This window comes from Apodemus sylvaticus, chromosome 5 (assembly GCF_947179515.1).
Source record: "Apodemus sylvaticus chromosome 5, mApoSyl1.1, whole genome shotgun sequence".
Classification (NCBI taxonomy): domain Eukaryota; kingdom Metazoa; phylum Chordata; class Mammalia; order Rodentia; family Muridae; genus Apodemus; species Apodemus sylvaticus.
In genome coordinates, this window is record NC_067476.1 from 4913646 (window position 1) to 5056156 (window position 142511).

Genomic DNA, 142511 nt, shown 5'->3' on the forward strand with positions numbered 1-142511 from the left:
TTTTTAAATTTAAAGTTATAGGTGTGAGACCCAGCAGGCTTGTCTCTGAGACATCTGAGTCTTGTTGACAGAGATCTGGGGCAAGAGGGAAGGAAAGAGAGCTCTGGCCTGGTCCCCGGTCCTTCCTCCTCCATCAGCTCTGCTTCGGCTAGCTTGCCCACCCTCAGATCCCCAGTGCTAACTGAGGTCACAACTGGCCCTACAGGGTGGGAGGAAGCTTCACCTCCCGGGGAACAAGCTAAGAGTGGCAGAGAAGCCACTCCTGGGCAACAGAGGCACAGACGGGAGGCTGAGAATGCAGGGGTTCCCGACACACACGGAGCTCCACGAGGAGGAAAGGCTTCCTTTAGTGACTTCCGCGGCTGCAGACCCACTCACACAGAGACATGGGACACCTGAATTCGAAGGAGGGGCTTTCAGCACTGGGCTTTGACTGAGGTAACTCAGGACTCTGGATGCTAGATGCCCCATGCTGCTAGGGAGGCCTGACTCAGGCCTTGAGAAATACCACCATCGAGGGAGCCAGTGACCAAGTAAGTGAGTGATGCACGAGGGAATCTCCTTTTTCCAGCCCTCTGCCTTCATCTTCTCTGTGAAGCCTCCTATTCCTGCCCAGCCATGAGGTATACTGAGACAGATGCCTTCCTGGGCCACAAGGGCAACGGACAGAACTATGCTGAGCTGGAAGCCAGCTTTGGCACTTAGGGTCTGCTGGGGAATGCCTTGTAGGTGCCCTTGCTATATGGCCTCTGCTGTTTGGCTTAGAAGAAAGGAGCACACCTCATGCCTAGAGAAACCTCAGGGTGAGCGCATCCTGGCTGTGCTCTGCCCAGATCCTTCCAGCCACAAAGCTTTCTTCTCCAGAGCTGCAGAGATTGGGAGGGGATGCTTTGCTGGGGTAGCTAGACTAGAAAAGCTTCTTAGAAGTGTCAATCAGCCCCCTCCCTAGCTAACAACAGAAAGGCCCCTGTCGCCAGCCTCTAGTCTAGACCCTCCACTCTGCACCTCCAGATCTAATGTCCCTACCTTTTTCAAAGTTGTCACCTTTGCTCAGCCGTGGAACACTGTTACGCTCCGTCTCCATGCTCCAAGTTCTTCCCGAAGCACAGGGGCTGGGTGGTGCCTGCGTTGGGCTTCACACCAAGGAAAAGATCGGAGGCTGATCTGGTTCCCTGGATTGTACCCCAGGGCAAACCTTTCTCCTGCCCACTCCTCTGCATCTTCCTGCCCGGTCTCTGCCAGTTACTCCAGGGACAGCCACAGTCCACACCTCCTTGCCAGCCACTCTAGCTGCTATCTTCCTAGGGAGGACCTGCAGAAAGGAGCAGGAGCAGGCTTGTCCCCTGCCCTAGCCAAGGCCCCAGAAGCCTCACCCCTGTGTTCCCTGGTAATGGATCCCAAGTAGCCTGAACGGCCTGTGTGACCTTGGCTTCTCAAGTCGCTACACTTGTGTTTCTCTATCTTTCATCCAGGCCAAGAGTCTCCCTACCCACCTTCTTCACTTCCTGACTCCCCGTTTTGTTCAGGAGATGACCCCAGGACTTTGTTTGTGCACTTACTAGGCAAGTGCTTGCCCCTGAGCCACAGTCCCAGTCTGGATCTGGATGCTCCTTTCAAAGATGAGCAGAACACATCTCCTGGCGGGAGCTCTCCTCCCGGTTGTCTAGACTCCCAAGGAGGCTCTCTACTAGGATAGAGCCTGCCACTGGCACGCTGTGGGTAAGGAGCGGCCAGGGGCAGCAGCAGGGTGTGTGAGGGCCTGGATGAGGGGCAGGCTCACCAACTCTGGAGTCACAGCAGGTAGGGAGGTCGGCCCTATCTGGAGGCACTGACAGAAGCAGATCCTGTCTGAGCTGGAACCTTTCTTGGAAACTGGGAGCACCGTAGTGCCCACTCTGAAGGGATTATGGGAAGAAATTCTCAGGCCGTGAGGGACAGATCTCTGTCCTCTACCCCTAGCTCCAGACTGAGCTCCAGTCTCTGATCCCAAGCCACACAGAGCCTCGCATCTCACTGGGCCCTCATCAGCGTCCGTCCAGGTGTTAACCTTCAGGGAGAGTCTGAGCGAGGCTCGGACCAGGACACCTTTGTCTTCCCACCTGGGTACATGGCGTCCACCAGCCTGGAGAACTTGGATGCTGGACTTTCATCTGGTTGGGGACATGGTGTGAAGCCCCTCAGCCCTGGGCTGTCGGATGTCCTGGGTCCATGCAGCTCCTGGCCAGCTGATGCCCACAGCTGTCTTTGCCAAGTACATTAAGGTTAATGTTGCCATCTTGTTAATGGCCTGCTGTGTTATAATGTGTAACATAAACTTAAAAATTAATTGCCTCACCTTCTGAAGTGACTCTAACTGCTCCTGAAAGGAAATATGGCTAATAACTGTAATTTTAACATCGATTCTTTTAGGGAGGTTATGTTTGGCCAGATATCCTTTGTTAATTCATTATTTCACCTTTTTCTCTTCCCTCAGGGTTGGGGTGTGGTGAGGTCTCACTAAGGATGTTTTAGGACTAACTTGAAAAAAGCCCCACGTAAAATAAATCAGTCTTTGTGCATTCATTGTGAATTGTGGCTGTGGGTACTGCACATAGTTACAGGGTGCCTGACTTACCCCAAGACATGGGTGTTTCTAGTGTCCAGATAAGTACTAACACTGGCCCACAAACACAGGTAGCTCGAAGTTCCAGGTGGGCAGGCATTTTCCTTAACCATAGGGGGTACGTAGGATGCAGAAAGCGAACCTCTCTTTCCACTGTTGGCAACTGTCAGCTAAAGTAGAGTCAGCAGAAACCGAAAAGGGTGGCCACCAGGTGACCTTTGTAGCCAGTAGCCTCAACTCAGCTTGTTAATCAGAGGCGAATACTCTTCTCTGACACTTTCCAGAGCACAGGGACTCAAGCCAGGCGAAGTTTCTGGTCCTGCAAGTCCTGAGCCACCAGGGCCACTCCCAGGGACCTTTCTCACGAACCAGCATCCAAGAAGGCAATGATAGCTGCCCGCCATGACAGAGCACGGCCCAGATAGCTGGGAGGGATTGCTGGCCTAGAGTCCTCAGGGCTACCGGATGCAGGCAGGGGAGGGGGAAGTGGGAGTGCGGGGTGGGGTGCAAATCCTGGAGACTGGCTGTGCTCTGCAGCTCCACCACCTTTAGTACAGCTCCCCTTCTCAGACGTGGGGGACAGGGATCTGTCCCACTTTATAATGATGGAGACAGTGAAGCAAGAGAGAGAAGAAGCCAAAGACCAAGTTCTGGAGAGAGACAGGTGTATGCCCGTGTGTGTGTGTGTGTGTGTGTGTGTGTGCAGGTGGGGACACACACAGCACTCTGGGGTCATCCACACTTGCAGCATCTCTGATCCCTGAGGTTGACCAGTGGCTTCTACTAGACTATATGCTCGAGGCCAGGCTGGCCCCAGCTTCAGACAGCCCCTGAGAACAATAAGGGAGTCCCAGGGTTAAGTCTAGGCCACAGCACATTTGGAAAGCTGAGACAGAGGAGTCCTGGTCCAGAGGTGGGTGCTGGGCGCTCCATCTCTTCCCTCTGGCAGCCTCCTGCAGGTGAAGGTGCCAGCCTCCCTCAAGAATTCTAGCAGAGATGTCTGCAGGCCTCTGCCTCAGCAGGTGGACTTTTATTACCCAGAGAACAACAAATCATTCTGATGATAATGGGGATGAACAAGCACTTAATTATGAGGCCATGACACAGCAGGATTATTAATCTTAAAAGATGCAAGCAGCCTTGTCCAAAGGCCAGGCCTGGCATTTCCTAGCTTCAGGGAGCCCAGGACCTGTGGCATTGGCCTTAGTGAACCAGGAGAAACAGGGCTGTCTGAGCTCAGAAGTGAAGTGGTGGGCACAGTGTACTGAAATGTCTCTGAGAGTGCCGGCCCTTGAAGGGTGTTGGAGGCGCTGGCATCTTTATCCCACAGGAGGAGGCCTGGCAATGCAGGTCTAGGCTGACAGAAAGCCAGTGGGGCCTGAGTTCTGGGATCTCAAGAGGCAGCACGCAACAGAGCTCACTGGGGTGTGACCCTAGCAACTCCTCACACTTACAAGGATGAACGTGGGCCAACGATTGGAGCCAATAGGAGTTCATCAACTTCTCCCAATGATGAGAGTCTACCACCCTTGCACATGCCTGGGTCAGGAAGTTCAGACTGAGAAGAGTCTAGGTGTACAGCTACTCTGTTAACCCGAGTGAGTGCTGGTATCCAGGGTCTTCAGGGTTAAAAAGGAGATGTCTCAGTGCTGTTGAATGAACTTGTAACTGGCTATCAGACTCGTAAGACCTGAGGATAGTCAGGTCTCCAGCCTCAGGTGTCTCACAGAGCCAATTTAGAGGATGCCAGTTCCTGCCTGGACATGAGATACTACACGGTGGCCCACACCCAAGTCTCAGTGGTCCTGCATATCCCTTACTAGGGTCCTGAGGGATTTCAGGATTACAGTCTCCCCAGAGTTCCTGAATTACTCCTGAGGTGTCACTGAACCCTGGAATCCCCCATTTCCTCCAGATCTAGGGGTACCCAGGGGCTGCAGCAAAGGTGGCTGGAGAGAAGCCCGTGAGGACACTAAGGGATGACACCTTGGAATGCTGCCAGCTCCTGGGGGAGGCCGGCTCACAGCCTGGTGCCAGGCCGGGCAGCTTGTGTGAACCGCCTGCGAAGCAAGCTGGCGGCTGGCGGCGCTTGGCAGGCAGCGTCGGGGGCTGTTTGCAGACTGCCGCCGACAGTTTCGCAGCTGAAATTGCCCTGGGTAAACACAGGAGTGCATCGTGCCCACAGAAACTGGGGGGGAGGGGGGTTAGGGAACAGGAGATGTAGAAGACTATTCTAGAGTGACTGGAGCTTTTCTTTGGGGGGGGGGGCTTAGTATCTACTGGCCCTATCTGGACCTGGCTTGGTCTCTGGGTCCTGGATCTAAGACTGGCAGCCAGAAACTCAGCTTCCCATCTCAAGGCTAGGAACCAGGAAGGCTGGAGGATAAGGCGGCCCTTTACCCTCCCTCCTGCACTTGGGGGGAGTCACTCTCTTGACCATTGAACTCTGTCTGGGCTCTCTTTGAGGAACCCCTGCCCTTATAACACTGGCCAGAGGGAGCCCATCACCTTGTCCCCCTTGAGGGAGGGACCCTAGTGCTTTGGTTCCCAAGTGTCTGAGCTGACATGCATGCACTCTCCTGGGTATCACCCACTGAATCGTGGGGTGTTCTGACACCCCATGTACCCTAAGGCCCAGGGAGCCCATTTTAGGATGAGGTGGGGAGGAGAACAGAGAACAGAGAAGGAGAGCCTGGAGGCCGGAGATGATGAGAGAGGAGGGGTGGCAATGCTGTGGACGGCTGTCCTAGCCTTGGGATTCTATTAGAAAAACACCCTCCAAGACAGCTCCTACCTGAGACCTGGTCCCCACGCCCGTCAGGCAGTCTCAGCTCCAAGGATTGGGTCCCCTAGCCTGGCTGCCTGCAGGCTGCCTGTAAACTAGTTACTTCCAAACAATAGGTAGAATCTTTGGACTCCTGGGGTTTTGGAAGCACAAGCAGGGTGTGTTACTGAAACGATAGTCATCAATGTCACTGTTAATGATTTTTCTGCGGTGTTGGGAATCAAACCCAAGCCTTCATGCACGCCTCATCAATGTCACTGTTATCATTTTTCTGCGGTGTTCATGCACGCCGGGTGAGAGTTCTCTTCATTTAAATGCAGGAAACATGTAACGACGATTGTGAGGAGCACGCCTCGCACTTGTGAGCCTTGGCCAGCACAGCCTCTCCAAGTGGTAGACCCCAGCTTTGGCTCAGGCTATCCCATGCCATCCTTGCTCATCTAACCCCAGCATCCAGGATGCTGCACTCAAGAGAGGCTTTGCCTTGGCTGGTGGGGCTCCTATCCAGGCTAGAGATATATGTGACTGCTTTGTGGGGAGGCCACTAACTCTCAAGGCCACCCAGTACCACAGATCTACAGGGCCCAGCCACCTGCCAACCCCTGTGGAGGCTACTGAGTTCCCCAGAAAGAGGTGATAAATGTCCACCAGATTGATTATGAATAGCACAAATGCCCATTACAGGAAGTGTGGTGGGAACGCAGCCGCCCTGTGAGGAGAGCTGATGATTGTCCAGCTAGAGACAGAGGCTCCTCCTTTTCCTGGAGGGACGGAATGATTAGATTTATTGCGGGCATAAGATCGCCCAAGCACTTAGTGGCCTCCTGGTCTGATGTGAGGGGAAATGGAGGGGAGACTGAGGTAGGCTGGCCAGTGGGGCAGTGGGAACAGCTCCAGGAATCATCCCTTCCCCCACAGGTTGGGCAGGCCTGTGGAGAGGAAGGATGCCAGCAAGATGGGCAAAGACCCAGAAGCATCTCCACCCTGTTCAGGGAAGATTTCTGACTGTCCCCAAGGCCTAGTGACCAGGGAGTCCCCAGGCTCCTCCTAGACCAGGTACTCCCTGTCAGTAGCACTTCCTCTTCTAGTGTGAGCTACTTGGACAGGTTCCACTCTGAGCCCTACCTGAGGGAGGAAAGACAAGCTTCTCTGTGACCCCACGATGTGAACCAGCAGAGCAGGAGCCGCTCTGACTGGCCTCTGCCCCTGAATGCAGGACAGAGGGAGAAGGAAGAAAAGCGAACAGGGGAAAGGAGAAGAGAGCTTGGGGGAGTAAAGGGTTAGGAGGAGGCTCTCCACCCACTTGGTGTGTGGAGCACCTCAGCAGGCTGGAACTGTCAAACTCCAATATCCACAAGTATCCAACGAGTCTTTAATTTCCATATGATGGCTGTCACACTAAATTTAAATTTAATGTTTGTGTGGAATCCTGAGTTTAAAGTATCCTTATATGGCTATCTGCTTTGTGGCTCTACTGTAAATTCAAATGCAGTAAGCATGTCACTCAGAGTGGCTCTGTCACCTCTGCACCTGGGTCAGCACCTGGTACAACTCCAGGAAGACTGATTCTGTGGCCAAACATCGACGTGCTTGACTGTGGAAATCACCAGTGTCTTAGTTAGGGTGTTACTGCTGTGAATAGACGCCGGGACCAAGACAACATTTGATTGGGTGGGGCTAATGCCCGATATGACGTCTGAGTATCTCAGGGACCCTGGAGATGCAAGGCTGTGCCCACAGCACCAGGATGTGGTTAAGACACTTTTGGGCCACCAGAGCTTTTAAGTACAGTGCGGGAGGGAGGTCACAACCCCACGGTGCTATAGGGGTCTCAATTTGGGCCCCAACCCACTCATGCTTACCTGGCTAAGTTGGATTGGTGTTCCTAGTGGGCGGCCATAAACTCAGAGATCTGCCTGCCCCGCCTCCCCATTGCTGGAATTAAAGGTGTGTGCTGCCACACGCAGGGAACCTGGCCTTCTGTATAGGGACACTCGATATCACTCACTACTAATGAGCTGTGTATTGCAGTACCCAATACATACTAAATGCCCACGGGACTTCCAGCGTCTACCATACCCCAGTCAGGCAGTCAAAACCTCAGAGAGTTCATACAACTCCAAAGATCCCCCACCTAGGTGACTGAGCTAGAGGCTCACCACTGGCAGCTCTCTCTCCTGAGTGAGGGTCTGAGGTGCACATGTGTGCAGGTGCCCCACTCCTCAAAGACACCTAGCTGAAGCAGCATCGGGGCACTCCTGTTGTTTCTCTGCTCCATCACGAACTGGCTATCGCCTTGCTGTGACCCCTACAGAGTGAGGAATGGGCTGGGGACCCCACAGTGTGCCAGGTCCACCTCAGAGTATTGAGGAAGAAGTACGAGGGAGGCGACTGGAGGCCAGAGAGACCTGAAGCCCTGACGGAGGCTTCTGAGAGAGAAGGCAGTGTGGCGTGGTATTTGCTACGTTGAGGGGCAGAGGGTCCAGACTAAGTATATTTTAGCTCTCAGTAAAAAGGAAACAGAAGAGGGGGTGTGGGCATGCCCTAGGGGTGCCCCTCCTTCCTTGACCATCCTGCAGGAAGTGTTATTACTCTGTTTATAGAAGGAGAAATTGAGGGTCAGGGTGTCCAGAGTCATAAACCAAGGATCTTTTTCTTTCTGTAACGGGCAGGCGTTGGTGGCTGGACCAAGCTTTCCTTAATTCTTGGTACAAAATCATCCTGATACTTTTTTTTTTTTTTTTGGTTTTTCCAGACAGGGTTTCTCTGTGTAGCCCTGGCTGTCCTGGAACTCACTCTGTAGACCAGGCTGGCCTTGAACTCAGAAATCCACCTGCCTCTGCCTCCCAAGCGCTGGGATCAAAGGCGTGGGCCGCCACCACCGCCTGGCTCAATACTTCATTTTCATTTGTTCATTTGTTGTATTGTTATGATAGTTTTGCACAGCTTGCATACCTGATCTCCAATGGAAGTCAGAAGAGGGCATCGGATTCCTCTGAAACTGAAGTTACAGATAGTTATGAACCACCATGTGGGTGCTGAGAACTGAACTCAGGTCCTCTGCAAGATCAACGGGACTTTTAAATGCTGAGCCACCTCTCCTATTCTTCAGGGTCAGGCGGGTTGTGGGGTCCTATGTGGCCCAGGTGTTCCAGTCTTCCTAAGACACATTTACCAAGTACTTACTATTGACCAGGCACTGGTGGGCACTTTGCAAAACTTACCACTTAAGTCTCCTATACCCTGGCAGTGGACATCAGTGTTACCTCAGCTAACTGGGAAAGCCAGAACTAAGAACTAAGCCAAAGCCAAGTCCAAGTAGAAAGAGTGGCTGGGATTCCTCTGTTCCTCCTGGTCTGTGCTAGAGCTGTGGACAGACTCTGTGAGCCTTGTGTCTAGCACCCCTCCCCCAGTTAGGCCATTCCTCTGAAAGTTTTACACATTTTTTTTCCAGAGCTGGTTCTCTGCCCGGATCACAGCCGCGGTCTCCACGGTAATTGACTGCTCTCTAATCAAATTGATTTTCATTCCAGAGAGTCCTGCTGTCCGCCTTCATTCCAGGAATGGTATTCTGAGCGGTTGGCGCTCGGTACAGATGTATAATCCAACAAGAAGCAGAGGCACGGTGGGCCTCTGCCAATCGAGTAAAACCTAAATGGCCTGAGCTTTTAGGCCTAATCATTTATGTTTCCCACTCGGGAAGGGTGACTTGCCAGCCTATCTGCCATGCGAAGAGAGGCTTCGACGTCATCTATAGGTGGCTCGGAATTCGCTTACTTTCCGGCCAGACTGCCAAGCAGGCCTCTTCCCACCCCACCCTGAAGGACCTCAAGGATGAGCCTTCCATGCCTACAGTGCAAGTCTCCCTTTGCAGTGGCTCAACATAGATCTGAGTCTATCTTCTCTGCAGATCTAGAACCCAGCCTAGGCAAGGCTGTCCCTGCCTGACACATTTTGTCTTCTGGATACATTGTATCTTCTAGATACACTAAGTCTTAGGGTGTTGGAGGTTTAAGCCACTGATCCAGAGGCTAATGACCTCCCAGTCCTGGGCCCTGAGCATGGAGGACATAGGTTCCATCCACTGGACATAGGGTCTCTTTAGTCAGGGTCAAGTTGAAGGCCCTTCACCTTCACCCAATTCTTCCAGTGTACTTCCTGTAGTGTTCTCCATGTGCCCTGCATCCAATTCCTTGTACCCAGACCCATCAGAGCCGATGTCCACCACATTTCATTATTTTCTTTAGGTAGAAATGAGACAGGTAGTCCTTGAAGGCTTCGAGGTCACCCTGCCAACACTCCCTGCACCCCTTGGCTGGATCCCTGTCCTGTGACACTCCTAGGCTCCCTCCTCCCTGAACCACAGCCTGTGGCTCTAGGAAGCTCGATCCTTCTCCCCTGGGAGCGTGGAGCCTGGTGTCTTAGTTAGGGTTTTACTGCTGAGAACAGACACCATAACCAAGGTAGGTCTTATAAAGGACAACATTTAATTGCCGTTGGCTTACAGGTTCAGTGGTTCAGTCTGTTATCATTAAGGCAGGAGCATGGCAGCATCCAGGCGGGCATGGTACAGACAGAACTGAGAGTTCTACATCTTCATCTGAAAATTGCTAGGTGAATACTAGGTGGCTTCCAGGCAGCTAGGACAACAATCTTAAAGCCCACACCCACAGTGACACACTTCCTCCAACAAGGCCACACCTATTCCAACAAGGCCACTCTTACTCCAATAAGACCACATGTCCAATGGTGCCATTGTCTCTGCCAAGCACATTCAAACTACTGCACCTGACATTCAGAGGAAGCGAAGGAGTTGTCAAAGGCCCTGGGCCCACTCCCAACTACACACAGGCTGCTGGGCCCACACCCATCTTCTCTCAGCTCCAGAATCCTGGCTTTACCAGGGCAGAGCAGCCCTGGCTTGATGGAGTGTTGTGCCTGGGTGTCCTAGTTAAGGTTATCATTGCTGTGATGAAGCACCATGACCAAAGTAACATGGGGAGGAAAGGCTTTATTTGGCTTGCACTTCCAAATTATTGTTTGTCATCAAAGGAATTCAGGATAGGAACTCAGTCAGGGCAGAAACCTGGAGGCAGGAGCTGATGAACGGACCGTGGCAGGGTGCTGCTTACTGGCTTGCTCCCCATGGCTTGCTGAGCCTGTTTTCTTACAGGACCTAGGACCACCAGCCCAGAGATGGCACCACTCACAATGGGACCTCCCCCATCAATCGCTAAGAAAATGCCTTACAGCTGGATCGTACGGAGGCATTATTTTTTCAGTTGAGGTTCCTTCCTTTCAGATGATTCTTGCTTGTGTCAAGTTGACCCAAAGTGGCCAGGACCCTGCGCCTCCTGTCGCCACGTGCCAGTGCAGTTTGTGGCAGACTGTCTCTGGAAAGCAGCTCACATGTAAGATAAAACCCTAGCCAGAAGCCAGCTTCTCCCTAGTCATTCTTGTTGAGCCTGGCTGTGGCTTGTCAGTAGTCACAGCTTCAAGATCCCAAAAGTCCAGGCTAGAGGTGTGTCAGCATCATGGCTGGAACCAACCTGCGCTTAGAGCAGATGATTCATCCTCTTATACTGGGAACTTAACCTCTGTAGCTTTAAACAGGTTTGAGATAGCCCCCAGGACAAGCTGGTCTCCCCCTCTTCCCCAAACTTTCTTACAGGCAGCTCTGGGACTATTAAAAATGGTTTCAGGAGTCAATATGTGGCGGCACACACCTTTAATCCCAGCACTTTCAAGGCAGAGGCACACGGATTGCTATGGGTTTGAAGCCAGTCTGCTTTTGAAGTCTAAATAATGGGTTCCAGGCTAGCCAAGGTAACATAATGAGATCCTGTCTTGATTATTAATTAATTAATTAAAAGAAAAGAAGAGGGCCGGGCAGTGGTGGCGCACGCCTGTAATCCCAGCACTCTGGGAGGCAGAGGCAGGTGTATTTCTGAGTTCGAGGCCAGCCTGGTCTACAGAGTGAGTTCCAGGACAGCCAGGGTTATACAGAGAAACCCTGTCTTGGAAAAAAACCAAATCCAAAAAACCCAAAAAAAAAAAAAAAAAAAAAAAAAAAGAAAAGAAGAGGTTTAAAAGCACACAGCTAAGTCAGGGAAGCACAGTGTTTCCCTGGTTCTTCTCAGACTCAGCAGCAAACTACTCCAGAGCTGTGCAGGGAGATCCCAGCACATCCTCAGACCCAATCCTGGGCAAGGCATCATCACATTAGAAACTCGGAGGAAAGTGCAGTCCATGTTTCAGATGGAAAAGGACAACACTGACCAGTGCCCACCTCACAGGAGAGCAAAGTCACGACGACACTGAGACCCACAGGACAAGCCCACAGCCTATCAACAAAGGGTTCTGTGGCCGTGTGAGGACAGAAACGAATACCCAATTAAAAATCAGAGGACACTCGGGATACTTAACAAATGTACAGTGGCAGGTGGCCTGTGGACCTGCAGTGTGGCCAGTGTGTAGAGAGTTTTCAGAAAACAAATTAAGGATAAAGACCTTGTCTGGCACGTATGAGGCCCTGGGTCCCAACCCCAATACCAGAGAAAAAGAAAAACAGCCTAACATGTAACTGTTTTGCGATGCAGGTGGTTCTGAATGGGGAACCTGTATGCTTAGCTGTGACACTGAGGGGCGAGGAGCAGGGTGCCACGGCCTACACGCACAAGTCAGGGGAATTAGTTCTCTCCTTCTGCCATGTGAGTCTGTATTCCAGTCGGGCTGGCAGTCAGCCTTCAGCCTTAGTGGCAAGTGCCTTAGTGCCTTGCCTTGATGCCCTGATGATCCATCTCACTGAAGCTCTCACCCCCACCCCCAGCCCCCCAGCCCCCCCCAGTCCCCATCCCCCAGCCCCCCACCCCTGTCAATACAGATCAAAGGAGATTATCACATCCCCTAACTCAGGGCGGGAGGCGTCAGAGGACTCCATGGGCAGTGAGGTCCTCCCTCCAAGGGCACTTGCAAGCCCAGAAAAATAGCTAAACCAGTGTGGGCTGTCCATTAGCATCTGGTCCATTGCCGGCCTCAGTACCACTCAGAGTGGTAGACTTTGAATGGCAACATGGATTCACAAAGGTGAATGCAGAGGTGGCTGTGACCTCATACTTGGCCATCTGTACCCTCTGCACACCTACGCTCCACACAAGACAAAGCAAGGCGTGCCCTCTCTGTGCCGGAAGAATGATACGATGGTATGCAGCATGGTCCCGACCAGGCCTTTTCTAACTGTAAGGCATCTCCGGAGCACTGAACCCCTGCCCAGCCCACACTGACCTACAGAGCCAAAACTGCATTTTAAAAGCATAGGTAGAGAAAGCTACCTTGTGCACACAACTGGTAAACCTGGGGAGACTGAGGCACACAGAGACACATAAGCTCACAAAGAGCTGGCACCACACAGGCATCCAGTGTTCAGTTAGCACGCCTTTACTGTGTTGAGTGATCTCCCATAAAGAAAAGGGGCTACTTGGTAATCAAAGATTAGTTGAAAGAGGGGCAGAAAAAAGGCCTGACAGGGACAGGGTTCTAAGGACATTCATTGGTCAAGCAGACAGGTGGAGGAAAATGACCAGGGTCTCCAGCATATGGGCTCATCGCCCTGGGGAGGAACAGGAGCTCTCTCTCCCCGGTTGCTTCTTAAGACATACAGGGTTCTGGAAAGGGAAGGACCTGAGGTGTTCGCAGCTATTCTGTGCCTAGCTCAGTCTTGTGGATTTGCCCTGTCTGGTGTTTGAAGCAGTATATCTTGCATCTGGACAGACACCGCCCATTTTTGTGTGGAGACAGACTCCTCTGCTGTATCTTTGGGAACAGAACCACCTGCATCACAAAGCATTTATATGTTCCCAGGACACTGGGATAGACAACTGTTTCGTGTTTCTCCTGTTCAAAGTGACTTCAGCTGACAGGAAAGTGCTTCCCTCTGTAGCCCAGGAGCACTGTTTACCTTGAGAGCAAGCTGAAGGGCTAGAAACTTGGGTACCTCACCACTGCGGTGCTGAGATAACCAACAACTATGTGCTCGATACGCCCTGACATCCTAGTCCCCCCAGCAGCAATGAGGGGTTCCTTTCTCTCTCTCCTACTCTTGAAATACAAGTGCGGGGCAGTGGTGGCGCACACCTTAAATCCTAGCACTTGGGAGGCAGAGGCAGGCAGATTTCTGAGTTCGAGGCCAGCCTGGTCTACAGAGTGAGTTCCGGGACAGCCAGGGCCATATAGAAACCCTGTCTCAAAAAAACAAAATAAAACAAACAAAGAAAAGAAAAGAAAAATAAATACAAGTGTGCAGCCATGAGTTGAGAACATCTTATCAATGATGGGCCACATGTGTGACTCTGAGTGGTGAAGTCCTAATGCCAAAGACTCTTGGTTTGTGTTCCCACCATGACACATTTTGTTCCTAATGAGACATTTCTCAGAATCTATATCATCATTAAGCAGTGCATGACATATATGTATTTTAGTAAAACATTATGGGATAAAATTTAAGGTTTTAGACTTATTTTATATACATATACGTATGTATACGTATATGTTGTTTGTACGTGTATGAATGTGAGAGGACAACCTCCGTGTCAGCCTTTGCCTTCCACATTGTTTGGGACAGGATTTGTTTGTCTCCCAGCACACCAAGCTAGCTGATTTATAAGCCTCTGGGAATTCTGTCTGGTTTCCATCTTGCCATATAAGCACTGGGAATACAGACGAGTGTCACCACGTACAACTTGACATGGGTTCTAGAGACCCACATTCTGGTCCTTGGACTTACACTATAAGTGCTTTACTAAATGAGCTATCTCCACAGTCCTTGTTCTAGTCATTGCTAAGTTTGGGGTACAGCTACTGCCACCCACCATTCAGAGAGCTCTCACCTTCCCAGGCAGACCTGAAGTCCCCACTAACACTGACTTCTCGGCCAACTCAGATCCTGACACCGACTTTCTGCCTTCTGTCTCTATAGATTGGAGGGGACCTCATTTCAGTAAAGTCCCACGGGACTTCCCAGCATTGGGGGGGCTATCCCTGTGGGGGAAGGTGGCAGATTTCCTAAGTGGTGTTCTGTGCTATGGCCTGACCCACAGGTTATCCCTCACCATGGGTAGACACTGGGCCCTCCTTTGCTGTTGGAATGAGGTCCTGAGAGTCTGAGCAGCAGCAGCTCTTCAAAGCCACGCCCATGCTGCTCCCTGGAGTTCCTTCTGCCTAGCACCTAGCCTCCTCCTACATGGAGGCACTGGAGGGTTATAATGGGCCAAGCTGCCTGACGCAGATCTGCTAACCGCAAGAAACGGTCTCTGAGCACCTTACTCCTCTGATCGGTGCCCAAGGCTCATCTGATGATGCACTGGATCTCATCACTGCCCTCTCCACCCGAAAGGAACAGGGCACATACCTTATTCTTTTCCTCCTTGGTGGAAGATTAGAGAAATTCCTTTGTGTTGGTGTGTGTGTGTGTGTGTGTGTGTGTATGTGTGTATGTGTGTGTGTATGTGTGTGTGTGTGTGTGTGTGTGTATGTGTGTGTGTGTAAGGCCTGCAGAGAAAGGAGAGAGGGTTCACAAGGCCCCTCCCTCTCCCTTAGAATCTACATGTAGTTAATGGATGTTGGGGCAAAGAGAGACACATTATCTTTAGTGGTGTAGCCACTTGTAAGCTACGTATGCTCCTGCAGACAGCCCTTCATCCAGGTTTCCGTTGTTTTATTTTTTACCTTTGTTTTAATTTTACGTGCATGAGTGTTTTTTCTGCCTGAACACTATGTGTTGCAGTGCCTGCAGAAGCCAGAAAAGGGCGCTGGATCCTCTGGAAATTGCAAGAGTGTGAGGCAAGAATTGGGTGCTGTGGAAGAGCAGTCAGTGCTCTAAACTGCTCAACTATCTCGCCAGCCTCTTCACCACGTCTCTGTAAGCAACCCGAGTGAAACTCAGTAGGCCACACACATAAAAAGGTGTAGAGTAAAGGGGACCAGTTGGAGAAAGGAAGGGAATCAGTGGGAGGACAGAAGAGGGTGGATACGATCAGATACATTATCATAATGAAACACATTATTGTCTGTAATTCATATGTGCCAATAAAAGAGACCAGAGTGCCATGGATGGGTGCTTCTGGGATGACTTCTGTTCTTGGGGCGACACACATTTTTTGAGTTATTTATTTATGTATATGAGCACTCTATTTACAAATATACCTGCATGACAGAAGAGAACATCAGACAGAAGAGGGCATCGAATCCCATTACAGATGGTTGTGAGCCACTGTGTGGTTGCTGGGAATCGAACTCAGGACTTCTTCCTGGATGAGCAGTCAGTGCTCTTAACCGCTGAGCCATCTCTCAGCCCAGGGTAACAGATGTTTTTTAATACATTTTTTGAGAGAGAGAAACAAATGGTACAAAGTATGCTTGGGAATCAGAGGACAACTTGCCTGTGTCAGTTCTCTGCTTCCACTATGTGGATCCCAGGGATTGAATTCAGGTCACCATGGCAGAGAGCACCTTTACCTACTCACCAGCCCCCACCCCCGACCCCCCACGATCATTTCTGCTCCTGAGGCAGCCCCAGTATAGAGCCACATAAACACTGGGGTCACCAGCCCTCCCGAGATCATTTCTGCTTCTGAGGCAGCCCAATATAGAGCCACATAAACACTGGGGTCACTCCCCATAGAAATCCTGGCTCCTTACCCTGTTCTGCCCCTGCCCTGCGCAGACAGCGCCACAGCCCCTAAGGAGGCAGCCTGCTTTGCTCGGATTCGGTCTTCCTCCTGTCCATACATCAGCTAAGGATCTGGGAAGACTGGCGCCAGCTTCATGACCCGGAATGCCTAAGGACAGGAGGGGGGCTCTGGCTCAGAGACCCAGCTGGCTCTGAATTCTCTCAGCCCCCAAGTCACCGAGCCCCTCCCACTCAGCAAAGAGCCTGCTGCACATCCCTCTGAGCCACATCTCTTCAGTCCCCTGCAAGCCCTAAGACCCCCAACACAGGTGGTAAATGTCCAGGGCCAATGTGGTAGTTTTATACTTCTGTAGGGGGAGACCTCCCTGCTGTCACACTAGATCCTTGAATCCACCTCCTCTCCTTAGCCCTTCGACAGAAGCCTGCAGGGATCCCGGTGACCTTCTGGGGTTGGCAGTTGAGACCTTAGGGTAAGCCCGCCTCTCCTACTGCTGCAGGGCTCTGCCCTGGTTCTGAAGTTCCCACGCCCTACCTGATGAAAGGGAAAGGGGCCTTCCATCTGCTGCCCAGTCCTCTGCTGTTCTTCTTCTGTTGTTGTTGTTGTTGTTGTTGTTGTTGTTGTTTTCTCTCGATAGCCCTAGCCGTCCTAGAAGTTGCTCTGAAGCCAGGCTGGCCTTGTACTCACAGACATCCCCCTGCCTTTGCTGGGATTAAAGCCGCTCATCCCTCCCACTCCCCTCGCTCTCCTCTCTTTTGTGAGGGTCCCTCGATAAGTGACCCATGACCTTTCACAGGCAGTTGTGGTGGCAGAGATGGAATCCTTTCACCTTGGTAGGGCTGGCTCTGTCCAAAGCCACATTAAGATCCCTCTTAGACTGGCAGGGAGGGGCTGTCCCTCCTGTGAACAATGCAAGAATATGGGACTTAAGGACTTCAGTGAGTCTATCACGAACCCCAAGCCCACCCTCTGCAGGCCTCCCTGGGCCAGCAGCAATTTCCTGCTGGATTAAAAGCTGGGCAAAGCCAGGAGCCTGATGATACACCAGCTTCCTCCTTGAAAGGGTTAAGAACCAGGGACGGAAGTGTTGTGCCCCAATGCAAGAAGCTGATGCACATTTTCTGAGCATAGCCAGGTTTCGTCAGAGGCTCCCAGGTCACAGGGTCACAGCAGGGCAGGGCTGAGGATAAACCCCTGCTGGCACTTCACAGCCTTCTCCTTCTTGGAGAGCCAGAATGACTCTGGCAGCTGACATGAGCTAAGTGACCAATTCCAATCCTGCTAAGACAAAACCTGTCTCGCTTCAATACTCTCTGACCCCTACAGGTCTTGGTGCCTTCTGGGTAGGCCTCCATTAGCCTCTTCTGGTTCCTTCACTGCCAAAGTGCATGGCTAAGAATCTACCAGCCCGAGTGGATGAAGGCTAGGGGGGTAGTAGCAGCAGAGGTAGGGTTTTGGAGCCAGGGTAATGTGTCCTGAGAAGGGATGTGTCTCTTAAGGCCGAGCACCTCCCCCAATGTGGGCATGGATCCATTGAGCCTGGTCCAAGTTGGAGTTGGTGGTAGGATGTGAAGGGGGGTAGCTGGAGTTGGTGGTAGGATGTGAACGGGGGTGGGGGGTGGGGGGGTGGGGGGTGGGGGTGACGACTCAGTGCTCACCTCTCACACCTGTGACCTTGTTCTTTGGGCATTTGGATGGGGACAGTATATCATTGAGGCTTCCTCCCATAGGAGATGGCTCTGGGTGACCCTACCTCAAACACTCCTTTAAGAGAGTGGTTGAGCCGGGCGGAGGTGGCGCACGCCTTTACTCCCAGCACTTGGAAGGCAGAGGCAGGTGGATTTCTGAGCTCAAGACCAGTCTGGTCTACAGAGTGAGTTCCAGGAGAGCCGAGGCTACACAACATCTTAAAAAAAAATAGGGAAGAGGAGGAAGGAGGAGGGGGAGAAGAGTGATCATGCGGTGCTGGACAGGGCTTAGAACACCTTCTCCTGGGGACATACACATAGCACAGACCCATGCAAAACCCATGGGGTGTGTAAACAGTCAGGGTTCAAGGTAAGACCCCAGAGGCTGCTGCTAGGACCCTCTTCAGAGACTCACGTTAACTCCTGCTCACCAACCCCACCCTAGAGTGAGCTCAGCCGGTACCCGAAGGCAGTGAGAAACAGAGAGAGCGACTGCCAGGCCCAAACCCGAACCCTAGTTCAGCTCCAATAAACTCCACCCACATGCAGCTGTCCCTCTGCCCAGGTGAAGAGGAAGAGCCATTCTGTAGACAATAAATTGAATAAAACCATTACTCAGTTTAAGCAGCGGCACACTCCTGTATCTCTCAAATAGGGACTTTTCAGGGACAGGCCACAGCCAAATCTCTTCCCAACATCTCTCCAATACTATGTCCCCAATCTCACTGGTCAAGCAAAGTTCAGGAAAGCTGGGTTTGAACTGACTTTATTATTCTGTAAATGTGAACTTTACAAAGCGCTTTACAATTAATGATGACAACCTTTTGTCATGGATTTCCACTTCTGAAACAGCTCTGAGCACAGGCTCACAGCTCTTGGGTTTCCCTGGTCAGCTTGTGGACATAGCTGTGTTTGTTTTATTTATTTTTTTGTTGTTATTGATACAATGTTTTCAGCCATGGCTACAAAGTAACAGTCTTGTCACTACAGGGTCACAACACAGAGAGAGGAGGATGCCGAGGAAGAAAACAAAAACAAAAACAAACCAAAATAAAAAACCCAAAAACCAAAGTCTCCTCCTCCCTAAAGCAAAAGAAAGCCAAGATGCGGTGTCTGCTCTAGCTCAGTGGTTCTGTGAAGGCCTCCTTAGAGGTAGGGGAGCAACTGACTTAATTAATTTATTTCTAACAGTCATGAGTTATGATGCTACTTTAACCCCTGCACAGTGCCTTCAAAACAGCCCTCTTCCTTGGGTCCTTTTCTCCAAACATCCCACTGAAGGGATAAATGTTCTTCTTGCACCCAGAGCCACCCAAAATGTTCAAGTCAAAAATATTTATACATTTTATACTGAGTTCTCTTTTTGTTTGCTAAAAATAGTATTGCAAATTTTGGCTTCTTTTGACATAAAAATCACAATCGTGTGTAAAACGCTAGCAATGAGGCGGCCGATGGGACACAAGCAGAGGCTATTCAGTCAGAATGTTTTAGATCCTGCATCCTTTTCCTTTCTAGGAAAACAAAACAAAGCAAACGCCTTTGCCACCTTTGACACACTTTGTGTTGAGCCCTTCTTGCAGCACCACAGGCTGGGCTGCCTGACGTGCAGAGCCACACAGAAGCAGCAGCAGCACCGTTCCAAGCAGTAGGTAAAGCTGAGATGTCACATGCTTGTCACCATTCCAATCTGGGATGCACGGCAAGCAGATTCTAACATAGTCTTTCGATTTTCAGCTGGCTGATGGGCCACATGCCCCTCCCACATCAGCTAAGAATCACCATCTTTAGGGAATCCAAGCATGGAACGATGGGGCAGAGCAAGACTTGGGTAGCACTGAGCTTAGGAAGCTTCGCTGTTGAACCAGGTAGCACCAGGCACCCCACAGTCCCTTGGAGGGGACTCCCTGTCAGCTTGCCAGCCCTCACATCCCCTTTCTTCTGCCTTCCTTTAGGTTCTAAACAAACACCACATAGCTAGTTTTCCTCCAGGCCCACACCTGCAGTCACACCACGAAGGGGCCCTCAGAGTCTCTCCTCAGCTGCCTTTCACACTTCACTGGCCGCACCCACATTCAAGGGCAAAGTAAGACACCAAATCAGATGTTAGCCGAAACAACTGGTGTAGAAAACAATACAGAATTCAAGTAGTGAGACAGCCGGGCAGACAGGCAGCCCTCCAGGCTCACACGATCAGCCCTGTCTCTGGTCCCTCTCCCTGGACCTGCTGCATTCGTCCCAGCTGCCTCAGGGACTATTGTCTGCTCTGAGAGGACAGAAGGGTAATGCCTGGATCCAACCCTGCCCCAGCAGCTCCATCCAGATCCAGTCCCGACTGTCCTCGTGGCAAAGATGCTGATGTAGCAATAGTTTCTACAATAGACTCTACATAGTATGTGCATATTGCTAGTTAGTAGTCACGCTAGGAACAGAGGTGTAGACATCTGACAAATGCTGAGAGGCTCTCACCTATGGGGTCTGGACGAGTCAGGGTCACATGACAGGACAAGACAGCCCCGATTCTGGAATTAGTCATCTTGTAAACAAAGGAGGGGGTCTGGTTTTTTAAATTGGTTTTCCTTGGAAAAAAATAATCAAAAGATGCTAAGGCACTCTGGAAGGCCCCTCAGAGCCCAGGCCTGCCACCTGCCTGCCTTGCAGTACATTCAGGATGCAGAGGGAGTGCCCCCCCCAAGCAGGTACAGTCATTGGCCATGCATGTCTGCAAACGCTCCCCACCACGTCCACCATGGGACACATTAGTGCAAAACGCTCTGTCTGGCCCACCCGGGGCACAGGAAGAGCTCAGAATCCATTCACATTTAATATTATTGAAGGTTTACCTATAGCTCTTGCCTTCCTTACCCATAACAAAACAGATGGCAATTATAAACACTAAGGGACAGAGGTTGAGGACATTGTGCTAGCCCGAGCAGTGGTCAGGCATTCTGTGCGGCCACCGTCTCCTCTAATGGCCAGCGGCACCCTCCCTACGCTGGCCCAGGGTGGGGACCATACCCATCTTGGAGAGGAGGGATGAGAAAGAGCCCTTCTACCACCAACCAAAACAGGTGGGTGTGTTGCCCAAAGGTCCCCGAGGATGGTTAAAGTAAAGTGCAAATTTGGGTGGGGGAAGCAGATGAAGGGATATTCCAGAGGGGAAGGGCGCAGCCCTGCCCCCAATCCTGCCATGTCCTCTACAGTTCTCTGGTCTTCACCCAGCACCAGGAAGGTTTGGTCCAAGTCACTAAAGGGCTGGCTGGGGCTCCAACCTACCTAGGATAGGACTAAGACGGTCATGGGAGAGGTGAGAGGCCCATCTCTGGGCAGCTAGTTCCAGAGCTGGAGATTAGCTCGCCTCTGAACTGGCCCTAGGAATGCAGGCCTTGGGTTACCAAGGAGCAGGGGGAGGGGCTCAGCTCAGTTCCCACGGTGCCTGCCTTGATGCCCCTTTGCCTTCCCCACACCACGTGGTCTTTCAAAAGAGGGGAGGGGGAAAGCTATAACTATACATGTATTGTCAGCACATGTATGACTATACATGCATTGTTATGTATAGTCAGCACAGTATGGGGTCTACCTGTGAGGCCCTAAGACAGGGAAGCGCCTGCAAAAAGAAGGCGACACAGAGGGAGTCTAAACTGCACCTCAGGTCTCCTATCCAAATGGGGAAAGGACTGCAGCCTGTGGGTGCACAGGAGGGATTCATAGGGCAGCAAATTCAAAATGCATAGAGGGATAGGGATTAGGCCTTTCAAGTTTACCGTGGGTGTCCCTGGGCACCTCAGCAGCTGCGAGGTTGTGCAGGTGGGCAGGCAGTCCTCGAGGAGACACTTGGGTAAGTGGCCTCAGGAGAATATCCCACACTTAAAAATGATAAAGGGCCAGCTTCAAGCCCACCACCTGTCCTCAACGGCCCCTGCAGGTGCCATCCTCATGACATTCTAAGTTTCTGGTCCCCCGTGAGATCCACACCTGCCAACTTCCCTGGCCCAGGCTTATAGGGCCTGTACCTGCCACCAACTACACAGGTGCCCACAAGGAGTGACAAACCCACCCAGGCAGCAGTGTCCTGCTGGCCAGGCCCACAGGGGTCTAGCTCGGCTATTCACAGATAGCTATACTTTCCTGGGCCCCCTGCCTCCAGTGGGAGGCCAAGATGGGGGTTATGGACATGGATTCACCCAAATCCGCAGCAGGCTGGGGACAGGGACACTAGTCTCTCACTTTTTTTTTCCTTTTTTCTTTTTTTTTTTTCCTCTGTTCGGTCTGAAAGTTTCCAAACCACAAACAAAATAGATCTGAACTAAACAAAAACAGCAAACAAGCAAAATCCCAGAGTGGCTGGAGAGGCAGAGGGTGGTGAGGGCAGCCATGGTCAGGGACAGAGAGACCCTGGGGGGTCAGCAGGCCAGCCGCTGGGGGTCTGGGTGGAGCAGAGTGAGGACTCAGGTATGGAGGGGGGGAACACCTCATCTTTCCCCCACCCTTAGGTGACCAGCCACAGCTACTGCAGGGCAGGGCCATCCTCTCTCTCTCTCTCTCTCTCTCTCTCTCTCTCTCTCTCTCTCTCTCTCACACACACACACACACACTCACACACACACACACACACACACATGCAAGCACGCACAAGCATGTGTGTGGGCATGCGCAAACACGCAGGCAGCTTCTTGGGAGGAATGAAAACAAGAGAAGTCTGGCCTCTGGGGGCCCAGCCATCCCCCACTGTCCCAGTAGGGTCCTTACGGGTAAGAATGGAGTGGAGTGTCGCGTTTGCCCCTCCAGCCCCAGGCCACTGCTGCCCCAGCTTCTGCTTTCAGAGCAGAGGGAATAGGAAGGGTGGATGAGGCAGGGTCAGGGCAGGACATCAGGGACCTGGTGGCCTCTTCTACCTCCCCAAGGAGGGAGAGAGAGAGCACTACCATGGGAGACTGAGCTGGGGAATATCAAAAAGTTGCCCTGGGGCCTTTGTCCCAGAGAGTGGCCAGCGGCCTAAATGTTTACAGTATAATGAATGCATTTGTTTCCTTCATCCATTTTAAGTACAGGCAGAATAAAAATCACATTTTTGTCAGGCAGCAGTAGCGGTTCAGTAGGTAAGTGGCTTGATCACATTTGTTTGTATTAGTAACGCATGCAAGCAGCTTCAGTACTCGGTCCCTCGTGAGTCGGCCCTGTGGGCCACTCACAAGGTCCCTGCATAGGTGCCCTCTGGCCTTCTTGTTGCTGTGGCCACTGGTGTCTGAGGCCTACTGGAGCTGGTGTTGCCCTGCTCAAAGGCCTGAGGGGAGCTTTGGCCATCAGCAGGCAGCTGCTCAGGGGCAGCCACCTCCTGGATAACCGAGCCAGCCCCATCCACCTCCTCACTAGCCTCAAAGGCAGGGTTGGCTGAAGTGCTCAGATCAACATTCACGGCATCAGTTCTCAGAGCCACTATGGTGGCCGCGTCGTTTCGTCGCTCAGCATAGATGCGCTGCTCAAACACCTGGGAAGCTGCAGACGGGAACTCGGGGTCCAGAGGCAGACTGGTGGCTGATGCACCCATGACGCTACGGTACATCTCCACACCCTCTGGAAGCATGGACTTGATCTTGGGCAGCCAGCGCTTACGGACACGGCGAGCATTGGTACACATGTCTGCGGCGATCACGTTCATCTCACTCTCTTTGAAGCTGGGGGCAAAGTTCTGACAGTACACTGCACGGGAGAGAAGGAAGAGGAGTAAGAGTAGCCTCCCCTCCCCCCACTGCTGCCTAAGTGTCCACAGAAGTAAGGTGCCCCGGGGCTGGAGTGTCTGCAATCTTGATTCCCACTGGGATCTCCTGATCTGAGCTATCAACCCAGAAGTCACTGTTTCTTTGCTCCACCCAGGAGGCCCATATGACTTTTTGGGACATGTCTATAACAGTAAGGTATGTCTGCGTGGACCTGTGTCTAACCTTCCCCCTCCCCCTGAAAAATGAGACAGGTCAGGTAATCCCCACATGATCAGTTGGCTCCCTAACACCATCTCTAGTTTCAGACACAGCAGACAAAAAGGAGTGTGGGTGTCCTCATCAATGTAACAAATCAAAAGCCTCTTCTGTTTCCTAAGGAGCTGGAGACCAAGGTCAGGCCTAGGTCCCCACAAGCATCAGCCAGGAACAGGTCCCTAAGAGTCCGGCTTCGCCGCCTTCCAGGATCTCTGGGTCACTTCACTCCTCAGGACTTAATCACCCTCTTCTATAAGATAGAATTCCTCTCACAAAGGGAATTTCTAAGTGAGAAAATAAGACGTTTCTTGGGCCAGTGGCCCCATGCAGCTGTACTCTGGGCCAGTCTCTGTGTGTATTGGGTGGCACAGCTTCTTCTGCATCTGAGCCACAGGGCTGGGCGGTGGCTTGCCACAGAGATGGACTGGGCTCCGCCCCACCACGCAGGAGCGGGAGGCAGAAGCCGGCCGAACAGATGGCAAAGGCTCAAAATAACCTCAACATGTAAATAAGGGGTTTTGTTCAAAAAGGAAAATTAGATCTATTTCACATATTAAAATAGTTTCGCAGCTGAATTCGTCACACTTGGAAACCTACCAAGGACGTTAACACCTCGAGACGAGTTCTACTTGCTGTTCTTTTCTCTCCCCTGGTCCCAGAGCTGCAGGCCAAAGCAGGCAGCAGGACAGGAGCCCGTGGCCCCGAATGACCCTGGGGCCTTAGCCTGCCTCGGGTTGACATCTCAAGTCCAGATGGGATTCCTAGAGTCTCAGGCCCACCCTACAGGAGTGACCCTTTGCTTCCCACTCATGTCAGAGTCTCAGGCCCACCCTACTGGAGTGACCCTTTGCTTCCCACTCATGTCAGAGTCTCAGGCCCACCCTACTGGAGTGACCCTTCACTGCCCACTCATGTTAGAGTCTCAGGCCCACCCTACCGGAGTGACCCTTCCCTGCCCACTCATGTTAGAGTCTCAGGCCCACCCTACCAGAGTGACCCTTCACTGCCCACTCACGTTTCACAGCATTCAGGACTCGGCTGTCCAGCGGCTTTCGGCTCGGGTCACTGGTAGAGGAGCGAATGCCGGTGCCACAGCTGTTGGCCAGTGTGTTCCTGGAGGAGGGATGAGGACAGGAGGCAGAGTTGGTCCAGAAGTGACCCCAGGAACAGAGCTCCCCATTCACATACCAGGTGAAAGAGCTCAAAGCTGCACACCGCCCATGTCTCTCCTGAACAAGAATGTCTGTCTCTGAGGCATGCACAATGCTGAAGGAAGGTCCAGTCTTCCTCTATGGGATGGAGATCCCAGGGGGTGGACAACCTGTGTGACAAGACTAGGAAGCCGACTAGTCCAGACATTATTCCTGGGAAATCCTGAGTCATCTGAGCGACTTGCTTTTCCTTGGGGAAGGGACTCTTTTGACCCATGCACATGGTAGCGTACACATAGCTTTTCACTTTCTTTGGGGAGGGCTACACAGCCAGTATTTCTCCAGACTGGGCCCTAGCACACGAGGACCTTTCTAGAGCCTCTCCATGTCAGACGCCCACATTTGTATGTGGAAGGCTGTAAAAGCTCGAAGCTTTCATGACCAAGGCAGCTCACAGCTAGCGGAAACTCTAGAAGCTTCTGCAGCCCCTGAACACCTACCTGTCAAAGAAGGTGGCCAGGAGCCTCCGCAGCAGGACTTTATGCTTCACCCCTGCACACAGGTGGCAGTTCATGAGCTGGCCCCGCGTGATGTAGACCCCGGAGCCTAAAGCCGGCAAACATCAACGTGTGAGGTGTTAGCCTTATAAACTCACCGGGGCGCGTGCCCTCTAGGGAGGGGCCAAGGCCAAGAAAGGGGAGCCTAAGGCGGGGTGGGGGGTGAAGAGAGGTCTCAGTTCTAACCTGCTAGAAGACACCAGGGCTGGAGGATGCCAAGGCCAAACCTTTCCCTGTTATACTCCCACCCTCAACTAAAAGCCACCAGGGCTGGAGAACCAAGTGATGTGGCAAACCCCGGCCTTCAGTAGTTTCATTTAACGCCCCCCCTCCCCCAGCTTCCTTTATTGTGATAAGGCCTGCGGGCAGGATTAGAGGACTCAGGCCCTCGCCACCTGCTCAGGGACTTTCTGGGGCTTTGTCTTTGTCTTTCCACCTTGTCCTTTACTAGACTCCAGAGAGCGTTGGGAGAGAATGGACAGCAGTGTGGAGAATCCAGCTGAGGCTTCTGCTGGCCATCACTGGCTTGTCTACCTCAGGTGCTCAAGGAAGCTCTAGTGCAGAAGTGAACAGGGAAGCCATTCTCAGCCATTGACCCTGAAGAGAGCCAACAATGTCCCAGGGGCCCCTGTATAATGTGGGTGAGCCGAGGACAGAACCTATGGAGGTGAGAACGGCAGAGTCAGGGAGGCCCCGTTTACAGGGTGCTGCTGTGTGTGTGTGTGGGGGGGGGTGCTGCTGCTGTGTGTGTGTGTGGGGGGTGCTACTGCTGTGTGTGTGTGGGGGGGGGAGAGCCTGCCACTTGGCTGGAGGCGCGCCCAAACTGTGGTTCTGGCTACGCACTCCCACCTAAGTGGGTCTCATTCATCTAATGGGTTTTTTTTTTGTTGTTTTTTTTTTGTTGTTGTTTTTCAAGACAGTTTCCTCTGTGTAGCCCTGGCCATCATGGGATAGATTTGTAGACCAGGCTGGTTTCAAACTCAGAAATCCACCGACCTTTGCCTCCTGAGTGCTGGGATTAAAGGCGTGGGCCATCACCAGTGGTTGCTAATCTTCTTTTCGACAGAGCATGGGCTAAGCCTTTTTGTTTCAAGACAAGTTCTTACTATAGAGTCTAAGCTTGCCTTCAGCTCTCCATCACCCTGCCTCAGCCTCCCTCCCAGGCCCTTGGTTACAGCTTTGCACACCACGCCTGGTTCTTGGGTCTTCCCTGAAACTGGGTCTTCCTGTGAAATTAGGTCTTTGCAGAAGGAAGAGATTAGGTGAAGACAGGAACCTGTTCTTGCCTGAGGAATACTTCTACCCTCTTAAAAGGCATCACAGCAGTCTGAGAGACTGTCTCTAGTAGCTTCCAGAGATTCTATTCCGCCCTAGGACTTCGATGAAGCAGCCCCACTCCATGCCACCCTGGAAGCTACACTCCTGCTGCCTACGGAGAGCTGGTTAGTAATGAGGTCTCTAAGGCAGTGGTTTCCAGGAGAGGGTTACAACTGGACAGAATCTGGAGTTTCTGTTCTGTTAAGAGAGTGGATCTCAAGATGCTACCCAGGATGTGCCAGTAGGGGGTAGTATCAAGATGGAAGCAGGAGAGGGTGCTTCAGGGAGGCAGAGCTAAGGTGCAGGGCTGAGGAACATGTTCAGCTTGCTTGGGGCTTCCCAAGCAAACAAACTGAGCAATTGAAGCCCAGGCATGGCAGCCCACACCTCTAATCCACTCACGGAGACAGAGACAAGGGGATGGATCTCTGTGAGTTGGAGGCCAGCCTGGTCTACATGCCAAGTTCCAGGAAATCCAGGGCTATATAGAGACTTCTCTCAAACAGGCAATCAAAGGAAGCTGGAAGCAATGGGACACACCCACTCGGATCTTGCTGAATACTGCCTTATAAAACGCAAGCATCCCAACACTAAAGGGATGAAGCTTCCAAAAAGGCGCTGGCCCCAAGGGCTTCTGGACTCCACTGTGCAGTGTGAGCTACTGTTCAGACACCACGACTGAACACTGGGGCAGGAGAGACACCGGTAACTATGTGATTTGGTTCTATCTGTGACCTAAATTAAAATGCATCATGGATATAGCCCCTGCCAATCAGAAGCCTGGCCAGCTCAGGGGACTCAATTAAAATGCTAAATTAATTCAATTGAATAACTCCTCTTAATGACACATTCTTCTAAAAGGAAATTAGAGGAAATTTAAGATGTTCTTTTTTTCTTTCTTTTTGACTGATTGGTGATGAGTGTATTGTTTATAGCTCTGAAAAATACTGTATTGGACATTTGCATAGAGTGATGGGTGGGGCCACCTCACCTGCTACAAGCTCCAGTTTCTCTCCAGGATCTCCCTCCGAGTAGAGCTTTGGGTGACAGCGGTACCCAATCTGGCTGATGAGGCTGGCAGGAAGTGCCACCAGGTCTCGACGGATGAGGACACAGGAGCGGCTCTCCAGGGGCACTGGCTCTGGCTTCTCTTGCACTAAGGCAAAAAGCTAACCCAATTAGGTTGGAGTCTGCGGGTAAACCTGGGCTATTCTGTGCCTGTCCACTACATTCCCCAAGGCCCAGGTTAGAAGCATTCCAGATCAGCTGGACCACGGCAGCCAGCCCTCTATGCTATACACGCAGTGTGTCCGCCTCCGCACCCAGCACTGTCCTGCAAAGACGCCTGGCGCCAGGCTGCTGTGGGTGAGTGGTGTTTCCCAGAGGTGTCAGGACCACAGACTGTGGGTAGGTGGGAAGGAGAGAGCTGCGGGGGAGGCCAGAGTCTGTACTGGGGGCAGGATGTGGGACAGCCTGACCAGAGAGACCTTGAAGCTGCAGATGGGGCTTACACTCAGCAGCCCGCATCCTTCAGAGTGTGAAGCTGCCAGCTCTGCTCTCGGGAAAACTCACGGAAGGAGACAGCCAGCAAAACAGACCAGGGCCCCAAGTAGGGACCCGGACTCTCCTCAAAGTGGCTTCATCCAAGAGGTAACCGGAGATGACTAATTCTACTTAGCAGATGAGGGACAGGGGTCTTAGCACATTCCGGGATATGTCCCCTTGGACTATTTTGGCCTGGCACAGAAAGTGCTCTTAAATATTTGTCAGGAGTAAAGCCAGGCAGTCTGGCATCCCTGTAGTCTGGAAATGTTCTGGCAAACCACTTCTAGAACAGGCAGTTGGGCGGAAGAGCTCTCTGTACCCATTGCTCTGAGGCTGCACCGGTGACACCTGCCCACAGAGGCAGTCCTGGATGTGAGTGTGCCACAGACTGCAGGATGCCATCTAGCCAGCATCAATATCCGACGGGCAAGACGACAGTCTCCCACAAGTCACAGAGGGCCTGGGCCAAGGCTCCTTAATAGGGACTGCTCGCTGGGCACCCTATATGCTACAAGACCGAAGAGGACCTGTGGTGCCTCACAGTCCTGCACAGTCTTGTCCCCATTCTTCCCCTGCCCCTCCAGTCCCTTTTCCCAGGAGGCCTTGCAGCTGGGCTAGGCTCTCAGCTAGTCCTTGGTCCATGCTCCTGCAGCCCACAGAGACAGGAGTGACACACAGAGATACCTGCTCAGGGGACACAGGTGTCACATCCTTCCTGTGTCCCCAGCCAGCTGTTCTCAGCTGGGTGTGTTTCTATGTATCTGTGTGCCTATGCCTGTGTTTGTGTGTGTGCCCTATGTATGTTTATACATGTGTGTTTGTGTATCTGAATGTTTGTCTGTATGTATGTGTCATGTCTATGTTTGTATCTGGGCCTGTGTTTCCTATGTGTCTGCGTGGTGAGGGTAGGACTTGGTCCTAGGACAGCTGGAACCCACTGGTCTCACAGGCTTAGAGCCTGGTCGGCTGGCTCCAAACAGGTGTCTCAGACTTAGATCTTTCCTGAGACAGCTCCAAGATCAGACACAGGTGCGCCTGGTTGCTACAGCAGGGCTAGCTTCCGGTTTCTTCTCACAAAGACGGCACACTAGGGACTCTCAGGCCTTCTCATCAGGGGTTGCCGTGCCTTAAGGACAGGTAGCAAGGGAGGGTCCTACACAGGAAGAACTTGCAAGTCATCTTGACACGTTCCCCCTAAGGGAGATGTTGGAGTGCCCATCCCCAAGGGCCAATATCTGTGTTCTGAAAGGACCACCCACACCCTAAGACACAGTGGATCATTACAGGAGAACGCAGGAGGTGTCTCAGCCTGGAAGGTGCTCTGCCCCAGTGTCTACGGTCAAGCAGGTGACCGAGGCACAGCTCTGCTGGTGTTATGTGGAAGTCAGAGTGTTGCCAGACATCCAGAGAGGACAGAAGCTAGAAGAGTGGAAGGGGCTGAGGTGCTGCCCCGGTACCAACCGAGGTCAGACTAGCCAGGTGGCATTTCCCACCCAATGGAGCAATGAAGAGTCTTTACAGCCCGGAATTACCCAGAGACTGAGGGAACACATCAAACAATCCGGATGGTATTTTAAAACATAATTATCGCCCCCCCCCCTGCCCCGCTGTGATTACACATGCAAACGAGCAGCGCCAACGCTGTGCGCTATGCGTGGCATTTACATAAAGAGTGTTCACCAACAGAAATAATTCTCCATCCACAGCCAGCGCTCTCTCGAGATGTTTTTCTCAACAGCAGAAGTTGTTTGTGCTCCACATGCACACCCCTCCCCAGCCTGGCTCCCCAAGAGCCAGAGACTGTCAGCCCAGAGCCCCAAAAAACCTCTGCTATTTCTGCCCTGCCAAGTGCTGGATGCTACTGCCGCTAAAAATACACCAATCTGAGTCTTAGCTCATCTGCAAAGGTGCTCTGAGCTCCTTTGTGTGCCCTGCCCCCTCCCCAAGTCTCCACACCACAGGCCTGAGTGGCTTCAGTCACCACCCACTACAAGGGGGTGTTCTATCGAACTCTAGAACATCACTCCCAGAGGAGGCTGGACATTCACACCCCCACCCCACCCACCCCACCCCTAGTGGACCTCAGTGGGTCTTGATTGTGTCAGGGTCTGTACTTGGTTCCAGGTATGCTGGAAGTCTGTCTGTCCCTGTGTCGTCTCTTCCTTCCCCCAAGAGGATTGTGAGCTGAAGGGAGATCCTATGATCACACCAGGTTTCCTGTGTCCTGGTCTCAGTAGCAGGAGACTTAAGTCTCCTATCATCCAGGACTGGTCTCAGTGGAATCGACGTCACTTCCACATTCCCCAGGCCAGGTGACACGTCTCTGGTTTCTAGGACTGAGCATCCTAGGGTGAGATCATGCGAGGCATGGTTAGCTAGTTCCATGAAGCACTGACTAACCACTGGCTGAAGTGAAATCGCTTCCTAGTCCTAGCAGAAAGCTCGCTCTGTTAGGAGCACTCCTAGACACTCAGGCATTGATCCCCCCTCTCTTTCTCTTTCTCTCTCTCTCTCTCTCTCTCTCTCTCTCTCTCTCTCTCTCTCTCTCTCTCAGGTCACACCATGGAAGCCAACTGTGGTTACATGATACTGTGGGTTGCATTCCAAGGCTCTTAATATGGTCACCCAGGAAGGCAGCTAAGCTAAGTCAAACCCCATAGACCCAAGAAGCAAAATGTAGATATTGAGTAGGGAATCTGTCAGTTTAGGAGGATCTCAAGAAGCTCTGTGGTTAGGATAATAGTGATGGCTGGACAGTGTGAAGGTGCTTAATGTCACAAAATGTCACCGTATACTATATGCACATTTAAAAGGAGGAGGAGGCTGGCCATGGTGGTTCAGGCCTGTAATCCTAGCACTTGGCAGAGGCAGGAAGATCAGGAACTCAAGGTCATCCTCAGCTATATAGCAAATTTAAGCTTCATGAGGCCCTATGTTTAAAAAAAGAAAGAAGCAGCAGCAAAGAAATAAACACGCTGGGTGTAGTTCAGGTAGAGCATGTTTAGCTGGGTAAGGCCCTGGGCACCCTTGCCAGCACCAAGAAGTGGCAGAGGAAAGCATGAGGCAGGGAAGGGCAGAGGGATTCCACTGCCCGTTTTCTTCCCACAGGATCTGCCCCCAGGAGGGTACCCAGCTTCTCTCCCTAGCCTTTCCTACCCTGTTCCACAAATGTCCTTGGGATTCACTTTCAGAAGCAGCATGACAACCGCACTGCTGGAACCCCACCAGGAAACCAAGCTGATACAAGGGGCAGCCAGTGGGTAGATGGCAGCCAGCCACCCAGGTCAGAGCTTCACAGAGGCCTGGCTACTTCATAGGCTTGAGGTAGTCCCCCGCCCCTGCAAATTCAGAATCAGAAAATAAACCTTAGTCCTAACTATGAGTGGAATAAACGTGGCCGTGGTGAGAGAAAACTGCTGACTCACACCGTGGAAGACTCCTATACCGCCGGCAGAGTCGTCAAGAGCTGTACAAGGCACAGGGAGAAAAGCTGCTCCTCACAGAGCCCCACAGACCATGCGCCAGTCAGCGAGCGGAGCAGGTTCAGACCTTTCTACAGCCACCCCAAACCAAAGCCAGGGCCTCTCTCAATCAGAAGCAAAAGGTTGGAAAACCCTGTTCTTGGGTTAGGCTAAGAGTTTTGACATGATTCCCACAGTACAAATCCTTAAAAGAAGCAGAAATGTGAGGTCTTCAGAATGAAATAAACAAAACCAAAACTTGTGTGAAAGTAACAAAACAGTGGCTACGGGCAGGATGGAAGAAAAAAATAATGTTCTCTAAACTCAACACTTAAAAACAAAAACAAAAAAAGCCAGGTGAGCAGACAGAGGCAGGTGGATTTCTGAGTTCAAGGCCAGCCAGCTCAGTCTACAGAGTACGTGTTCCAGGACAGCCAGAAACATACAGGGAAAACAACAACAGACCCTGAGAGCTGGAGAGATGGCTCAGTGGTTAAGAGCACTGGCTGCTCTTCTAGAGGTCCTAAGTTCAATTCCCAGCACCCTCACGGAGGCTCACGACAGGCTATAACCATAATCCCATCAATTCCAGTACCCCTTCTGGTGTGCAGATGTACATGCAGACAAAAGAACCCATACATAGACAAATTAATCTTTAAAAACAACCAGACCTCAGTTTCAAAAATGGGCAGACATGTAGAAGGATTTATGGAAGAGAACCTGTACCAAGAAAATGTCTGCTCAACGTTCAGTCAAGAAATGCACATTGAAACCACAGTGGAATCCTATCTTGGTCTTTGAAGTCAGGACCTAGAACCAGCACAAGGCTGTGTGCTGGTGAAGGTGGATGAAGAGCAGGCAGCCTGTAGGAGAGGCCTCACAGGTAGGCAGGTGAGCGGGCACCCGATGGCAGGAAGGCACCCAGGCAAGGGGAGCCCCACACACGCCTGACCTTCCACAGAAGACTGCGCCTCTACTCCTATCCCTAACACACATATACTTCCTGCCCAATACCAGCCAGACCTGGGTCACTAGCAGTTCCTGGCCAGGGTCTGCAACAGCTGAACCTTAGTTTGAAAGGTTAAGGATACCAGGAGGTGGTGGTGCACACTTGTAATCCCAGCACTTGGGAGGCAGAGGCAGGCAGAGTTCGAGGCCAGCCTGGTCTACAGAGTCAGTTCCAGGACAGCCAGGGCTATACAGAGAAACCCTGTCTCAAAGAAAAAACAAAAAAAACAAAAACAAACAAACAAAAAAAAGGAAGGTTAAGGCTACCTAGTGTGGCTTGCTTTCGTCTGGGTGCCATGTCTCCACCCAGTGCTGAGGGTAGGCTCTGTGGTTTAGCTGGATCCGTGGTGGCTCAGCATGGCCTGCTGGCTGGCCTGTCATCCTGTAAGGACCTAACGTACATGGGTCTTACCAGTACAGGCACTTCCTGAAGCAGTGTCCCTTTCCAGTGTCCGGAGCCCTTCAAAAAGGGAGCCCAGATGCTCTCATTGCAAGAGGGACTCTGTGTGACAGAGGCCAGACATGTTAGCAATGTTACCCGGACACACCCATTTCACAGATGCCAAAATATAGGACAAATTTATCTCAGATTCAAGGAAATGTGGGAAACTGTACACACAAAAAGACAAGCTGGTTGGGGAGATCCAGAGAAGACATGAGACCAGGGGATGTGCACATATTCATGGCTGATGTGGGCTCCCAGTACAGAACAGAGGGCCATTGGTCCTTAGACTCACCATGCCCAGTTGACAGAAGATGTAGGCAGTGAGGGTATAACCCAACAGCACCCACCTGGGCCCATGTCAGACCCAGTGACCAAGCTTCTGGATCTAAGCGGTCCCCTATGCTCTGTTTGCAGGACCCTTAGGCTCCCGTGAGTGGCTGGAGCAGCCTCACATGCCTGGTCCTGGCCAATGTCTCTCCCTGGAGCCAAGCTCACCCAGCCTAGCAAGTGAAATGCTTTTATACCCATCTCTGGCACCTGAGTCCAGCTAGACCCTCCCATTTCCCCCAGGGCTGTCCCTTTCTCTGTGGGCCACCCTGGCCATCGCCATTCGAGTGCTCATCACCATGCTGGCCACGCCTCAGCCTTGCTCTCCTTTCATGAACCTTCCCACTTTGTCCAGTGACAACCAGGAGGTTCACTGTACGCCCTCTCACAGGGCAGAACGTGGTTTCCTTGACTGGTGGTGCACAGAGATCAGGCCACAGTCACACAAAGGGCACAGGTCAAAGTAAACGTCTGTGTATATAAAGGCCAAGCCAGGTACAGGGCTAAGCTAACACCTCACACACACACACACACACACACACACACACACACACACACACTCACACTCACACACACACATCATACACACACACATACACACACACACACACACATACACACACACATCTTGGGCTTGAGAAGCACCTAACATATGGTACCTGTGAGTGCCACAGGGAACACACCAGCAGCAACAAGCAGTGTTCCCTGCACACCCTTTCAATGATCTCTAAATTAAGTCAGTGCTTAGCTATGAAGAAATAAAAACATCTAACTAGGAATCTAGGCCCCAAAGACCGTGCTTCAGCTCCAGAGTCACAGGAGAGTTTCAATGTGGACAACAACTGTAGGAGCTGTGCTTAAAAATAAAATAATAACATAACAAACATACAATAAAATAAAATGGAGGGCTAGGAGCTAAGACCCCCAAGACATGAAAGACAAAGCAAGGTGGGGGAACTAAGGAGTAGGCAACAGGGAACCAGAGAGCGGCGCAGGACCCCAGGATGGCATCCTGAGCGCCATGCCACATGATTCCTGAGTGTCTCCGTAGAATACTAAATAGCATTCAGGACCAGACTCAACAACAAGAGCCAGTGCACAGCTTGGTGTTCCCGTCCTGGGAGGCCTCAGGGTCTGCAGGGACAGCTCTGGCTTCCGACTGTAACCCCAAACAGCCGTGGCTGAGCCTGGGCCTCAGACAGCCTACACTGGCCCACCCAGGGCCTCTCGAGGCAGCCACCAGGCCTTCCTTGGAACATCTGCTCAGGCTTCTAAAGTGTTTCAAGTAATGCCCAGCAATCAAGAGAACGATGCCAGGAAAGACCAGAGAACAGCAGCGAAGACATTAGACACAGATCAGATGATAAAAGCACAATTTACAAAAAGACATTCGATCCAATCGTTAGCAGACACACACGCTACATCTGCTGTGAGGGTGGAGAGGGAAGGGGAACAAAACTGGGATCCTCAAAGAACACCAGAATCGATGAGGAAGTAAGACACAGCAGCAACCAAAAACCGCAAGTTCAGAAGGACGAGGTGGAGAGGAATTCCACAGAGCAGATAAGAGCTGTGAACTAGAAAATAATTCATCAAAAAAGACTCAGATGGGGGCTGGAGAGATGGCTCAGGGGTTAAGAGCACTGATTGCTCTTCCAGAGGTCCTGAGTTCAAATCCCAGCCACCACATAGTGGTCACAACCATCTGTAATAGAGTCTGATGCCCTCTTCTGGAGTGTCTGAGGCCAGCGACAGTGTACGCACATACATAAAATAAATAATAAATCTTTAAAAGAAAAAAAGGATTGTGAACTAGAAAATAATTCATTAAAAGTACTCAGATGGGGGCTAGAGAGATGGTTCAGCGGTTAAGAGCACAACAGTGTACTCACATACATAAAATAAATCTTTAAAAAAATTAAAAGAAAAAGATTTATTTATTTAAAAAAAAAAGATGAATCAGAATAGAAGACACTTGGAGACCTGGGTTTTGGCAACTGCCTGGCATTGGTGGCAGTGGTGCTCCACAGGGAGGAGGCTGCTAGCTGAAGACCAGTGCCAGGACCCAACACAAGCCCCTAAGGAGGAGGGTGGCCCCAGGCAGGTCAGAAAGTCAATGCCGGGAAATGGAAGGTACTGTAAAGACAAATGCAACAGGAGACACAGGGAAGCAACTGCTAGAACAAGCTGGGTGGAGTTTAAACTGCGCGCAGGGCTGAGACATACCAGGGCAGCAACAGGGCAACAGGCGTAGGAGAGGATGGCCAGAGAGAGCAGAGGGGAGGCTCCAAGGCAGAAAGGCTTCACGACACAAGGCAAATGTCCCAAAGACTATAAAATTCTAAAGCACAGATGCTGAAATCATTTGGTTTAGAGCAGTGTTCTCAACCTTCCTAATACAGTTCTTCATGTTGTGATGACCCCAACCATAAAATTGATTTTTTAAAGATTTATTTATTTATGATATGTGAGTACACTGTAGCTGTCCTCAGACACCAGAAGAGGCATCGGATCCGATGACAGATGGCTATGAGCCACCATGTGGTTGCTGGGATTTGAACTCAGAACCTTCAGAAGAGCAGTCGGTGCTCTTACCCCCTGAGCCATCTCTCCAGCTCCCATATAAAATTATTTTTTTTGCTACTTCATCACTGTGATTTTGCTGCTGTTGTGAATCATAATCTAATATGTAAGATGTTCATAGGCAAGCCCTGTGTAAGGATCATTCAAATCCCACAAAGGAGCTGTGACCTTAGAAGAACAACATAAAAGCTTACAAGCCTTATTTGCAGAAGAAAGGACACTTGTTTAATGCCAAACATGAGGAGGAAAGGAAGGCATAACAGTGGTCAGGGCCCGGTGGGATCAAACCTGAAAGCAGCTTGTTATAGAGTGGGCCACATATGCCAATCGCACGAACCTAGGAGCTAGGGTAGCATGGGCACTGTGGGTTCCAGCTGCCCAGGAGATGGCGGGGAAAGGATATCAGGCATTCCAGGCCTGCCTGTGAAACATGGTAGGACCCTGTCACAAGATAAAGCAAGAGGCAGAAAAGACCGTCCAGGTACACAGAAGAGAGCTGGGTACTATACAAACATCAGACCCAGAGAAATTAACGTAAGGAAACACTGCCAGTCTTAATGGGGTTTATTTCATAATTAGAAAACCAAGCCTGAGATTAGCATGCATCCAGTACAGCTAGCAAGACAGCAGCAGGAATTCAAGAGTCACACAATGTCTCTGTGCCCACCCAAGACCAGGCCAACCTGGAAGAACTCCCAGCTCTGCCTGAAACCTCAGTACAGCTTATAAGGTGGCCCGTGCAACCTCCTCTTGGCACATTTGGGACTAAGTAGGACACCAAGCCAGTCTCCACAGACTCTAGAGAGAGGAGGAGTCTGATCACACTCCAGGGCCACACAGGACCCAGTCTGCTAAGAGGAGCCCAGTTCTGACTGTGCCTGGACGTGGAGCAGATAAACCCAAGGCCCACAGAAGGAGGGGGAGGAGTCCTACGCTAGAAAAACACTTATGGAGATAGTAACAACAACAGGGCACACCAAAACATGTTGTGGTAACGGCCCGGCAACATGTGGACGCCCAACTGGCATTCAAGGTGGAGGGGGAGCACCAGGGCCCACAAATAAGCGAGAGTTACAGGCCTAATGGGACGGAGTTTATCTTATTAATACTACTTATTGTGGGGCTTAATGTTTTTAATTGTTTTGTGGGTATGTGTGGTTTGCCTGCATCTATGTCAGTCAGCACACTACGGACAAGCCTGGTTCCCCTGGAACTAGAATTATTGATGGTTATACGCGACCAAATGGGTGCAGAATTGAACCTGGGTCCTCTTGAAGAGCAGGCAGTGCACTGAACCATGGAGCTATCGCTGTAGCCCCTAATTTTTGGTTTTGTAAGCTGAAACTAAAACATATGTAAGCTAGGCTTAGTGGTACATCCCTTTAATCCCAGTAGGCAGATGGACCCTGAATTTCAGGCCAGCCTGGTCTACATAGCAAGTTCCAGACCAGCCAAAGCTATGTCACGAGATACTATCTTAAAACAGACAGACAGACAGACAGACAAGTAGGGCCTATGAGACAGCACAGTGGACAGAGATGTCAATGTCAAACCAGACAGTCCAAGTTTGATCCCTAGGAGGGGAACAAGAAGTTGTCTTCTGGTCTCTATACATGAGCCACGGGGCACACACAACCAACTCCCCCACTACTAAAATTAACTAACTAACTAACTAAATAAATAAATAAATAAATAAATAAATAAATAAATAAATGAGAGGAGAGACACCAATACAAGGAAGTTGGGCTAAAAGCGATTCTATGCAGGGGAGGGATCCAGAGGAGCTGAGTAAGATAAAATCTGAGCTGGGCAGTGGTGGTACATGAGTTTAATCCCAGCGCTTGGGAGGCAGAGGCAGCTGGATCTCTGTGAGTTCAAGGCCAGCCTGGTCTCTGTAGTAAGTTCAGGTCAACCAGGTATAAGTAGTGAGACCCTGTCTCAAAAAGCCAGGGGAAAACTGTAACAACAACAATAGATTATTAATGTGTTAATTATTAAATGTATTAACAAATAACAAGATGGTGTTTGCCCACAGAGATCACTCAGTATCACCCTGCATTAGTCAATTTAAGTTGTAACAAAACATTTGAAGTGACTTTCCAATGTTTTAGCTCCCAGGTTCACAGGGTTCACATCATGGCAGACAGGAAGCAGAGAGAGGGGAAGGAACTGGGAATTCTTTTTTAAGATTATTTTATGTGCCCCAGTGTTTAGCATGCATGGATAGCTACATACCATGTGTATGCAGTCTCCTTAAAAGACAGAAGAGAGATTCAGGTCCCTTTGAACTGGAGTTACAGACAGTTGTGACCCGCTATGTGGTGTTGCTGAGAACTGAACCCAGACCCTCTGGAAGAACATCTGTGCTCTTAACCACTGAGCCATCTCTCCAGCTCCAGGAACACATCTTCCCTATTAGGCACTCCCTTGCCTACATTTCCACAACTTTTCTTGAGAGCTGGGGATCAAACGCTGAAAACACGGCCTGGGGAACATTTCCCATTCAAACCACAAATGATGCCAGGCTGCTGAACTCAACCCGCCTGTGGCACAGATCCAGGCCTTGCTTCGGACCTCACGTTCTGGGTTCCTGGGGAGCCATGGGCTGTGGACAAGTCTCCTTCAGGCCCAGCGCTGGGGGCAACAAAGGCAGAGCCACCTAGCACAGCGTTGGGGATCTGGCTGCAGAGGTTCCTGGCTCCAGCCACTGCTAGCCTCAGCTTCTCACGGACTCTCAACTCTCACGCCTCAGGCTCCTTCTGAAAGATGACACTAGCCCGTCAGACCTGAGGGTACAGAAGGCTGTGCACCTCACTAGGGCGACTTTACCCCAGGAACACAAAGTTCTTCTAAAATAAGCAGTGTAAGGCCAAGTACGGTGGCACGAGCTGCTCCAGCATTTGTGGGCAGGGGAAGGCAGACCCCTGAGTTCAAGGCCAGCCTGGCTTACACAGCAAGCTCCTCCAGGACAGCCAGGAACAACAGTGAGACCTCGTCTCAAAAACCAAAACCAACCAAGAAAGAAAATTAAAGGAATACAACTCACACACTGCCGGGCTCTGTGCCTCATTCATGGAGGCCACACACAGGACAGTGGTCCCTCAAGACCCCACCACTCAGTGACATGTTCCCAGCCTTCATGCCCAGTGCAGCCCAGTGTTAAGCAGTGTGATGATTTGAATAGTTTCCCCACAAGCTCAAGTGTATGAGTACTTTAGTCTTCCATTGGTGATACTATTTGGTGCTCCTGATGGAGGAAGCCCATCACTGGATGCAGGCTCGCAGGGTCTATGGCCTTCTCCTACTTCCAGTTTGGTCTGCTGCTTCATGCTGTGGTTGAAGATGTGAATTCTGCTTCCAGTCCCAGGGGCCTGCTGCCATGGCCGCCCCTCCCCCCACTTCTGCTAAAATGGAGTCTCCCTCCAAACGAACTGTTCTGTAAGTTACCTTTGGTTATTGTATGTTTATCAGAGCAACAGAAAACTGACGAAAGCAAGTGGTGTGTGGCTATCATTAGGCGGGGGTGGGGGTGGGGCTGGGGGTAGGGGCTGGGAAAAATATCCTTAATTCGATAAAAAGAAACAAACAAAAACAAAACAACAACAAAAGCACACAGACCCCACATCAGAGCAGGCCTGGAGCAGCACTGTAGTCTGTGGTCAGCACTGTAGTCAGCTTTTCCTGAATTGGGGAATGAAAAGCACATAAGAAATCTCAGCTAAGGCCAGGAGACAAGAAAAGGCCTGGAGGGTCAACATTAGAATTAAAGCCGTGGGGGCTGGAGACCAACGGCCTTCCAGAGGGCCTGAGTTCAATTCCCAGCAACCACACGGTGGCTCACAACCATCTGTAACGGGATCTGATACCCTCTTCTGGTGTGTCTGAAGACAGCAATGGTGTACTCATAGACATAAAATAAATAAATTTTTAAAAAGGGAAGGAAGAGAGAGAGAGAGAGAGAGAGAGAGAGAGAGAGAGAGAGAGAGAGAGAGAGAAAGTAAGTCCTGGCTGGGGCTGCCTTTCACTTGGTAGAGAGCTTACTGAACATGTACAGAGCCCTGAGCACAGTCTCTATCACCATATCAGAGAGTCAGCAGTTCAAGGTCAGCCTCTGCTACATGGTATCCAAAGCTAAACGGTTGGAAAAAAGAGGAAGAAAAGAAACAAAAAAAGAATAAGCTAAATGTGTCTTACATCTGTAATTACCTTATCTGGGAGGCTGGGGGTTGGGGGGGGAGGAGAATCGCAATTCAAAGTTAGCCTAGGATACAGTTTAATATTTGTCTTTAAAAAAAAATAAGAAAAGAAGCCCACTGTGGTGGTATGAGCCTTTAGTCCCAGTGTGCGCCAGTGGACACAACCACAGGCCAATCTCTGAGTTCAAGGCCAGCCTGGTCCAGAACAGCTAGAGCTGCACAGATAAACCCTGTATCAAACAAACAAACAAACAAAAATAAATAAATAAATAAATATATAAACAAATCAGTTTGAGTGTAGCTCAGTGATCGAGTACTTGCCTAACATGCCTGAGGCCTGGTTGGAAGGAAGGAGGAGGGAGGAGGGAGGAGGGAAGGAGGGAGGAGGGAGGAGGGAAGGAGGGAGGAGGGAGGGAATGAGTCTCTGTTAGCAGAGAGCCCCATTATATACACAGACATCTCAGAAGACACTGCAGGTAACCCGTTAGAGTAATCAGAAAACATATTGTCCAGTTTGTTTCTGTATTATTAAGAGCAACACAAAACTTCAAAAAGAAACTTAAATACATAATTAAAACAAGAAATGCATTTCTAGGAATAATGTAATGAAGGATTTCAGAGCACAGTCAGAGAACCTGGGCCATCAGGTGGCTGCGGCTGAACTAAGGAGTCCATGCCCAGCTGCTCTCGTGAGAGGCACTTGGCGCCTTGATTCTCAACAATAACTGAAAATGAGTCCAAGGTCAGGCCAAGGTCAAGGATGGAGGGGATAAAAACATCTGAACAATTTATAAGGCAGAGAAAAGCAGCAGCTCCCAGGCTCAGGATTAACAAGTCAACAGGGCAGCAACGCTTGAACTAAGTTCTTACAGTTTACAGAGATCTGGTATCTAAGAGGGCACTGGCATGGTGGCTTGTAAGATGTCCCTTTCAATAATAAGTGCCAAAGTGGCAGGGAGAGTAAGATCCCAGAGCCTGGGCCAAGCCATACTCAGAGAGGAGTGTACCTTTAAGAGGTAACTTGAAGCCAGGCAGTGGTAGAGAAAGTCTTTAATCCCAGCATGTGGGGGGGTAGCAGGATGGGGAGGGGGAGAGGGGGAGAGGGGGAGAGGGGGAGGGAGAGGACAGATAGAACACTATTATTATTCAGCAATAAATAAAGCCAGGCCAGATCATCATTCCTAAACACGCCTTGAGCACAGCTCAGTGGCACACACCACTTGTTACAGAAAGGAAAGAAGGGAGGAAGGGAGAGAGAAGTGGAGAAAAGAGGAAGAGGAGAGGAGAAAGAAAAACTAAAATAGACAGGTCCCCACTTGAAAGTTAAAAACAACTTATTCAGGGGTAGCCATCAGCAGGGGTAAAGTGAACCTGGGCTGTCTTTGCTGAATAAGGTAGTAGGAAAATGCTTTTTAAAAAACAAGGTAAATAAATCACAGCAACAGATGAAGGAAGAGAATAAATCAGTGGGACGATGCTACCAGCTCTAAGAGAAGGGGCTGCGGGGCTAGCTGTCACTCCCACACACTGAGTAGCCATCTATCTCCAGCACAGACAGGGAGGCTGCTCTACACAGGACTGCTGCCATGCATGCCCTCAAGGGGGGACAGGGGCCTCACCTGGCAGAGCGGCTTCAAAACTACCCTAGGCAGACTCCCCAGTGCTGTGCCAAATCTGATTTCCAATCCTCTACTCACCACAACAGCAGGTGTGAAGGCAACCTGAGCAGGGCCCGTCCTGGAGAACGGTCTACCACAGAACCCGAGCTCGGCAGCCAGACTGCGAAGCTGGCCTGGACTGAAGCATCAACCACGAATAACCTGATAATGATAACGCCCGAGGGCTCCAAGCGTGGCCCGAGACCAGATCAGGGAGCTGGGCACGGAACACGTGGTGAACATGCTGGCTATGTAGAAAATGTGCTGTGTGAGGAATGGTGTCCGTGGCTTACTTGAAAAGCTTTGAAAAACTATAGGTGCAGCTAAAAAAAACCAAGGTACACCGTGGCAAGCTGTGACCGCGTAACACGCAAAGGATGCAACTTGGAACTCCGCTTAACTTTTAGGTGAGTTTAAAATAACTTCAAATTAAAGTAGGTTTGTTCTTTATAGACATGAGAGGATGGGAGGAAGTTCTTCAAATTGTAAGTAAAAGCTGAGATTTTGAAATTTTAACTAGCTATATATTAGAATTACATTTTGTGGGCACACCTCATTGGGAAAGTGCTTGCTCAGCATGTGTGAGACCCTGACACTTTGTTTCCCAATGCTGGAAACAAAGAAGAAAAGAGAGAGTGGGAGAAAGAAGAGGAGGGTGGAGGGAGGGACAGAGGAGGCGGGAGGGAGGGAGGGAGAACTTGTACGGCAGAGATTTACAACATGCATGTCTGAAGAGGATGTACCGGGATGGCGGTACATGGCTGCAATTCCATGCACTTAGGAGGTAGAGGCTGGCTCCATGCCTGCATAGGAAATTTGAGGCCAGCCTGAGCTACAAGGGACACCACCACCAACCAACCAACCAACCAACCAACCAATCAACCAACCAACCAACCAACCAACCAACCAACCACCAACCAACCAACCAACCAATCAACCAACCAACCAACCAACCAGCCAACCAACCAACCAACCAACCAACCAACCAACCAATCAACCAACCAACCAACCAGCCAACCAACCAACCAACCAACCACCAACCAACGTATAAACAAGACCTCTGATAAAAGATGCTAGGTCATTAAAACATGGCGGCTCCGGCCTTCCATCCCAGTAGAAGCAGGCAGATCTCTGTCAGCTAGAGGCAAGCCTGGCGTTCCAGGCCAGTCAGGGCTATATGGTAAGACCCCGCCAAGAGAGGAGAGTGGCGGGGAGAGAAAAAAGGCTTTGGGAAATGGATGAAAATCAGGTAAGTCACTCCACAGGGACAAGAGGATGAGCTGAGCATGGTGGCTCCTCCTGTCAGGCTTGAGCCTTGGAGGCTGGCGCAGGAAGACTGGCCACAAGTTCAAAGCCAACCTGAGCTACATAGTGAGTTCCAGGCAACCTGGAAGGAGACTCTGCTGTCTCAACACCAACAACAAAAAGTGGGACAAAACATTTAAATATCCACAAGGAGGATGTCTGAATGTAGAAAATGTGACAACCCTGAAGAGACCCAGCATCCAGCAGACGCTCTGCACCAACAATGCCCAGCACCTCCTACTTATACATTAAAAGATGTAGAGAATCACAGAAAGAAGAAGAAAAATCCACTACTGAGAGCTGACCCAGGAGTGGCGAGATGCTGGTACTCTCAGACACGGGTTCACTGCTTAGGAGAAGCATGGCCACTCACTAGAAACAAAAGAGGGAGGCGCTCCAGGGGCACGAGTAAGTTATCCTACCTAAAGGCTAGAGAAGGAAAACTCTTAAATAGTTCATAATCAGACAAATGGCCTGTGGGACCAGCGCAGTGCACTGGAGCACAGGCGGAAAGCAGCCGAGAGAGGGGAGCAGGCCGCGTGCTTCAGTACCCAAACCAGGTACGGCCAACCTAGCACATCACTCCAGCAACCTAGCACATCACTCCAGCAACCTAGCACATCACTCCAGCAACCTAGCACATCACTCCAGCAACCTAGCACATCACTCCAGCAACCTAGCATATCACCTCCAGCAAAAGCATCCTTCAAAAGCAAAGGCGGCAACAATTACACAGAGAAAACACATTTAAAGGCTATAAACGAGTATGGTATAAATCTTAAAGGTATAAATATTTTTCATATTTATTTGTTTATTTATTGATTGATTGGTTGGTTGGTTGGTTGGTTGGTTGACTGATTGATTGACAGGGTCACTCTACATAGCCCTGGCTATTCTGGAACTCACTATGTAGACCTGGCTAGCCTCACATTCACAGAGATCCTCCAACCTTTGCCCCCACGTGCTCGGATTAAACACATGTCCTGCCATGCCCAGCAAGATAGAAGCTTAAAGAAGTAGTCTAAAGATAATGTTTTGATTTTTCAGAATTCATCACTAGCTGAACTCTGAGAGCCACTGAGAGCAGTCCCCAACAGAAGGAACGTGATGCGACATCCCAAGGGTGAGGGTAAGAGCAAACACCCGGGCAAACACATGCCAATGTCCACTCGCCCAAAATCGTAATGCCATTTCCTGGGCATTACTCACAAGCTGGGGAGTTTACTGCAATGGGAGGAGACTGGCGTAGCCATAAAAAGGGCAAACCTCTGACCCACACCATGTGACAGAACCTCAACTGCGCATGGCTCAAGGCTCAGGCTGAACCACATAAACACCACTCGGCTGAACCCCAGCCACCTACATTTCCAAAGGTACAGGCCGCTGAGGAGTCCATTGATATGACACAAAACAGGCCCATGGGTGCCAAGAGACGCAAGGAAAGAAACGTCCTGGAGGAGGCTGAGAGAGCTGGTCAAGAGGGGATCAGCTCGCCTCTACACTGCAGGTCTCCCCTGTGGAGAGGCTCCCAGGACTCCTGGTCTCGGCTTACCCTCAGAAAGCAATATTCCAGAGAGTCGCTTTTACTCTCGCAAATGCCAAAAGTTACCAAAGTGGGGAAGGATAAATAATAACCAGCCATTTAAGGTAAAAACAGTAATCTATCTCAAGACTCACTGCTCAGAGAAAGGAAAACTGTGGTGGCAGGGGCACAGGCGCTGTGCAGGAGAGCAGAGCACAGGACAAGACACAGCTGCCAGCTCAGAGCTACAGACACACGCTGCAGCCACGGCAGGAAAGGGGTGCTAGGAACTGCACAAGAAAGGACACCTAGCAGCGGCAGGATGGTGGTAGGCTGGGTGACTGACAGGACTGAACTAAAACTAGACAGCTGTCCATCTACCATCTGTGAGAAGTGTACTTCAGATGTGAAGCTAAAGTAAGCAGGGAGCCAACGGTCTGCTACGGATTCGGGCAGCTGAGCTGCAGGGGTGGAGCACATCAGGCAGCTGAGCTGCAGTGGGGGAGCATTTCCTTAGTGTGAGTGAAGCCTTGGGGAAGAGAGGGAGGAGGAGGAAAGAACAGGGGTGTAGTAAAGGGGGCGGGGCTGGACTGGGTCTGTTAGCATAGAGTTAGACTATGGAGATGGGTAAGTTCCATGAAGTATACAAATTACCATGACAGGAGCAAAATGAGAGGGAAGCTCTCAATGGCTCCACAGCTAAGGTAAGTAAAGGAAATTGTAATTGGTAATAATACTGGCAGTTAAACTGAGAATTTAAAGCCTTCCCACAATTAAGAGCAACATTCACCAGGCTCGAGTGGACTCACCAGTGACACACTTCTACCCAGACTTTAAGCAGGAAAATCATCAAACTTATATGAAGTTTCTCAAAAAAAAAAGGGAGGAGGAGGCTAGACGGATGGCTCAGTGGTTAAGAGTGCTTATCGTGGGCTGGAGAGATGGCACTGTGGTTAAGAGCACCACACCGACTGCTCTTCCAGAGGTCCTGAGGTCAATTCCCAGCAACCAACATGGTGCCTCACAACCATCTGTAAAGGGATCCGATGCCCTCTTCTGGGCTGTCTGAAGAGAGCAACAGCGACAGTGTACTCACATACATAAAATAAAAATAAAATCTTAAAAAAGAACCTTATTGTTCTTTTAGAGAGTCTGGTTCCCAGCGCCCACATCACTTACAGGGTCATAGCCACCTGTGAGACAGAAAACCTCTGTGTACTCCTGCCCATGCACGAACACACACACACACATACACACAGTAAACCTTAGGAAAAAGATGAAACCTATAGCTGGGTGTGGTCCAGCACTCAGCAAGCACACTCGGGGAATTCTGTGATCTCAAAGCCTGCCTGATGTATCTGGGAATTCTAGGACAGCCAGAACTACAAAGTGAGACTCCCATCTCAATAAAAAATACAGAAAGTAAAGAACATAACTAAAACAGTGGAGACAAGAAGCCTCGGTCCAGGGCTGAACCAGGCAGGCAGCACGTCTTTAGCTCCAGCATTGGGACCTAAGTACGAGGCCAGCCTAGGCTACATCGTGAGTTTGCAGGCTAGACAGGGCTACAAAATGAGACCTTTCAGACAATCGGGCACTCAGACAAACGGACAAAATGGATGAAAACACAAGAAGCAGATCAGCTGCTTTCATGAGACGTGAACTCTCTCCAGAGACCAGCAGGCTGCAGCTGAAGTGCGTAGTCACTGCGTTGTGTCACAGGGATGCAAGGACGGTTCAACACGGGGACAGCTCTAATAGAAAATCTGAGGGGCTGAGGGGAAGGCGGGATGACCCCCAAGGTTGGAAAGAGGCAGTGAAATGCTGTCCCCATATGGCAGGCAGGGGTAAGTGACATTCCAGGGAACCTCAGGCAGCCCGGGACTTGAAGCACAAGATGGAAGGTGCAAGGCCAACAAACAAGACTACATATTAATAAAAATAAAATCATAAGCGGTATAACTCACGGAAGTAGTGACTCAAACCAATCTCTAGGTCTGTGCCAAACACAGGAAGACAAGAGCCTGCTTGGGCGACTGGACACACTTCCTGCTCACAGCCTCTGTGAGCTCTGGACTGCCAGACAAAGGACGGCACACCCACAGAGTGGAATCTCACTCGCAAGGAAGAAATGAAGCAGCTATCCATTCTTCAGTACTGACGGTTCTTAACGTCAAATGCCGCTCACTAAGACTGGACACTGAAATGCTGTATGTCTGAAATGCCCCGATAACACCAAATATGTAGACTGGACAGGAGCTGGCGAGTGTCAGGAAGTGAGGTGACTGTCACACGGTATGGCGTTTACTAGGCAGTGAGAACCACGTTCTAAAGTTGACTGGGGTGATGGCTACTTGATTGGGAATGATCCTAAACCACTGAGCTGCAATGCCCCAGGAGCAATGGCTACGGCCCACTGGTTCCACTTCAGTAAAACTGCCGTGTGTGTGGTACGGTGACCGGAAGCCATGTGGGCTCCAGTTGCTCAGAAGCTCGGGAATCTGAAGCTCCAATTGCTTAGAGGTTGGCGCTGCCCACTCTGTCCGACAGCTGAGTCCTATGGACACTAATAAAGACTAGGATGGCAAAACAATTTTGAATAGGAAAACAGAAGGGGCTTTACACCTCTGACATGGCGACTTATTTAAAGGCACTCAGCCAGTGGGGAATTTGACAGAAACAGAACTCCTGAACAGGCCCTCTCAAAGGTGTGAATTCAGTACAATTCCAAACATCCATACAGAAAAAACAAACTCTTACCTCACACCTCACCCAGAGGGGACCAGTGACCTGAATGTGAAGAATAAATACGTACCAAGCTCTGTGTTAGGCAGAGCGGATCTCAACAAGCCCCCCTCAGGCCTGGAATCCTAGCACACAGGAGGCGAAGCAAGACCACAGCAAACCCAAGTCCAACCTAGGACACACTGAGAGACCCTGACTCAAAATAAGAAACACAACAAACGCAGCAAAATAAAATCTGAGGGGTTTAATGGTGCACAACTTTAATTTCAGGACCCAGGAGGCAGAGGCAGGCAGAACTCTGTGAGTTTGAGGCCAGCCTGGTCTACACAGTGAGACTCTGTCTCAAAAGTAAGTGGTGGCGCACGCCTTTAATCCCAGCACTTGGGAGGCAGAGGCAGGAGGATTTCTGAATTTGAGGCCAGCCTGGTCTACAGAGTGAGTTCCAGGACAGCCAGGGCTACACAGAGAAACCCTGTCTCGAAAAACCAAAAAAGAAAAAAAGAAAAAAAAAAGTCAGCACTGGTATCCCACGAAACACTGCACTCTTAGTCTTTGCAATGCACATCATGATGATAAAGACACACCGAGCTGGCTGGAGAAAGCAGTTTTGCACATATACTCGACAGAGAACCTGTTTGTACATTAGAGCAGAAACTCTTCAGTGCCCTTTAAAAAACAAAAACTGGATAAGGGGCCCTGCATGGCTCTGTAGTTAAGACCCTAGGTTCAAGTCCCAGCATCGCACAGTGGCTCATAACCATCTCTAACTCCACCTCCGGGGGATCCAATGCTCTTTTCTTATTTCTGTGGGTACCAGGCATGCAGGTGGTACACGTACACACACACACACACACACACACACACACACACACACACACACACACACGGAAAACCCTCATACACACAAAATAAACCTAAAAATTAAAGAGGACGAAAGAACAATGGGGTGCAAGACAAGGAGGGGCTCAGACCGCTCTCACCTGCAGTGGGGTGCTCGCCCACTGTGGGGTGCTCGCTCACAGTGGGGTGGAGATCCCGAGGGAGCAGCACTGTGCTCCAAGGGTGCAGAGGTATCTCCATCAGATTAAAACTGCACAGGCCAGCCACTCCTCAAAGCTGGCCTAACTGGCTGACAAGATGCCCAGACGTTAAGAGGGTGATGCCCTTGCAGAGGAATCAAATTCGGATCCTAACACTTACTTCAGGTCATGCCTATAACCCCAGCCTGAGACTGACTGGAGGCTTCTGGCCTTTGTGGTAATGCGTACATACTCACACAGAGAGACATCATTTTTAAAATTTTAAAATAATAAAAATGGAAAAAAATATCTTAAAGTAATGGACATGGTGGTTCACACTACAACCCTGGGCAGGAAGCCTTGGCCAGAGCTGCCTGAAGTGGAAATCTTAGGATTTGAGAATAAACATGGAGCTGTGGAGAAGCGCCCTTCCCAGGCCAGGGCTAGGATAACCTATGAGGCCAGCACTGCCTTCAGTTAGCCCCCACTGCAGCGTGTTGCCCTTTAGCTGGGAAGAAGGTCCTCCCTGCAGCAGCCAGCAGCACCCCCCACACACACTGACTTTTCTTCTTGGGGCCTACACAGTCCAAACCAGGATAAAAAGTACCTTGTTGGGCCGCTCTGTGGACCAAGCTGGGCTCTGACTATATGTTCCTGCCCAGGCTAAGAGTGACCAGTGACTGGGGGGGAGGTCTGTAGACTCAACACCCTAATCCAGTCCCTCTCTCTACTCATGGGAAGACGTGGCAGGAACACCATCTCAGGGGCACCATGATAGCTAGCCAAGCAGGAGAGTCTTACCATAAACTGCATCATGCTAGGGAAACCGGGAGGCTGTAAGCAGGCCTACCCACGCAGACAGGAGTCCTCCTGGCCACACTGGCTCTGTGCAGGCCTAGGCAGCCCAGCCAGCTCAGATATGGGATGGCGGAAGCACCAAATGTCCTCACGGGTCTCACTGTGCTCCACACAGGTCTCAGAGCCCCACACAGGTCTCACTGTGCCCCGCACAGGTCTCAGTGCCCTCACACAGGTCTCACTGTGGTCCACACAACTACAGTAGCAATCTGTCACCACTCCCCTTTCAGCCACCAAGGACCACCTAGGGGATCTCTTTTGGAGGGCAGAGTCAGGGCAATCGTGCCACTATGTGCTGGTACAAGTGCCAGACGGTGCCTGTGCATGTGAGGTAGAGACAGTGAGTGAGTGCTCTGTGAGTAACCCCAACATCTCCTAAGTTTGGGCAGCCCTCACATGGTGGCCCACAGACATGGGCACCAGTTCTCCTGTCAAAGAACAGGGAGGGGAGCATGGGCACAACCCAGGGGTGGGTATCCTCAGAGGGGAGGTGGCATAAACGACATATAGTGGGAGGAGCTGACAGAACAGCTAAGCGTGGTCCAGGGTAAAGAGGAGCTGGGCTTGCCATCAGCACTGCCGAAGCACTGGAGATGGCAGAGCACGGCCAGCTCCATGCCTGGGTCAGGGTTCTCACGGGACAGGACAGGGAGGCCTCCTGGTGCTGGTCGGTGCCACGCCCTCCTGGGTTTACTGCCCTAAGCCCCAGCCTGCCTTACCACAGGAGCCTCCGTAAGGGGGCATGACCTTGACACTACCCACAGCGCAGGAACTACTCACGATCCCCAGAAAGTGAAGCAGCAACATGTTTGCCTCCGCCTAAGGGACTAGGGGGTCAGATATGCCTCAGGATCAAAACCAGAGCACAACCAAGGCCCCCGGTTTCCCAGTCCAGGTCCCACACTACCCCACTGGGCCTGCTGCTGGGGCTGAGGCAGCTCCTGGCTCTTGGGTTTGCTGACTGTGTGGGGACAGCACAACCCAGCCTGGAGCTCTGAGAGCTCAGATAAGCTTCCTGTGCCAGGGAAGGATGGGTGGGGTGAGGGAGGGGAGGGGAAGTGCCTTGGGCTGTGGCTTTTTCTGTATCCTTGGCTATGCGGGATCCAGGACTGGGGCATCCTCCTCCTGTTCTTGAAGTGCTGGACACTGACAATCTCTCTGGCTTGGGCAAACAGCAGCTCCAGAATATATAGATGTGTCTTCACCGTGGAGATGGCTCACCAGCAGCCCAAAGAGAGGGACGCTGGACAGCTGCCTGTCCTGTCAGAGCTCTCCCTCCTTGACAACATGTAGTTCCCAAGTGTCTGTGGGCAGCACATCAGGGTAGGAGCACATCTCTGCCTGTTGCCCTGCTGCAGAAGTCTTGGCCACTGAAGGGTTACCCTGTGTAGGTTGAGATAAATGGGGTGGGCGGGAAGCAGAGATGGGTATCCTGTTGTGTAAACTGAGACAGTCAAGCCTCCTGAGGCGGGGCTATGTCCCGCCACAGAGCTCAGGGGCCTTGCTTCTAACCATGATGCCTGACATCTAAGATCAGAACAGGAGCCAGAGGCAGGGGACTAAAATGGATCAAGACCCAGAGGGCTGGGTTACAAGGGTGGCGCATTATTTAGGGAGGAGGTTAAGATGGGGTCTAGTGTGCCCTAGGCTGGCCTCCCAATTCCCTATGTACCCAATGACCTTGAAGCTCTGAACCTTCTGCCTTCACCTCATGAGTGCTAGAATTACAGGGCAGATCATCATGCCTGGTTTTGGAGAGGGCACTGTTCTAAGTGGTACAGCAAAGCACCCTGGGAACAGCTCTTAAAGAGCGAGGTGGCAAGGGGGCCCTAGCCACCATTATACTTCAGGGTACACAGTGGACCCTGAGTGGCACTGGCCAGTCCCTCACTGGGGTGGGAAATTGAAGCCAGAGGGAGTCTTTATAGGGGCGCCTGAGAATAATCCAGAGTCCATCAGCTCAGACTTAGGCATCTTGTCTGAGCAAGGAGCCCCCCACCCAGGTGGTGGGTGTGAGGCTATCCCCGGTCAAAGCCAGACACAAGGAGCCCTCAGCATCATGGCCAGGGCCAGGTCTTCCCTTTACCTGCTCATCCCATGACTCCCTTCCCAAGCACACCCAGGGTAGCAGCGTCACCACCAATAACCTAGATTTTAACCAAGAAATTGCCCACCCCCTTCTCTGCCCCACTTACAGTCCTGCCGAAGACAGAGACAAGGAAAGTTAGACTGTGTACAGGGGACAGCAGAGAGGGGCCTGCCCCACAGCCTGTCATGTTCCAGGACATCTTACCACCGAAGGGATCAAGCAGGACTCCCTCCTGACGCCCACGGTTCCACAGAACACCCTTGGCAAGGTCCCTGTCCCGTAACCCCTCACACTCAGAACTACCTATAAACCAAGGGAGCTGAAGTATTCAACTAGGCTGACCAAGAGTAGCTGAGGGCTGCCTGGTCTTCTGTTCCCACCGTATACATGCCAGCTCTGCAAAACCTTCCAAAGCCACTGGCTCCAACCAGCTCCTCAAAAACCTGTTGAAACAGCTGGGCTGTCCCTGTGTAGGCAAGGTTAGGGAGTCAGACTTTCCAAGCACTGATGGGCAGGTTCAACACATGATACTGGATACACTTTGCCCCGTTCCCACTCCTCTACCCAGCAAGCCAAAGCCAAGGGCACTGAGGGAAGGAGGCATGATTTTGAGGATTGAGTAGAGATCGGGTCCTTCCCTGGCTCTGTAGAATCCCAGTGAACATGCCCTGCCCTCAGCTCAGCCCCATCTTGGTTGGTGATGGTGGTCAGCAGGAGTGGAAGGCCCTGTATACTGGTGGATTCCCAGTAGTGGGCCTACTCACCCTGGCCAATGCAGCAGCTAGCACAATATCTTGCTATCAGAAGAAAACCAGCTCCAGTTCTCCCCATAAAAAGGAAACAGAAGCTATCTACCCAGACTCAGGAGGCCCAGAGCTCCATTCCAAAATACTCATATAAAAGTGCACGAGTCATTAAACCCTTGAGGGACTCCTGGGCCACTGAGTCCCCCGGTCCTTCATCTGTTCAATGACAGGCAGAAACTGTCTGCACATCATGCCAACTCTGACAGACTCATGTCAGATCCCGTGCGCAGGGTCTGGGCTCCTGCCCAGCTCCTCCATGCCACACACCTTGCCTGCGGCATAGTGACCTTCCACACCAGGCTGCAATCTCCACAAAGTCCTGCTATGCAACATGCCCTCTGTAAACTGTTTGCAAGGTTGGCACGCGCCAGGCCTGCTGTTTGTTACCTGCATAGTTTCCTGTGGCCTTGATGTACATCTGGCCATACTGCTCCTCCACCATGGTGTCATAGGCCTCGTCGTCCTCCTCATCCTCCTCGTTGTGGTAGGAGGTGGGGCTGTCAGTGGTGGGCAGGCTGCTGGCCCCGGGACTGGTCCGCTCCCCCTGGGGATAGGGCACGTGCTGGATGCTGGGAATGAGAGTGGCCAAGCTCGGCACGCCGTAGTAGGAGACTCGAGGCAGCTTCAGAGGGGCTGTGCCAGGCGTCCCTGCAGCACCTGTAGCTACTGCCACACCATCTCGAGGGCCCGTCTCCAGTGGGCGTTTGGAAGCCAGGCCCGGGCCAGAGGCCGGCGGCATCTCCATAGCTTCGTGCTTTACACGGGTCAGAAGCGGGATGGGCACAGAAGGAGACGTGACGTAGGCAGCAGTGGCCGGTTGCAGCTGGTTGCAGGGACTTTGGGGCTCAGAGCTGGCATCTTCGATCATGGCGGTCTGCGAGTCACAGTGGGGTGAGCTCACCTTGAACATGAGATCTGTGCCCCGCTCCACGATGTGCTGGATCTGCAGGAAGCCAGCTGTATACATGACCACAAGCTGCTCGCTGGCTGCCATGGTGAGTTTACCCGTGTAGCAGAAGGACAGGATCTGCTGGAAGCAGGCAGGCGGCACCGTGCCTGGCAGCTCGAACGCGCTCTTGCTATTACCACTGAAGAGGTCTCGGAAATAGAGACTGCTGGCGGCCAAGACTGCACGGTGGGCCTTGAAGGCCTGGCCTTTGACCACGATGGACACATCACAGTAGAGGCCTAACAGGCGCTGTTCGTTGAGACAGCCAAGCACTGTGTTCCCGAAGTTGGGGATCTCGATGTGCAGCATCTGAGACATGGTGGGTGCTGAGGTGGGCGGGTCTTAGACTCAACGTGGGGCAGCCTGGATGAGGCACATCTGTTGGGGGAACATTGTAGTCAATTGAAGGCCAGATGCCCCCTCCCCAACCTGCTCCCAGCCTCTTACAAGGGAAGGACAGGGCAGTGCCCTGCTTAAGACACTCCTTGGCTAGAACACTCCTTCCAGAAGGGCTTGGGGTGAGGAGAATCAGGATCCTGGCTTGGAGGCAGAGCAAAGTGATCCTGACCCTACACAGCATGAGAATCCTTGTCACCTACTCTGTTCACAGACTACTCCCAATAATTCTGAGGACAGGGCTTTGTTCTCCCCATCTGTGCAGAGGACACAGGACAGAGGCTTGAACCCTCCAAAAAGCGAGAGAGGAGTGAACTGGAGAGACAAGTCACCCGCTGAGTGGAGTGGAAGGTGAGCCCAGAAGCAATCTCAGGGACTCCTCCTCTAGAGGGAAAAAGTTCCCTGAGCCCAAAGCCCCTCACTGTGCAGCCCTCCCTGAGAAGGACGTCCCAGAGCAGGGAGGGCTTTACTTTCAGGTCTGTTTTTCCTCTTTGCCCGCTGAGCAGCCTGCGGAGGGCACTCTGAGGAACTGCAGAGCAGCTGTCCCTTTCTCATAGCCCTTGCTCGGCTTCAAGCTTCCTCTGCCAGATAAGGAGGAACAAGGAAGGTGGACTAAGGGGGCACTCAGTGGGCTCCTTCCTGGCTCTTTCCTTGGGGGCAGACCTCTATTTGCTGGGTGGAGGGGCTCTGGGTATACTCTGTGCTTCCTGGCCGCTCCAGGCGCCCCAAACCCAGACCCTGGTCCTGAGCACCCTGAGGGATGCAAAAGGAGTTGGTGCCTGTCGCAGAGCTGCCTCCCGCTTTGCGCCCTCCCTCCGCCCCACTTCCAAAACCGGCCAATCCCAGCTGGCTCGGTCCCAGCCCAGGTAAGTAGAAGGGTCTCAGGACTAAGCCCGCCAGGGGGCAGGGTTAGAGGGCTGGTCGCCACTATTTATCAGCATAGGACTCTGCCGATGGCGGGGGAGTTGGGGGGGTGGGGGGTGGGGGTGACTGGAGAAGGCGCAGGCCCTGGCCCAACTCTGCAGAGCCGCACAAAGGGCCGCTGTGTCCCGCGGGAGGAAAGTGCGGGCGGCCGCAGAGGCGCCGGGTGGCTGTAGAGGAGGGCGGAGCCACCCTGCGCCAGGAGTTGGGCAGGTGGGCGCAGCGCCGGGGCGTCCCGCAGTGCCCCCACTACAGAGAAGTTGCTGGGCTGGCCGGCAGGCAGGAGCCGGAGAGGAAAGACCTACCTTTAGCGGCTGTGGCTGGCGGCAGACACTGCCCACTCAGCCTGGCAGCAGGCTCCCGCACACCGGCCCGCCAGCTGCTCGGGGAATGCAGCAAGGAACCCTGAGGTGGGGAGGGCGTGAGGAGCCCTGCAGGAGGGGTGGGGGTGGCAGAGAGCTGGGCGCTGGGCTTGGTGGCCGCAGCTCAGCTGCACCCAGGCCGGCTCTCCCGGGCAGCGCGCAGCATCTCAATGAAGCAGCCGGATGCAGACGAACATCCAGGCAGCTCTCGGGAATGAATAGCCGCCTTTGATTTGGGAGCTGAAGTAAATGCCAGCTCCCAGCCCCAGCTTTAAAAACAGTGGCGCGTTGGTGCCAGAGGAATGCACGGCTCCGGGTGTTGGTGCAAGACAGACTTTTGATGACTCACTGCAATGCAAACAAAGATGGCAGAAATACTGTACTGTACGTGGAGAAATGCTTCGTGGTGCCACGGCAACTGAGACAGCTTGGAAATTTATAGTGCAGTTTTGCATATGAATTACCCAGTAAACTGCCTCCCTGCCATCCTGTACAGACCCAGTGTCAAAGCATTTAAACTATTCCAAACAGTCTGCAGAGCTGGCAGCGTATGGAACTTAACTCTTCCTGGGTAGCAAGAGACTGGGCAGGAGGCAGGGCAGGGGGCTAGCTAATGGGGAAGGGGTGCAAGCACAGCCAGGAGATGGGGAGCAGGAAGGAGGATGCCAAAGGGGTCCTAAAGAGGCCCTGGAGCTAGCTCCCCCACTTTGCCTCAGAGCCAAGCACTCTGCTGGGCCACAGGTTCAGCAGTGGGCCTTGTAGGTCCAGAACCCCATCTCTGCCTCACTCCCACCTTCTCCTATCTGACCCGCTCTTTAAGAAAGGAGGAACTTTATGGCCAGGCAGACCCCTGTAATGTTAAGGTGCCTGTGCCTTCAGCTCCCTGAAACACTTCTTGTAAATAGAGACCAGCTATGCAGCTAAGTAAGGTGTCTCCCATGCCCTTTACGGGTCTTTTTCTGGGAAGGGCCACTCATGGCTGCTTGGGCAAAGGGTAGGCATCTCTTTCCAGGCTTACAGCATTGGCTTAATTGTAAGGGCCTTAGGGAGAGCTATTGGACAGCCCGCCTCAGTTTCTCTCACTGTCACTAACTGTGCTTCCAGAAAGAACATATTCTACCTGCAAGAAAGGAAAGGGTCAAGGCTCAATGGTGACTTATAGTACTGAGAAGCAGCACTATCAAGGTGATACAGGCTCAGGAGGCAGTAATATTAATGGTCCCTCATTCCCAGTGTACCCTCCAAGACACCAAGAGAACAACAACAAAAAGGAATCATCTGGCACCTCCTTATTTACACACTGTGGGCTCGAGACAAAAACCCCCTGAACAGGGAGGGGTGGGAGGGAATCCAGGTGTGGAAGTCAGCAAACCCAGCCTGTAGAGCCCTCCAAGTCTTTGTCCTCCTCGCCTCCTTAAAGGAAGTAATGAGAACCCTCAGGGTGGCTGGTCATGAGGCTCTCTGGGACCTGAAGACTACAAACTAGTGCTCAGTGCCGCTGAAGGGAGGTTCTCCATAAGGCCAGGAGACCTAGGGCTTGGCAGGGTCACCTCTGGGCCACACCCTACCCAGAACAGCCCCTCCAACTTCCCACCACTTAGTGGCTGCTTCTTTTCAGAAATCTTACAGGTAGGCCTCACAAGCCCATCTTGGTCAAGACTAGGTATCCTCAGGGCTGTGTGGGGTGCTGGCTAACTGCTGAGCCTGGTTAGAGAGGAACTGTGCTACTCAGAGACAGACGAGACAAAAAGGCCCCATTCCCAGATGGACAGCACCCACCACAGAGATGCTTTCTGCTCAGAGAGCCACAACTTCTGCCACAGGCAATCCCAAACAGAGAAGCTCTCCCAAAGCCCGGCCAGAGGGCAGAAGCCAGCAAAGCCGCAGTATGACCCAGCTCCAGCAGGGTCCCGTACTCAGGGCTAAGCTGATCAGTAACCAGGCACAAAGAATCAGAGGACAGAGTGGGCGCTGTCTCTGCCGTGCCAGCATCGGCCATTTCCTGTGCCCTGCAGTCTTCAGTGTCAGTTGTGTGGTGGGGTCAGGGTGGACACTCTAGGGAAGTTAGAGCAGAGATCAAGACAGACTCTGAAAAGCCTGCAGCTTGAGCCTGCTACCGCGTAGATTGATGATGGCTCCGATTTGCCCTGACCTGAGCAGGTGAGGCGTTTTTGTCCATACCTCAGGGGCTGGCGCCTAGGACCTGGGCCAGTCCAGCTCACACAGAGAAGGGGCCATTATACTCCCAGAAGGTGACGAGGCCGACCTGATCCCCGGGGACTGAGGACAACTGGCTCATTTGCTACCTTGTCCTCAGGCCACCTGTGCTGGCAAGCCTGACGCCTGCACCCAGCCTGCGAGAACCAGACTGGAGCTGGTTTTAAGTTGCTTTCTTAGAAGCCTTGGCTGGGGCAAAAACAAAGCTGAACTTTAGGAGAAAAGAATCAAATAAAGGCTTGGCTTGCGCTCCAGGTCCATGAAAGTAAGAGTAGCCAGTGCTGACCCTGGGGCTGGGGGGGGGGGACGAGGGAACCTTGCATCTAAGTGGGCCAAAGCATGGCTGCCTGCTCTGTGGGAGGGACAGAGCCTGACTCCAGCATCAAGGCTCCCTCGTGGATGTCTCCAGCAAGCCTATGGAGCCGCGCTGCACAACTCCACCCTTCTGGCTCTGCTGTAACTCAATCCCTCTCTTCCCCTCCTTGCCCAGCTCCGCTCTTCTTCATGGTTCAGTTCTGCACTGTTTGTTTGCTTATGGAAATTTCTAGAGTCAAGTAGTAAACTGGCTCCATCCATTCTCACAGCGTCTGCACTAAGAAATTGTTTCTTCATAAGAATCTTCAGGGTGTAGCCTACTCTGAGAAACCCATGAAAACATCCCAAAGCCAAACTCAAGCCATGCTCACCTTTGGTACCTTTGTACCACACAGAGGAGGCTCCTGGGAGTTCCCAGACATCTCCAGAATAAGAGATGGGTGAGGTCTTTGTAGACAGTCCCTCAAGGGAGGTTAGAGGCCTACCAATCCCTTGAAAGCACCAACGCCAATGGGTAGATGAGGGAAGAAAACTGATGAGGGGAACTGGGGACAGAGGGGCAGGCACTAGAATTGTCTCCAGACACTCACACACCAGGGCCAGGGTTCAGTAATCCCCAGGCAGAAGGGAGAGCCTGCCAGAGCTAACTTCCTAGGAAAGATTCAAATGAAGGCACAGATTTCAGCCACACAGCACTCCAAGGTTTATCTGGGTCTTAGAGTCACACCCTGGGAAGCAAAGGCACAAAAACACTCCAAGGACCTCTCCCAGGACAGGACAGGATCACCAATGAGCAGAGGCCAACCTTTTCGCAAGTCTCCAAACCAGTCTCAGCTCCAGGGCCTGCATGTCCTGTCTGGAATCTGACAGAAACTGTTCTATCCCATCAAAGACAAGGAACTTGTTAGCCAGTGGAAAGGACAGTGCTTGGTGTCTACACATTGACCACCAACAAGGAAAACAAGGAGAAATTATTTTGCAGGATTTACTTTTGTCAAATTAATAAAAGGCCCTGGACCTCAGCAAACACATAAGCACCACCACACAGCTGCCAAGGAAGGAAGGAGGCAGCACTGCAAGAGAGCCCCCCCAGCAGGCTCAACCACCCAGGCCAGGCCAGGAGCACCAGGAGGTTTGCGGGTAGATGGCATCAACCCCAGGAGGACTGCAGATGGGAAATGCCCACAGCATGAGGGGCTTCAGGAACACTACCTGGCAGGGGCTCAGCGAGAACAGCAAAGAACCCCTTTCTACCACAGTGTAGCTAGAGGAGGCCTGCTCCTTTGTGGGTTTCTTCCCAACAGCCAACCAGACATGCCATCACCAGGGACCAGTGGGGGCACCAGGGCCCTGGGTTAACCTGCCCAGTCCTAGCTGCTAGCTTGGGGGTGCTCAGGTCTCCACGAGCTGGGTGAGGCACCAGGTTGGCAAACCCTGAGGTTTGCATTAAACTTTTAAAATACCATCAGTCAGAGCTAGGCTGCCTCAGGCCCTGCTGCTAATGGAGTCTTTAGCATCTCACACAGGGCACAAGCAAGTAGGAGCAGAGACTGCAGCATTGGTCTTGGACACAATGCTTCTTCCCATGATGCTCATGGGAATTGCATGTTTGCTTGTTTGCCCACCTGAACCTCTCTAGAGGGTACAGATGAGAAGTCTGGGACCACAGACCTGGGAGCTGCAGGCCGGGGCCTGAGTCATGAACACCTGATAATCAAATTCTCTAGCATCCTAATTTTCACACCCAGCATCATGAGTCTTCGGTCATCAATGACAAGAGCAAGGAGAGGGGGTCTGCCCCTGCTCAACTGACTGGGCCAGAGCGAGCGCTGCACAGGGCCCCAGGGCTCTGCCACAGGAGGAGAACACATCTCACATCTCCATGCGCGGAGAAAGAGAGGAGGCACAGGGACCTCCCCGGTGCTAGGCAGTTCCCCAACATAACAGGTTTCCTTGGAGAAGCAGGAAGGGACCACACAAACCCCCTTAGATGAGGGTCTCCCCTTCCAAGACCACAGGCCTGGGCCAGCAGCAGCCACAAAATCCTGTTCTAACTATACAACACAACATTTGCCTGTAAGCTTTTTCCTTTTCCTTTTCCCCAGACGGAAAAGGGAGGCCAGCCAGTTCAAAACACTGACAGTCAGTCTGCTCTGTTGCTGCTCTTTGCTGTTCCTTTGAGAACAAAACCAAAGTGCGCGCTTGTGTGTGTGCACACGCATGTCTATGTGCGTCTATGTGTGTGTCTATGTGTGTGTCTATGTCTCTCTGTGTGTGTATGTATGTTCATGAGAGAGACAGAGACAGACAGACAGACAAACAGACCTATGACCACTCAGCATGTGTCCTCTATAGAACACAACCACTACAGCCGAGCGGCACGACAGGTATTTTGCTACTGATCACGGTCAGTCTTACATCTGATAACTCTGGACCTTGTGGGTTGGTATGAAGCAGAACCTTATGTCCACAGGGAACAGCAAAAGCCAGCAACAATTCTAACATCTACAGCTTACTTGGGAAAATACCCATCTATGCGGTCTAAGCCTCTCAACCTAGGGGGTCCTGACCCCTGTGGTGTCTCATATCAGTTATCCTGCATATCAGATATTTGCATTACAATTCATAATAGCAGAATCACAGTTATAAAGTAACAACAAAGTAATTTTATACTTAGGGGGAGGGTCACCACAACATGAGGAACTGTATTAAAGGAACCACATTAGGAAGGTTGAGAACCACTGCTCTAAGCACTAGGTATGTTAAATGACAGGGGCTGGGGCAAACAAAACACTACATGTCTTGCATAATCAATAAGTCACTGAGATGGGATGTAGTATACCAGGAATGTTCCCCCACAAGCCCATCTCCCTCTCTGACCCTGGCTTTCCAGCCCTGCTGACCCACTATTCAGAATTCTCCTGAGCTGCAGACTGCTTCCAGAAGGTTTCCAAAGAATTAAGTAGTGTTTTGAGAAGAGCCGACAATCGTATTTGTAATTTAAATAACGTAAGCTTGAAGAGTGTCTCCCTCGGGCACAGTTTAATAACTTAAAAAGCCAGTGCAGCTCCGCGTGCACCTGCCCCCTCAGTCTTCCCTAAGAAGTAGAAACAGATCCTGCTCCAGGCCCACCAGGGGTACTTCATAGTCAACAGCAGGGGCAGCTGTCTCTGCTTTCACTTGTGGACTTGCCAGAGATCCCATAGCAGTCTGTGACCTTGACCCTCTGCACCAGGACACCAGGGGAGGGTCACCTGGATCCCAGGTGCTGTGAGGGAGCTGGGCTATGGGTCACCCAACTCAGTACAGACAGCCACTTCCCAGAACACCCCATTTTTAATATTCATAGATCTCCTCATCTGCATATCATGCCATAAATAGTCAGAGGCGAGGTAAGACACAAAGATCCCCTGCATTTCTAATTATGCCTAAAAAGCTAATGTAAATCAGAGACACAGAGGAGCACTAAATCATCTGGGAGGACACCGCCCCAGAGCCCTCACTTCCATGCCCTAGCAAGGAAGCTGGTAGTGACAGAGGCCCAAAGGACCCAAGAATGACCTTGGAGAAGTCAGCCTCACCTGGATGTGTCCCTAAAAACAGGACCACAGAAACATCTTTCTGCTCCTATCCTAACACAGTTCCTACCCACAAGAAAAGCCCAGCCCCCACTTCGCATTGAGGGCAGAAAAAAAGCTCTAGGAGGTGCCGTTTAACACCCACATTTAGCTGGCTGGACCCATCCAGCAGTATTTCCTATAGCCTTGTCTGGGAATGGATTTCTGGGAGGAAACCAGATGTGCCCCTTCCTCTGGCCGTTCCTGACTGTAGAACCAGGGCACTAAGCCAGTAAAGGGCCCCAGGACTCCAAATGACAGCACTGTCCCTTGAAGGTTCCAGCCCTGCAGAGGTAGATGAGGCACAACTCCCCTACCTTTAGGAAGAAGAGCATGGAGACCACAGGATGGAAAATTCTGGGCCAGTGGTGGAGGCAGAGCCCAGGGGCTGTAGGCCAACATGGGAATCCGTACTACTGCACATGGCACTAGCCTGAGGGTGGCATTTAAACAGATCACAGAACTCTAAGGGCAGTGATACTGCTGAGATTCTGTCAAGGGTGCCCCCAAAGAGCCCTGGACCTAACATCAGACCAAGGACAGCTCTTAGTACTTAGCCACTCCAGGCTCCGTTGAACCAGGGTCCTAGGCGAGGGCCAGCTCCCCGTGCTGAGAACAGAAGATATGCTCAGAACACTTCTGGCCACCATGAAAGAGTAACACAAGCACCAGAAGTGCTGAGTGAGAAGCCAGAGGCTAAATGAGGGGCACTCCTAGTCTCCAGATACCAGTCCAGGCAGGCCTGCCTCATGCAGGACATGCCAAGTCAGTGCCACAGAAGACCAGGGGACCAGGGGACGTGGGCTGAGCAAGAGCCTGAAAAAACTAAGAGTGGAGAGCAGCAGCTTGCAGATGTCAGACTTGGGAGCCAGACCCAAGCACGGGGTTCCCGTGCCTTCGACCTTACTTATCGTTTGGAGTATAGCTCAGAGATACCAGTGTGATGGACTCTGTTAGACACTGGACAAGAAACATTTCTGCCTTCCAGCAAAGTGTAAGGAGCCAGCAGCCCTAGCTACCATCCCAACCAGACAGAACTGGTTCTCAGCCAGCAGAATGGGCTGGGGGTCCAGGGTGGAGCATGGGTACATGCACGCACACATGTGTGTGTGTGTGTGTGTGTGTGTGTTTCACACTTCCCCAGTCCTCAGCTAAGACCCAAGCCGACTTCCTACCCAGAGGTGGGATGCTGTTCCTTTCCCCTCTAGGAATGCCAACTTGGAGGGCCTACTAGAGGCACAGGCTCAACAAAAGACACAAGGGTTACCCCCATCGCTGTCGGTGAAATGATTGCCGCCTGCATCTGCCCTGGCAATAGGCCCAGAACTATTTTTAAGCCCATTTACTAGAAATCCCACAAATTAAAGGAAATATGGATAATGCAGCAGAAATCCTGGGGGGCAAATTAAGGCTGCACAGAGCCGTGTCCGTGCTCCACGCCTGAGTTTAACTGGGAGCCCCATCTGCCGAACTCCTGCACAGCACCCACTGAGTCCCAGAAGGAGGGCCGTGGACTTGCACTGGGCTCAGGGACGGCAAAAAACATCTGAGCGCCCAGGCTGCTGTACCCGGCCATAAAAGGTAATTGCTGATATGAAAAACCTAAGTGCCCAGCTCACAGTTCTCAGTCAGGGAGTTCCAACAGCAAACAGCAGCAGCCGCTCTTCCCAGAAACTGAGGTGTCTCTCAGCTCCAAGACTCACCACCGTCCATCCCTGCTAATGAGGTTCGGGGACCTTCCCAGTCACCTCCCAGTTCAGCAAACAACGAAGCCCTTTGGGAAGGCTTTGCACAATGCCCTATAAGCTACCCCATGTGGCCCTCTCAAGCCAGAGAGGCCCAAGCTAGCACCTCCAGACTCTACTGCCCAACCTCAGTGGTCAGAGCTGACAGCAACTGGGAGCTAATGGCAGGAACTGCCCAGAGTACCAGGACAAGCATCTGCTGGGTTGTGAAAAGACAGGGGTGGGGGAGGTGGGGGAGAATGGGGGAGGTGGGGGAGGGTGGGGAAAGTGGGCTAGGGTGGGGGGTATCCCTTAAGAATCAGGCCCAAGCTAGGTGTGGTGATGCTTTCCACTGATGCCAGCACTTAGGAGGCAGAGGCAGGTGGATCTTTCAGTTCAAGGCTACCCCGGCCTACATAGTGAGTTCCAGGTCAGCCTGGTCTACATAGTGAGCTCCAGGACAACTAGGGCTATGCCTCAAACAAACAACAAAACAAGAACCAGGCCCAAGCCTGATGGCCTCCAGAGACAGTCACCAAGGCCGAATACCTGCCAGGGACCCTGCTCTGTTAACAAATGCTGGGTCCTGCCAATCTAAAGCATGCAAATGAGGTAAGGCTGAGAGGCCGGCAGGCACTGGCAGTAGACCCCACCTACACACTGCCAGTCCTTCCCAATCACTAGCCATAAAAGGGTGCACTTTCTGGCTTGAGGTTAAGACTGATGAGTGGGAGGAGAAGCAGGTCTGGGCTGGTGGGTGTTGAGCACAGGAGGCCACACCACACCTGCATCCTGGACCCAGGCAGACTCCATTGGTAATGATAAAACGGGCCTGCTGGGTTTAGGACAAGCAAGGATGCAGAGGGGGTGGACCCTGACTAGTGTGAAGTCATTCCCAGGTGTCAACAGACAGAACTATCAAAAACGCTGGGGCCACCCAGGCAGAGTGGCACACACCTGTAATCTCAGATTAGCAGGAGGGACAAGGAAGATTCATAATAAACCTAGGCTACTTGATGATACCCTGTCACAAATCAAACAAACAAAAACCCCCTAGGGACAAGTGGTGTGGGAAGAGACCACCCAGGAATGAGCCTTGTCCAGAGGAAGACCCTCTGGCCCAGGGCAGCAGTTTGCAGAATTCCTTCCTTGGAAAGACATAAGCACCTCTCGCCGCCCCACTCCACAAAGCCCCAAACCCCAGTGCTGAGCCTGCGGCTTTCCCAGACCCTGACTTGAAAAGCTTGGCTTCCTCCTTTCTCCTTTCCGCCTAACTCCTTCTGCACCTGCTGAGCTTATAGTTTGCTTGCCTGTGTTCTTTTCTCAAACAAAGCCATCCTCAAGCTTCCTTCTTAATCCATTTTAAAATTCTTTTATTATCAAAGACTAAGAACTTCCGGTTGGAGAGATGACTCAGAGGTTAAGAGCACTGACTGCTCTTCCAGAGGTCCTGAGTTCAATCCCAGCAACCACATGGTGGCTCACAACCATCCGTAATAGGATCCGATGCCCTCTTCTAGTGTGTGTCTGAAGACAGCTACAGTGTGCTCAGATACATAAAATAAATACGTCTTAAAAAAAAAAAAGACTTTGAACTTCGAAAAGGGACCAAGCAGGGCAGCGCACACCTTCAATCGTAGCCCTTGGGGCAGAGGCAATTGCACCCGAGGTTCAAGGTCATCCTCAGCTACAAGGGACTGGTGTGGGCTTTGGGAAAGGCCTCAAAACAAAACAGGCAAGACAGAGCTGGGCCCTACTGGCTCACAGACTGAACCATCACGGAATGGTGTAGATCATCGGGGTAGGCCAAGACGTTTCCATTGGGAACGAACTTCCCTTCCAAGCTTGGGCACGGGGATAAGCATGCGTGAGAGGAGGAAGGCAGACCCTTACCTCACAACCCAGAAAGACATGAATGCAAGTGCAGCCAGAAACTACGGTCTGGGAGGTAGCTGAGTGGTCACTGACAGCATACACGCATGAAGACCCACGTAAACTGTCGAGAGGCTGGCCACAGCGGCAAGTGCCTGTAACCTAATGCCTGGAGGCTGGAGACAGGTGGGTTCCTGCCAGTCTAGCCATGACAGAGAGCCCTAGGTTCAGTGTTTCAAAAACACGATGGACAGTGACTGGGGAAGACACTAGGGACAGACCTCTAGCTCCACACACACAGCTGTGAACACACATGTATACATTTCCCACCCCACCCAAGCACACAGTAGGGAAAATCTATTAAGGAATACCTGCTGGTCATGTTTCTGATGTGACATATGTCCAGAATGTTAAAAAAAAAAATGTGCACAGCATCTGAAAATACTTTCTACCAAGAATAGGCACAAATGTCCAATATGCACATAAACAACTCAGTATCATCAGCCAGTGAGAACACTGAGGTAAAAACCATAATGAGGAGCAGATGTGGCTAGGGCTGGGACAGGACATGGGTTTAACATGTAACCCAGCCCCTGGCTTCCATCTCCAGCACCCAAAACAAACGAGAGAGCCAGAGACTGAAAGAGAAAGAAATGAGTTACACAGAGAAACCTTGCCTTCAAAGACAAACAAACGAAGAAGAAGAAGAAGAAGAAGAAGAAGAAGAAGAAGAAGAAGAAGAAGAAGAAGAAGAAGAAGAAGAAGAAGAAGAAGAAGAAGAAAGAAAAAATAAAAACTAGAAAGCAGGTGATAGGCAGTGGTAGGCAGTGGTGGGACATGAAATGCAGACTCCTCCAAAGGCCAACCAGTATTTCTGCATGACCTAGAAATTCCACTTCTAGGAGTGTAGGCAAGAGGAATGAAAACACATTACACAAGCCAGGTGGTGGTGGCACACGCCTGTAATCCCAGCACTTGGAAGGCAGAGGCAGGCAGATTTCTGAGTTCAAGGCCAGCCTAGTCTACAAAGTGAGTTCCAGGACAGCCAGGGTTACACAGAGAAACCCTGTCTCGAAAAAACAAAAACCAAAACAAAAAACAACAACAACAACAAAAAAAAACCAAAAGAAAAAAGAAAACACAATACACAAAAGTTTGCAAAGCACAAATTACTAGAAGCACTGGCTACAAGAACCAAGGGGTGGAAATAGCCCAAGCATCTATCAACTAATGAAGGATAAATGAAACTTGGACAATCAGATGGTAGAATAAAAATTGCTCTAGGGGAAAGAGTGTGATAACGTGATAGGTGAGAAAAGCCTTTCCCTCAAGGCCACACCAAGGCCAAACAAAAAGTCTAGAACTGGTCACAGGTAGATAGGGAAGATTAGAGGTTGCCTGGGGCTGGGGCTGGGGCTGGGTCAGGAGAGGGCCTGCTAAAGGGTGTTGTTATTGTTTTGTTTTTGTTTTAATTTTGGTTTTTCTTTTTTTTAATTTTTTCTTTCTTTCTTTTTTTCTTTTCTTTTCTTTCTTTCTTTTTTTTCTCTCGAGACAGGGTTTCTCTGTATAGCCCTGGCTGTCCTGGAACTCACTCTGTAGACCAGGCTGGCCTTGAACTTAGAAATACACCTGCCTCTGCCTCTCAGAGTGCTAGGATTACCGTCATGGGCCACTACCGTCCAGCTTTTTTTTTTCCTTTCTTTTTTTTTTTTATTTTTTATTCGATATAATTTATTTACATTTCAAATGATTTCCCCTTTTCTAGCCCCCCACTCCCCGATAGTCCCATAAGCCCCCTTCTCTCCCCCTGTCCTCCCACCCACCCCTTCCCACTTCCCCGTTCTGGTTTTGCCGAATACTGCTTCACTGAGTCTTTCCAGAACCAGGGGCCACTCCTCCTTTCTTCTTGTACCTCATTTGATGTATGGATTATGTTTTGGGTATTCCAGTTTTCTAGGTTAATATCCACTTATTAGTGAGTGCATACCATGACTCACCTTTTGAGTCTGGGTTACCTCACTTAGTATGATGTTCTCCAGCTCCATCCATTTGCCTAAGAATTTCATGAATTCATTGTTTCTTTTTTTTTTATTCGATATAATTTATTTACATTTCAAATGATTTCCCTTTTCTAGCCCCCCCACTCCCCGAAAGTCCCGTAAGCCCCCTTAATTTTGGTTTTTCAAGGCAAGGCTTCTTCTGGATGTCCTGGAACTTGGTTTTGCAGACCTTGAACTCAGAGATCTGCCTGCCTCTGCCTCCCAAGTGCTGGGATTAAAGGCTGTGCAGCTAAGCCTGGCCAGCTTGTTTGTCCAGTGATGAAAATGTTCTGAGTTGTGATAAAGATTACACACTCTGATCATGTTGTTACCTGGTTCATGAACCAGGTATGAACCATCATGACCACACGGGCAAACTGCAGTACACAAATAAAGATGTCTCAAAATAGAAAAATCATTGAGTGTGCTGGCGCATGCCTTTAGTCCCAGTACCTGGAGGCAGAGGCAGGCAGTTCTGAGTTTAGTCCCAGTACCTGGAGGCAGAGGCAGGGGGTTCTGAGTTTGAGGCCGGCCTGGTCTACACAGCAAGCTCCAGGCCAGCCAGGGCTACACACTGAAACTCCATGAGTGTTGGGATCTGAGCCGGGTGGAATAAAGAAAATCAAGGTACTGAGAGGCCAAGGCATGGAGATCACGAGGTGGAGGAAAGCCTGAGCTACACTGAGTTCAAGGCCAGTTTGGGCTACAGAGCAAGGTCCTGACTGATAGGATATGGCTAAGTGGGTAAAGGTGTACGCTACCAAGCCGGATGACCTAGGACCCAGATGGCAGAAGGAGAAAACCAGCTCCCACGGGATGTCCTCTAATCTCCAAAAGAGCGCCATGGCAAACACAAATAAATAAGTGCAACTAGTTCATGTTTTAACTGTACAGGCCAGCTCTATGTCTTGCATAAGAAAGCATCAATCCAGGCAGTGGTGACACACATTAATGCCAGCTCTCCGAGGCAGAAGCAGGAGGATCTCAGTTAGTTTGAGGACAGCCTGGTCTACAGAGGGAGCTCTAGGACAGCTAAGGCTATTGAGAAAAACTATCTTGAAAAATAAAAGAAACAAACAAAACGAAAAAGAAAGAAATCCTCAAATATGGTGCTGAAAAGACAACTTGGCTGTTAAGAGCACATACTGCTCCTGCAGAGGACTGCATCAGGTTCCCAGGACCACACGGGGCAGCTCACAGCCGCTGAAACTCCAGCACATGGGCTCTGGCTCCGCGGGCATCCTCAGTAACAGACACATACCTACGCCACAGACACTTACATACATGTAATTTAAAACATTTAAATCTTCAAATATAATGATATAGGCAGGCAGGCTGGAGAGATGCTCAGTGGTTAAGAGCACTGGCTGCTCTTCTAAAGGTTCTGAGTTCAATTCCCAGCAACCACATGGTGGCTCACAACCATCTGTGATGGGATCTGATGCCCTCTTCTGGTGTGTGTGAAGACAGCTACAGTGTACTCATATAAATGAAATAAATAAATCTTAAAATGATGATGATGATGATGATGATAAAAGCTAACATGAAATAGAAAAAGATAAGTCACATGAACATTATCAAAAGAAGGCAGGGCTACTTCATAATTGAAACGTATAAAGCAAATGAGAAGACACTGTAGAAGGTCCGGGTGTCTGTGTGCAAGGAACACTCAGCTACGCTTTGTGTGGACAACAGAAAGCAGTAGTTCTAAGCATGAAGCAGAAAGTGGCAGAGCAAACGGCTCCTGGGAGTCTTTCCAACCCTCTACTGACTGATATAATAACTGAACAGAAAATCAGCAGCCACACAGAGAACTAACCTCCATCAACCACCGAGACATAACCCTCACTTGCAGACCACCCCACCCCGCGGCAGCTTCAGGACCTCACTGTCCCAGGGGCTTCGGGGCACTGAACAGGACAGAGAGCGTTCAGCCAAAGCAAACGAAAACAAGAGACTTAAGACTGGAAACTGAGCTTGGCCTGCAGCCCGGAGGCAGAACCTTGCACACCATGGGGTCAGTCCGCGCATGGCGGCTTACCCCTGGAATTCTGGCACTTGAGAGGTGGAAGCAGAACGGTCCCTGCTCAAGGTCAGATGTACAAAGCAGCAACTTTGAGACCAGCTGGGTTTTATTAAACTCTGCCTCAAAATAATAATAATTGAGCACAGTGGTGGCGCACGCCTTTAATCCCAGCACCTGGGAGGCAGAGGCAGGCGGATTTCTGAGTTCGAGGCCAGCCTGGTCTACAGAGTGAGTTCCAGGACAGCCAGGGCTATATAGAGAAACCCTGTCTTGAAAAACAACAACAACAACAACAATAATAAAAATTGAACACTGACACACACACACACACAAAAAAAAAAAAAAAAAAAAAAAACAAGAAAAAGACGGGAATGGTGGCTCAAACTTACAGTCCCAACACTCAGAAGGCTGAGGCAGAAGGATGTAACCAGGAGCTTGATGCCAGCCTGGGTGACACATGAGTTCTAGCTCAATCAGAGTAAGGCATATATAGAATGAATGAATGAATGAATGAATGGAAACAGACAGATTAATAATAAGTAGACAGACAGACACCCTGAGACCCAGCACAGGAGGAGGAGAAGAGAGGGAAGGAGGAAGAATTATAGTAATAATCTCTGACCACCACCACAAAAGGAATCAAGTTGAAACTCAACAAAGAAAGCAACAAAGCATCTCTCAACACTCAAAAATAAGCAGCATGTTTCTGACAGACACAAAATAAGTAAATGCAAACAATATTTTAAAAAAGAAAATGTACAAATTAACTATCAGTCTCAAAAAGAAAGCAGAGGCCATTACTCCAGAGCCTGCCATGAAGCCAACGCACAGACCACCCGCACTTGACAGCCTGTGATGAATGAACCAGTTCTTCGGCAGACACCTCCTCTGCTGCTAAGCACAATCCACCCAGAGTGAAAGAGCACATTCAAACAAAAATTTTAAAAACTAAAATTTTAATTTGGAAATTTCAGAATTTCAGAAAGAAATTCTGGCACCTCAGAATTTCAAATCCAAAGAGGCCTCCTGGGGCTTAAGGACCACAGACAGATCTGCACACAATCCCTTGCAGAATGTAGGCGTTTCCCAGTTTGCTCATTTTTTTTTTCATTGTACTGAGGATGTAACCCAGGGGCTTGGGCACTCCAGGCATGCATGGAGTTACACACCAGCCCCCAGCTCATTGTATGAGGGGTCTTAGGGTTCCATTGCTGTGAACACACAGGACTGCGGCAACTCTTATAAAGACAGACATTTAATCAGGGCTGGCTTATGGTTCAGAGGTTCATGAAATCCATCACCATCATGGTGGGAAGCATAGCATTGCGCAGGCAGACTTGGTACAGGAGGAGCCAAGAGTCCTACGGAGGGCAGCCAAGAGGAAGGTCTAGATCAGATTGGCCAGACTAAGTGAGTGAGAGTGTGTGTGTGTGTGTGTGTGTGTGTGTGTGTGTAAGCCCCGCCTCCACCGTGATGCACTTCCTATAAGTCCACACCCCTCCAAGTTGGCCACACCCCTACTAGTGCCACTTCCCATAGGCCAAGCATATTCAAAGCATCACACAGGGCAAACTGAGTTCAATCCTGGAACCCATGTGAAGGCAAGAGGTAAGGAAGAACTAACTACACAACGCTGTCCTTAGACACCCCCAAACACATACACACAATGATAAATATGTTTAAATAAAATTTAAAAAATTAAACAGTGAACAGTAGAGTCCCACATCTCTTCTGAATAGACATCAAAAATGCTTCTTACAAAACAATTAACAAATATAAGTCAGGAACATTTTCACTCAAACATGAAACATACGCACTCTCTCACGGGCATACACACTTTTTTATTCTTTTTTTCTTGAGACAGGGTCTTCCAGTGTGACTGCAGCTGACTTGTCAGTTACTCCATAGCCCAGAGCGTCTCCCTCTTGAGTGCTGGAGTAGACACGGCCACCACACCCGTCTCACACTTTTTTATCCTAATACTGGAGTTGAACCCAGAGTCTCCCCTGGCTCCTATCCTGAGGTGCCAGGCATCCATGGGGCACTCGCCCCGTGGCCCAGAAGCAGCCCCACCTTGTAGCATGGCCTGTGTCCAGTCCTGTCACCCTACATTCTTGAGACTCCAAACCCAGCACGCAGTGCCTGTAAAGGGGACGGCACCTGTGGGCTGTGTTCTATTCAGGTGACATAAAGGCCAAAGTTTCTCAACAACTTAGAAATGTTCAACATAGATACAGCTACCCTACCTCTCCATGGCAAATCTGAGGCTGAGTCGTGCTCTCAGGCCTGGACAGGTCCCCAGGGGAAGGGGCCTTGGCCACAGTGGACGCAAGCTGACAGAGTGCAGAACACGCAAGACTCACGGGAAGGGAGGGGAGACAGGAACCTGGTTACTTTTTAATTGCCACACTAAGCCACCATGACAAGACAACTTATAAAACTAAGTGGGGGCTGACAGTTCCAGGGGGTGAGTCCCTCACGGCCACAGAAGGAAGCACAGTAGCAGGCAGGCACGCACAGCACTGTAGAAGTCCCGCAGACAGGAGAGCTTAAATCCTCTACAAGAAAGAGGCAGAGAGAGAGCTGCGAATAGCAAGGATATTTTGAAACCTCAAAGCCAACCCTAGTGACACACCTCTGTAACTTGAATTTTTCTCAAGGCTTACTTTTTCTTTTTTAAAGATTTATTTATTTATTTATTATATGTAACTACACTGTAGATGTCTTCAGACACATCAGAAGAGGACATCAGACCCCATTACAGATGGTTGTGAGCCACCATGTGGTTGCTGTGGGATTTGAACTCAGAACCTCTGGAAGAGCAGTCAATGCTCTTAACCACTGAGCCATTTCTCCAGCCCCCAAGGCTTACTTTTAATGATGGTTCTTAAATGTTTTAATCCCCCCCTTCTAGCCCACCGCCCACCAGAGGTACTGGGAAAGAAAGGATATGGGGGGAAGTGGACCTGTTTAGAAGAGTTCTTTGGAGCAATGCCCATCTGCATTGTCAGGAAATCAGCAGTTCAGTTCACATGTTAGCAGAGACAACTCAATCCACTCGCAAACACTTCACAGATACACCAGCAGTCCAGTTCAGTAGAGTCAGGATAGCAACCGCAGTGATAAACCTAGCAGAAACAGCCAGGCCTCAGCCATGGCACAAGTCAGCAGGAGAGACCAGGAAGGAACACCAGAAAATTTCCCAGCTGTGTGTCTCTTAGCAAAGCAAAAATCAGTGAAGACTTGAGACCCACAAGCGCCCCACAGCCAGTTCTATAAGCAAGCCAAGCTCAGCCTCCAACACTGGCTGTCGAGTCCTAGTTATACCCTCCAGACATCACGTGTCCTCCGTGGGCCTTGCCTTGGCACATGAGTCTGTCTTAGCTGACGTCATTCTGCCAATTAGCCCTAGTCCAAGGAAGTGGCAAGAAACTGCAGCACACCACCAGAAGATTTTTGGTGCATAAATACTGCTCAACTATGATATGTAAGGCGGGCCGGGCGGTGGTGGCGCACGCCTTTAATCCCAGCACTTGGGAGGCAGAGGCAGGCAGATTTCTGAGTTCAAGGCCAGCCTGATCCACAGAGTGTGTTCCAGGACAGCCAGGGCTACACAGAGAAACCCTGTCTGGAAAAAACAAAACAAAACAAATGTACGGCAGACCAATACATGTATGTTGTTAGTGAAGAATCCTTCATCACGTGTCCTTTCACAAGCTTGCTTTAGCAGAACATCCTTTCACTGTGTCTGCTTCAACGAAACATTCCTTCATGCCCCAGCAAAACGCTAGCCAACTGATTTTCCAAAGAACCCTTCAGTTTCCCCTTCACACCTCCTCCAACAAGTCCACACTTCCTAATTCTTCCCAAACAGCACTACCAACTGGGAACCAAGCATTCAAACCTGTGAGCCTAGGGGGGCCATTCTCATTCAAACCCCCATACTGAATCTGGCCCTAGTGGAGCAGACATACAGGGCTGAGCAGGCCAGGCAGGCCAAGCCAGTCGACCCTTAGGAAGTATGACTATGGTGGGTCTCAGCAATCACCTCAGCCTGAATCACATGTATACAGGAGACTGGTCTCTCGTCTCATTCAGGCAACACTACAAGCAGCCAGGAAGCCATGGGGAGACTCAGGCACCTGTCCCCTGGGAGCTAACATCCACGTCACTGTCACCAGTGCAATGCAGCCACCGTACCTCTTAGATTCTCTAACGGTTCCCACGGGAGCACTGAAGGTAAATATGTTAATTTGACTTCAATCATGGTTTAAAAAAAACCACGCTATATTAGCTTAGGGCTCAGATCCTACAAACCACTTACACGTGTGTGCACTGCACGTCCTCCACAAGTGGAAGCGTATGGCCCTGTCTCAGGGACCAGGTGGCAGGCGCTCCCCCAGAGTCGGCAACAGAGCCTCTCGGGTGGATGTGGAGGCCAGGGAGAAGCAAAGTGCCAGGGTGTGGCAGGGCAAGGCAGGATTCCTACTTGGTCTAGCTGGCACACAACCACCCCTGCTAGCCAGAGCAGTAGGTGCCATCCTGGATCCCAAGCAAAGATACTTTCTCTAAGCACAAGACTTCAACCACTGAATCGATTGTGCCAAGTCTGGGAGCCATCCAGGCCAGGGTTCCTGGAAGTCCTCTGCAGGAGACAGTCAGACACCTAGCTCCCAACTAGATAACAGGGACACTGTCGCAGTGCAGGCTCAAGGCAGGACTCCCGCCCAGCCTTTCCTTACTTCTAGCTGAGGGGATCACACATCTCTGTAGAAAGGGCACGGAGGTGCAGATCCATTCAAAAGGAGTGGAAAAGCATTCCGGGTGGGAAGGCGGGGCCAGATGTAGGGCACCTGGAGCTAAAGACCCTCTATCTCCTTCCAGTCTAAGAGGCCCCAATCCCAGCTCATGTTGGATATCAATGTGTTCAGCAAAGCCTGGAAGTGGCTACACTAACAGATGGAGGCGGGGGATGTCTGAAGCCTCCCTTAATGGCCTGTTCTGTGTCTAGGAACAGGAAGTTTCCAAAATCTGGAAGCTTATAAAATCCCAGGAAGTCTAAAGAACTCAGCAAAATTCCTAAAGTTCACCCTGTGGACTGAGTAGTCAGACCCATGTGCCCTCATTGCTCTGGGAACGACCAGCAAGCTACTTCCACAGTAGCTGTGGAAACAGGAGCCCTGTATGATAGCTGCAAGCAAGCACCCCCTACTCTGAAGCCAGGGAGACCTTCTGAGTCTGAACGGCTGAAGGCTGCCAAGGTCAGCAATGCCCACCGGGCACAGAACCACATACCCCTCAGGAAGGACCACTGCACGCTACAGAGACCCAGTAACCACAAAAGGGGTGGCCTGCCAAGCAGAGTTTAGGGGGTTTAGCTGCACCCCATAGCACCAACCTTCCCAGCTCTGCGGACAGCAGAATTTAGCCCGCAGAGAACATCATGGGGTTCTTCTCCAATTTAGGAGTGGTGCTGTGTGGACCAGGTAGTGGTCTGAGTCCCAAAAGAGGCATCAAAGAAGGGGCAGAAGGAAGAAATGGAATCACCTTGGAGCTGGCCAACTGCACCTGGCAAAACCACTTATGTGTAGGAAGAACATGTTCAGGGCAGCTGTCCCCTCCTCTACCTGCTACTTCAAGTGCATAGGAAACTTTCTCATGAACACCTGGGCCTGTGGCCAAGGAGGCAAATAGCCCTGGAGAAAAGTAACAGGGTGTTCCTCTATCCCAGAACCAAAGAAGACAGGGGAAATGATCCCTGGAGGAAGAGGAATCCCTGAGTAAAAGGGGGGGGGGGATAGGGGTGAGGGGGTGGCCCTTGAGGCCAGGTTAGAACTCTCCACCCCTCAGGCTGCTGGAAACCCAAGCAACCACTTGGTTCTCTAGGGCAGGGAGATAGTGGTGTGACTACTTAGTCTCTCCACTCCCCAAACCTGGGAGAGTGGCCCAAGTAGGCCACTGCCTGGGGGCTCAGGACACTCAATACCACAGGGCCTCAGTCAGGGTCACAGTGAGGGGCACCTGAAACCTTAGGGAAGCCCTAGACCCACAGAAGGGTAAAGGCTGCCTGTAGGCTAGCCACGGCTGCCTACTCCTCAAGCCAAGACACAAACCCCCGCCCTCCTAGCCTTCCTGGATCACCAGACCCAGTGTCATAGCAGAAACTAAGCTCTCTCTACCCAGAAGGCACCTGGCTCAGGTGTCAGCAGTGCATAGAAGGAGCAGGAGGGCCCAGAAGACAGCCCTCAGCCACACTGACACTTTCTAGGACCACCGGATCCAGCTAGGGGTCAACAGCAACTGGACTGGATCCAAGACACCTATCTGCAAAACCCGAAGAAAATGTCAGGACACAACCATTTCTAGACCAAGCTCCTCCACAAACATTCTTCACCCCAAAGAACCCAAGAACCTCATCTCTAAAGCAGAGCTACAACAGCCCAGACAGGCCTCATGTAGGTCCCTCTGCCCTGGTCAAACAGGGTGGAGGGCCTTGAAACCCCAAGCCGAGCTCTGCCTTTTTGTTCGATTTCCTCGAGCCAGCAGCTTGGCCTCTGGAGGCTCGGGTTTACCAGTGCCCTGCCTGCAAGGGAGGGACAGTGTGGGCGTGCACCGGGCAGGCCAACCAACAGGCCTAGGAGATCTGTAGCCCAAGGCACTGGGGCAGCTGAGTCCTACCAAACAGTGGCGAAGAGTCAGACTCCCATGGCCCTCCCGCCAGCACCTCTCCACAAATCCCTCCTGTGGCCCCTCATGGGAGGCTCAGCTTGCAAGGATCCTCATTTGGGGCATTATTCAGATATCTGAGCATCAATGACACCACCCCAGAAGCAGCACGGCCATCATCATCAATCCACACCACTACACAATCAGTGCAACACCTGGGTTCCACTTTCTTCTCCCCTCAGGAAAATGAGACACTGTCTTCTGTAGGCAACTAAACTGGCTTTTTTACTCATTTCCAATGCCACACAGCTTACCTCAAGCCACGATGACCCACTAGCCTTCCCAGGCCTGTCTAATCACACAGCTCAGAGGGACACACAGGTGTCACACAGCTGTCCCCTCAGTGCAGACCCGTTCTAAGGACACAATCTAATTGGTTTTCTCCTAGTAACTGAGGACTGAGAAATTTGAAAAGCCTTCCTGACACTGCGCTGGTCCTCAGTTCCAGAACCATCAGTCCCTCTGGTCTGAAGGTCAAAGTATCCATCCCTCAGCCCCTCAGGTCCCAGGGCGGGGCAAGTGCCTGGAGAGGGCAGGGGCTGCTGAGAACTGTTCTTTAAAGGTCAAGACTGATTTCTGTTGTTGATGGTTTGGTGTTTAAAGGCACAACCTCATTCTGCAGCCCCAGCTGGCCTGGAATTCACTCTGGAACCCAGGTTGTCCTGGAAATCTTGGCAAACTTTCTGCCTTAGCTACTCTGGGGCTAGGATTCTAGGATGAGTTGCCATACTCTATTTCACTTGTTTTGTGTTTTTTTAGATAAAGTCTTTCTATACTATCCTGGCTGGTTTTAAACTCCTAGACCCAAACAATGCCCTGCCTCAGGCTCAAGCAGCTGGTACCACAGGTGCATACCACCTCACCTGTTTGGTAAAGAATTAAGGGCCACCTGGGCATGGTGGCACATGCCTTTAATCCCAGCATTTGGGAAGCAAAAAGAAGTGGACCTCTGAGTTTAAGGCTTGCCTGGTTTATACTGAGTTCCAGGTCAGCCAGAGCTATACAGAGAAAGGGGGGAACAGAATAAGAGGGAAAAAGAGAGAGAATTCAGGGTCCCCTCACCATTCTGTCCAAAACTGGGGAAGCTACTGGGCAGTCACCAGAGCTGGCACTGGGGTGTGGAAGAAGCGCTCAGAGAGAAAAGGAAACCACAGGTAATGGATGATCCAACCTTCGTATACACCCAGAAGCTCAGAACCCAGGGCCTCTGTGGATGTAACGAACCAAGTTGAGATCAGATCCAGGGTGCCAGACGGTGTTGGTGCACACCTCTAATCCCAGCATTCCAGAGGCAGAGGCAGGCAGGCGATCTCTGTGAGTTCAAGACCAGCATGGTCTACAAAGAGTTCTAGGAGAGCTAGGGCTGTTACATAGAGAAATCCTGTCTCAAACAAATAAACAAACAAAACAGAAAAATAAACAGGCTAGCTACTTCCCTTGTTGAGTTGGGACTGCAGGGGTAGGAGGCGGCAGTGTTCCCGAGCCTGGCATTCCTGTACCCGATAACGGCAAGCTACAAGTCCTGTTTCTCTCTGAAGTGCTTGGTCACCATAATCTAAAGAAGAACAGGAGACAGACAGCAGCAGGACCGGCCTAGCACCAGCTCTGCCCTTCTCTGTGTGGGCACATCAGGCTCCCAGAGGCTCCAAGGATTCTGACGAACATGCTGTTTACATCCAGGAAGAGACTGCCTCTCGCCTCCCACTAGAGTTCTGTGAGTTCAAGGCCAGACTGTTCTTCTACACATGGAGTTCCAGGCTTGACAGGGCTACATAGTGGAACTGTGCCTCAAAAAGAAGGAAGGAGGTTGGAGGTAACCTGCCTCTCAGAAGCAGCTGTGCCCCGGCATCCCTCCTCATCTGCAGCTCCATAGCTTCCTGCTGCTCCACACACACTCAAGATCCCTGCCTGACCCCTCCTCCTCCGCAGCCACACACTCCTCAGCAACCTGAGAGACTCTGGCAGCAAGCCGAGTGTGGCAACTCATGCCTACAACCCCAGACACAGGAGGCTGAAGCAGGAGGATTGCCAAAAGTTAAGGCCAGTCTGAGCTATATTGTGAGTTTTAGGACATTTGGGATACAAATGTCTCTGGTCTCTGGTCTCAAAACCAGAGAGAGAAAACTCAAACAACAGATAGATTAGTTTCCCAACTATCTGTTTCCCAAGTGAGGAGGAGCAGCATGGAGCACGGAGCATGCTGTAGAGGTGACACCAGAGGACACAGTGGTGCATCTGTGATGACAAGTATGAATCAGGGAGGCCACAGACAGACCCACACTGGGGATATCCCTCCAACTGGCCTAGCCTCTGGGTCAAGACCACAAGAACTGAAAAGAGATGACGACAGAACATTCCAGGTTCTCTGAGCAAAAGCTTGTCATCGCCATCCATTTACCAGGCACACCAGAGAGCTCCAGATGTCGTCCACACCTCAGCACTTGTCAGCACGTGCCACACGGCGGATGAACTTGGAAGACGTTAGAGAACTCAGCCATCTACAAAAGGACCCCAGACTGGGGTCCCCTCATCTGAAAACTCAAAGCAGATGATTCCACAGCTGACCTCAAGAGACAGGTCAAGATTCTACCACAGGGGAACCAGGCATGGAACAGACACCTGGAATCCTAGGACTGGAGAGGTTAGGGGAGGAAGGTCAAGACTTGGAGGCCAGCCTGGTCTACACAGTGGGGCGTGTTCTCAGGGAAAAAAAGCACACAAACAAACAGAACCTCCGATACAAACAGAGTTAGTGAGATAGCTCCATGCGGTAAAGCAGTTTGCCACAAGCCCGACCACCTACATTTGATGCCTGGAAGCCACATGGTGGAAGGGGGTAACACACTCTTCAAAAAGCTGCCCTTTGACCTCTACACTCTACAGTGTACATACATGAGAATACATATACCAACACACACACACACACACACAGGGGTTGGGGAGGGAAAAGTAATGTTTAAAAAATTAAACCAAACACAAAAAGCAGAATTCTAGTTACCACCCATCTAGCCTCTGCTACTATTGCAGGATAGCCAATAAAAATGTTCTTCAAAAGAGTAAAGTAAAAAAAATAAATAAATAAATCCCTCAGATTCACTAAAACATAAAATTACCTTCCAGCCATACAAGTAACAAGAACATGGCCTCTGCACCGGAAGTCTCACTGTGAAGGTTGCCCCGGGTGAGACCTGCTGAGTACTCTCTGGAGCATGCACTGCCACCGAGGCCGCAGCCTGTGCCAGCACAGAGGCCACAGCCTGTGCCAGCACAGGGAGGTGGCAGGTGGCTCTTGTTTGAACAAGATACACTTTGTGTGTATGCAGGGTAACTTATTCCTAAGAGGTCTGGGAAGAGTTCTTTAAACAGCACATGTAATCTCTAAATTTGATTATCATTAATCTTTTCCTCAAGCATCTGAAGCACAATGTCACCTGTCAATACTGGGTAACCAGTGTATCAATGGAAGTGAGATCAGCAGGGGCAAGGATGGAAGCCAGTCTCCCTTCAGAGTGTCAGAATGGAAGGGGCTACCCTTCCACAACTCTTGGCCTCAGGCAGGAGGAGACCATGTCACCCCATCAGAGCCCAAAGAAGGGGTCATGGTCCAAGAAGGAGACCATGTCTGGGTCATGAGCCATAGGTTCTGTCACCCCTCAGACGCAGCACACAGAAGATAACCAAGGTCTTCCAAGCAAGAAAGACAATGGTCAGCCTTCCCAGAGGCCCTTCCTTGCCAGCAGGGACAGAGGTGCATCTCCAAACCCTGAGGTGTCCCATAAAGAGTTTGAGGGGAGTGGCAGGGATTCTCAAGGATGTCAGGACACATCTTCCTATGCCACAAAGAACTTCCTGAGGGGGTTAAAACAACAACAACAACTTCCTGTGTAGTCCAGAGCTGCGGTCTCAGGGCAGCTTCTAGTGACCCCAGGGCCCGTGGGCTCTACCCTCAACACGCTTGGTCACCTGAAAAGGAGGAGCCACCTGGGAGCCTGCTATGTACCAGGAAAGACGCCAAGGCTGCCGCTTTGCACAGCTCACCACACTGACATCATCAGGCCGACAAGGCTGCTCCTGGTCCAGACAGGGCCTGGCCTGAAGCTCAGCCCCAGGTACAAACGCAGTTGAAGCAAGTTCACCCAGTTAGAGAAGAGACTGGACAAGGAGACAGAGACTGGCACACAGGGCCGAGTGTGCCCAGGGCTGTGGAGCAGTAGTTCCCTACGACGGGGTTGCTTTGGACCCCAAGGATAGCTCATTCTTTCAGCCTCCCCTGTGGTGACAGCTGGTATGCACCCCACCCTGTCTGTTCCTGTGTCAGCCATGTCACCCCTGGGCTTCACCGTGACCCACGCGCTTCAGTTTCCAGGCCACTTCATGTGACACAGACTCACCGCTAAACTGGGTTACAATAATTAACACAGTGTCTGTCTCTCCTATCCCACAGCTTATGTAAGCCTCTCGGCCCCATTTCCCTCCTTCGGCCCCCTCTGCGCTGTTCTTTCAAAGATCTCTAGCTGCACTGCTGCAATGCACACGTCCTCCACTAAGCTTTGAGAAGCAGCACATGCTATGTCTAAAGCCCACTCTGCTCACAAGTACCTCAAGAACCACCAGCCCAAAGGTTTTCTGCCCTGGACCAAAACATCCAGCCGGGCCTTGTTCACAAACAGGGCACCGAAGGGTTAAGGAGCTGAGGTGAGCTAGAGGGAAGAGGCAGAGTCAAGGGGACAGCAGCAAGAATGGTGCAGGCAAGGTCAAGCAGGCAAGGCCCCCTAGTCCTCCAGAAGCCATCCTAAGTAAGAGTTAGCCACACAGGAGAGGTGGCTGGCCAAGTCATGCGGAAGACAGCTCAGGGTGACACAAGGTAGTCTTCCCAGAGCTGACTGGGGATCAGCCCTGGCCAGAGACCCCGACGACGAAAGTCAAGTGCCGGATGCTGTTCAGAGCTCATGATCAGCTTCCCTCGTTTCACACATACAGAGAAACTGAGGCCTTGAATCAGGACCCAACTGCAGTAAGGGCCAGGGCCCACACTCCAAGAGGACCCTGGGTATGAAACCCCGCACTGTAGGCAGCAACCACCTGGAATAAGCATCAGTGTGCTCCTCTGGAATGCCCCATCTATCCCTGGCCTTTGCAAGAGCCTCCTGCCTGCTCCCGGGAGAGCATAGCTCTCTACCAGATGCCAGAGGCCACACCCCACCCCCAGCTTCTGCCTCCTGCCCTGGGAAGCTAAGGGCCTCCCCAGGCAGGTGCCTGCTTCCCAGCCCTTGGCTCTGCGTCAGATTTGGGACACAGCAAGAAGATTCAGTGACACCCAGTGGGCATCAGTTTCACCGCACTGGGGCATCTTTAGGGGACCAACTACTAGGCTTTCACTAGCACCAGTGGACACTGTTTCTACAACCCCAAGATGGGCCTTTCTGCTGTTTAAAGTCAGGGACATTGCTCTGTGGGGCTTTGTTACAGCGGAACAAAAGTTTGAAAGAAATGTTCTCTTAGCCAGACTGTACCACCCCCATTAGGATGAACTGGGAGGGTAGACACATGAGAACACTATAATGGTGTAGCTGGCATCGAAAGCACAGTACAGCAGAACATACACATGCCTGAGCATCCCCTTCCTAGGCGCTGCCCTATACCCCTGGGAGCAGCCCAAACCCAGTGGTCATGTATGACCAGTGGGACAACTGCGCCCCCTTGCCCCCCACCCCCATCCCTCCATCCTCCCACCCCCACCCCTCCCACCCCTCACCTCCCAGCTATCCCTACGTCCATTCCTCAGGGGCTGCTGAGTCACAGAGTGCCTGTGTCAAGGCCGAGGCACGACCATCATCATGGTACTGTCACCCCAGATAAATGCTACCCCCACATCACAGCAAGCCTGCCAAACGCTTTTAGCTTCCTTTCACTGTAGCAAAGTAGAATCAAGGATGTGGGTGGGGCCCTACAGACCTAAGGCTCAGGGCTGCTGCTGCTGCTAAGAGGACCTTGAGGGCAGAGAGGCCTGGGTATCCAGGGAAAGAAGTAAAGAAAAGTCTCAGCCCCAAGGACAAGGGCCCAAGCTCCAGGGAAGCCAGACCAGCCCTGCCTGCCAGGATTCCCAAGTCGCAGGCAATTTGCATAATATTCTTTGCAAGTTAATATCAGACTGATAATGATCTTCCTCACAGCAGAGCGGCTGAGGCGCTGTTACAACACTAAGTAATCATATTTTAAATTATGTTTCCCTTTATAGAAAGGTGTTGCAGAAACATAGACATGAAATCTGTCTATTGCAGCCCACTGCCAACCACCTGACCAGCTCCAGCACGGCAAGGCGCCCACAGAGCTGCCCTGGGAAAGACAGTCCCGGGGACAGAGAGGCTGCGGGCCACGGGCCACATGAGCACACAACTGTACATACACTTACATACGCACAGACATCTGACCCACCTGCCCAGAAGTCACACAGTCCTACCCTCAACTCTCAACCGTCTTGGGAAGAAGACCTGGGGAATCCCCCCTTTCACAGCCCAAAACCCTAGCCAGAAACACCAGTGTGCCCTTAAACAGTCACAGGTAAGGGGGAGTGATGGAGGGGGTCTCCTGTCACACACTCCAGCTTCTTGGCTCTTCCCTGGGGAATGAGTATACCCAATGCCCCAACCTGGCCCTCAGGCTCGCCCCTCAGCTCTCCCTCTTGCAAAGCCACACCCTAAGTGCACATCTTAAAGCCGAGGAGGGGTGAGCTCTGAGCCGGCTAGAGGGAGCCAAGCTCTTCCATTCCCCACTCTCTTCATTCCAGGACCAGGACCGGCCACTCAACCTCTATTTTCTTAAAAGCTTTCTTCCCCCCCTTTTTTTTATTTAAGAAAAAAAATCCAATTATAGCACAAATCTCTCAGCAGGGGTCAGTGTGGAATAAGAATAGCCGAAGTTAATGGACATGACACAGGCAAGATAAATGCCTGAAGGGTTTCAAAAGTTGTATGATGCAGATTTCATTAACATTTTAATTGTAATGTATCTTTTTAATCTTCTCTCACCCTAATGGCTTTATATCTAAAAAAAAAAAAAAAGAGAGAGAGAGAAAAAAAACTGCTGACAACAACAAAAAGTATCCATATACAAAACTTAACAAAGGCGCTTAGCAGCACAATAGTAACTAGATTAAAGGAGCAAAAACTGTGTTAACATTGTGATTTTTAAAAGCAGAGTCAAGAGTACAACAAAGAGTGGATAGGCAGAGGAGGCCAAGGACAAAGCCCCCTCCCCGAGGCTGCACAGAGAGGGGCGCCCCATACACAGGGGTGCCCCATACACAGGCAGCAGCAACCCAGCAACACCAACACCAGCCACTTAGAAGACAGAACAGAGAGACTCCAGAGACATCAGAGGCAGAGGCAGGCAAGCCCCTCTCTCCCAAATAGGGTTGTGAGTGAGAACAGACACTCAGTAGCCCTCACAAAAGGGGCTTCAGCATTTCACGATGGAAAGAACCCCATCAGAGAGACTATGGACATGCTATTTACCTCTGACTTCTAAAAAATGGAAGTTTTCAAAGTATTCTTGGATCTAACTACAGAGGAATTGGGACATTTTATTTTCAATCAACAAACATTCCTTTAGGGGCTGGCTTTGCTGGATCCAACGTACTTTACCCTAGATCCTCCTGCCTTTCAGGCGGCAATCCCTCCCCACTGGAATGCCAGGGGGCACTGGCCACCCCAGGATCAGAAGCTCACAGGCCTGACTCCCTGCTCACCCCCAGTGACTATATATGGGCACTTTCAGGCCCCAAGTTGTTCCCGCCCCACCCCACCCCTGCTTGCTTCCCAGACACCAGCAAGGGGCGGGCCTGGAGCTGGAGGCCCATCTGTGGCTGGATGCCCTCCTGGATGCCAGGCCTGGTTCAGGGAGGAGGGGCGTGATTCCTAAGAGCCCCAGCCAGCTCTTCCCCAGGGACCTGGAAACAACTCCAGAGAAAAAGCCTCCTTCTCCCTGAGACTGAACCAGCCTCCCCTTAAAGGGCCAGCAACATTCTCACCAAGGGTCTCCTCATCCCAAGGGCAGCAGGCCAGGCAGAGCCAGCTTGGAGACCTAGTATGGATGCCAGAGAGAGAGAGGGTCACACAGCCTTGGGAGGGGACAAAATCTCTGGTAATCTGGCCTCAAATTCCTAATCCGGCAGCTTCCCAGAAGCCAGAGCTGGCCCTGCAGACTCCGGGGCAGGCAGGACCTGGGTCAGAGTCCATTTTCTGCTCTGCTCAGACTCCTCTCAGGGCAAGAACAGCGTGAGCTCCAAATCGAGGACACAGGCCTGTAGTCTGGGAGAACCAGACACACAGGTCTCTGCTTCTAAAGCCCCAAATTCCAATGTCAAAGCCACCTGCAGCCTAGCTAGCTAGCGAGTGCAGTCTGGCTCTAGGAGAAGGGCAGGTGACGCCAACAGGAGGCAGCCTAGGAAAGAGTGAGAGTCTGCTAAAGCGGCAACAGAGGTTGCCAGGATCCTCGCACTGGAGAGCAGGGGAGCAGCCACCTTGGCCCAGATCACATGCTGCTTCTCCAGTCTTAGGGCCAGCCAGGGGCGGGGTGGGAATGGTGTAAGACTAAAAGGGAGGAAAGCCCAGGAGGAGGCAATGGTGGGCCGGCTATGAGCAGGGTTGCCCCCGTCTAAGAAACTACAGAGACTATGCTGATGCTAAGGAAGCTTCTCCACCACCTCATGTTCACCCAGGGCCAGCTGCTCACACTGCCTGAGCAGAGCGGTCTTGGCAAGTCAGGCTCTAGAACCCCTCATCACCTGATTACACTCAGGCAAAGCAGACTTCGTACACTCCCCGCTGGCCAGTGCAGGAAGCGTACACCTGCCAGGACCAGCTAAAGCCCAGTGTCCTGGGGGCTGGTGGGAACTGCCCCTTGCACTGAGGCAGTGTCTCTTACATTACCACATGACTGTGCTCCCTTCTCCAAAAGGCCAGACCTGGGGTCAGGTATAAGGACACGTACTTGTAATCCCAGCTCTTAGGAGGCTGCAGGATCATCCTCAAGGTTCAAGGTCATCCTCAGCTACATACTGAGTTCAAGGCCAGCCTGAGCTACATAAGATTCTGTCTCAAAAAAAAAAAAAAAAAAGCAAAGCAAAAAACAGGCCACGCAGGTTCCCTCAGATGAGGGTGACCCCTAGGAACATCACCATGGGTACCTGCATCCAACCCCATGCCAACCAGCCATGACTCTTCAGAGCTGAAAGGCAGCCTATGTCACCCCGAGAACCTAGGCCCAGCAGGTCAGCGTGGGCCAGACACACCTAAGCAGCAGCTGGTAAAGCAAGGGTGAGAACCTGACAGGGCAGCAGCACATACTGTGGTAGGGTGTAGACAGAAGTCACTTTCTCCCATCCTCACACTGACAGTTTGTGGCTTTGTGGCAGAGGAAGGTAAGGGACTGGGGTCTGACAGTGGTTCGTGGTCACTGGACCAATAAACAGTGCGCGCGCACACACGCACACACACACACACACACACACACTCTCTTTCTCTCAGCAGCCTGGGAGGTCTGGTGGTTCATCTCACCCCTACACCTGAAGTGACTTCAACCCACTGTAAGCTCTCCAGAGAATGCCCTAGAAGTCACCAGGTGGGAGGAGCCGAGCCCGGAAGACAGGAGATGGGGTGACTTCATGGGCTATGCCATGCATGTCTGGGGCAATGAGTACAGAAAACATGGACAGCCAGGGCTGGCAGCCCCTGGGGGCCTTGCACACTCCAGGATCAAGGATGCCAGGGGCACAGATCTCAGAGGCAGCCTCAGCTCTCAGTTTCTGCCCCATCAGTGCTGAACCCCTATACCAAGGCCTGCCTAGACCCAAGAGATCACATTGGCCACCATGAAAATCAGGCAGAAAGAACCTCTGTGGCAAGCAGGGCTCTGGGGCACCCCAGCTCACCCCCTGAAACCACTATACTGATAGGACAGGGCAGGTTCAAGAACTAGTCTGAAGAAAGGTTTGGTAAGGTTGTCAAATGCAGGCACAAGCTCTCTCCAGGGAGCATCGCTCTGGGCACCCACACACAATGCCGACAGTCCCTAACACAGCCGATGGATGGTGGATGCTCAGAAGCAGCCTGGCGCTCAACTCTTGCAGCACAAGCGTTTCTCTCTGGTAGTGTTTCCCAGCATTCTAAATGGCTTCCAGCTCCCGGAATCAGCAAGGTTCAGATGCCAGGGTGCATAGCCTTCACCCAGCACCATCGCCATGGGCATGACTGCTGAGGAAAGACCTGGCCGCTGTGAGGTGACAAGAGATACCTTGTTCTACTTGTGCTAATTCCAGCCAGCTGGCCTAAAGAACAGGGGCCAACTGCCCTGGGTCTCACCCAATGAGGAAGTGTCCCAGAGCATCCTTGAAGGAATGAAGAGTGAAGGACACTGGTGGATGAGTGGGTGGCTCCGTGGGCCTGGAGAAGAGTGCTGGAGGGAGAGACAGGAACGCTGGCTCTCCACCCCATAGCTGAACACGCTTTGTCCCCTCAAGTGTGAAATTAAAACTCACTGCCAACCCTCCCAGGACATCATAGTTAAAGACCACACAAGTGTCCAGAGCCCCACGGAACATCCTGCCCTCATCCTTCTTCAAAATGGAAACAGAAGGGAATAGCAGTCAAGAATTTTTAGAAGGAAGAGAACAGAAAAGGGAACCAGAGGCAAAAGAGCAGGACCAGAGGGCTGCACCAGGGATGACCAGAACATGAACGTGCACACATGAACTGCTCGGAAGGACGGGCTTTACCGGATCAAGAGCCGAGCTGGGACAGCCAGGACCATGGCCCAGCCCGCCCCAGCCCCAGACAGGCTCAGCTGCAACTCTCCCCAGAGCTACACCTGAAAGCTAGCACAGAGAGCCCAACAAACATCTCCATCCACCCGGAATCTCCAAGGAGAGGGCGTAGGGTAGAGTGGGTGTTGCCCGTGAGGTCAACTCCAGGGAGCAGAATGGGGGAGCCCACAAACCCTAGGGTTCAAAAAGCACCAGGAGGATATCATCAGTAAGTAACGGAACAGATCTGCCCATGAAATGAACTCAGAAAAGGGCTGAGGCGACCCCACACACTCCCATAACATATGCACAGGAGAAGCGGGAACTGAGTCCCAGTCTCGGGCGGGCGAAAAGCCATGGCCAATCCCAATCTCCCCCAGCCCACACACCCTTGAGTTTTCTTGGAGAAGAGTCCGGAGACCTGAACAACTTTGCGGAGATGCAGAAACAGGGGCAAGCCAAAAGCCCCCTCCCACTGCAGCGAAACCCAGTGTCTCCCAAAGTTGGAGTTGGCACCCGAGAGAAAAGGAGGCAGTGACGACCCCTGGCACCAACCGGCCCGCCTAGCTAGGGAAGACGGACGCGGGCCGAATCTGATGCGCAGACGCGCTGCCTCTGACCTGGCCGGCCAGGAGGGGTGTGTCCCCTGCGCCCTGGCCAGAGGCCAGTGTCATCGGGGCTTCCCCTCCCGTGCGGGACGAACCCGGGGTCTCCCGTGGCCAGAGGACCCCAACGGAAAAGGAAGGACTAGCGCGCCCGGAGTGCCAGCTTTGGCCAGGCCAGGGCCGGGCTCTGGGCCGGGACACCTCGGCGAGCCCGCCTCTCCGCCCCGGGGCCAGCGCGCAGCTTCAGCGCCGCCCGCGACCCACTCGGCCGCGCCCCGGGCGCGCGGCGGGCACTGCGGCAGGCGGCGGGTGCGCAAGTTGGGCGGCCGCGCCGCGGAGTTTGCGGGAAGTGCGGGCGGGACGACTGGCCCGCGGCGGAAACGGCGCGCCGCGCGCCAAGTTGGCCGTACCTGCGGGCACCCGGCCCAGTCCGGCCTGGGCAGCTGCGGCACCGCCCGCGGCAGGAAGTGCTCCGGCGTCCCCGAGCTCCGGCGCCCGCGGACTTTCTCCGACCTCGCCCAGCACCGGCGGCCGCACCGCGGCGGGGGCGGGGCGCGGGGGAGGCGCCCGCGGGCTGTTTAAAGGGACAGAGCGCCGACCGCGCGCGCGCCCGCGCGCACTCGTCGCCAGGTGGGCGCGGGAGAGAGAAGCATAGAGGGGTCTGGTGGGAGAGCCCAAGAGTTGCTCCGCGGTGCCTTCCGAGCACTTAGATTCCGAGCCTGCACGGGGCACCGAAGGGGATAGGATCAGCGTCCGAACGGGGGTAGGACCTGGGTCACCGAGTACCAACCTCTTAATTCCCTGGGCGCTTGCACCCACCAGCTTTGGATGGCAAATTGCGTGACTGAGCAGTCTTGGAATAAGTACCGCCGAGCCCTGGTGCCTGCTGCCCTCCGACTTACAGCCATGTAGAGGAGGCTCTTGCAGTATTCAAGTCCAGTGGAATCTAGGCGTGTGACATTGTCTCCAGACGTGGTCAACAGTACTCTCTGTTTGCTCAAGGCTATGCTCTCGTGGATAGAGATCTGGTTTTAAGTCAAGTGCTTAGAAATAAAACCAGCCACACACTTCAAAGTACCCAGGAGTCCTCTTGATTGCCCTGAGTCCCAGTGTGTGTTCAGGTACCAATGCCTTTTGAGGGTCACAGCCATTTTGGCCCTTTGCTACACAAGGGTGCATGCAGAAAAAAATAAGAATGGCACCAGGAAAGAGGTCATGAGCAAGGTCACTGGCGAGGATGGGCTTTAAGTGAACAAAAGTTGGCCATCCCTTCCCAAGACCTTAGCTATACTGGCTACGGTCATTAGTAGGCATTAGCTTGACAGAGCACTTCAGACCCTGGCTTCTTTATCCATGCTTTGGTCATAACTGACCCTTGGCCTAAACTTGGCTTCAGCTCTGCTTCTAGAAAACACCTCTTACATCCCAACCCCCACCCCAGCACACACAAACTATTTCATTCCCCGGCTGGCCCACCAGAAAATGGATATGGGACCTCAATCCTGGCCTTTCCCCAGAACCCCACTTAGATCTAAATTTGGTCCCAGGTCCAAAAGCCCAGCCCCCCACACATTGTTAGCCTGTTGAGGGAAGCTGAGGGAAGCTGGCGGAGGGCGGAGAGACGCTGGAGACCATCAACCACACATGGTTGAGTTAGAAGTAACTTGGGCACGGGATGTAGGAGTTAGGCACAGCAGTGAGTGGTTTCTGCTACCCACACCGGTGAGTGGGAGCGAGGCTTTGAGCAAGCCTGGTGCCCAGGCAGGAGATGGGCACCACAGAGGATTCCTTCAGGCTCCTAACTTTAGATGCATCCCAGCACTTGAGAGGCAGAGGCAGGAGAATGTCTGTGAGTTTGAGACATCATTGTGGTCTACACAGTGAGCTCCAGGACAGCCAGAGATACATAAGAAAGACCCTGTTTCTCAAACAAACAACCCAACAAAACAAAAAACACTAGAGGCTGTCCGTGAGACACTAGTAACCAGAGCTAGGTCACCTTGTACAGAAGGGACCCATAGGTGGAGATGGTGCAGGAGCCCCTCCCATCCCCTCTAGTGAGCCATTCAACACCTTTCAGTGCACGTTTGATTCATCCTTTGCATTTGTAAAAGTTACTATTAATGAAACATTTGGCAAAGCTAAAATCCAGGGTTTCCTAGTGTACTGAGTAGGAGCACTGCTCCCAGTTCAAAAAACTATTTTTGGTTTGTTTGTTTGTTTGTTTGTTTGTTTCAAGACAGAGTTTCTTTGTGTAGCCCTGGAACTCCCTCTGTAGACCAGGCTGGTCTCGAACTCTCAGAACTGCTTGCCTCTGCCTCCTGAGTTCTGGGATTAAAGGCGGCATGTGTTATTACCACCTGGCTCAAAACCTGAGTGTTAGATTTCAAACTTGGGACAAGCGGTTGAGGTGCCTATTTAATATATCAAAGTGAGCCTGGATTCCTTCTTCCTCCAGCATCCATCAGTCCCAGTTATAGGGCCCTTCTAGTTGGCATACCCTGCCCTGTACCCTGAACGGTCCCACCCAGGGCACTGGGTTGCTCTTCCTTATATAATCCTACCATTTGGTTATCCACTCGGTAACGTTGGGCCTCCTGGCTGCTGTGCCTGGTTCCTCTCTGCCCCATCCTTCCCCTCTTCCTCTCCCCTCATGGCCCAGCTCAGTCAGGTCCACTCTGCACTCTCCTACAAGTCCCTGCCTCTGACTGTGATCTCCCACAGATCTATAACAAACCTTTTCCTCTACCAGACTAGGACCAGGCTCCTTTCCTTTCTTTTCCTTTCCTTTTTGCTCATTCAGTGATCTATTAGAAAAACACCAGATGTCTCAGTGGATAAAGCTCTGCTATGCAAACTTGAGACCAAGGTTCAAATCCCCTAGACTCACATAAAAGCGAATCAGACATGACTGGTGACCCTACCTTGGTAAATAAAGTGGAGAGCAATCCAGAAGGATGCCTGACATCCTCCTCTGATTCCACATATATGTGCACACATATGCCCACACATGCAAACTCCCCTACTTGTGCGGAAAAAAGGCAACAGGGAGCACTTGTTTCTCATGCATATGTGAGCATTTGCTTGCCTCCTTGCACGTGTGTGTGTGTGTGTGTGTGTGTGTGTGTGTGTGTGTGTGTGTGTGATGTGTAGTCATGGAATATTTACAAATTCTGGCCTGGCTTGAGAGCATTGCCTAATGCAGCGTTGACAGTGAACTCATGATGTCGTCTCCCCTAATTCCTGTTGTGTACATGAGAAGATCAGCTTAGGAGGAAGATGGAGCCGGCCAACTCGGGCTCACTTATTCGCTGGTCTTCAGTAGGGGTGCTGCAGAGTGAGGCCTGTGCAGTGCGTTCCCTGCACTTGGTCAGTGTGGCGGGAGAGTGCCGTGCGTGTGTGTGCGTGCGTGCGTGCGTGCGTGTGTGCGGCACCAGGACATAGCCTGGTGGCAGGTGCCACCCGGTCCTGCAAGAGGCTCTGCCGTCCATAAGCCCTGCTAGCCACGGCCACGGTGAAGGACCGTGGAGAAGGGCACGCTCACCTCCACCTGAGCCCTCAGGGTCCCCCCCCCCTTAAGATTCATTTATTTATTATAAGTAGGTACACTGTAACTATTTTCAGACACCCCAGAAGAGGGCGTCAGATCTCATTGCGGAGGGTTGTGAGCTGGGAATTGAACTCAGGATCTCTGGAAGAGCAGTCAGTGCTCTTAACTGCTGAGCCATCTCTCCAGCTCCCCACCCCCACCCCACCCCCTTTTTATCTGGAAAACACCTGGATGGGGGTAGCCATAAAGGTGGGGCCCTAAGCAGCCTAGTGCTGGAAACCGGACCACACAAAACTCCTGGTTTTTTGGAATTCTGAAGGCTTAGGAGCTTTTGCCCTGAGGACTGAAGTCCCCAGTGGCCTGTGAGTAGGCTCCTAGGTGTGGGTCTGAATGGCTAGGACTAGGATGAGACCTGCTTCCTTCAAGACCTGTGCTTCCTCCACCCATGCTGTTACTCAGAAAAGACCCACATTCCGCTGTCAGCACTCTAACAAGTGGTGGCCACATCAGCTGGGCTTCTGTCACTTTCTCACATCCCAGATGCAAGCTGCCATTTCCCACCAGTTCTGGGACTCTTCCTGCCCCAGTGCCTTTGTTCCTGCTGTCATGAGAATTAGCTGTGCCTAACTACCCATTTCCAAATACAATGAAGAGACAAGTAGTGGGCCTGGTTAGGAGCATGCCTAGAATCTTCAGCTTGTAGAATCAGGAGAATCAGAATGTCAAGGTCCTCTTCAGCAACATATTTAAGGCAAAGCCTGGGCTACTGTGGCATATGCCTTTAGTCCTAGCACTTGGGACAAGTGAGTTCAAGGCCAGCCTAGTCTACATAGTGAGTTTAAGTCAGCCAGGGCAAATATAGTGTGTGCATAATACAAGAAAAACAAAGGAAACTTATCCAATATGTCTATATTAGGAAGAGGGGCAAATGAAGGGGCCAGTGAGTCCCAAGAATGTCTTCAGGGTTCTGACAGGTTCAGGATTAAACAGAAGACTAAAAAGAGTTCAGCATTCCTGACCACCCTGCAGTCCTCCTCTAGTTTCTGCTCTGGTGTGTCCTGCAAGCTGGCCTGATAAGCTATTACATTGTTAATGTGTCCATTGCCCTTTGAACCTATGGTTTCACACATGCTATGCTCTGTTCCCAGCCCTGATGTGTTCATTTTGAAGGAGGAAAGTCTGTCCTGTGGGCCTTTGGAAGAGGATTCCATGGCGAAAGACTAAAGATAATACATTGCCTTCAGCCAGATAAAGCAGACAGTCGAAGGCAGATATGCCAGGCCTCCAACCTGATTCTGGTTACTTTGTGGGCCCAAGCGAGGAGGTTTTCAGCACAAGCTCACCTCCTCCTCGTCTCGTTTTCAAGTGTTTGGAGTGACAGAGTCTGGCCTTGAACTCACTGTGCAGTGTAAGGTGCCCTTGAACTTCTGGCCCCGCTCCCTCTCCCTTCAAGTGTTAGCATCACAGGTCAGGCGTGTCCTACCACACCAGGATTATTTTGGTGCTGGATGTCAAACCCAATCTTTGCATATGCCAGATAAGCATTCTATTAACTGAGCCACGTCCTTAGCCTCCCCCCCAATGTCTTAGAAATGCCCAGTTCCCCTCTGCATGACAGAGTCCCATGGGTTACCTGGCACTCCCTGTCCCTGTTTGACCTACATATGCAGGTACAGGCCCTGTTTGTCCACTGTGTCTTCTCTGGCCACAGCAACCCACAGATGTCTGCAACCTGAGAGCCTGAGGCTGTCTGTCTCCCTGTCTTGGGAACTGCCTGAGGACGTGACAGGAGGTTCACAGGCTGGTGAGGGACAGATACTTTCACCACTGCCTGAGTACTGGCATTTCTAACTGTACTAGGTGCCCAGGGTGCCTAGTGAGTAAGACCAGACCCTTCCCCAGGCCTTTGCCTGAGCGCTGGGCTTGGAAGGCTGTGTTCCCCATATGAAGACTGTACTCCCCAACAGTAAGTCCAGCAAAGTAACCCTCAAACTGACTGGCTTGTAACTCCCAGGAATGCAAGTGGGCAAAGGCTTCTCCCAGCAAGACTGGTCTAAAACACAATGAGGGGTTTTACTCCACCACCGAGCAGGGGCCTCAAACTGATCTCTTGCCAGAGCACAATCCTGTTGGTCAGCTTTAGACACTAGACCATAGTTATTTTAACTCTGGGCCCAAAGCCTGGATATCCAGCTCACCTGGCACAGTATCCAGACTTGAGCCACCAATAAGCCAAAGGAATTTGGAGTGTATGGGTGGAGTCCCTCCTGCAGAGCACCCCACAGAGGCTCTTGCCCTTGTATCCCATCCCCAGGCTTAAATCTAGTCTCTTGGTTCAATCCATCCCCTGGTTGGGGTCACAGACTGTGTCTCTAGCTCCTGGACAGAGTCCACCTAACACCAGGAGTCACCCTGAGCTCCATTGGTGAGATACTGGGGTGCCTCCATTGGCTGAGATACTGGGGCTTCCAGTATCTTTGAAGCATTCCTCAGCCTAGTCCTGGAAGCTTCTGGCCTCCATACATCTTATCGAGGCCTAGACTGTGTTCAGCCTCTGAGACTTGCTGCTCAATAAGCTCTCCCGTTCTCGTTCTTTCTGAGCTCTGGCTGACTGGCTCAGTTCAGCTGTTGTGCCTCAAACACCTTTCCCAGATGACTGATTCAGTCTGGCTTCTTTCTCAGCCTCTGACTGAGTTGCTCTGCTTGGCCTCCAACTAATTCTGTCAATCCCCTCCAATCTTCTGGCTCCTTCTGTCTTCCCCTGTGTCCAGCTTTTTCTCTCTTCAGCCTGTCTCTGTAAAAATCTCCCCGTAAAACCGCCCCCCTCTTCTCTCCGTACTGCCCCTCAAGCAGCTTCCCGTTCCTCCCTTCTTGTGAGAGAGCGCTGAGCATATCCTCTTCTGGCAAATCTTTCTCTGATTTGTCACTTTATCTGCCACACAATTAGACATCACTTTCATACATGGATACTTCTTTCTACAAATTAACTTCACCTTCATTGTTTGAGATTAAATGTGTGTTCTAGGGCAGGTGTGTCTGTGTATTCCAGCCAGAGGGATTAAAGGGCGTGTGCAAAGGGCTGAGCCACACTACAACTAAAAACAGGTTTCTTGGGTAAGTAAAACAAGCTCGAGGGTTCACAGTGTGAGCAAATATCTTGCAACAAGCTTCTTGTGGTCTTCTGTCTCGGCAGGGAAGATAGACCCCATGGATAGAACATATCGGTGAGTTTTGGGTACAGTGTACATGCTGTACCTGTATTCTGTTCTCAGAACTGCATAAACTAGGTACGGTGCCCACCTACAACATCACCATCTGAGAGATGCAGGACCAGGAGTTCAAGGTCATCCCCAGTGTCATAGTGAGTTCAAGGCGTGAGGCGTGCGTCGAGCTGGAAGCTTCTGGCCTCGGGACACTCTTTTCTAGGCCTAGAACGTTTTCAGCCTCTGACTTACTGCTGAGTAAGTAAGGCAGACAGAGCGAGGTTTCACATCAGCCGCAATGCCGCAGCCGAAATGAAAAAAGGAAACAACCAAAGAGTCAGGGTGGGGGACAACACGGGGGATTTAGAACCCTGTGCGTGGCTGGAGAAATGTGGCCAGGCAGGGCCCTCAGACATCACATGGCAGGGCTGGAGAGATAGCTCGGTGGTTAAGAACACGTTATTCTTGCAGAGGACTTGGGTTCAGTTCCCAGTGCCCACATGGTGATTTACAGCCATCCTTACCTCTGGTTCTAGTTCTAGTGCTTTCTTCTGGCCTCTGTGGGCACTGTGTGCAGCACATATATACACATGCAGGTGAAACACTTAGACACATAAAAAAAAAAAACAATACACCATTTTTAAAAAGAAATCCCCTGGAAGATTTCCAGCACCACAAATACAAATAATTAGATAAAATAATTTAAAGCAAATAAATAAAAGCCAGTGTGAATGAGATTACCTGCTAGCTCTTGTTTATGCTGGCATACCAGTCAAGGGCGGAAGCAACGGGAAGCAATGAAGGACACTAGGTAAGCTCCCGGGGGCCCTCCACACAGCATAGCAGCCTAAGCCTGGGCAGGGAGGAAGTTTGACACCTGCCGTCACGGGGATGGCTCTGAGAATGGAGGAGTGATGAGAAGTAAGCCAGTCTCAAAAAGGTTCTATCCCATGAGCCTCTGCTCCAGTGAGCTGTCCAGAATCCTCAGGTCCAGGGAGACAAAGGTGGAAGGAAGGTGGTCTTGGGGGAGGGACTGGGCAGCCAGGGTTTTGTTTTGTTTTTTAAATTATTTATTTATTTTATGTATGTGAGTACACTGTCGCTTTCTTCAGACACACCAGAAGAGGACATCAGATCCCATAACAGATGGTTGTGACCCACCATGTGGTTGCTGGGAATTGAACTCAGGACCTCTGGAAGAGTAGTCGGTGCTCTTAACCACTGAGCCATCTCTCCAGGCCTGCAGCCAGGGTTTAAATGGAGATAGTTTCTACAGGGGTGGGCTCTGGTGACAGTTGCCCATTTCATACCCTGAGACCATTGAGATGGTGCAGTCCATGTTGGATCTCACTGTCATCCCAAAGTGCCCTGCAGGTACCAAGAAGAGAGGCAGGAGTGGAGTGCTTCAGGCCCCCACTGCTGAGGTGGACCTGGAGAAGGGACTGAGAGCTTCCCTGTGTTGTGGCCTCCCCCAGCAAGCCAAGCCCTTCCTACCCTGTCTGAGCAAGGATGTTGGTGAGGGCTGCTCATGGTCGCTGTCCCCTTCTCCCCAGCAAGAGGGTCTCCTTGTATCTCTATTTATTTGTTTGTTTGTTTGTTTAATTATTTATTTATGTCTTGCTATGTAGTTTGGACTGCCTCAGACTCACAGAGATCCACCTACCTCTGCCTCCCAAGTACTGGATTAAAGGCATGAGCCACCATATTGGTATCTCTTGATTATAGGTTGAAGGATGGATGGGTCATGCACATCCAACTTTTCTGGGTAGTACACACTCCTTTTTTTTTCCTGTTTCACCACTCAGACCAGAGCAGAGTCTCCCTCAATCCCTGGTTCATTGGCTTAGGTCTGTAAATTTGCTTCAGAAAACCAGAGATGCCAGAGTCTTTGAAAAGGTAGTGTCAGAGTCAGGGGGCCAACCCAACCCTGCTGGTGTCTTGTTTCATTTCATGGGCTTGGCATCTTTCCATGTACCCCTCAGCCTCCAGTGGGGTATGACAGGGTAGGCCTGACAGGCCTGGTCCCCCAGTACTTGCAAGCCTGGCAGCCTGTGATGTGGCTACATAGTGGAGCAGGTGAAGAGCTGAGGCTGCCCATTGCTCACTCTCTTGCTTAGAGAACAACCCCACCCACTTCACCAGTGAAATTCTGAGAGCAGAGTCAGGTCCATCTAGCCTCAGACTTCTCCATGTCTGCTTTCTGCAATAAAGCTATTCAGGACAAACCTTTGTAAGCTGCTGGATGCACCTAGAGGCTGCAATAAAAACGTGATCGTGTTAACCTGTCTGGGCTCCTAAGAAGGCCTCGCAGGGGCAGCCTGTGTTCCTGTGGCCACCACTGGACTCAAGCTGAATTCACAAGCCTGAGTCACAGCATCAGCCAGCAGGACTCATCATGGTCTCAGACAGGCCGACAGGGGCGGGGCCTAAATGCTGACAGGGGCGGGGCCTGGATGCCGGAGTCTGGTTGGAGGTGATTTGAATAAGAATGGCCACCACGTCAACAGGGAGTGGCACTACCTGGAAGAATTAGGAGGTGAGGCCTTATTGGGTAGGTGTGGCCTTGTTGGAGGAACTGTGTCACTGGAGGTGGCCCAGTGGCTGTCCCTTGTCTGCTATGTCTCCTGCAGTATATCATGTCACAGGGCAATGCTGTAAACTTCTGAAACCTTAAGCAATGCTCAATGAAATGCTTTTTGTTTATAAGAGTTGCTGTGGTCATGGTGTCTCTTCACAGCACTAGAACACTGCCTAAAGCTCCTTCCATGCACCATAAGTGTGCTTCTCCCCACCACCAGGGCCTCTGTGTAGATGCTCACTGAGTCCCTGTCAAACAAACAGCAGGACCCACCCCCCAGTCCAGATCCCGAAGGGTATGACCAGGAGACACAGGTGGGCTCTTCACCACCACCACCACCACCACCATCATCATCATCGTTCTTAGAGTGTGGATCTCTCTTTAGGACAGGGACATGTGTGGGCTCCTAGCCAAGAGCACTTGGATTCCTTCTGCAGGAGAAAACTGGGTGAGTATTTTGGTTTCTTGTCATTGCTGCAGAGCCCGTGACTCCCTCTGCTCAGGAATTAGGGCAGGACGGTTTTGGTTTCTGAATGCCTCCCCTCCATTTAAATTGGATGCTCTAATCTCCTTCCTCTTTTGTCCTAAATTTCCCTTAGTGCAGCTGCTTCACAGCTGTTGCCTCTGGAGGAGGCTGAGGGTTGAGCTGGCTGCAGGGATCATCTCTCAGGAGGGACAGCAGAGCCCCAGGCGTAGACTGTCCAGTGGCCATGGCAAAGGGGTCAGCTTGTGCCCTTTGCTGGCCATGGTAGGTAAGAGCTGGGCATACTGTGTGTAGGAAGAGGTCCAGGCTAGGCCTGCAGCTAGGTCGGACATAGTCATTCAGGAAGTGAGCAGGAGGCCCGCCATGTGCCAGGCCCGGGGACAGGAGAGACAACAATGCATTCATTCGCTTGCTCATTCACTCATTTAACAACTGGCCTCTGAGTTCAAGGCCGGTACTCAGAAGTCGTGTCTGACTCCTCAAGACTCTGGCCCACAGGATGCATCCCGAAGGGTAAGGCTATGCAGTTCCTCTGATCCTCCCAGCCGAGCCTGTTACCCAGGACTGCAAAGGGAAAGTGGGGGCTGCCGGGTGGATCTGAGATCCTATCCAGACCTCCTCAGAATGGGGCTGTAGGGAATGGAAGAGTCTTCTGCCCACTGAGGGCGCTCCCAACACCGGTTCTCTTTACCACAGAAGGCTGCAGCCTTGGTCCTGCCTCAAGCTCTCTCCCTTTATTCCACTGGTCCTGGAGGAGACCAGGCTAAGTGTGGTATGGCATGAGAAGAACACCTCTCTGCCATCTTGTCTGCGGCAGGACTGTGGGAGCAGAGCAGAGACAGACATCTGAGCTTCTTCTAGCCATCCAAACATTTGGTAGGACCTGCACATTCACTGCTCATGCTGACTCTGCACTAAGAAACACTTGACAGGTACACGCCTGGCTGCTGCAGCGATGGGAGTAGGCTAGAAACGTTAGCCTGGGCTGCAGCTGCTGTCTGTGGCAGTGCTACCAGAGAGGATGGTGTCCAGGGGTGCCCTGTGTATTACAGAGCCAGGAAAACAGACAGGGTTATCACAGCATAATTCAAAAAACACACAAATAATTCATCTTGCTATGATGTCATAGTGCTGTAAATAATGAATTTTCACTAATGCTGGACTTCCTCACCCCACAGGCAGGCAGTGGGGGCAGAGCAAAGCCTGCGACAGTGGGGACTAACAAGAAACAAACAGGGAACTTCCATACTAGTCTCGTTTAAATAACAACCGTGTGTGTTCCCCACAGAGGCAAAAAGGGAGGCCAAGTTGTGCCCACTGGAGGGACCTGGAAACCTGTGTGTCTGCTGACTGTCGGTGGGCTAGCCATGGGTAAGAAGTTCCAGGTCCAAACAGGCAGCCTGAAATTCCTGGGGCTGTCTGGAAGACTAGCTCAGGCTGCCCAGGACATCAGGCTGTACCTTGTTCAGGAGCTCAGACGCCTCTCTGGTCTCCCAGGGGTCCATCCTGGCCTGCAAACCCGAGTGTATGGTGCACAAAGCTCACCGCTCACCACAGCACCCCCTCCAAAGCCAGAGCAGACTGAGAGTGACCCACAGGGCAAGCAGGATGCTCTTTGCTTGTCCAGAGGGCTAAGGAGCCTGCAGGAGTGGCAGGGTGCCGCGCCCCTGATGGCACTCCCTCCGTACAGCACCAGCTACCTGGAGGTCTCATCTTCGGTGTCACCACGCGTGCATGCTACCAGAAGTCTGGACTTGATTGATCTCTGTATGAATATTCATGCAGCGTCCAGCAGGCTGTCAGTCCTGGGGGGGAGGTCAATCTGCAGCTTATGACTACTGTATCTACCTATGGGCTTCCAGGCTTGACAAGATGTCCACCCTGCCCTCACTCCCGCCCCTGTCCCACCCTCTGACAGAAAGTTCTCTCCTCCTGACCAATCCCGCTCTCTCCTTTAGCTTCTGGCCCTCCTCACCCTACCCTTTTTTCCTATCTTCGCCTGTAGCTCCAGCCCAAAGCCATGGCTCCTTCCCACCCTGCCCGACATGCTCACCCACACCCGTGGTCCCGTTGTAACAAGATACCAAGGACTGTGTCCCAACTCAGCCAGCTTGTTCTTAGGCCCTGTGTGTGTCCTCAGGTAGCTGACACGGCCTTGCCCCTAGACCTGGTCAGTGGTTCCCACAGGCTCCCTGCCCTGCCAAGGGCCCACAGTTAGATACAAGCCAGCCCGGAGTAGCATCAGTTATAAGCCGGACCTCCAGGAAAGAGGGTGTCTGCTTCATTCCCTGCTGTTTCTGTTAACATAGGAGCCCCTGAGGCCGGAGGCTCTAGGGGTCGTGGGCTGGCTCAGGGCCCGCAGCTTAGCTATACCCTGTCCTGGGAGATGGTCACAGTTGGCCCCACCAGAGATAGATGAGAACTCTGCCCCAGACTTCAGCTTCTGGGAGACAGGTCGTATCTGGGGAAGTAAGTAGCTGCTGTTTCTTTGGGATGAGATTTCCCAGGGCTGACAGCACCAGAGTCCTCAAAGCATAGCTCAGCAGCACCGCACCCCGTGCCTCCCCCCCCCAGCCCCCGCCCCCCAGGTCCACTGCACCCTCCTGTGGTTACTCTTCTGCTGCAGATTAGAAAGGCAGTGAGAGGGTGGGGTGGGGATGGGGTGGAGTAGCTGGCCAGGCAGGGAAGGGTCACCTGGCAGCCTGTGCCCTGCAGTCTGCCACCCCACCCCCAGGCGCAGTGCGGGACACACAACTCTGCCTGAGGCCCCATGTGACACAGCTGCCAACAGGCCTGGGCAAGCAGCCTGGTGGGGTGGGGGAGGGGCACTGGGCCCCAGATCGCTGAATCAGCTGCTCTGGACCATCCCTGCCTGGGCAAGGCTGCTGCTGGGGGGCAGCTCCCTCTTTTGGAAACTGTTGAGGAGGCAAGCCAGAATGCTGGGATTTCCGGAAAATCTCCCCTGCTTGCTTCAGCCTGGGACTGCTGCTTCCTGGGAGCTAGTGCCTCTAGGGGAGGGAAGGCTTCCTAGAAAGGCCGGGCAGAAGGGGACCCTTCTTTCTAAACAAGTCCAAAAACGGAGAAGAGAAAGGAAGGCACCCTGCTGCTGTGGATCTAGCACGGTTCCCCCCACCCCACCCCCGAAAACGCTGATTCAGCATGTGAAGGCGCCGCCGGCTCCCTCCCCTCCCCCTCACATGCTGGCCGGGACTGAGCCTTCCCAAGGTCAGGGGACATCAATAACCGCAGCTGAGTCTGTGGCGGCACAGGTCTGTGCTCTGGGTTGCCCCTGCCATCCTTGGGAGAAGGAAACATCTGGGTCTCTTCCTCACGCTACCCTGGGAAGGTCACAGGCACTGTGTTTGTTTGGTCACTTGCTTCAGGCACCGCAGAAGCTGCTACTTACTACAGGGGCAGCACATGGGTGTTCAGAGCCACTAGCGCATCCCAAGCCTGGGGCCCTGCAGCACCTGCCTCCTCGTTTCTGGAAAACCCCAGCCGCGCACCAGCACCCTTCTTGTCCTAGCCTGTGCTGGCTCCTCAGCTCCAATCCCATTTGTGACTGATAGAACATATAGGTAACAGTGACGCCTCACAGGGACAGACAGGGAGAACCTGAGACATGGCAGACAGCACTGCCTTTAGGCTTTCTTTCCGTCCGTGCTCCCCACACCTGGCTGAGCTTTCCGGCTCCAGCCCGCGCTCGCTCGCTCGTCTCTGCTTCTTCCTTCTTGGCCCTAGTTCCCAGCCATCTTGCCTAGGGACTAGTCCCAGGTCTTCACAGGCACAGTCCCCTCTCCTTAGATGCCCCTTTCTTGTGGTGGTGGTGGTGGTGGTGGTGGTGGTGGTGGTGGTGGTGGTGGTGGTGGTGGTGAGGTGTAGACCCATCCTCCAGGAAGACCCAGAACCCAGCTCCTGTCTCTCATATTCACACTGCTCCCTGAGTGCTCTTCCTGGGTCCCCTGAGCCAGCTCTAGCTGGGCAGCTCTGCAAACCTCGGACAGTCCTAGCAGGCAGCGGATTCCTGCTCCTCACTCCCATCCACTGGGTAGCAGGCGGCCCCTTGCCTACCTTTCTTCACAAAGTCAGTTCACAAGGCTAGCCTGAAAGCTGTCCCTGTTTCTACCTCACAGGCAGGCATCAGGGGAGACGTACAGCAGCTGACCCAATGGGTGGCTTTATTGCTGTTGATCCTGTTTCGTATCCAGCCACTGAGGCCTTCTGTGGCAGGTCCATCTGTCTGTGCCCAGGTCTGGCCCCTCGTGACCTCCCCTGCCCCGCCCTTCAGCAGGCAGCTCATTCCCATTTTTATTCTCTGATGGGCTGCCTTAATAAACAAACCAATCTGCTTGAAACAAGCATCTTAGCAGAATGCCCTGGCCTGGGAGTAGTTCTGAAGTCTCTCCACCCTGCAGACACACACACCACTGGTGTTTCTTGGGCTATGCCGTGGGGGCTTCAAAATGCTGCCTTCTCCAGGACCCAGATCGCTGCCTGGCTTACATGTCTGTCACAGAGGGCAGTCACCAGCCTTACTCAGACAGACGGCAGCCCGAGGTACAACCCGAAATGTCACCTAGAGCCATAAGGCCGACACACTGGAAAACAGTGCAAATGTCCAGGTAATGTGACCCATAAACCCAGTCCTGCTGATCAGAGAAGCCAGGAATTGCTTCATAACTTCCAAGTCCCAGAAGGGCTCTAGGTTATCAGGAGCAGCTGGTTCAACCAGGGTCTTTCAAGACCTGTGACTCCACTAGGAAGCCATAGCTTCCAGAGCGTGGCCAGGTCAGTACCCTTAGTGCACCTCCTGGTTCTCAGCTCCCTTGGGTGTGAGCAGCTTGTTTTCCACAGCCATGTTCCTTGTGCTCTCTCAGCCTGGAGGCCCCACTGGACAGCTAGGGTGGCATCTACTCAGACAAGGTGTTAAATCTTGATTCCTTGTTCTTCCTAGCCAAGGGTCGATGGGAAGCCAGGTGCCTATTGCATGTTCAGCCCCGTCTTCCATCTCCAGTACTATAAAATGAACCAAGCAACCAACCCACCACTTCAGACCCACAGAAAACAAAGCAGGTCTAGGGAAGTTCCTGGAAAGTACATGCTGTCCCCTCACTATCAATGAGTGGCTTGGAGCGCTCCGGTTACTGTCACTGCACCACCCTCCCCATGCCCGTGCCACTGAGCCCAGCTCTACACTCTTGGGTAAGTGTGCCTTAGCAGCCACCCCAGGACTATCCCTCAGCATAGCCGGTCCTGGGCCAGGACGCCCATCTATAAAACCACAGCCCTGGGCTAGGAAGCTAACTTCCTCACAACCCCTTCTCCTCAGGTCCTGAACGTCTGGGGCAAAGGATTTTGCAGTTTACTCTTAGCAAAAACTAGAACTTTGGTGGGGACCTGCTGGTACACTCCTTTAATTCCAGGAGGCAGAGGCAGGTGGATTGCTATGAATTTGAGGCCAGTCTGGTCTGTACAACCTAGGCACATAGTGAAACCCTATCTCAAAACCAAAACAAACTCTGGGCTGGAGGGATGGCTCATTAGTTAAGAGTACTGACTGCTCTTCCAGAGGGCCTTGGGTTGGTTCCTGGCACCACATGTGTTAAACCAACCATCTGTCTCCAGTTCTAACGTGATCCGTTGTCCTTTGTGGGCACGAAGTCGCACATGGCACACATACTTGCAGGAAAAACACACATTCAATACAAAATCAAACAATCTTTTTAAATCTACACGGACAGAGACCCAACAAGCCTCAGGCTGGATATGACTCATGCTGGTAATCACAGCATTTGAGAGTTTGAAGCCAGCCTGAACAAGTTAGTGAGACCCCCCCCCCCAACCTCAAAATCCCTGCAACAGAGCTGGAGAGATGGTTCAACAATTAAGAGCACTGGCTGCTCTTCCAGAGGATCTCCATTTTACAGGGTGGCTCACAACTGTCTAACCCAGTCCCACAGCCTCTTAATACTTTCTTCTGGCCTCCATGGGTACCAAGCACGCAAAAGGTGCACAGACATATATGTGGGCCAAACACCCATACACGTGAAATAGAATTAAAAAAAAAAAAAAACCAAATCCCCCAGTAACACAACCTACAAACACACCTTAAGAAGAACCCGGCTTCCTGTTCTCCCAGCATGTAGAGGAACATGCATCTTCCAGTGCGCATGGTGTCTACAGGCTGCTCCTTCTTCCTGGAAAGCCAGGAATCCAGCTCACTTCTATTGACTGACTCAACTCTAGGCCCTTGGCAGACCGCCTGACGGTAGAACCACGACTGATTTTGAGGCTTCAACACTTAGCATTACAATTGACTACTTTCAGAACTATGACATTGTACAAGACATCCTGTGAAAAGGACAAGGTTTCCGGCCCTCCAGAGACACCAGGACTGTCCCCTGTACTTGTCCAACATGTGTGAAGTTCCTGCACAGCCAAATGTAAGCAATCACTCCATCCACACATTAAAAAAATAGGTTTAATGCAGGTGATTCATTTCATAAAGAATTTAACAGGCACTCAGGACACTGGGCAGCTGGGTGTGCAATGAGTGACAAGGTCCCATCATTCCCTCCCACCACCAGCCCTGACACACCCACCTTCACCCAGCAAAATGGGGCTTCAGGTCACTCTGAGGAACATGAGCTAATCAACAAAGAACAATGCTGCTTTGGGGGAAGAGTGGGGTTTAGTGCAAACAATTCTCTGCAGCAAGCAAGCAACAGCGGGGTCCACTGCAAAGGCACCTCATCTGCTGTCCTGGGAGGCAGACTTTCTCCACGAGCCCTCTTGCTAGACCAATGGCGACAGTTAAAGAGCTAGGTCAATAGTCCTATATCTTTGCTTTCCCTGTTTGTGTTTCTTAAGTTTCTCATCAGTGGAACACAACTGGTCTTCTTGGCGGGTAGGGTGAAAGGGGCCACCCCCATGCCCAAGGTGTGGGGTGACAATTTGGGGTGAAGCACGTGTTAGCAGGATATGCTCAATGTTCTGACCCTGGAGTTACTGCTCAAACCACTTCACTTGCCACCCAGGCCCTTGTCACCAGGGAGCACCATCTCCCACCCCTGACAGAGGCCAAGGTAGTCAGCTACTCACTCCATCTTTTGTCTCACAAACCAGGCCTAACAGCATGTGGGAAAGGCGCAGCTAGCCCACCCAGGATGCCCACAGGGCTGGTAAATACCACTGAGGGGGTACAGTAGGTTTGCTTCTGTTTTCCACAGGTCTGGCCAAGACCTTGGGAGGCGCTGGAGGCCCTATCCCTCATAGACAGTGGGAACTCCTGATGTTAAGCAGAAGTGTTTTTCTAGGCCTTCTTGGTTTACAGAGCTCCAGCACGGCTTGACACACAGACCTGCCCAGGGTGTGTGGACCAGCCCTGCTCTGGAGTCCCCGAGTCTTGCTGCTATGCTCCCTTCTGCCAGGCAGGGACTGGCCAAACCCATGTATGCTGTCCTGCTGAACTGCACCTATGCAAACCAAGGTGACTCTGAGGCCTGACTTGAGGTTCAAGACTGCCACTGCCACTGTGACAGCAGGGAGTGGTCCATGGGCTTAGGATTCAAGCAGCCCAAAGTGGGCACAGTTAGTGGCAGTAGTATGTCTGCTTATATAGCCAGATGGGTCCCTGAGGCTACAGCCAGGAACAGGGCACGTGAAGGGGCCGTGCAGCCCAAAGGCACCCCTTCGTGTCCCACTGGTTGGGCCTGATGTTGGTGAGAAGGTCACACAGAAGGTCTCAAGGTGGAGAAAAGACAGATGGGCCACCCACTGGACAACCTGAAAACACACAGGCAACCTGAGGCAAGAGGCTGGGGGTGGGGTAGCACATCTGGGAAAGTGCAGCACATCTGGGAAAGTGCACAGGAAGGATAGCGCAGGAGCCAACAGGGAGACTGTGTGGTATCCCCACTACAGAGTAGTCCCAGCCCTTTTCTCCCCTCAGTGGGAGTGTGTGCTTCAGGCCTTCCCTACCAGCCCCACCCTCCAAGAAAGAAGCTTGATATGGCGCAGCCAAGAGCCCCGTGGAGGCTGGGCCCTCACATGTCCACAAAGACCATGAAGCACCAGCCCAGACCCCCGACCAGCAGCATGGTCACGTGGATGCCGTAGATGAGCAGCTCGTTCATGAGGCGGAAGTCCACCCGCCTGCGCCCCAGCAGCAGCAGCAGCACTGACAGCTTGAGCTGGAAGCGCAGCAGCACCCGCACGCCCAGGTACTGCAGGCAGAAGAGCGCGGCCAGCGCGCCCCACAGGGCCGCTGTGAAGAGGCTGCAGCTGAAGTAGAGCAGGAAGCGGATGAAGCCGTAAAGCCAGCGGGTCTTGATGTACACGTCGAAGTTGTTGTACTTGGTGCGAGCCAGGTGAGAGGTTCTCACGGGCCCGCAGGCCGCGTGCAGGCAGGTGGTGTGCGGGCCGTGGAAGGAGCGCACCCGCCGCGGGATGGGCATGACCGGCATTTGGCCCGGGCAGCAGTGCTATTTTGCCGTGGTGGTGCAGTGTCCAGATGGATAGCATAGGTGTCATCAGCATCTAGGAGCCCTCGGCTGAGCCTTGGGGGAGGTGTCGGCCTGCAGGGAGAGAAACAAGGAGAGTGCCAGGTGAGCGTTCCTCAAGGGTGGCCCTGTCAGTAAATCAGCCGCCATGCCATGGTTGCACTTACGGCTCTTTCCATAAGTCCACAACCTGCGCAGGCCAAAGGCTAACACTCTATGTCACGTTGCTGGGAAAGGGAAGCAACAGCGAGCGGCTGGGGGAGACCCCTCTAAGGGCCGCCAGTGACAGAACGCGGGCAGTAGTGTTCTAGCTAAGCTCACTCCTGAGTTTCTCGAAGACCCACGTGTTCGGCTACTGGTTGCTTTCCATAGACCCATTACTCCTCAGTACTTCCATAGTGACGTATCTAACAACAGCCTCCTTCAAGGACACTCCATGCAGAATCACAGAAGGATTGGGATGAAGGCTCATCCCAATAGCGAGACCCTAAGGTCACTTGCTCGGCCTAAACTCTGGCATTGTTTTGGCAGGTTACCACCTCACCTCCCACTGCTCTTGCTCTGTAAATGGAGGCGCCAAAGCCTCTTCCCTGGGGGCTGCCTGTACACAGAGGCATTGCTGGCTTGTCTAGGCTGGGCATAGTGCCAGAGTTCTCCAAACTGGGACACAAAGAGAGTTGAAATGGCGTGTGGATCCTTGTTTCATCAAGCAAATGTCATTTGCAGCTGCCTATGTTAATTTGCAGATGGAAAAAAAAAAAACCCTAAATTTCAAACTATACGAAACTAGAGACCAAAAGTTGGTAACAGGACAGGGCAACATCGCCACCAGGCTTTTGCGACTTCCACTCTATTAGCTTCCTTCACTGCAGCAGGTCTTGAGCAAATGGCCGCTAGTGCAGCTGCAGCCGAGGCGCGGTGGGAGGAAACCTGTCCCCGCCCGGGGAGGTTTAGCTCTGTTTTACCCAGCTAGACAGGGCACCAGTCCTCAGGCGTGTCACTGGACACCGCACAGGAGGGGTTTGCATTCTGCAGCAGGTGTACTCGGGTGGAGGTGCACGCCTTGGGGGGCACGCGCCTCTGCGCACGGGACCCCAGAGCAGGAGGTCCAGCTCTCCAGGGCCCGCTAACTCGGCACGTAGAGACACGGCCTTTAGAAGCCCGTGGGCCACGCGCGACCCCAGCCCTCAGCCCGCATTCTCTGCGGGCACCACTTCCGGTGTCGGGGCGCCGTTGCCGTGGAGACGGCCCTTAGGTCGCGGCCAGATCCCGCCCGTCCTCGGCGGCTCACCCGGTGCCCTCTCCGTGGCGGTGCCGGTGTCCGGAACCATGCGGCAGGCCGACGGCGCTGGGGACCGGGCCTGCGGTTGAGCCTGTGCCCCGGGGGTGCGACGCCAGGGCGGGCACATGCCGCCGAGGATGGGGTCGCTTCGCGCGGCCCTTCAGTTGCCCCCGACTGACTCTGGCCCGGAGGGGAGGGCGCGCCCGGGCCGGGCCGGAGGCGTTTGTCCCAGCGTGGGAGCCGTAGTGTCGTCCCTCGGCGGCCACCGTAGAGCGGTCTTCACGCCCCCTCCGCCCGCGCCGACACGGTGAAGCCTCGCAGCGTCCGCCGCGGGCTCGCGCGGAGCATCCAGGAATTCCTCATTATCCGAGGACGCGCGCCAGCGTGCGCGCGCCGCGAGCCGCCCATGACGTCATGGCCCGCGGCCTCAGCCAGAGGCTTGACCTATCCTGCGCAGGCGCAGATGGGAGATCTAAGGGAGCCGAGGCTGGTCGTCTCCGTGTCAGTGCGCGTGCACGAGTGTGGGAGGGGCTTTCTCGCTCTGGTGTGAGCTTGCGGTCGCCTTTCTGGTGGTGCGGTGGAGCTGTTCTCGTGTGTACCAAGGCACGCCGCTGGCACCCAGGGAGCAGAGACGGTTGTAGATGAAGCAATCTCGGGCTTTAGGGTAACTCGCTGTGGAGCACAAGGATCCTGGAAGCGCCAAAAGAAAGAGTTAAGCTGGCGTGCCACCGCCTAAATGACCTTGCAGGTTCCTACAAGCAGGTGACTTGGGTTTCAGCTCAAAGTTGATGTGTGCGTTTGTTGTTAGAGTGTGGGGGGAAGGTTGGGTCAAGCCGTCATCCCATGATGGTCCAGAAAGTAGCTTTATAGGGTCATCCCACATTGACCCTCCTGTTTACCCAGGCGTCAAATGCAGGCTCCCAGGGAAGAGAAACAGACCCTTTTCAGGAAAGGGGACTCTGGGGCAGGCTGCAGGGCAGCTTTGCACTCTACAGGGAACACTTGGAGGCCCCAGTCCACTCGAGACGAAGAGCAGCTGTGGCATGTGCGCATCCTGCCTGTACTGTCCACAAATAAATGAATAGATGTAAAAATAAGCGAATTTGCCATATGTCATTATACACTCCTTTAATCCCAGCACTCAAGAGGTAGAGGCAGGCAGATCTCGGTAAGTTCCGTGCCAGTCAGGTCTACGCAGAATATGTCAAACAAACATCTTGGTTCAGTGAGATGGCTTTGTGGGTAAAGGCACTTGCCACCAAATTGACAATATGAGTTCCACCCTTGGTCACCCACACAACAAAGGTGAAAATGGATGCCCTCATGTTGCCCTCTGACTTACACACACACACACACACCTTGCACACAGAAGTTATGCTTACAATAAGTTTAAGTCAACTGGAGCCCCTGGACTATGTGAGCCCGTCTGAAAACAAAAAGAACCGTTCTCTCCCCTGGCCTGAGGTTCTGTCACCCTGGAGTGGTGGTCTTCTGTTTTCTCGCCCGCCCCTCCTTGATTCTGTGACATTCTAGGGCAAAGTCCAGTTTCTCTACTTTTTCTGTCCCTCTGTCCCTTTGCACTTGTTCAGCCCCGCTGCTCCTGTAGACCCTTCAGAGTCCCCTCCACCTGACTGACGTTCTCTCCCTCTGAGTTGGTCAGGGAGCTGGTGCTGCCTGCTCTTGGCCTCCCTCTGGCTCAGAGCCCTCTCAGGCCACAGCATTGTACATAGACTGAAAGCACGGCTTTCTCAGGACGGCTGACTAACGGATGCTCCCGGCCACCTCCACTCTCCTCCTTCCTGTTCGTTCTTGGAAGTGTTGGGTACCACCACCCCACTAACTAATTCTGGAACCCTCTCAGAACCACAGCAGGGTTATCCACAAGGATCGGAGCGGATCTCAATTGCTGTGTTTGCTATAGGCCAGTCCCGCCATAGAAAGTCTGTCTGTCAGCTTCCACTCTGCTCTCTGCTCTGGGCTTCTCTGTGGGCAAACGCTGGACAGTGGCCTGGCGCCACCTGCTGGGACTGTGCACGTGATGTCCCAGACTCTTAAAGGCCTACAGAGATGAGAGGAAGTTAGAGCCCACGGGGCCCAGGGGACTGAGCGCTCATTTGTGTCTGTGGCTGCTTTGGTGCCATCTTTACAGAGTAGTATCAGGAACCCAGTGGCCCTCTTGCCGTCTGCACTGCCTGAGCGCAGATGCAACCCTCACTTGAAATAATGTTTCCCTCACTTTGAGTTTCCTCACTCTTCTGCGATCTGAGTGAGGAAACAGGCATTTGAATCCGTGTAAGTGCTTCAAGGACAACAGCTTAGCCTCCATTTTACTGACAAGGTGAGAGATGTTTCTTAAATGTATTTGCTATGTGGCATGTGTGTCCTTTCACATCATCTTCACCTCAGACACCACCAGCTGTCACAACAGGCTGTAGCTGGTGTCACTTGTCAACTCTGTCACTCTACCCCACTGTTCATTGGTGGCTCATCCCTTACTGGTCCTTGGTGACAGTAATAGTCCTTGATAAAATCCCCCGGTCTCTTGTGTCTCCCACACAATCACTCCTTTACCCCAGGATTCCAGGAAGGGTGCCCTTTTTCTCAGGCTGTGGTCATGGTAGAAATGACAGGTGTTTGCCAGGCGGTGGTGGCGCACACCTTTAATCTCAGCACTCTGGAGGCAGGGCCAGGTGGATCCCTGAGTTCAAGGCCAGCCTGGTCTACAGGGTGAGTTCTAGTACAACCAGAGTTACCTAAACACTGTCTTGAAACAACAAAAACAACAAACGAAATGGTGTTGAGTGGCCTGCCCCCTGTGTCCCAGGCACCACTCCGAGCTAGGGGTAAGGTCTCAGCCTTCCTGGGCCTCAGTTCCCTTGTCTGTAAAGTAAGGAAGCAATACACAGGCCTCACAGAAATGTGTGTGCCGAGCTTCGCTGGTCCAGTACAGCTGGCAGAAGGTAGCCTGGCCCACAGCAAGGCTCAGCCCTCTCTGCTGCTCGAGTAGCCCTGGGTGGTTCCCTCCGTGAGGACCATGCTTCACACTACCCAGAGCTCACTGAGTGACTCAGGAGGCCAGCCACAGAGCTCACTGTGGTACCCTCTCTGCCCTCGCGGATCTCTCCTGGGAACTGGCAGGATGGTGTAACACCTGACAGTTGCCCCCTTGAGCCCTGTAGGGAGGAACTGGAGGCCTCTGGCCAGCAGCCAATGCCAGCTTGCCGTCTGCAGTGAGGTGACCCAGAAACACTGCAAGTCCCTTCTGTAGCAGACTGCCAAGATCTCCTTTCTGCAACCTGCAGATGCTCCTGGCTTGTAGAAATGAGAGGGAGAGAGCGCCCTTGAGCTGAATTATGTTCTGTGCATCTGTATGATGAAGTCCTAACCTTAAGGGCCTCAGCACGTAACTATTTGGAGACTGAGGCCTTGAAAGAGGTCTTGTGTGAGCTGCCTCTCCCTAAGCTTTTGTTTCAGCAGGAGGTGTAGATTACTCTGTTCCCCACCCTCTCTTCTTCTTTTTTTTTTAATTTATTTTTTTTACTTTTTAAAAATTTTATAGCCGGGCGGTGGTGGTGCATGTCTGTAATCCCAGCACTCTGGGAGGCAGAGGCAGGCGGATTTCTGAGTTTGAGGCCAGCTTGGTCTACAGAGTGAGTTCCAGGACAGCCAGGGCTACACAGAGAAACCCTGTCTCGAAAAAACCAAATCCCCCCCCCCAAAATTATTTATTTATTTATTTTTGGTTTTTCAAGACAGGGTTTCTCTTGAACTCAGAAATCTGCCTGCCTCTGCCTCCCAAGTGCTTAGATAAAAGGCGTGTGCCACCGCCGCCCAGCTATTTTTCATTTTTTATTTTGGTGGTGCTAAAGGTTCAACCAGTGTTAAGCACACTAGGCCAGTGTTCTGTCTGCTGTGTCGTATTTCAGTGAAGTCCACCACTTTCTGTGTGATGTCATTGACCCCAGGCAAGGAACATCCTGAGCATATAGGCCACACAGGCCGATACATTCCACAGGGCATCCTCTTCCTAGGGACACACTAGCACCCTTGTTTCCAGGGTCAAGGGAGGACATGTGGCCCCAACACCCTCCGTCCCTCATCATTCAGAGTTCTCCCTCACTGTCCTCCCGAGCCACTGCCCTGCGTCTCAGTCATTATTGCTGAGTAAGTGAGTTATTGCTTCTGCGTGCCCAGAGTCTCAAGCGGGAGGCTTCTGGGCCAAGGCTGCCTCTGCTGTCGGCTCTGCTGTGGTCTGCGCATGCATGGGACAAGCTCGTTCTTGTCTGTGGCTGTTTTGTGCCATTCTAACAGAGCATTCAGGGCTGGGTAGCTGTGTCAGGAACCCAGTGGCCCTCCTGCTGTCTGCACCATCTGAGAACAGATGCAGCCGTCCTTTGAAACAAGTACTTTCTCATTTTGCGCTTCTCTCTGCTGTGATCTGAGTGAGGAGACAGGCCACACTAATCTTTAAAAACTGCTTCAAGGACAGCAGCTCAGCCTCTGTGTTACTGACACGGAATCCACCTTCTGTGGGTGTTTGCTCTGTAAAAGGATCCGTGCATCCTTTACAGGCATGCCTTGTGAAGGACATTCCAAACAGAGGCTGGAGGGTGACGGGCCTCAGGCTTGCAAGGCCCAGGAGCCTCAAGATGCATTGACCCACCCAGGCCCAGCAGCACAGGAGGACAGAGGCTGCCTTGGATGCTGAAGAAACACCCAGACAAGCCCCTGGAGGCTTTGTGAGAGGCATGAGGAACCACTAGGACCACACCTACAGGGCCATGCTGGTCTGTCTGAAATATCCCCCTACCCTCTCCCAGGGATAGCGCTTCACTTTCCTGAATGTGAGTTGGCAGCCCCTGCAGTAAATTAATGATTTAATGACAGAAAAACCCTTAGTCAAGGCCTAAGGCAGAATAAACCCTCAGTAAACGTTACCACCAGAACAGGGTATGCTCCTTAGGCTGTGCAGGGAGGAGAGCCCAGCACAGGAGGGCAGAGGCTCCGCGCTTCCCTCAAGGCCGTTGGCTGGTGGCGGGCATGCCCTTTGAACTACCCAGCCCTCGACCTCAACAGAGTCAGAGAAGTTGGACTCAGGCCTAGTCTTCCCCAGGTCCAGTCTCGCTGGTGCCAATTTCACCAGACACTTAACTGGACCACTGTTGACTGGATGGTTCCTGTAACAGCAGCAAGGACTTGTGACCAACCTTATCTTTACTCTGGAGCCTGGGCGATTCGCTCTGCTCCCAGGGCATGGCATTAAGATATAGTTTATGGTATGCAAAAGACAAACACAGGCATTTATATGTCACGTGTTACAATATAGATACTAACTTGTACTTCTTTCAAAACTTTTAATGACTTGTATCCAGTCCGGAAGATTTATAGGGCAAAAGGGATGGCTCAAAATGTCACTTTAAACATATTTGTCACTTTGGCAACAGCACCAAAAAAAAAAAAAATCTGGAAGATACTGAACTCAGAAATAAATCATAAATGGATGCATCTTAAAAGAGGTTTATTTTGGTCGTTAATGGTTGATAGGCCCCCCAGTGCAGGATTTAAAGTTAAATTATGCAAAATCAAAAACAAACCTTATAATACTTAATCAACCATGCATAAAACTGTCAGACCCAAATAAATTCTCTCAATTAACTTGCTTCAGATTGTGATTGCATTCGCTAATTTAATCAGCCCCAGAGTGATGTGGAGGCTAGATAAAGATGAGTTTCTGTGCACACACCCTAAGGGGGGTCAGGCAGGGCCCAAACCCAGGCAGTCGCCCCGCGGCCGTGGGGACCACCGAGGAAGGAAGCACGAACTGTATCACATTGCTTGGTTTATCTGCCACACTGGGGATGGAACCCCATGGGCCTGCAGGTCCCACCTTGTCCCTGACCCTGCATTTTACTGTGAGGTATTTGCATCCCTCTGAGGGACCCATTGCTCTTCTTTCTCCAGTCACCCTGGGGCCCCCGAGCTGTTGAAGCCTGAAGCCTCAGCCCAGGCCTGGGTGCAGACGCTTTATTCTTTTTGTTTAGCAGAAAAGAGAAGATGGTCAGGCCCTGAGTCTGCATTCTGCTGTGTTTCCTGCCTGGCCACGTAGAATGAACATTTCTTGTGTCTGTGAAGCCCCTTCACAAAGCTGATGTTCAACAGCTACCTTATACTCAGCACGCTCCACCCTCTCGCTCCCATCCTTCTTCAGTAGTGAAACGTGAGCCAGTGCCAGGTTTTGTAATTATAAATAATGCCACAATGAACATCCTGGTAATAAATCTGTGGGCATTCACGCTTCCAACAAGTCCCTTGGGATGAGTTGGCCAACTAGTCGTGACAAACTTTTCAAGAGTCTGGACACCAGACACCAGCCAGGCATTCTGTTTCACTGGCTGCATGGAAAGATCCCTGCCCACTTTCCTGCCCGGGACCCAAGCGTGGGGTCCTCTGTAATACCCGTGCTTTCCCTGGGAACAGACTTACTCTCTGGCAAACCAACCAGCTGCTGGCTGCATAAGGGATTTGGCCTCAACTAGCCATCTTCATAGCAAGGGCAGACAGGGCTATTTGAGTAGCATCCCAGTGAGGCCCGAATGCTGGCATCCTAGGGCTCAAGAGTCTCTGGGACAGGTCCTGAGGCTGCCTGGCAGCTGCTACACATAAATGGGTTGGGCTTGAGTAGGCTATGGAGTCAACGTGCACTAGGGAGTCGGAAAGATCTGAACTCTGTGGCCAGGTGGCAGTGAAGGCTGCAGAACACTGCAAATGCAAGACACTGGTGCAGGGGCGCGCAGACTGGTGCAGGGGCGCGCAGACTGGTGCAGGGGCGGGCAGACTGGTGCAGGGGCGGGCAGACTGGTGCAGGGGCGGGCAGACTGGTGCAGGGGCGTGCAGACTGGTGCAGGGGTGCGCAGACTGGTGTAGGGGCGCGCAGACTGGTGCAGGGGCGTGCAGACTGGTGCAGGGGTGTGCAGACTGGTGCAGGGGCGCGCAGACTGGGCGCTCAGACTGGTGCAGGGGTGCGCAGACTGGTGCAGGGGCGCGCAGACTGGTGCAGGGGCGCACAGACTGGTGCAGGGGTGTGCAGACTGGTGTAGGGGCGCACAGACTGGTGCAGGGGTGTGCAGACTGGTGCAGGGGTGTGCAGACTGGTGCAGGGGCGTGCAGACTGGTGCAGGGGCACGCAGACTGGTGCAGGGGCGCGCAGACTGGTGCAGGGGCGTGCAGACTGATGCAGGGGCGTGCAGACTGGTGCAGGGGCGTGCAGACTGGTGCAGGGGCGTGCAGACTGGTGCAGGGGTGTGCAGACTGGTGCAAGGGTGTGCAGGAATGGGGGATCCCAGCCAGTCCTGTTGGGACCAGGCACTCCAGACTCCCTGAATCTCTGGACAAATTTGTTGAAAACAAACTGGAATGAGAGTCTGACTGGAGATGAGGGTTTCAAGTGAAGTTCCTAAACCCTAGGGCAAGTGGAGGCCCTGGGAGGTGCATTCTGGCGTCCTGCTCTTGGGGTCCTCGGCAGGGCACTCAGCAGATTCGGCACAGGCATCAGGTGGCCCCTCTTCTGGGGTCTGAAAACAGCTCAGTGTACTCACATATAATAAATAAATAAATCTTTAAAAAACTATTTATTTATTTAATTTTATGTATATGAGTGTCCCATCTACATGTAAACTTACAAGCCAGAAGAGGGCCTCAGATCATACTATAGACTACAGATGGTTCTGAGCCGCCATGTGGTTGCTGGGGATTGAACTCAGGACCTCTGGATGAGCAGACGTAGTCTTAACCACTGAGCCGGCTCTCCAGTCCCTGTTGTTGTCTTTTTGAGACAGGGATTCTCTGTGTAGCCCTGGCTGTCCTAGAACTCACTCTATAGACTAGGCTGTCTTCAAACTCACAGTGGTCCACCTGCCTCTGCCTTCACAGTGCTGGAAATTAAAAGCCTGCACCACTACCACCCAGCTTCACTTAAAAATTTAAATTAATTATTTTAATTAATTACAGAGACAAGGTTTCACTCTGTAGCTCTGGCTAAGTTGGAACTCACTATGGAGACCACATTGGCCTTGAATCCTCCTGCTGGGCTGGGATTAAAGGCATGAGCCACTGAGCCTGACGTAACAACATCATCATCATCATCATCATCATCATCATCATCGGTAACTAGGACATGCCCACAGTGGAAGATCAAATGATGTAGACCTGAGAGATCTGACTGGCCATGCTCAGGAATGCTTGCTCCTCCTTCCCTCCCTCCCTTTTGCAGTCTCTCTCTACTATGTCACATACACGGCATGCAGTGCACCATTTTGTCTTGTCTGTCTGTAAGCACACAGTGAGCCTGTTGTGGCAGAGCACCTTTGTCCTCAAGGAGACAAAAAAAAGGATTCAAAGACAAAACCAAGACCAGTTCCACCAAGGCACAACCCATCAAACCAGTTTACTGGGCAAGGAGCTGCCTACTGGGACATGGTTTCCACCTAAGTAGCCACATCTCCGGAAACTCTCATCCCAGCATGGGTATAATGTTCCCATAACTGCATGGGTAGAACACCCCCCCTTTAATTAACCTGCCACGATCTACGCCAGCTGCCGCTGTAACCACCGCCACCAGGCCACATGCAGTTAGGGCTGGGAGATGGGAGGTGCAGGAGGGAGTGGCCGAGCGCTCAGACGCAAGTCCAGGGTCTTTCCTCGAATCCTCCTTCTTGAGAGAAGGCAGCAGTCTCTAGGCCCGATCCCACGGGTGACTTGCAAGTGGTCACATGGCTGCTCTGTTAACAATGAGGCCCGTCAGGCCTGAAGGATGGCAGTCTCCAAGCGACCACCCACAGATTCCTCTCGTCCTCCCATCTTAGTCTGTCCCCCAGGCTCCAGTGCCCACTCCGTAGGTCTGCCTGCTCCAGACCGCTCCTCTGAGTGGCCCTACGGGACCCGTCACACACCTAGGTGCCTGGATCCAGAGCTCTTTCTGCCCCTGAGCACAGACATCCTCACTGGTCTGTCGAGCTGTGTGGCCTTCCGAGGGTCAGCAGTCAGTGTGGATCTGGTGTCCCTGCTGAGGACACATCATCAAGTCTGGATCCCAACTTAGATAGAAGCCATGTGACCTGGTCCATCTGGCAAACACGTCCTTGGGTTCATGTGGCATCCATGCCTGTCCAGCTGTGAGGAACATGGCTCCCTCTGGTTCATTCCTGAAGGACCTGAAGCTTCTTTGATAGGCGGGCACCTTCTTACGGACAAGCCTGGCACACGGGGGGAGATCTGCTTCTGCGTGATGTCTGCCTGGCCGGACATCTTAGGGAAACCAAGCTGCTTATGGCTACGGTTCAAACCCTGTTGCCTGAGGTCTCTGGGCCTCGCTCACAATTTCCTCCTCCTTCTGACCCTGGCTCTTTTCACCCCTCCAAATTTCACCTTTCTGACCATTTGTGGTTCAGTTCAAGCCCCCACTTCCGGCATATTGACGAATTATATGCTGATTTGACACAAGCTAGGGTCATTTGGGAATGAATAATTAATTTTAAATTAAAAATTCACATAATCCACCTTTATCCCATTCACTTCTCAGTCCTCCCAGACCCACTCCCTATCATTATGACCTTCCCCAAAACAAAAGAAGAAGAAAGAGGAGGAGGAGGAGGACGAGGACGAGGACGAGGACGAGGAGGAGGAGGAGGAGGAGGAGAATAAGGAGAATGCTTCTATGGGGTTGCTCCGAAGGACATTTTCTTGATTGACAGTTGATGTGGGAGGGCCCGGTCCACTGTGGACAGAGCCATCCATGGGCTGGGGGTCCTAGGTGCAGTAAGAAAGTACAGTGAATTACTGGTGGTGGTGGCACTTGGGAGCCAGAGGTGGGCAGATCTCTGAGTTTGAGGCCCGTCTGGTCTACAGAGTGAGTTCCAGGACAGCCAGGGCTATACAGAGAAACCCTGTCTCAAAAAAATAAAAAGAGAGAGAGAGAGAGAGAGAGAGAGAGAGAGAGAGAGAGAGAGAGAGAGAGAGAGAGAGAGAGAGGAGAGGAGAAGCAAAACCTTTTTTTTCTTTTTCTTTTTCTTTTTCTTTCTTTCTTTTTTCTTTTTTCTTTGTTTTTTCTAGACAGGGTCTCTCTGTGTAACCCTGGCTGTTTCTGGAACTCACTCCGTAGACCAGGCTGGCCTAGAACTCAGGAATCCACCTGCCTCTGCCTCCCAAGTACTGGGATTAAAGGCGTGTGCCACCACCACCCGGCTTTTCTTTTCTTTTCTTTTCTTTTCTGTTCTTTTCTTGGGGGGGGTGTTTTTTTCGAGATAGGGTTTCTCTGTATAGCCCTGGCTGTCCTGGAACTCACTCTGTAGACCAGGATTCAGAAGTCCGCCTGCCTCTGCCTCCCAGAGTGCTGGGATTACAGGCGTGTGTCACCACTGCTGGGCCTTTCAACCTGTTCTTGATGCTTCAAAGTCGGGTTTTACCTGAAGTGGAGGGAACCCAGGCCTACCTATTAAACATCACCTGAGATTCCAGCCACTCCCTGCCGTGCTTCTCCGCCAACTGTAAGTAATTCTGCCTTCTAACAGGTTCTAAGAAAAGAGCCTGCAGTCAGCATGTGTGTGGTACAGCACCTGACCATCCAGAAGGCCTAGGAGACAGGACCACTCCTGGACTTACGCTAAGGTCTGGACAGAGGTCCAGGGTCAGCCACCAGGGGGCGCATCTGGTCTGAGCTGGGGTTACCCCGAGGCTTCAGTCTCTGCTGGGTGGGGCTGATGGAGACCTCAGCTCTCTCCGTAGATGTCTCTGGAGGGGGTTGAGGCCAGCTCAGCACTTCAGCCCCGTTCACCCGTTCACCGTGGGTCACTCTGCGCATCCCAGCGGTGCCTCATGTCACCCCAGAACAGAGCTCAGCTTCGTTTACCTCGCTCCGCCTGGGCTCACCCCAGAGCACCTCAGTCCACTCTGATCACCTTTGTGCTTCAGTTTACTCCCGATCTAGCAAGGGGGAATATGGGGCCTTCGGTAAGTAGCATCCATGCTGGACCCTGACTGCAAGGGGCCGGGTTCTGACTACAGAAGCCCCGGCTTCCTTGGAGCACCCAGGGGACGTTTTTGTGGGAGGAGGGGAGGGTGATGATGAACACCAGGGCTTATACCCCGTCACAGATGACTAGGGTGGAGCCAGTTGGTAGGCAGGGGTGTGGGAGCACTGAGCGACACCTCACTGCCCTTGAGCTGTTGGCGGGTCTCTATTTCAGCTCCAGAATGCTCTGACTCAATGGGCTGGGTCCCCATCTGACCTCTAGAGGGTCTGATTCCCGGAAAGCTCTGTGAGAGGGTCTCGTACCTCAAGAGCATAGACGGAGCTTGCTACTTTTGGAGGAGCCAGAGGAGACTGGAGCACTTTCCTAGTGAGGACACTAGGGGGCAGTCTTGTGCTATCTTTCCACTTCTCGCCCTGTACAGAGGTGCAGTCTGAGCAATGGTGGAGTGGGGGTGGAAGTGACAACGGGGGTGACAGCTCCTCTGTGCAGCACCCCAGTCGTGCAGGGGAGCAGGCGTGGAAATCAACTCCACAGTCCTGTGACTAGCTCAGCTTGTTTTCACCCGGAAGTGTTGGCTGTGGCTTGGCCCAGGGTACTCACACCCCCAAGCGTTTCTGTTACTAGCTACATCTCAGCAAACATCTGATGGATGGACAGATAGGTCTTCAGGATAGAGAAGGTCTTGGCAGGACCCAAGTGCTCCAAGGGTTCTGATCAGTTCCGTCAGGTCTGAACAATCTGAAGAGCCTCTTACAAGGACATGCTGGACCAATGAAAGAGCTGAAGTGGGGCTGAGGTCCAGGTGGTAGAGAGTTGGTTTAGCATGCATGAAACCCCAGGTTCAGTCTCCAGCGATGCATAGACTGGACATGGTGGCGCATGGCTATAATTCCAGCATTCCAGAAGTTGAGGCAGAAGAATCAGGAGTTTGAGGCCATCCTCACCTACATATTGAGTTCAAAGCAAGCATGGGCTACGAGGAACCCTGTCTCTGAAAAAAAAAAAAAAGCATAAAATGAAAAATGGACTGTATCTTTAAAATACAGAGGGGCTTATTTGTTGGAGCAGTTTTAGGATTACCTCGTCCTTTCCCAAAGCCCACAGCTCCACAAGGGTCCTCTTGATGTTGTATAGTCTGAGGTTTTGTGGGTTTGGCAGAGGTGTGTGATGTATGCCCATCACAGGGCTCCAGAACATTGAACAGCTGTGAACTCTAGGCCTACTACTCACCTCCGGGGCCTTTGCTCCAGGTTTCCCTCTTTTAAGTTGTATTCGTTTTATTTTATTTTATTTTATTTTATTTTATTTTATTTTATTTTATTTTATTTTATTTTATTTTATTTTATTTTATTTTATTTTATTTTGAGGCAGGGTTTCTCTGTGTAGCCCTGGATAACCTGGAACTAAGCTCTGTAGTCCTGCCCCTTTAAGTTGTATTCTTTCTGGCCAGGTTGGGGAGGGACCCACTCAGTCCATACAGAGAGGCACAGAACTGGAAGTAAGGGACTTACGCCTGTGAGTCCAGGCAAGCTAAGAGCGGACCACCCACGACCTGGCCTGTCTGTGGCCTGGTGGGAAGCTGTGTGTTCTGGGCACTCAGGCAATGGCTCCAGCTTCTGGAAAGAAGTTATTTTGCTCTTGAAGAGCTGGAGATTCCTGAGATCACAGGTGTGGTGTGGTGTGGCTGGCTTTTGGTGCCTGGGGAACATCTACCAGGGACTGTCTCCTTGTCAAGTGGTCAGGTCTCTGGTGACCCAGCACACCTCACCATCAGCATACGGAGTGTGACAGGCACCTGCTCTGCAGGAAGCGACTTCTACTTCAGGGGTGCTTACACAGTAGTCCTTGCTGACTCTCCCATACTTGGTGGCTGGTTGGCGTGGCCCAAGTGACCAGGGGGGTCTCCTGAATGTGTGGGTGCTTTCATGAATTGTCCTGCTTTTATTCGGCAGGGCAGGGGGCTGAGCACCTTGCTGTCTGAGCAGTAAGAGGGCTGGGAGGGGGGAGGGGGTACCCCACTGTTATCCACCCTTCCTAGTCTCAATGGCCGTTTATCTCCAGATCTGGTCCCTTCAGGGGACAGCAGCTAAGCAAAGTCTCCTGCTTGACAGCTCAGACCACGGCATGGCAGGCTTCAGGAAGCCATCCTGAAATGACACTTGTGGTGTGGCACAAGCTCGTGACTTGGCCCCAGATGTGGGGTGCACAGAGACTGGGGTGAGGGACTAGCCTTAGAGCAGGGTCCCTCGATTGTTGATCTCAGCACTTTGGCATTATTTATGAATTCATCTATTTGCCAGGACAAGCCTCTGTGCATTCTGTTGCCATGGTAACCTCAAACCCGGTATCTTATTAATTCTACATGTTATGAAATAAATATAGATCAGACAATCGCAGTCAAGGTTCTATTTTTTTATTATGCATTTGGTTCCCGCGCCTGGGGTGGGATGCTCCTGGCACACGGCTTCCCTCGACAGACATCCATCAGAGTGGGGCGCTTGGGCTGGCCGGGAAGCCGCACCTGCTCACACGCTGCAAGGCTGAGATGCAGTGGGGGAGGGGGTAACACAGCTGCACATTGAGGGTGAAGCTGGCAGAACTTAGAGGCATTGTGGGGTCCTCACGAGAACGGAGCAGGCGTGTGTCCCAGGTGCTTCAGAGAGGATCACTGAGCACGGGGGTCTGGAATATGAGACCGGAGAGTCTGTGAGCCTCAAGTGCCAGGATGGGGGCTGCTCTGCTGCTCCTGACAGTGCCGGAGCCCCAGGATTCCCCCTAGCACCCACAGACTGTTCACTTGTCCAGGCAAAAGTTGATGTCCGTGGAGTCTCGTGTGGTGCAGAGAGGCCGGGCAGGAGCCGGGGCTGTGGCTCATGGTTGGTGGAACGCTTGCTTAGTGGACACAAAGGCCTGACTTCCAGCCCAGCGCTGTACAAATCAGCCATTGAGGCACAAGCTTGAATCCCAGCCCTTGGGAGGTAGAGGCAGATCAGAGTGAGTTTGTGGCAACGTGGGCTCCAAAAAACCTGTCTTAGAGAGGCCAGGATCAGGGTAGGAGATAGAAGAGGACCTGATGGGTTCTCTGAGTCAGCCTGGTTTGGGGCAGCCACTGTGAGCATCTGGGCAGTAAGAAGGCCTGGACGGCTGTTTCCACCTCCAGTTAGTATAGAGAGACCGGAAGTCTCTGGGCACAGCTGCCTGGTAACTGGGACTCCAGCCTGGGCCTGTTCTCAGGTGGCCCCCACATGGGCCCAGACCAGACTAAAACACTCAGTCCTGGCTTGCGCCGTAGCTCCTCCCCCAGCCTCAGAACGTCTCCGGACAGTCCCCATTTACCCACTGTAGACCAGGCAGAGGTTGCCTGTTAGTGACTTTACCCACTCTGGGCAACACGTGCCCTGGGGTCTGACAGGGGCAGTACAGTGTCCCTCAGGAAAGGCAGCTTCCCCAGGACTCCTTTGTGTCTTCAGTCACAGTGTGGCAAAGGTGGCTGATAGCTCTGACCAAGTCAGGCCTTTGCCTCCTGTGATTGATCACAAATGAGGGAGGAGGAGGAGGAGGAAGAGGAGGAGGAATAAAAAGCCAGAGAAGGCCGGGCGGTGGTGGCGCACACCTTTAATCCCAGCACTTGGGAGACAGAGGCAGGTGGATTTCTGAGTTTGAGGCCAGTCTGGTCTACAGAGTGAGTTCCAGGACAGCCAGGGGGCTGGCTATACAGAGAAACCCTGTCTCAAAAAAGAAAAGAAAAGAAAAGAAAAGAAAGAAAAGAAAAGAAGAGAAAAGAACAAACAAACAAAAAAGCCAGAGAAGGGAAGGAAAGGTTGGGGGGGGAGGGGAAAGAGTCCCAAGACTACTGGAGGCCCAGCCAGGGCCCTGTGGAGAACTGCCAGGCCCAGATAGGTGCAGAAGCCATCCCAGACCCTGGAGTCATGGCCACAGACCTGCATATGCCACAGGGCCTCAGCTGCAAGGCTCCCAGCTCCCTGTGCAACCTTAATGTATCTCATTAGTATCTGAGGACACTGACACCTTGTGTCAGCTGGTTGGGGTCTCCTCTGTTCATGGGGCTCTCCCCCAGAGTCCAGGGCTTGAGGGCAGGCTGGGAACCCTGGCTGCTCACCACCCCGCCATGCTGCTCACCACAGGGCCAGCACTTGTGAGTGAAGAGCCCATCGATCCTCCGGCCAGCTACCGGCAGCCGGAGTGGACCGCTCAGCTGCTCCCAGCCCCCAGGGCCTGATCAGGACATCGACAGAGCTGCGCGGTCGCCATTTAATTAAGCGTAGTTTAATTAAAAACCTGAGTTCTTGATTAGACTGGGTAATTGATTTAATTTTCTGTGGGATTCAAGTACCAAATACCTCTATGGTGCAAACCCCCAGATCCTGGGGATGTAGGTGATGATGGGAAGGGGCTGCTGTCCCTGGTGTGTAAGCTTCTCTCTCGCCATCCATAGCTGCTTCTCAGCTTTCCTCAGCCTGAGCCCCACTGTAAAATGGACCTCTAGACCCTCGCCCCCCACCCCACGTGAGTCTCCACAGGGCCCAGGTTTCAGTTTCTTCAGGGCTGAGGAAGGAAACATCTTTCCCCAATGGCCCTAGACAGCAGTAACCCTGCCGTGACTGTAGCTTCTGGGGAAATGAATCTGTTTGGTGAGTGGTCTGTCTCACAGTATGGCCGACCGCTGCCCTGAGATCAGGGAAGCCATTTCTCTAATAGCAGGGTCTGGAGCGAGGCCTTCCAACGTCCTCTTGCCAGGGTTTCCAGAGTATAGCACAGCTCCTAGGACCGCAGTGGGGCCCAGCGGTTCCAGACGCAGCCGACACACGAAACTGTCCAAGGTCTGACGTGAAGGGGACCCACGGTCCCACGAAACAGGAAGAAACTTCCCCATGGTCCCCTGCAAGACAGAAATACCTGGAGCTCAAGGATGGCTGAGTGGGAAGTGGGGCTTCACTGTTCTTATATTTCTAAGATTTATTTTTAATTTTTATTTATGTGTATATCCGTGTGTCTGCATGTATGTATGTACGCATGTATGTATATATGTATATGCACAGGTGCATGTGGGTACCCGAGGAGACCAGAAGAAGGCATTTGATCCCCTGGATCTGTAGTTACAGGCAGCTGGGAACGGCCCAGAGTAGCTGCTGGCAACCCACCTCCAGTCCTGTCTGCAAGAGCAAGAAGCTCTCCTCACCACTGAGCCATGTTTCCAGCCTCTCAGCTTCCTCCCCTCCTCCCTTCCCTCCTTTCCTTTCCTTCCCTTCCCTTCCCTTCCCTTCTCTTCTCTTTTCTTTTCTTTTCCTGTCCTTTCTTTTCTTTTCTCTTCTAGACAGGGTTTCTCTGTGTAGCCCCCTTCCCCCCCCTGTCCTGGAGCTCACTCTGGAGACCACCCTGGTCTTGAACTCCAACACCCGCCTGCTTCTGCCTCCTGAGTGCTGGAGTTAAAGGTGTGCTCACAAAGGCTGGGGTGGACACTGTCTGTGGCCTTTGGGTGCTCAGGGAGGAAGGTGCTGCAGAAAAGGGAACTGGCTTTCTTTGATTGAACATTTAGGTAGTTACTTTGGTGTCAGGATCTCATGTAGCCCAAGCTAGCCTCTAACTGGCTCTACAGCTGAGGAAGACCTTGAACTCTTGAACCTCTTATTCCGGGTGTGTGGGGAACACGCCATGCCAATAGCTACAGCTCCGAGTCACCAGCTCGAAGGCACTACTTAACAGAGATTGAGCTTGGAAAACATCTGCTGGTCCTTCAAGCAAAGTGTCACGTGGAAGTCAACGTCACAAAAACCAAAGTTCTGGACTGCAGAGAGCTTTCTGGAAAGGCTCATAAGAGCATCCTTACGGTGCACAAATGTGAAGGCAATTTGGATGCCCCCAACTGCTAACCCATCAATCATTTTCCCTGGGAAGGAATATCATTTGGCTATAAAAAAAAAGGGATGAGCCTCCAGCCAGTAACAGCTCAGCAAGTCAAAGTGCTTTGTGCCAAGCTGACATCCAAGTTTGATCCTTGGGACCTAGGATTAAACCACTGGGAAGAACTGACTCTTGCAAGGTGTCCTCTGACCTCCACACAGTGCTCTGGCCTGTATTTACAGCCCTCCACACATGATAAATAAATGTAATTTTAAGGGCTGGAGAGATGGCTCAGTGGTTAAGAGTACCGTACTGCTCCTCCAGAGGTCCTGAGTTCAATTCCCAGCAACCACATGGTGGCTCACAACCATCTGTAATGGGATCTGACGCCCTCTTCTGGTGTGTCTGAAGACAGCAGCTACAGTGTACTTATATAAATAAAATAAATACATCTTTTTTAAAAAGGTTTAAATGAATGAAACATGATTGCCGAACGCTGTGTGGGATGGATACGGAGCGCTGTGATTAGCACAGTCTGCCAGGCACAGTGCTGTCCTGGGATTCTGAGAATATGAACAGTCCAGCCTGGGGAAACCCAGAGACAGGGTGCCAACCAGAGCTTAGCCAGGGCCAAGAGGGTTCTCTCCCCAAACCCTCCCTTCCAATTATGTAAAAAAAGAAAAAAAAAGAAAGGAAGGAAGAAAGAAAGGGAGGGAGGGAAGGAGAGAGACAGAGAGGAGAGAGAGACAGAGAGAGGAGAGAGAGAAGAGAGAGAGAGAGAGGAGAGAGAGAGGAGAGAGAGACAGAGACAGAGAGAGGAGAGAGAGAGGAGAGACAGAGAGAGACAGAGAGAGACAGAGAGAGAGAGAGGAGAGAGAGGGGAGAGAGAGAGAGAGGAGAGAGAAAGAGAGAGAGGAGAGAGAGAGACCATAAAACCATTTCCATTTGGGGCCTGGGAATGCAAGTAGAGTCCTACGAATGAAACCCTGGATTTGCTCCCCAGTGCCTCATAGCTGGGTGTGGGGTACACATTTATTATCAGGAAGTACAGGCAAGAGGGTCAGAAGTTCAAGGTCATTCTCAGCCACACATTGAGTTCGATGTCAGCATGCCAGCCTGGAGTTTTTATCTGGACTCTGTCTCAAATAAAAAGAAAAAGACAAAATTACCATTCTTATCAGTTGGATTTCTCCAGAGAGGCAGAATGATGAGTTGGGAATCATGGGCTTATAGAAGATTCTAGATCTTCCGTATAACAGACAACAGGGCCAGAGGGGAGCAGCGGTTCTCAGCCTTCCCAATGCTGCGACCCTTTAACACAGTTCTTCATGTTGTGGTGACCCCAGCCATAGAATGACTTTCATTGCTACTTCATAACTGTCATTTTGCTACTCATATGGCCATAATGTAAATGTCTGTGTTTCCCATGGCCCTAGGTGACCTCCACAGGGGTTGTGACCCACAGGCTGAGAACTGCTGCACAGTGGTTAAGTGCACTTTTGTCTCTGAGAATGAGGTTTAATACCCAGCACCCACACCAAGGAGCTCACAGCTGTCCGTAACTATAGTTCCATGGGATCTGACCCCTTCTGGTCTTTGAGGAACTTGCATATAAATTGTACACATAAACTCATGCAGGCACACACACACACACACACACACACATACACAAAATTTTAAAAAATCTTTAAAATCACAATAGATTTCTGGATTTGGTGGTCCATGTCTTTTGTTTTATTAAAGATTTATCTATTTATTATATATAAGTACACTGTAGTTGTCTTCAGACACACCAGAAGAGGGCGTCAGATATCGTTAAGGATGGTTGTGAGCCACCATGTGGTTGCTAGGATTTGAACGCAGGACCTTCAGAAGAGTGGTCAGTGCTCTCAACCCCTGAGCCATCTTTCCAGTCCGGTCCATGTCTTTTTAATCCCAGCACTCTGAAGGCAGAGGAAGGTAGATCTCTGTGAATTCAAGGCCAGCCTGGTCTACAGAGGGAGTTCTAAGCCTCCAGGACTACATCATGAAGGCTGTCTCAAAAGAAAAAAAAATGACAATAGACCTTTGTCTACAAAGGAAAGAGACTGTCCACCAGAGAGTGACCTGTGATTCTGGAGGGTGACCCCCTCCCATCATCTGTCCATCATCTGTTTATAAGCTGGAGGCCCAGGGGAGCTGACAGTGTACAGGCCATAGAGAAAAACCAGGAACCCGGACGACATGAGGTATTAGTTGGCTGTGAAAAAGGACAAAGCCCAGATTCTCCCCTGAAACATGCATAGATTTTGAGGCCATCATGATCACAGAAGCAAGGACTTCAGGCACCATAAGAGGGGATAACAATATTAGATCCAGAGGGTGAGAGACCAGACCTCAGCTCAGACCACAGGGACAGAGGGTACAACTGAGGCAGAGAGACCGGACTCATGGCTGTGGCTTCAAACATCTGTGTAGATACTGAAAACGAATGTATCCACTCGCACTGGATGAATGCATGACCGCTATGCTCTCTGCTATGATGCTGCAGAATCGAATGCCCATGGGAGGCAAGCCCTCTGCCCTTGAGCTACATCCCAGCCTACAAATTTTTCTTCTTCTTCTTCTTCTTCTTCTTCTTCTTCTTCTTCTTCTTCTTCTTCTTCTTCTTCTTCTTCTTCTTCTTCTTCTTCTTCTTCTTCTTCTTCTCCTTCTCCTTCTCCTTCTCCTTCTCCTCCTCCTCCTCCTCCTCCTCCTCCTCCTCCTCCTCCTCCTCTTCCTCCTCCTCCACTTCTTCCTTCTCCTCCTTCTCCTCCTCTTCCTCTTCCTCCTCCTCCTCCTCTTCCTCTTCCTCTTCCTCCTCCTCCTCTTTCTCCTCCTCCTCTCCTCCTCCTTCTTTTCTTTCTTTTTTTCAGGTTTTTTTATTTTGAGATCAGGCTGGCCTGAAGGTCACTCTGAAGACGAGGCTGGCCATGAACTCACAGAGATTCTCTTACCTCTGTTTCCCAGTTAAAGCTGTGCCGCCACACTTTGGCTCTGTACGTTATCTGTTTGTTGAGCTGCTATACACAAACTCAAAGGCTCAGCCTGGGCTACTTCCAGTCTTCCCACCCTCTGTTCCCTGGCACTAGGTATAGGTTTTTCCCAGGCCTAGTTGTCTGAGGCACACACAGAGTCATTGTCCCCAAAGTGCCCTGGGACAGACACTTTAGGAAAGTCACAGTGCTGAGAACCAAGTCAAGCTGTATACCCAGCTGTGCTACCCTGGAAGGAGTCTAAGCAGCCACTTACACACACACACACACACACACACACACACACAGAGGGATCTCTCACCATATCTGGAGCCACCCTGAGTTTTCTGGTGCAAATCTGGCTTCTTACCTCATGCCGGCTGTGAAGTATCACTTGTGGCCCAGGACCCACCTCCTACAGAAACGGGGTAGTGTATTTATTACGACAAACCCACCATCTCAGAGAGCCTCGGAAAGTCAACGATCACCAGGCCTCTGCCCAGCAGGATGATTGTGGAGAAGAGAGTTGTGGGCCAGCCCCAGCCTGTCTGTGAATTACTTGGCTCACAGAGTTTCAGCCATCGGCTTATCTGTGATGCCACCTCCTTAGAGTTGACCATGCTCTAAGTAACCGCAGTAAGGTCACTGCTCTGTAAACTACACTTGGGTAGAGCTGCTTCTTTGATCCATTGTCAATGCCCTATCCCAGGTGCACAGACATTTATGACTCCCAGGACAAGTCGCACCAAAAGGGTCAGCGGCACCACTCTCGAGGGAGATGGCAGGATGGGTGATAGCGTGGCTGCCGGCAGGCCTGTAATCAGGGCGTTCTCCTCCCACCACAGCTTAGGACCCTCTCTCTGTGAGGGAGGCAGGCAGATGAGAGCTTACATGGTTGGTACTCTCCCAGAACTGTCTCTGGGTTCCCAGTAAGGTCTTCAGAGTGCAGCTAGACCCAAGATGCTCCCTAGCCTCTGTGCAGTGTGCCCACCCTGCCCCTGCTGCTCCCACCCCACGCAGATCTCTCAGCCATCCTAGGTACTCCTGCCCTTCCCCCAGTGCGAACCCTTGCTTAGGACCTGCCCTGTCTGTTTTACATGGTAATACAACCGGCTTTGTCTATTGATTTTGCTCTATTTTTCTGGCTTTAACTTAATGACTAGAAACCCTAAACAAATAAAATTTCCTTTAAAAACTCAGAGAGATCAATGAGCGAGGGCCAGAATAACAATTCTGTGAGCCAGAGGAGCGGTCCCCAGGGCCACCGGATGTCATTGCTTGTGGCCAGACGTTCCTTGGGGGCTCTAGAAAGATCTTTGGGTGGGGTGGGGGCAGGCTGGCTACGTGCTTAGGCCCTGCTTACTCCCCTCATAAGCTGACACCCCTACCTTCCCGGCTGCTGAGCCGTGTAAAAGACCGCCTCCAGGTTGTAAAACTGGAGACACTTAAGGCACATTATTTATCTGCTTCTAGGCACGCAGCAGGGCCTCTGGGATCAGAGGTGTCAGGCCTGGCTGCAGACACTGGGGAGGACTTAATTTCCAAGGCCGTTGCGCAGCCTTCTCGGCAGGAGGAGGAGGGGCTCTTTGGGAGAGAAAAGAGTTGTGACCTCTGATACTTCAAGGCACATGTTCAAGGCAAGACCCAACCCGGAAGCCTTGGGCCTGTGTGAGGTACAGATGCTAAAGTGTGGGATATAGACAGTCCTGAGGCCCCAACCTGGGGTATCCATGCTATCCCACTGTCCCCATTGGTGGCCCGGGCACTGGGCTACAGCTTGAAGCCCAGAGAGCCTCTTTTGCTCTCCTGGCCTGGAGGCCACTTCCATGATACCTGCAGGCTTCTGACAAGCCTAGTTGCCAATGTTTCCCACAAGTCCTCAGGTGGCTGGAGCATCAATCCATGATATGCAAGGGAAACTGAGGCAGATGGGGACTCTGGCCTTTCTTTCAGTGAGAACCCCAGGTTTGCAGCTGTGCAGCCAGGGGGGGGGCCTCAGAGGCTGCTCCTCTGCTGGTCTTTACGTCCATTTGACCCCAGCGGGGCAAGAGAAGAGGAGGGTCGGGGCTAGGAGAAGAACTAGACAACCTTGCCTTCCTTCCTTCCTCCCGATCCTGCTCCAGGCCTGGGGGTGTGAGGGACTGGATACGCCCGCCCCTCTGCTCTAAGGTCCTCAGCAGAAGGCTGGGGGTGGGGAACCCCTTCACCACTCCTTCTCAAGGCCATCCAACCTTCAAATCCAAGAAAGGGCTGGTAGGAGGCCCCCCACATGGGGATTCCAGCCAATGCCTATTTGACTCTCCTGAGAAGGTGTTAAGAACGACCCTCACTAGACCCAGCTGGACTTCTTACAGTACAGCCAGAGCCTCAGCTGAATGAACCACCCAGATGTAGTGGACCACCCCTCCGGGAAGTCCCAGTGGTAGGGGATGAGCAACTCTGCTTCTGCCCATTCTCTGGATGAGTAAGGGGAGGCGGAGGAGTTGAGATGGTGTTCAGTTTCCATCAAAACCAGGAACCATCTTTCCTTTCTCCCCAACCCCACTCCCTCTTTCCTCTTTGACACTCCTGAAGCACGGTCTCCAACTCACTATGTAATAGAGGATAATCTCCAGTACCTGACCCTCCTGCCAACCTCCCTCCTCAGTGCTGGGATTACAGACCTCACCTCTCTGCACAGGTTATTGAGGGCCAAACACATTCAAGGCACATACTTTATCAACCCAACTCCATCTCCAATCTGGCAGGGCCACTTCTGAGAGTTCTTCCCCTGGCCTCTGTGGGGGATTCTGGCCCTCAGCCACTGTGACCCCTGTGTCCCAGATTCCTCTCCCTTCCTGTGCTGCAGACAAACAGCAGGTCAGCAGGGGACTTCAACTCTCAGATCTTTGTTTCCTTGTTTTCAGCAGAGCCTAGCAGTAAGAGAAGACTGCTCCTGAGGGGGTGAGCCTGCATGCTCTCGGAAGAGGGTGTTTGAGGATGACAGCCATTCACAGACAGAAGCATTGAGGCCCAAGGTGTCATGTCATGTCCCCAAAGCCAGTGAGGTTAAAGAAGGGAAGGATGCAGGGGCTGAGCTGTCCTGATACAGGCGTCAGAGTCTCTCCTGCCAGCTCTCGCAGCCGGCTCTCCTGGCTTAGCACACCTTGACTCCCAGCTCCCGGAGTCCTGAGGAAGGCATGCTTCGGTCAAGGTGTCAGAGGCAGGTCAGCTAGTCTGCACATCCATGGAGCATCAGCGGTGAAGTGTGTCCACAAGTCACAGAGGGTGGCTATACTGAGAAAACCATGAACTTGGGGACAGGACACGGGTATGGAGTGGCGTTTGAGAAACGGACATTGCATGAGGAAGGGCTAGCACCCACCCAAGTCCCAGTGAAAAGGTAACACACTGTGAGAGGTTAGTTAGGGACTGGGCCAGTTACTTTTCTATTGTGATAGAACACTGTGGCCAAGGGAAGTTATAGAAGAAAGGGTTTGTTTTGGGTCTCCAGTTCCAGAGGGACAGGAGCCCATCACCATCATGGTGAGAAAGAGTAGCCGCAGGCACTGTAGCTGTCTTCAGACACCCCAGAAGAGGGCGTCAGATCTCATTACAGATGGTTGTGAGCCACCATGTGGTTGCTGGGAATTGAACTCAGGACCTCGGGAAGAGCAGTCCATGCTCTTAACCACTGAACCACCTCTCCAGTCTGTCTTTATACTTTTAAAACTACTCCAATGACATGTCTCCTCCAGTAAAGCCACACCTTCCAAACCTCCCTAAACAGGCCACGATGGAGGAGCACCCCCATTAAGCATTCAAATATCAGGGATTATGGAGGGCATTTATCAATCAAACTACCTCACAGTTTCAGGGGGCATGAGCCCATCATGTGGGAGAGGGCTCATGACTTTTTTATTATTATTTTTTTAAGACCAGGTTTCACTGGTTGTTCTGGAACTCACTTTGTAGACCAGACTGGCCTCAAACTCACAGAAATCACTTGTCTTTGCCTCCTAAGTGCTAGGACCAAAGGCGTGTGCCACCACACCCAGTGAGGGCTCACATCTTAGCGGCTAGCAAGAATCAGAAGAGAGCAAACTGGGACTTGAGGCTTCTGAAACGGTGAAGCCTGGCCCACAGATGTACTTCCTCCAACAAAGCTGCATCGATAAACCTCTACCAACAGTTCATACAACTCAGAAGCAAATGTCCAAATGCCAGATCTTAAGGTGGACAGTCTGATCCAGTCTACCACACACCACAACCAGTGACAGGGGACGGGGCACTGTAACCCTGCCCCCTGAGCAACTGCCCCCTGCACTACCCAGGGTCCTGGGCTGACTGACGCTCATGCCTGACGAGCCTGTCTTCACAGCTCCGTGCTGCCTGCTCGCGGAGGCTGCTCCCTTCCCTCTCCGATGTCGTGACTTCTAGAAGTAGTTGCTGGGGATTCTGGATCCCAGCATGCTTCTCCCTAACACACTCAACAGACAACACTCTGACACAGATGGGTAGTGGCATTTTGGGGGGCACTAGACATGCAGTGGGAAGGGCGGGGAGCCATACAGAGCCAGTTGCCAGGCCTCTCAGGTGGAACCCCTGTTGCTACCACATGGGGAAGCAGTGATCTGAGGCTGAATGTGAGCAGCTGAGGGTGTATATACAGCCAGATGTGCACAGCTGAGGGTGTGTATATACAGCCAGATGTGCACAGCTGAGGGTGTGTATATACAGCCAGATGTGCACAGCTGAGGGTGTATGTACAGCCAGATGTGCACAGCTGAGGGTGTGTATATACAGCCAGATGTGCACAGCTGAGGGTGTGTATATACGGCCAGATGTGCACAGCTGAGGGTATATATACGGCCAGATGTGCACAGCTGAGAGAGCGCAGGATTAGATGTGGGAGAGCGAGGGTGTACAGAACTGAGCGTGGCAGCTGACCGTAGCTGGGGAGGTGAACAGTACTGGGCACGTTCTTCCTTATTTGGACCTCAGTCTTCTCAGCTGGAAAGTGGGATAGCAGTGCCACATTCTAAGGCGTGAGTAGAAGTGAGGGAGTCTCTGGGCAGTCTCAGGGATGTCAGAACCCTCCAGCAGGCCAGGGCATCCTTGGATGACATCTGTCAGTGTTTTTCCAAGGCTCCAGGCTCTGCCCACCTCCTCTGCCCTTTGCCACTGTGACCCACTGGTGTTACTCTGTGGTTATCAGGTCCCCAGGCTAGAAAAGAGATGCTACTTTAACAAGTCGGTGCCGGATCCAGGTCTGTGCTGTGTGCCCCTTTCTTTCCACGCCACCTCAGAGGCCAGAGTTACACGGGACTCTCCCAGCAGAGCAGAGGGTCTCAAGGTCCCCGAGGCCTCTGATGGGCCTAAAGGATTAGGATGCACACATACAATATGTGTACAGGTATAGTGTGTACACATGCGTGGTGTGCATACATGTGTGGTGTCCACATACATGGTGTATGTATACGTGATATTGAGCACACTAATATTGTAGTTTGTGTGTGTGATGTGTGCACCCTGAAGTATGTGGACACATTTATAATATAGTCTGCTGTGTGCAAACCTGTATACACTTGTGTGTATGTTTGTGATGTTTTGGCACACACGGGGAAGATGTACATATGTAATGTGTCATCTTGTATTTGTGTGTGTGTAGTGTGTTCAACTGTGTCTGTTGTGTTGTATGTACATACAATGTGTATCATGTGTGTACATACAACATCATGTGTATCATGTTCATGTGTGCCACTGGGGAAAAGAACCCTGAAGAGGTCCCCCTTATTGGTAGGTTCCTGCTTGGGTAAATCCCCAGGGTGTGGGAGGGAGGTATAGCCCCATTTCCCACCCCCTGAGCCCCATCCTCTGAGCAGTTGGTTCAATCTAATTCCTGCGGGGGCGAAAGCCTCTCCACCTGCCAGATGTTTCCCAGGTCCAACTGTGATCTCACTCATCAATTATTTAAGGAGGCATCCCTCTTCAAAAAGCAGCAGTGCTGCAGGTGGCTGGGAGTGGCTCCGGTTACCCATTCCAAGGGCCCCAGTGCCCAGCTCAGCCAGCTAAGAAGAGTTGGGAGGGACCAGCCTCAGGTCCTTCCATCGTTGTCTTATGAGGGTCAGCGGTCCTCCAGTAGCTGCTCACGTTGATGACAGGCTGGGAGGAAGGGACAGCTTGGGAGGTTCCTCAGCTGGGAGCTCCTCTGGTGCCTCACACTAGGAAGCCCCACTGACCCTGAGGACTAGGCTATCCTGCCTCCCAACTCCTCCACTACTCAAGTGGGCAGCACTTCCCTGGGAAGTCAGTTAGGGACTTTGGGTCATTCAGGTTAGGTCCTTGCTGGGTATGGCCAGGCCTAGCACCTGCTAGAACAGCTCTTACCTGCTTCCACCAGGGGTGGGAGGCCACCCGGCAGCTTGCAGAACAGGCTGGACGAAAGCCCCTCCCCTGCTCCAGTTTCCTGGGGAACCACAGGACACAAGCATGAATGGTGGTTACAGTTGGTGTCCCCACTAGGTCACTAGTCCACATGGTGGTGTGAGTTTCAGGCATCACAGACCAGGACTAACCCTGTTTTTAGAGTCAGATGTAAGGCTGAACCTGCCTCTTCGGTGTCCAGGAGCAGAGGGTCCAGCCAGGACTGAGGATCACCCTTAGATGAACTCCTGCTTGAAACTGACCACTCTGAGTCTCCAGAGGTCAATCACTGGTCAGACGCAACAGCCCCAGGTGCTACCCCAGGACCTTGTACAGATAAGGAAACTGAGGCCTGGGGTCTGAGGGTGCAGTGAACTCATCCTTGTGACCACACGACAAATAAGTGAAAACTGGGCCCAAGCCCACCATGATTTCTCCAGCTGCTGTTGACTAATGAGGCCCCACAGTCCCCTGTCAGTGGAAGAGACCTCCCACTCAGCTCTTCACCAGACCTGTCACCCAGTGAAGAGGGGGCAAAAGGACACGTGTCTTGTCCAGCCAGTGTCCAGTGTCATGACATCCGATCAGGCTATTCCAGCTGTCAGTGCCTCGCTGGGCTTGTCTAAGGTATCTGAATTATACACGAGGCCCAGCCACCCAGGCGGCAGATGGCAGCACACACAGTAACCAGAGCCCTGCCAGCAGGCACCTCCTCCTCTCCTGCTCCTCTCCCAGGGGGCCAAGGGGGCAGAGAGGGAGCCCCTCCCATCCAGGGATTCCACTGCAAGGGACAAAGAGTCTGCATAATTGGGGTCCCAGGAACGGCCCCCTGACTTGCATGTGTCCCTCTGTATGTCCCAGATGGCCGGGTGTCACAGCTCCTTGACTCCTCCCAGTCACTAGCTCTGTGCTCTGCAGAAGCAGTTGCTGAGAAGACAGGAAGATGGTGTTCCAAAGGGCCTGGATCTCCCCAGATGGGCAGGGCTAGGGAGGGAGAGTGAAGCATTGAACGCAGGGTGGGGTTGGGGCCTTGGTTCACAGCGCAGGGGACACAGGTCTGATGGGGGTGCACACCTACCTGGCTGGCCCCGCTGGCTATGTCTTCCCACTGGCTGGGTCACTGGCAACCCTTTCCTTTGTAATGACAAGACTTGCCCATTTCTCTGCCAGGCCAAGTGGTACCTGAGATTATGCCTGGAGCACTGAAGTCAGGTTTTCCCTAGACATGGGTGGCTTTGCTGGACAGCCCAAAATGGTAGGAACTGGGATAAAGCAGCACAACAGCTTTCAGGGACCTTGGGAAGCAGCACTGACCACCTGGGCGGGGGTTCCGGGGCTCCCCAGTACTGACCCTCATGAAGCTGCCTCTCAGGTGCCCAGGGACAGGTGAGGTGTTCACTATCCCACAAGACAGCCCAAGTTCCAGACTATGTGGTGGTTTGGTCTGGCCCTCTATCCCAGTACTCAAGCTCCCTCCCTCAGGGCCAGAGACCCTATCAGTCCAGCTCAGGCTGGGGATGCCAGAGCCCCACCCTATATGCTTCTGGTCCTCTGAGCACAGAAGGCCGAGTTGTGCATTCATCTAAATAGTGATTTATTTCATAATTAAGTGTATCACATCTAGAACTTTCCAAGACTGTCCTGCCAACATGTGCCGGAGATCTGGGTAATTAAATACATTATGCAGCGTAACCTCAATGGTTGGGAATGAATCATGTTTAATTATGAGAGAATCACACATCACAATTAACATTCTCATTTTAAATCAGAGACAAGGGCAGAAGCTTCCTGCTCCCCACCTTGGCACCAGAGAAACAGGACCACATAAGAAAAAGTCACCGAGGCCACCTTCAGGACAACAAGGAGGCCTGAGGTACTCCTTCTTTCCAAGGGGACTTGGCATATTACAGCCAAGTACGTACAGTGCTGGGGGCAGCCAGAGGCTGTGGGAGCTAAAAAAAATGTCCTCACAGGGATGTGGGACGAATTCACCCCAAGAAGCACAAAGGCCATCACAAGGTGCCACATTGCTCTGGTGACAATGTGGCCTCTAGGTGCTTCTTGCTGGGCTAAGTTCTGCAACGAAGCTGACTTGCACTGTCAAGATGTCTGTCCCTCTGTAGAGCTGACTGTGGAAGTTAATAACTTCTATTTTCTGAGGAGACAAGCCCACACAATGGATGAAAATGACTTGAAGTGAAACAGCAGAGAGTGAGGGGATCCGCTCATCCGCTGACCTTTGACCCGGGTCTCAAGGAACGGAAAGCGTGGGGGATGGGCAGGGAAGTTAGCAAGGGCTTAGTTCATGCTCAGGGTCCTAGACCATGGCTTTGTGTGCCGTACGTCCAGCCTGAGTGCCCGCCAGGCCCACAGTCTCATCTCTAGCCCCAGAAGCAGACTGCAGAGCAAGCAGGCCCTGTGGGCTGGGCTGGGGGATGGGCAGCAGCAGTTTGTCCCGTTCTCGTTCTCATAAGTCCTTAGCCCTCTGGCCGTCCCTGTCCCAAGCACCACGGTTCAAAGTTCTCATGTTACTATTCTCAGGAAGCATCCTCCAGGCTTGTGCACTACCCTAATGCCACCAGAGGAGAGTAGGCAGTATGCTGTTTCTGTTCCCTGCAAGAAGGACGTGATAGCCTTGGGGCCACAGTTTGGCAACTCTCTCCATCTTCCTGCCACTCCAGGCTACTCTCAAAGTCCATGAGGGCTCCTTCTATTGTCGTCGTCTTCTTCTTCTTCTTCTTCTTCTTCTTCTTCTTCTTCTTCTTCTTCTTCTTCTTCTTCTTCTTCTTCTTTTGGTTTTTTGAGACAGGGTTTCTCTGTGTAGCCCTGGCTGTCCTGGAACTCACTCCAGGCTGTAGACCAAGCTGGCCTCGAACTCAGAAATCTGCCTGCTTCTGCCTCCCAAGTGCTGGGATTAAAGGCGTGTGCAACCACCGCCCAGCACAAAGTTCTACTAGACAATAAAGATGCTCGTATTTTATGGATATTAGAAGAAGTGCTTTAGTTGACAGATATGTTTCTCAGTGTCTCTGGTAGCCAGAACATCATGTCAGGATATATTGGAAACTGAAGAATGCAGAAATGGTCCAAATGGGGAACTCTAGGATCAGAGAGAGACTCTGTCTCAGAAAAATAAGGTGGAGAATAACAGAAGGATTCTTGAAATAAGCCTCTGGTCTTAAGCACAAAGACGAGTGTGCGCCACAGCGCCCGGCATCTTCCATTTTCTGTAGGTTCTTTCCAGGAAGCCCAGTTTCATGGCACCAGCAGTCAGGGAGCCCTAGGAGCCTCTGCCCCAGCTGTGTCTTTAGGAGCCAGAGCCAGGCAGAGCAGGGTTACAGAGTCTAGAGCATTTGGGGCTTAGGGCTTGCACAAAAGGGTGAGGGGAACGTAGGCCCTCTGCAACGCCCTGACTGACCCACCTCTGTCAGGGACCCTGGGTCCAGACTTCTGTCACCCCCAGCCAGTCTGATTTATGGGGACCACAAATGGCATATCTGGGGAGCCCTGGCTTTCCTCCTGAATGGCAGTTCAGAGAAGCAGGACAGGAATGACAGATGTGAAGCTAGACACCCGCTCCTAAGACCACAAAGAACCAGCTGAGACCTGAAGCAGGTGCTTCCACATCCCATCTTCCCACTGTCAGCAGCAGCCTCACCTGTGTCTTCCAGAAGTTCTCAAGGTCAGAACACATCCCAGCAGGAAGGGGGTCAGGGGCCAGAGCTGCAGCTGTCCCAAGCAGCTGAAGGGCACAGGCCCTTAGGGAGTGCTCCGGGCAGCCCAATAACTACCCAATTCCGTTTTAATTTTATTTCCTGGATGAAAACACCAGGATCAATCCCACTGACCATTTAGCAAGGTGTCACCATTTGCATGCTTAAAAGATGCTGCTGTGGGGGATGGGAGGCCAGGCTCAGTGATTGAAGCTGAGGCTCCTTTCAGCTAAGGGAGTTTAATTTCCAGGTGCAAAGGCAGTGCAGATTGCTGTGCTGGCGTCCCCAAGATGGTTGTGGGCGGGGGAGTCCCTGGGCCAGGAGAGTCTTGGGAGAGCTGGTACCATTTGCTGTCACTTCCCCGTAGTGTCTGCCCAGCCGCTGGCTTTACTGGAGTTTCCACGGATTTTTAAACATTGGCAGTGTACCGAAAGGGAAATTGATTCGCGTGAAGGTAGAGTGTAGATCATCCCGTGTGTCCCTAATGTCTGGGATGAAAGGCTCTTTCAAACAGGCCTGCGGCACCAAGGCACTCCCTCCCTTCGGTGGTGGGGAATAAGACCGGAGGTCACTTGTGCATCCTGCCCCTGCCATGCATCCCCGTAAGGGACTTTAGGGGCTGTGTACAGTGCCTTCCCAAACATCTCTCAGAATGGGGATTATTGTCACAGGAGTCTAATCATCAAGGCTCTGAGGGAAGGAGTAAGTGGAGCCCCTCAGCACCCTAGGTAACCCTGAACCTAGATATCTGCCCTTCATCAATAAGGGTGAACTGTCAGCCCTCTGTTCTGGACAGAAGCCTGCTCCATACAGTCTTCTTGTAGGACCAGGCCCCCACTTAGGAATGAGAGCTAGCCTCAGGGTTCAGGCCCTCCTAGGGGTCAGGGCTCACTATGGTCAGGAAGGGATGGGTGAGTGGAGGCGGGAGGGGGGCAGGGCGGGGGCTCTGAAGAAGTTAGGAAGAATGGAATTGGAAAGCGACCATGGGTGCTGTTCAATCCTTTGACCACACTGAGGTAAGTTGAGGAAGAACTGTCATGTGAGTGTTGAGACTCAAGCCCAGGTCCTTTGCAAGAATAGCACGTGATGGTAACCACTGAGTGCTTCTGGGTGGCCTTTGGCACCCACCCAGAGATGGGCCACTCAGCAGGTGGCCAAGTCACTGCCCCAATATGCTACTGAGAAGAGGACGACAGCCCAGTCCCTCCATGCCTGCCACTTGGCAGCCTCGGGACCCTGAGCACTTCACTTAATCCTCCTGGGTCAAAGTCTGCTTGTGTGTGAAATGGATGGGATGGGGAGTGTGGTGTGAAAAGCTTAGTCACAGGATGTCTCCATGAAACAAAGATCCTACCTGCCATGTTCCCTCCTGCTGTCTGTGTAGGACCAGGAAGTCTCAGCTGCTGGCCCTGGCAGGCAATACCTTGTTTGGGGGCAGCCGGAGGTCCAGAGGGAGGATGGGGCCTCTAGCGGGCTCACAGAGAGGGAGCGATGGTCAGTCCGGTTGTGCTTGGGTTGAGAATACTTGGTATTCGTGATTGGTCCTTGAGCAGGAAGATGCCATCCATGGCCAGATAGCTGGGAAGGCCTACATGGCACCTCCGGGAGGCTTTGTTCCAATACTCTGGGCACTGGCACCACTCTTCATGGCTCTGGGAATTCCTAGAAAGATCTTCGAGGCAGACAACAGGCCTGTCACTGCACAGAGCAGCTAACGATGCATGGCTGAGCTCTGGAGCACGAGGTAACCTCTCCCTTGATTGTGAACCGTGGCTAGCAAAGGCAGCAAGGAAACAACCTGCGTAGGAGGTAGTCTAGTGGCACAGAGCCTGGGTAGCCTCAGCCTCCAAGGCCCATGGGAGGGCAAGCTGTGGCTTTCTGTATCTTAGAGGACTGCTCTGGTGGTGAAGTTAAATATGGAAAATGGGGACGAGGCCAAGAAGCCCACAGTGGCTTGGACTGTTTCGTCAAACACAGATTGTGACCCAGAAATGCCCCTGCCGGTAAGCAACCCATGAGTCACAAGAAAGTCACCTGGAGAGGCAGACACACCGCCCATTGCTGCTAACTTGTTGCTATGGTGAGATCCTCAACCGAAACAAATTAGAGGAGGGAAGAGGTTCTGCTCCCCACGGTGGGTGGGGACAGAGGAGCTGAGGCGGCTGGGCCTGTGGTGGCGGCAGGAACCTGAGGGCAGCTGGCTCACGCCTTGCCTCAGGGTTTCTGTCGCTGTAATAAAACACTCTTACCAAATGTAACTTGGGGAGGAAAAGGCTTATTATATCTTATGCTTCAAAAAAATTAACAGTCCATCACTGAGGGATGTCAGGGCAGGACCTCAAGCAGGCCAGGAACCTGGCGGCAGGAACTGAAGAAGCCTTTGGGGAACACTTGCTTACTGAGCTTCCTTCTTTCCTTCCTTCTTTTCTTCCCTCCTTTCCTTTCCTTTCCTTTCCTTTCCTTTCCTTTCCTTTCCTTTCCTTTCCTTTCCTTTCCTTTCCTTTCCTTTCTGTTTCTTTTTCTTTCTTCTTCTTTTTTTTTTGAAACAGGGTTTCTCTTTTTAGCCCAGACTGTCCTAGAACTCAATATATACACTAGGATGGCCTCGAACTCATCGATCTGCCTGACTCTATGCCCTGAGTGCTGGGATTAAAGTTGTGTGCCATCACCACCCAGTTCAACTTGCTTTCTTTTTTTTTTTTTTTAAATTATTTATTTATTATATGAGCACACAGTTGTCTTCACACACACCTGAAGAGGGCATCAGATCCCATTACAGATGGTTGTGAGCCACCATGTGGGTGCTGGGATTTGAACTCAGGACCTCTGGAAGAGCAACTGGTGCTCTTAACCTCTGAGCCATCTCTCCAGCCCCTCAACTTGCTTTCTTATACACCCCTAAGACCACTCGCCCAGGGATGGCACTGGCCGCATGAGCTACCCCCCTACCCGACAATCATCAACTAGAAATGCTCCCACAGGCTTGCCCACAAGCCAATGTGGTGGAGGCATTTTCTCAGCTGAGGTTTCCTCTTCCCAATGACTCTAGCTTATGTCAAGTTGAACTACTCAGTACACAGGTCAATGGATCAGGAAATAGAGGCTAAGGTCAGAAATTGGCTGTGCCTCCAGCCTCACAGACGCAACCCTATGCCCTGCGTGGACCAGGTAGGCCCCATCCCCCAGAGGTTCTACAGTCTCTCAAAACATTACCACTGCTTGGGGACACAGGAGGCTATGAGGAGATCCCACAATCTAGCTATAACAGGTCCTGAGCAGCAGTAAGTCCCATCAAAAGTTGGATAGAGCCCAGGTGCCCACTGACAGGTGAATGGATCTAGAAAGTACCGTCTGGGCCGGGTTTGGTGGAACACGCCTGTCACCTGAACACTGGAAGGTGGAAACCGGACGATCAGCAGCTCACAGTCTTCTGTCTCAAACAAATGGGCAAAAAAAAGTGTCCCATACATGCCAGCTTTTTCTTAAGCCATGGGGATTTGAACTTGGGTCCTCATGGTTGTCCAGCAAGCCTTTTATCCACTGAGCCATCTTCCCAGTCCTAAAGCTGGTTTACAAAGCAACTACCCAGGCCTACAGAGGATAGACCCTCTGTCCTCTTCTGAGAAGAGAACCCCAGGGACAGATGGCGCAGCCCTCAGGATATGTCACCCATGTCCCTGTCCCTCAAGGCCCTGGTGGGGGCGTTACCACAGCCGGTGACAACAGAAAAGGCAGATTAAAAGCACTGAAGGGACATTGTGGATCAAGGTCAATAAATCTCAGGGTGGCCACTCTGTTGAGCAATCTGTCCGGCTGCCTCTCGCCAGCCCCCCTGCTCCCCATTACCTCACGGGGAGCCACAAATCACCCTGACAGACCAATCAACAGGCCGGAGCTTTTACACACACAGCCTTGTGAGGGATGATCCACCCTCAGCAATGCAGCAGAATAAATCTCCTCTGGAACTTTTCCCTTCGTCCACCATCCGAGCCCCAGGAGCAGGTGACCCAGCCCATCCCACCGGCCTCCCCATCACCCACCTTCCCAAGGGCTGGGCTGAGAGTCCCCACCTTTGTCTCTGCTGGACACCTGTGCTCTGGGTCTCTGATGGACTCTGATCATGGCTGAGGCATGTGGGATCCCATCTGACTAAAAAGCCTGTCCCGTCCCTTGCCCGTAGTGCATCCCCTCCCCCGCCCCTCCCCCACCCCCACCCCCGGCCCCACAGCCATGGCCTGATGGTGTCAGGTCCTCCTTGCAGGGCTGGGCTGCCTCATTTCAGTAGGAGGAAAGAAAGCTTTATAAAATAATTCATAGGAAACTTAAAACACTCAGACACCCAGAAATTGCAAATGTGGAAATATGATGGATTGTGGGTTGAGAGAAGGCGACTTCTCCAGGCAAAATTGATCCCTTAGAAAATGTTTTTGTCTGCTATGAAAAATGGGTAATACCTCGCTGGGGCTTTGGAGCTATAATCCCGAAAATAATTTGCTTTTGATTTCCTCTTCGCCTCCACAGCTCTTTTTGCCCCTGTCCCTCCCCATGTAAGAGCCAGGGGTTCTCACGGTGTGTGGAGGGGAGAGGGCCCCGGGGTGCTCACCCAACTTCTAGCAGAGCTGATCTGGGTGAATCTGGCTCACTGCCTCCCAAAGGCCCTCCAGCCTACGTCAGTTTTTCCCAATTCACCTGTTCCTGGGCAGTCCCGGACACCTGGGTGGTTGAAGACAGAGGTGTCTGAGTGAAATACCTTGATCCCTGATTGAGCTTTTAGAAAAGTCTTTTCACTCCTGGCTTCCTCAGGATAATGTGGTTCCCAATGATGACATCCATACAGTGGGAAGAGATGGGGTCCTGCAAAAGGGTAAACTGAGGCCAGAGGGGAGGGTGTTTAGAAACAGACAGAAGGGAAGTGTGAATATAACCTGGGACTCAAACCACCAGGGACAATATGACAGGCAGAGCCGTAAGCCTCTAGGCCATAGCCACTCAGCTACAGGCTCCAAGTACCAGATGGGATCTTGAAAGGACCTAGGTTTCTCTTCCTAGGTCCTCTGAGACTTGTCATCGGTACAGTAGCTTCTCTTCAACCAGCAAACTACCTTTTCATGAAGGTCAGCATCCAGGTCTAACCTCTGGTCCTGCTATCTGTCCTTCTCTGAGCAGAAACCAGGCTGACCCACTTCCACAACACACACATGGTCCCCAAATAATCCTCAGGCAATAAGGGCAGAGCTGTGAACCCAGAGCCTTAAGGTCCCTGTGGTGGATTTGTCTCTGAGGCAGGTTTTCTGTGGATGTGGAGGTGAGATCCTGGAGGCAGGCTGTGAGGGCCCAAGCTCCTGGGAGGAGGAACTGGAGGGACTTAAACAGACGCCTACTCCCTGCTTAGATCTGTCTCCTGAGAGTCACTGTCTGTCCACTGGCATTGTGGTATTGAGGGGACAGTCTGCTTCATTTGTCATAGGCAGGATGGTTCCAGGGGAAGAAAAGACCTGAGGAGCTGGCCTGGCTTTACAGCTTGACAACACAGGTTCCTGTTTAACAAGGTCCTCAAGGGTCCACAAGGCTGCCCACAAGATCCTCACATCCCAGCAGATATGACAGAAGTCCCTCCCGCTATTGGTCAGTCCCAGGTAGAGGCTGATCTCACTGGCAAGGGTGTGTGTGGGGAAACAGAGGCCATGGGGCTCAGCCTGTTTCTCCTTTTGTTTTTATTATCAAGAAACAGAACCATAGTTTGCCCTGTCCATTCTGAAGTGGAGCAAATTGGCCTCCTCAGGTTACCTGTGTGACCACTCCTCACCAGCAGCCCTGGGTGAGGTGAATACCAACGCGCATTCTAGAAAAAGCCTCCAGAAACAAAATGGCTGTACCTTCCAAATTTCACAAGTGTGTTTAGACTTGGATGCAGGCAAAGCCTGGCATGGATTGGTTGACTGACTTGAAGTTACCCAGACTCTCTCAGAACAGCTTCAGGGTTGGACACCTCATCCTAGCCATGGACCTGGGCAGAGAG

The 142511-nt window shown here is 52.0% G+C and overlaps 2 protein-coding genes across 3 annotated transcripts; both read right to left on the minus strand.

The window, feature by feature from the left end:
* Window positions 1-18510: 18510 nt before the first annotated feature.
* Nacc2 (NACC family member 2) lies at window positions 18511-87434 on the minus strand. 2 transcript variants are annotated; one of them, XM_052181868.1, is made up of 6 exons: window positions 87305-87434; window positions 52712-53651; window positions 27749-27913; window positions 25384-25489; window positions 24748-24845; window positions 18511-23457 (listed from the first exon to the last, which is right to left on the minus strand). In XM_052181868.1, exons 2-6 carry the CDS (start codon window positions 53589-53591, stop codon window positions 22946-22948), a joined length of 1761 nt encoding a protein of 586 aa, XP_052037828.1. In that variant the 5' UTR covers window positions 53592-53651; window positions 87305-87434; the 3' UTR covers window positions 18511-22945. The 2 variants fall into 2 exon arrangements, with proteins under 2 accessions (XP_052037828.1, XP_052037829.1); XM_052181869.1 differs by lacking the exon at window positions 87305-87434 and adding an exon at window positions 54896-55204.
* Window positions 87435-103172: 15738 nt separating this feature from the next.
* On the minus strand, window positions 103173-106889 carry Tmem250 (transmembrane protein 250). Its single transcript, XM_052181870.1, has 2 exons — window positions 106502-106889; window positions 103173-105285 (listed from the first exon to the last, which is right to left on the minus strand). The coding sequence occupies exon 2, from the start codon at window positions 105172-105174 to the stop codon at window positions 104755-104757; it is 420 nt and encodes a 139-aa protein (XP_052037830.1). The 5' UTR covers window positions 105175-105285; window positions 106502-106889; the 3' UTR covers window positions 103173-104754.
* Window positions 106890-142511: the final 35622 nt, after the last annotated feature.

Coding starts and splice junctions, on each gene's coding strand:
- Nacc2 (XM_052181868.1), bottom strand. CDS start 53,591: ATGTCTCAGATGCTGCACATCGAGATCCCCAACTTCGGGAACACAGTG. Junction 27,914..52,711: donor GGCCACAGGAAACTATGCAG/GTAACAAACAGC, acceptor TTTTTGCCTTAG/TGCAAGAGAAGCCAGAGCCA. Junction 25,490..27,748: donor GAAACTGGAGCTTGTAGCAG/GTGAGGTGGCCC, acceptor TGCCGGCTTTAG/GCTCCGGGGTCTACATCACG.
- Tmem250 (XM_052181870.1), bottom strand. CDS start 105,174: ATGCCGGTCATGCCCATCCCGCGGCGGGTGCGCTCCTTCCACGGCCCG.